This window comes from Aquarana catesbeiana, linkage group LG02 (assembly GCF_042186555.1).
Source record: "Aquarana catesbeiana isolate 2022-GZ linkage group LG02, ASM4218655v1, whole genome shotgun sequence".
Classification (NCBI taxonomy): Eukaryota; Metazoa; Chordata; class Amphibia; order Anura; family Ranidae; genus Aquarana; species Aquarana catesbeiana.
The window spans coordinates 358,985,136-359,107,031 of NC_133325.1; the positions used below are offsets into that span (position 1 = coordinate 358,985,136).

Sequence of the window (121,896 nt, forward strand, 5' to 3'; positions counted from 1 at the left end):
ACTTGTGATCTGCCTGACTTTGTGATCTGAATCAGATCTGAATCAGATCATTTTTATTAACATTTTTCATATACATGTAGCGCTGGTAGATTTGCAATCTACCGCATGTTAGGTAAATTTAGTAAATTGTGTGTTAGGAAGGTTAAAAGTTCGCCTCTGTTCCAGCTTGGCTGACGTTGTGGGTGTTTCCGTGCTGACCGGTGGGTGTCGCAGTTACCACTGGTCATGGTTGGAAAGGCAACGGGTTGAAGCGTATGGATGCTCCTCTGTCCTGGAGGCACGCTCGGTGGAGGTGGTCCTCCGAGTTGCATTCTGGGCGAGGGTATTTATGGGACAGACGCCATATTTTGGGGTTCGTTTTACAGCCACCTGCTGGCCCTCCTGGCCGACAGGTATGCGTTAAGGAGCTACCTCGTGGTCCTCCGTTCGGGAGGCCCAGGATACAGCGGCGCAGGGGTGGGTCCAGAGGCTTGTCTGGAGCCTACCACCGCGGGCGAGGAATGGTCCTGAGCTGTCGGTCCCGCGTGACGAAGCTGGACAACCGAGGAGATCCCAGGGGAGGACCCGTCTTGGAGAGATCACACCACATGCTGGTCTATAGAGGGGCCTGGTGACTTGGTTGGAGGACGTATCCAAAAGTAACTATACAGCATAGTGTTGCCGGCTCGGCTTAAAGGTTCAAGCACTGTGACTGACTTTCACTACAGCAAATCTATACATCCTGTGGCAGAGGATCGTATGGATTTTATTCCCAAACAAGTCTGTGGCAGAGACTTTGATTCGTGCTGGGTACTGGCTGCTAGACCGGTGAGAGAGGCCTATCCAGACGAGCAAGGAGTGTGTCCCACAAGGGGAGCGCATTTCAAATAGTATTTGAATTATACCAAGACCTTTTGCCAAGAGAACCCTTTCAGAGAATATTTGAGTTTCTTCTGCGAGTTTCCTTTCTACCTCTTTCCTGCTACTTCCTAAGTTGTTTGTTTAATAAAGCATTGAAAACGTACTCCAGTGTGGGTGCGTGTGTCGTCCAGAAGTAAACTCAATGGAACCCTAGACCCGGTGCCGGTGAAACAGAGAGAAGCAGAGTGAAGGTAACAGACCCGCTTAAACCAGCAGCTCCACCGTGAGTTAGTGCTACATGTGGGGGCATCGTCCGGGATTTGTTGACCGTCAGTTACTGCAACCTAGTGGAGTGTTTTACCGGGAGTTTACAGAGAGAGCTGGACTTTGAAAGAAAATCTTTTCAGGAAGAGGAAAGGTTACAATGCAGGACTTTGCTTCTAAGTGCGTAGACACTGGGCGCCAGAGAAAGGCCCAGGAGTTACGTGACTGGAAGAACAAGTGGGAGGAGTTACCCTACTTGCTACCGCGTGGGACGCGTGTATGTGTTTGGCGCCAGAGGGAAAGAGAGGCCTTGTGATCATGCTGAGTGTGGCCATGTCTTTTTCGGCGTTGCAATCGGTTGTGGGACCCAGAGTGTTCTCTGCAAGCACCGTGATGAATACTGTGCAATCTGGGACTTTGCTCACGGATACTGGAGTTCGATTGAAGCCGTAGGGGAGGTTCGTCCTGTATACCTCGGGAGATGTTGAGGGATTGGGCATGACCTGCAATCGATGCGAAGGATTGGCCCTGCATCTTCATCCATTTGGCTGATGTCCACAGTGTGGAGAATACCTGTTTGTGGTGGAGCAACCCACCATGTCGCCCCGTGCCTATCGGATGGATTGGGTGACAGGTATCGCTACAGTGGAAGCTGCTATCGCTACAGAGAGGGAGCGACGGGCTGCCACTTTGCCTGTTGCTACTGACAATGTTCCAGAAAAAGACATTGTTGCTGTTGTCTCGCCCGGAGACATTACTTTGGTTCCTGAGTCCACTACGCCTGCTCCTGTGGTGTCTACTCAGAAGAAGGTGGGCTATGTAAAGGCTTCCCGCGGCCGTGGCCGAGGCCTACCCCAGAGGATGCCTGAGCCGGAGCTACCAGAGTCTACGTCCGGAACGGGTAAGCCACTGTTGGGGACTGTAAATAAATATTTGACAGCTGAAGAATTGAGAGACTCAGAAATAGAATCCATGTCGGATCTTTCCGCTGATGATGACTTATTTGAAACCATGTCGCAAGAGCTATTGTGGTCACAAGGCGAAGATGTTGCCTCCACAATGACTTTTCCTGAATGGACTGCCATGAGTTCTGGGAAGACGTCACCCTGTGTGGAAACACAGAGTACTGTTGCTGGGACTTTGCCAGAGGCTACTAATTCACTACGGACACCGGCTGGGTCTATGGTGAGAAAGTCGCTAAATTCTTGTGTACCGCCTGGTATGGGGAGAGACAGATCTTTGCCAAAACTTGCTCGCTTGCAACGGATGTTAAACAAGCGTGTTGCCACAGAGTATGGATTGGAGTTTCCCTATGTGCCCCAGGATGTTATGCGGGAGATTGAAGCTAATCGGGAACTTTGGTACAGTGAAGCTGTTTGGGACTACTTGTCTGTGCCTAAGCCATTCAGAAAGACTGGATGATCCGTCCGGATGGATGAACGTTTCAGCGGATGCTTTGTACATTGGAACTTCGGTCGGCACATCTATGCCGATAAAGTGGTAATTTGCAGACCAGGAAAGGACAATGTTGTGTACTTTATTACCACTGTGGATAAAGAAGGGAAATCGTTAACCTTGCCAGATCCTCGGTTTTACTGATAATTATGGAAAATAGAACTTTGAAGTTACCTAGTTAGATAGTGGCAAGGTAAAGAGGTCTTCGTGGTCAAGATCTATGGATCCTGTTCTGTGTTTAAATCCAAGGACTTCTTGTTTGCTAGCCAGATTTCTTTTATAGAAAAAAAAAAAAGTTCTTATGCAGGGATGGACTCCTAAAGTATATATTTTTTTTTCTAATGTAGATTGTGGGAAGAGAGTTTCATTTTTTAATGAGACTTTGCTCCTACTGTTGTATGGGATGTATATGTGTGTGTTTAACTATGTTTCCTTTTCAGGGATCATCAGATCATATGTAGAGCTGGGAGGCTTTTCAGCTAGTTAGTTAGTGAGGTTGTGTACCATTATACTGTGGTTTTGTTTACAGCTGTGAACATAATGTTTTATAGATATAAGTCTCATAGTGTCTTTAAACTGTCCTTTCTCTCTCTCTTTGTCTATCTAAAGTTATAAGAAACTCAAATGCTTACTCTCAGGCTTGAGAGTTACTGTTACTGTGTCGGGACAGACGTTGGGGACAACGTCTATTGTAGTGGGGGGAGTATGTAGCGCTGGTAGATTTGCAATCTACCACATGCTAGGTAAATGTAGTAAATTGTGTGTTAGGAAGGTTAAAAGTTTGCCTCTGTTCCAGCTTGGCTGACGTTGTGGGTGTTTCCGTGCTGACCGGTGGGTGTCGCTGTTACCACTGGTCAGGATTGGAAAGGCAACGTGTTGAAGGGTATGGATGCTCCTCTGTCCCGGAGGCACGCTCGATGGAGGTGGTCCTCTGAGTTGCATTCTGGGCGAGGGTATTTATGGGACAGACTCCATATTTTAGGGTTCATTTTACAGCCACCTGCTGGCCCTCCTGGCCAACAGGTATGCGTTAAGGAGCTACCTCGTGGTCCTCCATTCGGGAGGCCCACGATACAGAGGCGCAGGGGTGGGTCCAGAGGCTTGTCTGGAGCCTGCCACCACGGCCGAGGAATGGTCCTGAGCTGTCGGTCCCGCGTGACGAAGCTGGACAACCGAGGAGATCCCAGGGGAGGACCACGCCGCATGCTGGTCTATAGAGGGGCCTGGTGACTTGGTTGGAGGACGTATCCAAAAGTAACTGTACAGCATAGTGTTGCCGGCTCGGCTTAAAGGTTCAAGCACTGTGACTGACTTTCACTACAGCAAATCTATACATCCTGTGGCAGAGGATCGTACGGATTTTATTCCCAAACAAGTCTGTGGCAGAGACTTTGATGCGTGCTGCGTACTGGCTGCTAGACCAGTGAGAGAGGCCTATCCAGACGAGCAAGGAGTGTGTCCCACAAGGGGAGCGCATTTCAAATAGTATTTGAATTATACCAAGACCTTTTTGCCAAGAGAACCCTTTCAGAGAATATTTGAGTTTCTTCTGCGAGTTTCCTTTCTACCTCTTTCCTGCTACTTCCTAAGTTGTTTGTTTAATAAAGCATTGAAAACGTACTCCAGTGTTGGTGTGTGTGTTATCCAGAAGTAAACTCAACGGAACCCTAGACCCGGTGCCGGTGAAACAAAGGGAAGCAGAGTGAAGGTAACAGACCCGCTTAAACCAGCAGCTCCACCGTGAGTTAGTGCTACATACACAAAATAAGAGATCGAGGGACCATATACCTGCGTAAAATTATACAAGTGTAGCACCCTGAAGTTTAGGCAGGGTTGCTATCAAATTTAGTTGCCAGACGATAGTTGCCTTGGCCAATTGTTAGGGGATCAATTGATTCCTCTCCAAATCTGGACTTGTTGAACCCTTTCTCTTCTGTCACTGTGTGGCACTATGCTAGTGAGATTAGACAAGAGAGGTGATCGGGGTTCTGTGCCAGCTGGACGGCTGTCTGGGTGGACGTGTGTTATGCTGCCCCGGGCTGCTAGGCCAGAAGACTGAGGCCTATCTCGGGGACACCTGGCTGCTAGGCTGCCTGAGGCCTATCCAGGAGCAGGAGAAGCAGCGTAGGTTGGGACTACTGGCTGGTAGTCCAACCAGAAGTAACGGTTCATCCACCTTTTACCGTAGACCACTGTGAGTAAGCTGAAGCCAGTACCTGAGCAGTCTTCTCACCAACTGGGGACGGTGAAGAAGTGGGAAAACTTCAGCAAGTGTAAAGCCAGGGACCCAGCGGGACAGCAGAGATGACGCTTGGGGAGCATCAGTTGGTGCCAAGCCAGGGACCTAGCGTGTCAGCAGGGGTGACGCTTGAAGAGTATCTGTAAGTGCCAAGCCAGGGACCCAGCAGGGAAGCGGGGGGTGACGCTTGAGGAAGATACTGAGTGCTACAAGTGAAAGAGCGCAGGGGATCCGATGGCTATTGGATCCAAAGTCTAGTGAAAAATTGGGAGTTAATTGAGTGAAGATCCACAGTGAGTAATTGTGGAGTAAGCGGAGAACTGTTTGTGTTGCCATTAATTGAATACAACTAATGTTAGTAACTACTACAAGATTGTTGCCATAGGAGACAGTGGTCCTACCTATACAGAAGTAGTGTCTGGCTGGAGGCCTTCACCTGTATAGCTGTCTACCTATAGAAGTCTTGGAGTCTGCCAATTATCATTGCATCTAGGGTGTCCTGTTCCTAACCCTCTCTCCCCCAGTTCTGTTCAAGAGACAATAAATCTCTTTGCATTCAAAAAGTGTCTGGCACCCACCATTTCATCTTGCATTACACCCATCATGCCTTGTAACCCACTCTACACAGAAAGATGTCAGCTGTCCCTAACTCTGGAGGTCACCATTAGGACTCACAAGTCAAACAATATGATCATAAGAATACATTATGCCATAAAGATATAGTCGGTATACAGGGTTAGAAAAAATACGTGTCTCTAGCAATGAAAACAATGAAAATGATATGCCTGTGGACCTCAGTCCCTATTTCTCTACTCTTATTCCCTGAAACAAACAAAAGAGGGGAGCAAAAAAGAAGAAAAGGAGACCAGAACATATAAACCTTGTAAAGAAGGTGAACTATCCTTTTTGTTAGTGTATTTTATGTGGGGCCCAAGACAATTCCTTTTCTTCCAATGTGGCCCAGAAAGGTCAAAAGGTTGGACACCCCTGGTTTAATGCATAAAAAGTTGGCATTCTCCTCAAGTACCATTGCTTGCTTCTGAAAAAAAATCTTCAATACTGTGGGAGCCACAACCCCTGGGGTGCTTCAATGTGCAAACCTTTGCCTGGCAAAACTTGAGAGCTGGCCTGCTCCCACCTGCAATTTCCTATTAGACGTTGAATGTGTAGCCTTGAGTCAAATAGAAAATAGCAGGAAAAGCTGAGCTATCAATGTACTTTTACTAAGAAAGTTAAAGAAGAATTTCAGGTATGGATATTCTGAAAAAAAATGAAATATCAAAGCATTTCGGAGTTTGTGGCTGCTAAGGTATTTTTTGTTCTGAATTTAGTTTTTGCACCTAAAGTGTTCAACCTCTAAACCAGGGATCCTCAAACTACGGCCCTCCAGCTGTTACGGAACTACACATCCCATGAGGCATTGCAAAACACTGACATTCACAGATATGACTAGGCCTGATGGGAATTGTAGTTCCTGAGCAACTGGAGGGCCATAGTTTGAAGACCCCTGCTATAGCGCTCGCAAACACAATAAGTGAAAATTTGTTGACCAAAAAAAGTCCAAAATACAATAGGTGAAAATAAAGTCTAAATAAAGTGACTAAAGGTGCTCCAATCCAAAGTGAAGGAAATATAAGGTGCTTCAGAGAAATTCAGATGTGCAACACCCCCGCATGTATCCCCACTCACCAGATCAGAATGACCCCCAGCTTTTCAGTCAGGTGGGTCATTTAAAGCTTGGTAAAGAATCCTGGGATTTCGGATAAGGTGATATGCCTTCAGGTCCGGAAATCCTTTAAAGAGTTTCTCAGCCCTGTGGGAGGGCGAAAAGTTGACGCTATTTCCGGTATCACTGGCGTCACTTCCGGTCCTGTGGAACGCACGCCAGGAACAGCGTTTATTTTTATATATCGTTAGCTTGAAGCTGAGCTCCAGGCACAAAAGCATTTATTTAAATGTATTCATCAATAGCCATAAAGAATACAAATCCATTTTGTATGTGCCAAATGCCTTTGCAAATGTGAATATTACTTTGTAAAAGTAGCAATGAAATCATCACTGTATTGTCTATAGCAGTGATTCTCAAACTGTGTGCCATGTGAAATTTGCAGGTGTGCCCTGGGAGTTTTGAAAAATATTTAAAATTACTAGCGTTTTTAAACCTTGAACATATTGAAAAATTAAATGGTAAATCAATGTCGCAAAAGTTAAAAAAGTAACATATATAAAAATGCCATCTCTGTCAGTCTGTCATTCATTGGTTCCTTTCGTAACGTGAGACTTGTGCGAGATCTCGGGAGAACTCAATTTCTCTATATTATAGTAATAGAGACCGTTCCATTCCAACTTTGATGCTTATAAATAAAGTTTGTTCATTGTTTAGCGGTGGATCATGTCTGGAACTTTGAACAAGGAACTGCTAAATGAAAAGCAAGAAAGCAAGCAAAAGTACAAAGAAGATTATCATCGCTTCAATCTGATTTGCTCTCGAAAGCAGGCACATCCTTCACATAAAATTTTAAAATAAAAATATATGTAAAAATAAATAAGTTTTTCACCACAAAAATAGTTAAATCTTTTCAGGTGTGCCGTGAAATTTTTTAGATCTTTTTGGTGCGTCGCAAGACAAAAATTAAAGGTCTTTAGCCTGTGCAAAGAGCAGAGCTGTGGGAGGGGCCCAACAGGCTCCACACACCACAGTCTGCACGCAGGAAACTACAGGAGGGGGTGTAGACAAGACCAGTCAACGTGCACAAGGAAAGAGAGAGGCAGTGACCATTCTTTAAAGGGGAGTTCCACCCAGAAATGGAACTTCCGCTTATCCGGTTCCTCCCCCCCCTCCGGTGTCACATTTGGCACCTTTCATGGGGGAGAAGATACCTGTCTAATACAGGTATTTTCTCCTACTTGCGGCGAAAGCTTTTTGCAGTATCCATGACGATCTACACCATGTCCAGCCCCTCCTCCATCCCCCCGCTGTCTGCTGGGAGACACACAGCTCCCAGAAGACAGCAGGGTCCAGTCATGACGCGCAGCGCGACTCGCGAATGCGCAGTAGAGAAACAGGCTGTGAAGCCGCAAGGCTTAACTTCCTGATCCCCTTACTTAAGATGCCGGCGCCTCCACCCGGAGCCGAGGGATCGGTTGGCTTTGGGTGAGGACATTGCGGGCACCCTGGACAGGTAAGTGTCCTAATATTAAAAGTTAGCAGCTGCAGTATTTGTAGCGGCTGACTTTTAATTTTTTTTTTTTTGCAGGCAGAACTCTGCTTTAATATAGGAAGCTCTTGCACAGAGGAGAAGTTTCAGGGCCCGTTTACACAAAATGCAGTGGGATTGTCACTAATGGACGAGCCCGGAATGCAGAAGGAGACCTCTCTTGCGTCCCTGACTCGCGACCCCTGGTAGTGGAGACAGGTGGCACGAGTGCCTGGCAGGATCAACAGCCTATAGGAAAATCAGGAAGTTTCCAGAATAGCTGTTGCTGGATCAGAAGAATTGGCAAAAGACAGGAACAAGCTGGAACCGGGAATCACACACAGGAACAGGTAAGTAGCACTTGAGTATAGGTGCACAATAAGGTCAGGCAAGCCGAGTCAAACACAGATGGTAGGTACAGGAACCAATGCAGGAGACAGGGACAGAGTCACAGGACAGGCCGGGTCGGTAACAGGCAGGCACGGATGGATCAGAGGATGAGGCAGATGCAGAGTCGTAGACAAGCCGGAAGTCAGAGGCAGGCGGAAGGCAGAGGAGGTCACAGGTCAAGCCGGGTATACACGAGATCAGATCAGGTCAACAGATAAGACTCAGGAACGCTGTAGATCATGCAGCAATGACTGAGGGGAGTAGCTGTGTTTAAATAATCCGCCTAGAGCCGGTAACCACACGCGCTCCCCTGCGCATGTGCGTTTGCGCGCACGCGCCCAGGTGGGGGAGCGTGCGCGCAAGCGCCCAGGCGCCCGCAAACGTGCACAGACAGGAGAGGAACCACTGTTCCCAGCCAGCCTTTCCTGACAGGGATGTTGCAACTGCACTCCCAACTACATAGACCAGGGGTCCTCAAACTATGACCCACCATGGTCGTTTACCTGGTCCGCCTGTTAGGGCCAGCCCTACCATGCGCCCTGCTCCCCCAAGCTTCCACTCCGCAAGCTTCCTCCGCTGTAATCTGTGAACAGCGGAGAGCAGGAGGTAGCTTAGCTCAGGACAGCGGGCAGGAGGACGGGCTGCCCAAATTAGCGTTTGAAGTTAAACCACAGGTGATTTGTTACTAGGACACAGGGAGGTCCTAAGCAACCAATCACCAGCTTGCTTATATGGAAAATCACTTTGCTGGCTCCCGCTCTCTGTACAGAACTGTTGGCTCTGAGGTAGGACACTGCTATGGAAGGGAAAGGGGGGGGGGCAGAGGTCACTGCTATAGGCAAAAGGGGGGGGAGAGGACACCACTGTGTGTGTGTGTGATGTGAAGGGGGCAGAGGACACTGTTATGGGCAGGGCCACCCCCATAGCAGTGTCCTCTACCACCCTTCACATTACCCTCCACTCCCCGATCCCTGTGTTCTGAGCCTAACGCACTCCCAATCCCTGCGTTCTGAGCCTAACGCACTCCTAAACCCTGTGTTCTGAGCCGAACGCACTCCCGATCCTTGCATTCTGCACCTACCGCACTCCTGATCCCTGCTTTCTGAGCCTAACGCACTCCTGAGCCCTACGTTTTGAGCCTAATGCACTCCTGATCCCTGCTTTCTGAGGCTAATGCACTCCTGATCCCTGTGTTCTGAGGCTAACGCACTCCTGATCCCTGCATTCTGAGGCTAATGCACTCCTAAACCCTGCATTCTGAGGCTAACGCACTCCTGATCCCTATGTTTTGAGGCTAACGCACTCCTGATCCCCGCGTTCTGAGGCTAACGCACTCCTGAACCCTGCACCCTGAGCGCAACGCACTCCTGAACCTTACATTCTACATAATAAGATATGTGCAGTGTGCATAGGAAATAATTCATATTTTTTTCAAACTATAGTCTGGCCCCCCAACAGAGTCTGAGGGATGGTGAACTGGCCCCGTTTAAAAAGTTTGAGGACCGCTGACATAGACAGTCCAAAATCCAGGTTATACTATAGGCATCGTTCACACTTTTGTAATGCAGCCAAAAAAAGTACGACAAGCTGCATTTTTCTGCACTGCAAATGCACAGAAATGCATAAAAATACATTCTTCAAAGTGATAGGTATTTAGGTCCTGTCATCCCTGACACTGTGGGGAGGCACAGTGGTGTAGTGGATAGCACTCTCGCCTAGCAGTAAGAAGGGTCGCTGGTTCAAATCCCAACCATGACACTACATGCTTGGAGTTTGCATGGTCTCCCTGTGCCTGCGTGGGTTTCCTCCGGGTACTCCGGTTTCCTCCCACACTCCAAAGATATGCTGGTAGGTTAATTGGATCTTGTCTAAATTGTCCCTAGTATGTATGAATGTGAGTTAGGGACCGTAGATTGTAAGCTCCTTGAGAGTAGGGACTGATGTGAATGTACAATGTATATGTAAAGTACTGCGTAAATTGACGGCACTATATAAGTAACCTGAAATAAATAAATAAATCCCTGACAACGTTGGTGTCATCTTCAGAGGAGCCCGCTCCATTCAAGGGCAGATTGCATCAAATGTGATTGACCCACCCAAACGTACCCCCTTTTTCCAGCAGTGCAAAGGATATCATCCATGCCGTAGATGCAACGTCTGCTCACACAATATCTGTGGCAGGCGCAATGCATCTATTCCATGGAACATTTCACAACCTGTGCTACCAAGTTTGTAGTCTATTTGCTGACTTGTCCTTGCAACAAGCAGTATATAGGACATACCACTAGAACATTTTCTATCCGTGTCAACGAATACCTGACCAACATTAAAAACGGGAAAACCAATTATTGTGTTCCTCGTCATTACTTGGAACACCACGATCGCGATCCCACAGGTACACAGTTTGTTGTTATCGACAAGTTTGTTCCACGCTGGAGAGGCGAATCCCGCCTCCGCAGGGTATCTCGCCTCAAAACCTATTGGATTTATCAGCTCAAGACCTACTCGCCGTTCAGCTTGAACGTCGAGTGGGATATAAATTCATTCATCAATAAGGCCTAACCTGTCTTATAAGGTTTTTTGACATTTTTGCTTTTTGTTTATTTTATTCATTTATTAGTCGATATATTTTCCTTGCTGGCTAAATATACACTTATTTATGTGTGGGCATTGAATTATTAGTTTGATATGAGTTTTCTCCCTTCTCACTATCAATTATTTCTAGTTTGGTGCCACACACTTTTGGTTTTTACATTCTGTTCCTAATGCTGGTTTCAGCGTTGTGAGCTTTATGTGAAAACTTCCCTCTTTACATGGCGTTAGTCATGCTATCTGCTTCACTTTGTTCTCCCCGACCAGTGTTTTTGATGGGGAGATGTTTTCATTTTAATTTCCAGCCCCAGATCCTACACAACAATAGAAATATGTGTATTCTAGAAAGTTTAACAATCAGCAGATAAAGATACTCCAAACACCTGGTGTTAACGCTTCAATCATCCCGGCACCATGATTGTTAGGGTGTCAGGATGATTGAAGCGCATTATTTCTATTATTATAATTGTAATATAAAATTAAATCATTCAACTCACCATAATGCAGAATCAGTGGGATCCCTGAGCGTGTCACCTGCCACGTCGCTTGCCACCAACAGAGTCCATCCTTGCATCAGGTGCCACCAGCAGAGTCTGTCCTTGCATCAGGTGCCCCAGCAGAGTCTGTCCTTGCATCAGGGGTCCCCAGCAGAGTCTGTCCTTGCATCATGTGTCCCCAGCAGCGTCTGTCCTCGTATCAGGTGCCCCCGGCAGAGTCCCTCCTTGCATCAGGTGCCACCAGCAGAGTCTGTCCTTGCATAAGGTGCCCCCAGCAGAGTCTGTCCTCGCATCAGGTGCCCCCAGCAGAGTCATATAGACCTCCTCAGTGCAGACCCCCCTCCATCAGTGCAGACCCCCTCAGTGCAGACCCCCTCCATCAGTGCAGACCCCCCTCCATCAGTGCAGACCCCCTCAGTGCAGACCCCCCTCCATCAGTGCAGACTCCCTCAGCGCAGACCCCCTCAGTGCAGATCCCCTTCCATCAGTGCAGACCCCTCATTGCAGACCCCCCCTCTATTAGTGCAGACCCCCCTCAGTGCAGCCCCCCCTCTATTAGTGCAGACCCCCCTCAGTGCAGCCCCCCCTCTATTAGTGCAGCCCCCCCTCTATTAGTGCAGCCCCCCTCAGTGCAGCCCCCCCTCTATTAGTGCAGACCCCCCTCAGTGCAGCCCCCCTCTATTAGTGCAGACCCTTTTCAGTGCAGCCCCCCCTCTATTAGTGCAGACCCCCCTCAGTGCAGCCCCCCCTCTATTAGTGGAGACCCCTCCTCTATTAGTGCAGACCCTCTCCCCTCTATTAGTGCAGGCCCCCCTCAGTGCAGACCACCCCCTCCATCAGTGCCAGTGCCACTGCAGACCCTCCCCTCCCATAACGCCCCCCACCACACATCCAGGAGCGGCCGGTGTTCTGCCGAGAAAGTTCCCCTCGGCAAGTAAGGACCCCCCTGTACTGCAGGTGCATCGCTTGCGCCGTACGAGCCGGCGGAAATAGCCGAGCTGAATAGCTGGGGAACTTTCTCCTTTCTCGGCAAGACACCTGCGCCATGTGTTCAGTGGAGAGGGGAGGGGCCGATCCGTGCAGCTAAAGAAGCCGATTCATTGGCTGCACGGATCGAGCCCCCTTCCTCTCTCCACTGAAGACTAGGGGGAAGCTCTAGCGGAGGCGCCGGCGGCCATTTTGCTAGAGCCAGCTGCTCCAAAAATTAAAAAAACAACATTCGCGATTTTCCTGATGGAGATCACGATTCGGGACAGCCTCCAATCGGGACGAGGGTCCCAAAATCAGGACTGTTGGCAACTATGCATTGGTTATCACCGCTAGATGTCAGTGGTTCCTCTCTATCATTGTTTACATTGTTTCCCACCTGACCTTCTGACGCTGTATACGTCGGGACGTGGGCGGGATTGAATGCCTAAGTTCTTTTCGGCAATGGGTCTTCTGTTCCCGCCTTAGTGCATGTCCGGTGTCGACCAATTCCGGAAGTGACGCTACTTCCTACTTAGGACTGTTGCTCTGAACCTCAATGGGAGGTTGCTGACCTATCTCTGATCCATATGGGCATTCGAAACTTGATTGGTTGCTTATAGACACAGGCTTGTGTTGTTGCCAGCGCCGATCTGGATTCGTCAGTGCCGAACACGTGACTCTAAGTCTGTTTCGTGGGCTTTATATATATATATATATATGTGCAATATGGGGGAGCTGTTAGATGCCCCAGTAGAAGTTTTCATCCATTTTCTTCTGGAATTGCCTACATTAGAATGTTGAATTCCGAGTTTGTTATTTGATTGGTCCTCACAAGGTGGGTTTGTTTTCTGTTCATCATGTGACCAGCCTTCCTTCTATCAGAAAATCTTTACTGTCAATTACTGATTGAGCTTCTGATTGGTTCTATGGATTTTTAGCTGTTTATTTATATATATATATATATATATATATATATATATATATATATATATGTATATGTATATATGTATATATATATATATATATATATATATATATATATATATATGTATATATATATATATATATATATATATATGTATATATATATATATATATATATATATATATATATGTATATATATATATATATATATATATATATATATATGTGTGCAATATGGGGGAGCTGTTAGATGCCCCAGTAGAAGTCCTATTGGGACGAAACGCGTAGGACTTGGTTTCTCCGCTCCCCATATTGCTTTTTTACCATTTGTGATCACATTTTTTGTCTGTATGCCTGGTTTTTATGGAAAATAAACACCATCTTTTTTGACCTACACCATTAGAAGCTCTCTCCTTTTGTCTTTACATAATCTCTGCCTTTGGGCTTGTCTGACCTTTCCGTCCAGTTTTTCAATGCTTGCTGGCTCCTATTATCATCACGATTCCACCGAGAGAGCACCGGACCGTTGGAGGCTTTGTTGACCATTCTGGAGTCACCGAATGATCCTTTGGACCTTCCTGACTCTTCCTGCCTTGGTGTGCTTCCATGCTTTTTTGACCTAGTGTCGCTGATATCCAGGTCCACTGGCTCTGGTACTCTGGTAAGAGTACCCATCTTTACTTTACCATTGACGTCATTTTTTCCTGATATACACTCAACCGTCCCTGGCCTCTGCATATGAATGACCCTTTGTTCGTAGCACATCTGCTGTTTGCCTTCTGAGACTAATATATTTGGGTCTCTGATGTAGCCCTTTTATATTTTTTATTTTTGTTGGGACTTATTTATGTTTATAATTCAATATTTTTTGCTATCTATTCACCCATATAAGTTTTTTTAGCACTGTTTATTTACACATGGTATTTGGCATTGTTTATTCATATACATGGTCACCCATGGGTTTATACAGTTCACTATTTTTGTTTTATTTTTAGCGCTACATTTTCTACTTTCATGAAAATACAGTGCACTGCACATAAAAGCTCATAGATGAAAAAGTCTGCAAGTTAAAAAAACAAAAAAACAGCAAATGCGCAATAAAAAAAAATGCACGTCACTGCTCAAGCAAAAACGCACATTAAACGTGTCGTTTCTGGTGGTAATCGGCACTCGCACTGAATTACTGCACAGATGTGGAAAAAAAACAGAAAGCACACCCTGAGTCATGGAAGAATATAGGACTCTTGGATTTAAACAAATAGCACGTGGTCCCTGCAAGAAGCAGTGGAACCTCGGATTGCGAGTAACGCGGTTAACGAGTGTTTCGCAATACGAGCATGCAATATGATTTTTAAAAATCGTAACTGGTAATCGTTTGCGAGTGTTGTATCGCAAAACGAGCACGATTCAGGCCAAAGCGATGTGCAGTACCGCTTTTGGCCTGAGGTGGGGGGTGCCGAAACCGAGTAGAGCTGAAAGTCGCCGATCGGCCGTTCGGAAATGCACGGAAAGCCCCGAGGACACTTCGGCTGACCTCCGCAAATCAAGGGTAGGGAGTCTTTCTGAGGTTTGCCAAGGTCAGCCGAAGTGTCCTCGGGCTTTTCGGCCATTTCCGAGGCTCTCCGGCGCCCCCCCCGCCTCTGGCCGCATGCGGTATTGCATCCCATTGAAGTCAATGCGGAACAAATTATTTTCGTTTCCATTGACTTCAATGGGAAAACTCGCTTTGATATGTGAGTACTTTGGATTACGAGCATACTCCTGGAATGGATTATGCTCGTAATCCGAGGTTTCACTGTATTGCTTTCAAACATCATTTTAGGAAGGTGTTGGGCTGCACTTGCACAGATAGTGATATCACTGAACAGATGCAAAGGAGTCTGGCAGCTACAAAGTGGAGCTCCACCGATGACTGGAAGCATGTGTGTTCCACTCCACTTTTTTTTTTTTTTTTACTGAACTTTATCGTGAATCCCTCTTGTGACAGTGGAGCTCCAGCTATAGAGATTCACAATAAAGTTCAGTAAAAAAAAAAAAAAGTGAAGTGGTGTGGAGGCCACATACTTCCTGTCATCGGTGAAGCTCCACTCTGCAGCCAGACCCCTCTCAACAGATGCAGAGCAGTGTACACTTCCAGCCACGTTAGTGTAGTCAACGCATGCGCGATGACCCCGGAAGAACCCGCACGCACGTGTGCTACAGGACGGCATGGCTGCGCTCTCAGACATGGATGGAGCGGTCTCTACTCCGAAGGAAGACAGGCTGGCCGCCGTTCGTGGGGTCCTACAGCAGAACAGACAGTTCCTGGACTTCTTCTGGGACATCGCCAAGCCCGAACAAGAAGTGAGGCTGAAGGCTACAGAGGACCTCATTGAGTTTTTGAAAGCCAGCGAGAAGGTGAGCCCAGCGGAGGGCAGACATTTCTAGTGGTAGCTGCATGGTGGGGCTGAGAGCTGTAGGCACCACTTCCTATGTAAACACGTGTTTTGGTTCCATTCTCTGCATTTTCCTAGTTAGTGACTGAGCAGTCCATAGCCAGACTCTTTGACATCCAGGGAGGTCTTCAGTCATCCTGGAAATGGTTGGGACTCATCAATCAGAGGCACACATGTCATGTTCAGTTCAATTATATCTACTTAGATTTGATGTTTTTCTAGTTAAAGTGGAACTCTGGCCCTTTTTTACATACCCGGTCCAATCCACTAGAAAAATTGACAGCTGGACTTGATTGGAATCTCCATAGGCAGGCAGATGTAAATGGGGTGTGTGTCTGTTTATATCAGCTTCCTTCTTTTAAGGTCCGGAAAAAGAAAAATAGATCCAACCTAAAATGCGATGGATCAGAGGTATTCTGATGTAAACAGAAGCCCAAAGATCTAACATGGGTCCAGAAAGTTTGTTTTTTTAAAAACGACGCTAAACACTGACACAGATGTAAAAAAAAAAAAAAACACGTAAAAAGGAATGGAAACCCACAGAGGGGGAAGATTGGGACGTTCCGATACAGGCACCATTAACATGAGTATACAATGTTCATCTAAAAGTACAACATTTTAGATGAACCTTGTATAGGGACTGATACCAATCTACATTGGGGTTTAGGAGCATACTATTCTAAATGGCACAAAAAAAGTTATTTCCTAAAAAAAGAAGTGACGCATTCTTTTCTGCTCTGATTCTGCAGAGGATGTATTCGCAAATCTTCTGCTGATCGGACTGCAAAATCCAAAAATTAAAGTGATACTAAAGTCTCGTGTTTCTATAACAAACATGTTATACTTACCTGCTCTGTGCAATGGTTTTGCACAGAGAAGCGCAGATCTTCCTCTTCTTGAGTCTCCCGCTGCAGCTCCTGGCCCCTCCCTTTTGCAGAGTGCCCCCACAGCAAGCAGCTTGCTATGGAGGCAGCCGAGCCACTGCTTCGTGTGTGTCCATTCAGACACGGAGCCTCAGCTCGGCCCAATCCTCTCTCTTCTCATGTGCTCACTGACTTTGTTTGACAGCAGCGGGAGACAATGGCAGCCACTGCTGTTTCTCAGCCAATCAGGAGGTAGAGTCCCAGACAGCCGAGTCTCTTGTGCAACATTGCTGGATCGAGATGGGGCTCAGGTAGGTATTAGGGGGGCTGTTGCACACTGAAGGTTTTTTTTTATCTTCGTGCATAGAATGCATTAAGATTAAAAAAAAAAAAAAACCTTCTGCCTTTAGAACCTTTAGTGATTGTAAAGGGTACAACATTTTATATTTATTTGCTCTGTGCACAAAGCAGCCCCGATCCCTCTATTCTTGGGTCCCCCCTGGCTCCTCCTCTTCTTTGTGTGACACCATGGGAAGCTGTTTCTTATGGTGGCACACCTGCAGGCTTGTTCCCGAGCTGCACTGCCTGTGTCCAAAAAAAAGACTGTGTTGCTCAGCCCTCTCCCCTTCAACTTTGTCACAGAATTTGACAGCAACGGGAGCCAATGGCTCTCACGGCTTTCGGCCTGTCTTGCGAGGAGAGAGAAAGCGGAGAAAGCAGCTGGATCAGGGCCAGCAAAGTATAGGAGGGGGGAGCTGCGTACAGAAGTTTTTATTTTTTTTTTTTTCTTTACCTTTAATGCAGAGATTACATTAGAGTAAAAACCTTCTGCCTTTAGAACCACTTTAATATATGAAGTATGTCTGTAGGGCTAAATGTTAAGTCTACCTTTCTGACCATGTTTCATGTAGTATCATGAGTGTAACAATAAACATGATCAAAGTCTGCAGCCCACATCCCATTAACCCCTTATAGAATCTTAGGTTCTTTTTCCCACAGGCACCAGCAGTGCATTTATTTATTTTGCAAAGAGTGGGATTGGCATTTAAGGCTAGCCATACACCGCTAGATTTTCACCTATTCAGTCTATGGGCTGAGTGAAGGAAAATCTATAAATTACCCCATACACACCAACAGCTTGGATGGAGAAATCTTCAATGCCAACTGTTGTATTTCAGCAGCTGCATCACCCATGGGTCTCTCATCTTCTCCCCACTCTCACAGGCTTTGCTGAGAGCAGCAGCAGCCATTGGCTGCTGCTGGAGCCCTGCTGCTGTCAGTCAAATCCTGTATCAAGGAGGTCTGTGTCTATAGACATAGGCTGGGGATCAAGCCCCTAGTTGTTGTATGGATGGGTGGTGCAGCGCTAATCCTGTATGTAAACCTCTAGTGGCTTAAAATTGGGTCATATTAAAGTACACTATAGTGTGTATAAATAATCTGGAGAAAACAGTGACGTGTTCTTACAAGTGATGTATCTCACTAAACAAAAAATAAAAAAATAAAAATGTGGGTGTAAACAAAATATCAGCCTTAGGTCATCATTTCAATAACTAGTTCACCATAAGTGACCATAACAGTGACTGGTTCAGCATAAGTGAAAAAAAAACAAAAAAAAAAAACCTTTTGCAATAAAGTGCAACGTGAATTATACTAATTAATTAGCAATCCAAAATAAGCAAAGTGCATTGTGCAAAACACTGTGCAACATAAATAACTACATCACATATTGGCTTATAGTGTTAGACAACAGACATTTCATATAAAGTGCAAATGTGCAAAAAAACTCCAAACTATATAATTATAAAATGTTAGTGCATGTCCCAAAAAATTCTGATGCATAAAAAAGAAAAAATCACACTAAAAAACGTCCTTATTCTTGATGAAATCTGTGATAGTAAAATGCTGACATGCGTATGTGGCAGTTAAAGTGCCTGGTGACTCAAAATCTCATGCAGCTTCGTGTGCAAACACTACAGTGGGTAGTGGCCCCTTACCTCAAAGTAATGGGGCAACAGCTTATGACCAAACAGGTTCTTTATCTCTTCCACCTAGGGGCTCCTGCGCATTCCTCACCGTCCAGAGGTAAGGTTCCCTCAGATGTGATGCAAGATGGTATTTATAAATAAAGTAGAGTAGAAAAGAACCCAATAGTGTAATTCTGTTTTCATAGGTACTGGTTTATTAGGCTAAGAAAACAGGTACTCACATTGGCAATTAAATGATACAATGTTTGTATCCGACGAGCGGCGAGCTCGTAGCCTTCTCTCAGTGTATCCAGCCTATCCCGTCCCTACGCGTGACGTCACACCACACGTGACTTCTTCAGGGGAACGTGTGGTGTGACGTCACGCGTAGGGACGGGATAGGCTGGATACACTGAGAGAAGGCTACGAGCTCGTCGGATACAAACATTGTATCATTTAATTGCCAATGTGAGTACCTGTTTTCTTTGCCTAATAAACCAGTACCTATGAAAACAGAATTACACTATTGGGTTCTTTTCTACTCTACTTTATTTATAAATACCATCTTGCATCACATCTGAGGGAACCTTACCCCTGGACGGTGAGGAATGCGCAGGAGCCCCTAGGTGGAAGAGATAAAGAACCTGTTTGGTCATAAGCTGTTGCCCCATTACTTTGAGGTAAGGGGCCACTACTCACTGTAGTGTTTGCACACGAAGCTGCATGAGATTTTGCGTCACCAGGCACTTTAACTGCCACATACGCATGTCAGCATTTTACTATCACAGATTTCATCAAGAATAAGGACGTTTTTTAGTGTGATTTTTTTTTTTTCTTTTTTATGCATCAGAATTTTTTGGGACATTCACTAACATTTTATAATTATATAGTTTGGAGTTTTTTTGCACATTTGCACTTTATATGAAATGTCTGTTGTCTAACACTATAAGCCAATATGTGATGTAGTTATTTATGTTGCACAGTGTTTTGCACAATGCACTTTGCTTATTTTGGATTGCTAATTAGTATAATTCACGTTGCACTTTATTGCAAAATGTTTTTTTTTTTGTTTTTTTTTTCACTTATGCTGAACCAGTCACTGTTATGGTCACTTATGGTGAACTAGTTATTGAAATGATGACCTAAGGCTGATATTTTGTTTACACCCACATTTTAATTTTTTAATTTTTTGTTTAGTGAGATACATCACTTGTAAGAACACGTCACTGTTTTCTCCAGATTATTTATACACACTATAGTGTACTTTAATATGACCCAATTTTAAGCCACTAGAGGTTTACATACAGGATTAGCGCTGCACCACCCATCCATACAATATCTATTTAGGTCAGGTGTTTATCCTAATAGGTGCATGCAGCTGTTCCACCTTTAGCCATCTCCATATTCGATAGCGCAGGAATATCTCTATTAAATAAGCCCCTAGTTGTGCCACAATAGGAAGCAGCTCCCTGTGGTGGCACACCAAGAAAAGGAGGAGCAGGCGCGCCTAGAAGAGAGAAGGGGGATTAGGGTCTCCTGTACAATATTGTTGCGCAGATCAGGCAAGTGTAACATGTTTGGGTTAAAAAAAAAAAAAAGACTTTACAAACGCTTTAAATTTTAACGGAGTGTCATGTTTTACGTTAAAAATATCCCAGTTTAATAGGTTCTATTGTTTGTGGCTTATGAACACCAAAGCATTTGCTCTTGTCCCTAGAAACTGTTTTAAAATAATGCTGGTTAAAAGAGAAGTAAAGTATTTTTTTAAATTGTTTTTTGCGAATCATACTTGCCTCGGTGGATGTAGCATCGGTCGTTTTTTTTTTTTTGTTTTTTTTTTAAATGCGCAAACTTTGAGGCTCTCAGGTGTGAATGCAGCCTTAAGGTAATTGCAGTTCAACCCCAATCGTCAGTGAGCTGCAATGCACCTGCACTACACACATCTGTTTTGTGCATTACATTTCCCTATGCTGAAAGAAAATTGTAAAGGGCCTATTTTTTTTTCAAGTTAAGGTGGGATGACAGCCCATTCAAAATAAATTGTCACCCTGGGATACGTGCCTTTCAAACACAAACACATGCATTGTAGCAACACTGTTTGGTGTGAGTGGACTGAACAAACTTTGTTATTCCACTGCAAGACAAGTGGCCTTGAGTTTCTACAACAATCTGCAATATGAGTTCTGCTGACTGTAACACAGAACTGAGCAGTTTGGCATAGACACTTTTTGTGCTGAAAAAAACTTTTAACTGGTTCAATTTTTGTACAGCATGTTTGTTATACTTGTGTGTTGCATTTGCTAAATCTCTCTGTAGATCATATATTTTTCTTGTACAGCAGAAAATGCTTTATGAATGACAATGTTAATTTATTTGAAATTGCTAATATTTTACACATTACACAGGAAGATGAGCTGAAATACACCTTCAAGAGACTTGTGGATGGATTGGCAGCTACCCGTGAGTCAGCACGGCCAGGATTCAGCTTGGCATTAGCTCAGGTTTGTATTTCAAAGCTGAATATGGTTTACATTTATTGTGATTGTCCTGAGTGCCCTATATTTAAATCCTATTTTTTTTTTTTTTTTTAAAGAAGTGCTCAGTTGACACACAAAAAGTGCAGTTGAATGATTTTCAAGCATGTCCACAGACAAAAATGATTACCAATAGAGTCTTGGTTCAGTGTTTTGAACAGCCTGCATGTGGCCCCTGTCTGTATGCAGCCTGGCTACTACTGACTAAACTGCCACAAAGATGATTATGAGCATTGATGAAAAAATGTACTCCTGAATACAAGGTGAATGTTTAAAGGTTAACTCCAACTTTTAGACCATGTTAACCCATATTTTTGGTGTAGCATGTAACATGGTGCAGATGGGACCCCCACTCAACTGAACCTTGCAGAAGTGTGTGAGACAAAATGCATGGTAACAAAGTACAATGCTTTCTGGTGTGGCACAATGTAAAAAAAAATAATACAAATCGTGCACCACTTTGGTGCGATTTAGACGTAGTAGGCAACTCATTGAAATTAGTGGTCCGCCCTATTGCAACACAGGGTAATGTGCATAAAAACACACAGCAACACGTGTCCTGGAGCATCGTACAGATGCAATCCCAGCCTAAAAATGTTGTTTTCTCATAATTATAACCCATCAGGTAGACCAGACACTACTGTCAGCCGACCATAAAGCAATATACCCTCTTCTCAGTTTATAGTGGTGCAGGGTGTCAGACAGGGCAGTAGCAGCACATTAATTCGAACACTTTTATAAACCGCTATGTCCATTTCATGATTCCTACCACTTAAGTAAACCCTTAATAATCTGTTCATAAGCTATTTCATGGCCTAGTCAGAAAAGGACTTGGCAGGTAACTTTAGCAAAACAAATGCAGAAAGCAACATACAAGAGAACTGCTGTAACAAGAGCATGTTTTGGTTTAGGTGGACTTGGCTTGTGATCAAAGGCATTCAGCCTGACACACAGGTCACTTTCCCATCCACATCTTGAGGGGCTAGTGTTGGCATGGTGATACCATAGCTGGGCTTGGGTACACACAAGCTGTATGGACACCACCTTTCATGGATACTGTTTAGGAATATTTAAGGTACTGCTTTGTATTTCAGTCATTGTACTGGCGTATGGTCTACTCATACCAGTGCACACACTTATCCTTTGATCAGATTTGGACATTGTTTCTGAAGTTAGCCACATTGAACTGCAGATGGACCCACAGATTTGTAAACCTTTAAAACTACTGTCTCTTTTGAAGTCCTGTTTAGCTTCTGGTTCTCTGCACTCCCTACTTTACTTCTAGTAGTGCTCAAGTACCCACACATAGTTTTCTGCCTTTCTAAACAGCGCTTTGTGGATCTGTTCACTGGTTTAGTCTGTAGCTTTCAACTGCAGTACAATGGGGGATTTATTAAAACTGGAGCAGACAGAATCTGGAGCAGCTGTGGATGGCAACCAATCAGCTTTCATTTTCAGCTTGTTCAGTTAAAGTGGTTGTAAAGGATAATGTTTTTTTTTTTTTTCCTTAATGCATTCTCATAGGATGCAGTAAAGTGAAAAAAACACAAGGGTTTACAACCCCTTTAAGTACCAGTGTGATGCAAAGTCTGTATAATTTTATTTACATCTGTATAGAGGTCAACCGATATATCGGCCGATATTTGGCTTTTTTTACTTAATCGGCAGCGGCCGATTGTGCTGATAAAAAAAGCCGATTATAACTTCAGTGGGACTTGCAAATGACTTCTGTAATAGAAGTCAATTGCAAGTTGTCTGAAGGTTTCTTCTCCTCCTCTGGGCAGCCTGCCAAGTCTGATAAGAAGATACATTTGTATCTCTTCGGGTTCTTTTATCAATAGACTGAACTCTGTGTGTAGAAGTTCTCAGTTTAACCATTTAAAGACTAAATCTTTTTTGACATTTGTTGCTTACAAGTAAAAATTCTGTATTTTCTGCTAGAAAATCACTTGGAACCCCCAAACATTATATATATTTTTTTTTAGCAGAGACCCTAGGGAATAAAATAGCGGTTGTTGCAATATTTTATGTCACGCGGTATTTGCGCAGCGGTCTTTCAAACGCAATTTTTTAAAATAAAATACACTAATTAAAAAAAAAAAAAAATAATAAGCAGTAAAGTTAGCCCATTTTTTTTTTCGTCCAAAAGTTTTGGTTACCTGTTTTTGTGTATTTAATATTTAAGATATATAGTTATTATTTTTTTTTTTAATCTAAATTATACATACAAGTGAACTGATTGGAGGTTTGTTTTGTTCAATAAATGTTTAAATGTAAAAAATTTTCTGCATCACTTATTACTTAAGGTTGCTTTCACACTGGCGCGGGCAGGCGTTGACGGTAAAACGCTGTTAGTTTTAGCGGCGCTTTACCGTCATTTAAGCGGGGCTATTCGGCTTCTAGCAGGGCGCTTATAACCCAGCTAGCGGCCGAGGAAGGGGTTAAATGCGCCCCTGAAGTGCTGCTGCCGAAACGCTTTGCAGCCGCTTCGGCAGCGGTGCGCATTCATTTCAATGGGCAGGAGTGGTGGAGGAGCGGTATACACCGCTCCAAAGACATCCTGCCAGCGCATCGCCTCAGTGTGAAAGCACTCGGGATATCACACTGAGACTGTAGGGAAGCCGTTTTACAGGCACTTTACAGGCGCTATTTTTAGCCCAAAAGCGCCTAAAAAAACGCCCCAGTGTGAAAGGGGTCTAACTGTTAGATTTTATGAGATGAAGGGGGAAAAAAAAAAGTAAAAAAAAAAAAAAAAATCGGCCTAATATATCGGCCCAAAAAAATCGGCATCACATATCGGCCACCACGATTTCTAAATATCGGCATCGGCCAGAGAAAAACCCATATCGGTCGACCTCTACATCTGTAGTTTTGATATATATTGTATCTGGATACTTTGTTTATATTTTAACTATGTATTAATAAAATGTATATGTTTTATCTGATGTCTAATCTGTTCAGGGTGCCGAGATAGTCCATTTCTTTTCCCTTGTCCCTTTCCTTGCTTTGGGGAATAGTCTCCTTGCGCTCAATTATCCTTTATTGTTTTTCGAAACCGTTAAATCAATAGAGATTTAATTTCACTTGAACTTGATAGTTTTGTCTTTTCTCATCACTTCCCAAAGCTCTCTATATATACTGTAGATATTGGAACCCACTCCTATTATTCATATTGAAAACATGGGGCAAACCTGTATATATTACAATAACGGAGAAAGCATTTAATTCAAATTTTCACCAGGTATGCTTGGAGTGATATTAAAATTGGTTGCTGTAATTGACTGCCATGTTCCTGTATAACCAGTCTGTTTTATAGCACTGTTTAATGGAAATCACAGCTGTGGATACAGCAAGCATAGTTAAAAAAATCAACATACAATATCCCAAGAAATTTAGTTTTGTTTAGTTCAAAAAGATTTCTAAAATAGTGGCATGGCTGAGAATAAAGATACAGAACTTATCCTTGTGTTTTAAAGTTTGTGAATTGAGGCTATAATGTTCTGTACGGGTGCTTGTATAGTGTTTTGTGTGGCCCGTTTTTGTATGTGGTATCCTTGGTTGAAGTAGCAAACAGCAGGCAAATATATATATATATATATATATATATATATATATATATATATATATATATATATATATATACATTTTTTTTTTTCCCCCGTCCCTGGACTTTATGCAGAAATAATTCATAACTCGAAATCCTTGTGTTTGTAATTATTTATTTTTATTTTTACAAAGGTTGTGCAGTGTTTTGAAGAAATCCCATTGACAACAGTATTTGAATACATTGATGAGAAATATAACCTTCAGAGAGTAAAAAAGGTGAGCGTCCACATCCTTTTTCCTTTGCAATTTATTAATAACTTCTCTGAACTTTTTTTATTTGAAAGGTGAAGCTTGACCCCTGTTAAGTTTTTAATGCCTAGCCTTATTGGGAAGCTATTCCCTTTATTTTTTGAGTGGAAAAAGTTTATGGGATTTGGGATTTCCTTCCAGTGGGCCAGAATATTTTTTATGGTAGAGGGGAAAAGGTCTGGTCATCGAGACAGGAAATGAGGAGAGATCTCCCTTGCAGGAGCATAGGCAGAGAATAAAATAAGTTTCAACCTGCCCTCATTCTATTGAAAATAAAACAATTTTATAATATGGTGTTCCACTTTAGAGTAGTACACTATAAAACACTGTTTTTTGTTCTTGCTGTAGGATCGCAATTGTGAAATTTCCTTTAGTAGCAGAATGTATTGAATTAGGATTATTGCATTTGACCCGAGCCCTGACTAATAATTTTCAATTTTCAGAAATTGATCAGAAATGCAGCCTTTGGGAATTTTTTTGGCGTTCTCGCGTTGTTCCAGTCTGGTCGCCTCACCAAGGTAATATTCTTTGACAAAACATACAAGGGAGAAAAGAAGATTATTTTATTATTGGCCACCTCCTGCAAATGCCTGCTATAAATTGACCGAGTACTATGGATAAAACTGAATATTGTTTGTATACAAGCGTAAATCATGGCAACTTTTGTGTGTGTGCAATCATGTTTACTTGTTTGTTTTGGGAAGTAATGTAAAATCCATTTTGCACATAATTGTGTTTAACTGAGACTCAAAATGTGATCGGGCTAGAGAAGTGACGACCTTTAGTAATATTAATACCCGTTACTGTAGCATATTGAGAGTAAAGTGTGCTTGACCGAGACCATAGATTGTGAAAGTGTCATGTAAAGTTCTAGTTATCCATTGAGTTGGATCTTAAAGTGTTACTAAACCCACAACAGTAAAATCAGTCTGTATATGCAGTAAAGCATGCTTGCTGTGGAACCGAAGGGGTTAATCTGCATTGTGTATAAAGGTTGTGTGATCCTGGTCTCTGATCCTCCTCTTCTTCCACTGACACCAATCCATCTCTTGATAAAACAAAGGCTAGGGGACAAAGCAGAAAACCGGTCACTAGGGTAATTTATGGCAAGGTTTGGAAAACCTAATGGTAACAATTCCAACTGCAGATTGCCTCCAGTAGTGTCTCTTACAAAGATAAGGGCCTTAGCCTCCAGCACTCTCAAGGTCCATTTTTCTTCCTTATCAGTATATGACCTAAATGAGAACCTAGCCAATAACCCGCTGATTAATTGGCTCTTCAGTGCTTAGACTCAGTCCTCCGAAAGTCCTTGCAATATCTTGGGAATTGCAGATAGTACTGCAAAGACATACAAATTCCTCCTTACAGCTAATTAACAATGTTCCTATTGAAAACCACACAGACAAAATAGTGTTTCTAGTCACTATTACATCTGTTCGTATCTGTTCGCTACATGACCTTAAGCAAGAAGCTTGGTAAGAAGGAGACAACTGTTGGAGTGATTATTCGCAAATGGAAGAAATACAAAATAACCATCAATTGCCCTCGGTCTAGAGCTCCATGCAAGATTTCGCCTCATGGGGTAAGGATGATCATGAGAAAAGTGAGGGATCAGACTAGAAATACACGGGAGAAGCTTGTGAATGATCTCTAGGCAGTTGGGACTACTGTCACCAAACAAACCATTGGTAACACAATACGCTGCCATGGATTGAAATCCTGCAGCGCCTGCAAGGGCCCCTTTCTCAAGAAGGCACATGTACAGGCCCATCTAAAGTTTGCCAATGGACATCTAAATGATTCAGAGAAGGATTGGGAGAAAGTGCTGTGGTCCGATGAGACCAAAATTGAGCTCTTTGGCATTAACTTGACTCCCTGTGTTTGGAGGAAAAAAAATGCTGACTATGACCCTAGGAACACCATCTGTACAGTTGAGCACAGTGGTGGAAACATTATGCTTTGGGGCTGTTTCCCTGCTAAAGGCTTAGGCCGACTTTGAAGGGGCCAATGGATGGGGCCATATATTGTAAAATCTTGGTTGAGAACCGTCTTCCCTCAGCTAGAGCACTGAAGATGGGTGGTGGATGGGTCTTCCAGCATGACAGTAACCCAAAACATATCGCCAAGGCAACAAAGGAGTGGCTCAAGAAGAACCACATTAAGGTAATGGAGTGGCCTAGCCAGTCTCCAGACCTTAATCCTATAGAAAATTTATGGAGGGAGCTGAAACTTTGAGTTGCCAAGCGACAGCCAAGAAACCTTAAGGATTTACAGAAGATCTGTAAAGAAGACTGGACCAAAATCCTTCCTCAGATGTGTGCTAATCTGGTAACAAACTACAAGAAACTTTGTGCATCTGTGCTTGCCGACAAGGGATTCTCTACCAAGTACCAAGTTATGCTTTGCTTGGAAATCAAATACTCCTTTTGCTCCCTGAATTGCAACTCCATTTATAACCTCGGTATCATTGGATTTTTTTTTTTTTTGATATTCTGTCTCTATCATTTTAAAATACACCTATGATAAAAATTATGGACCCTTCATTTCTTTGCAAGTGGACAAACTTACAAAATCTGCAGGGGACCAAATAATATTTTTTTCATACTGTATGAGAGAAATTGAAGCATCCATTCTGAGATTAATCTAACAATTAGCATAACCTATATAGCAGCAGGGAAACCTTGTCCCCTATGAATCAACAGCTCATTTCAGAGTTTTTGTCCATGTCTTGGGCTGAAAGAGCCAGTCTCCCAGCAGATCTTTATGGCCACTACATGGACCAGCATTATTACGTTTATGAAGCACTATCTGGTTAACTTCCTATCCAGCCAAGATCAAGACTTTGAGAGGAAAGTGCTTGTCGCCATGTTCCCACTCTAGTTTTTTTTTTTTATTTATGATTAAAGTGCATGTTACCCCAACATTTCAGATTTCTGATGTGTCTGTGTTACCATGCACTAAAAGGTATCCTGTTTTCTTTGTGTGAAACACCTGGTGATCCTGCCAGTCTCTCTCTGCTTTCCTATTTTAAACTGACCATGCCAGGGCATCAAAGCACATGCAGTTTTGTCAGTCTTCTTATTTACATTCCACTTGGGAGTACAACCTGCCTGAACTTCAGTGATCAGATTTCTTCTGTGTGGAGTGGAGAGCAGTGAATGTCAGTCATCGCTCTCTCTTCTGCAACTCTGAGCTATATAAGGGGTGTGCGTAGCTGGCTCTGGGTCTCAGCTGTGCGCTGAGAGGTGGAACCAGAAGTCAGTTGGGCAACTGGGTGGATCCAGACAATATTGTCAAGATCCTTAAAGAGCCTGGAGTGGCTCTGCTCCGTCGGCTGATAGCGGGCAATAGCCTGATATAAGTTGACTCTGGGTGTCATGAGTGCGAACGTAAGTGTATTACTGTGACCCCCAAGAGAAGTACAGGCAAAAAGGCTTTGGTCACACTTCTCCTTTTAAGGTTTGTCATCTTGCCGTTAACAGGAGCTAATGGCTTCAAGGAGCCTTTTAAACTTTTATAACTGTTTTGGGTACAGCCATCTTTTTAATGAACTTTCTTCGAAGATTCCTGGAAAAGGTGTTATTGCGTAAAAAGTATGTAGTACAAATTGAATTTCCTTTTTAATGTATGCATCACCAAAAGCATATTTTAGATGAATCTGTTTGCAGTATTTTCTTTCCTCTCCTTATACAGGACACAAAAGTACTACTTCAGTGCGTGCAGTTGCTGCAGAGCCTGGCACAATACAGAGACGACTTGAAGGATTTGCCCAGGAAAACATTGGTTGATATTTTGTCTGAGGTGGGGAACTAACATAAAAAATGTTACCTGTATTAAATGTAGTTACTACCATGAACAAAAAAGTATTTTGACTCCCTTGATTTTGTACAAACTAATAGTAACATTTGAGATTATAGCGTGTACTATACCATTTAAGTTTCTGTTGAACGTTGTACAAGTGCTTTTATTTACATGTGCCAAAATTGCAAACCTGGTCACAAGATGACCTTGCATTCCTCTACAGTGCCTTGAAAAAGTATTCATACCTCCTTGAAATTTTCCACATTTTGTTATGTTACAGCCAAAAACGTAAATGGATTTTATGTGATAGACCAACACAAAGCGGCACCTAATTGTAAAGTGGAAGGAAAATGATGTTCACGGATGCTCTCCATCCAGTCTGACAGAGCTTGAACTAATTTGCAAAAATGTCTCTCTAGATATGTAAAGCTGGTAGAGACATACCCAAAAAGAATTGCAGTGAAAGGGTGGTTCTACAAAGTATTGACTGGGGGGGGGGGGGGGGGGGGGAATACAAATGCTCTCCACACTTTTCAGTTAACTTCCAATTTTTTTTTTTTTTTTACAAATAAAATATCTGAAAAGTGTGGCGAGCAACTGTATTCGCCCCCCCCCCCCCAAATCAATACTTTGTAGAACCACTTTTCACTGCAATGTTTCTTTGAATCGCACTTCTGAACGGTGATTGCAAACACTGATTGGAAGGTCTGTTTTTACTGCTGCTGTTGGAGTAAGCTGCTGTATTTAAGGCTCCTTCAAACGAGGGGTGCCGACTGGCTGTTTTCTGCATCGCATCAACAACAATCACGAAAGGGCACTGTTTTCTGTGTGCCCTGTTCACATTGCCCCAGAGCCCCTGGGTGCTGAGCAGTGCAAAAAAATGAATACTGTGCATCTTTCTGCAGTGGGCCAGAGCTCACCTGAAGGCTATGTGTACTGTCCGTTTCTGCACACTGCAGCCAAGTTGCGGTGCATAGGAATGAATTCAAGTAATTTTAAAATTTCAATATTGTTGGAAGAAAACAAAATTTACACTGTATAAAAGTGTATCGCTGCTTCACAGACCTTTCACTGACAGCTGTCCACACAGTAAAACCCTGCATTTTAGTTGGTTTTTTTTTTTTTTTTTTTGCCTGATTTAAAAGCAGCAGGGAAGGGGCAAAGCATGTTGCATATGCTTGGATATTTCTGTGAATTTTTGTAGTATGCCTAATACATACAGCTTGTATGCCGTAACTACAGTATCTGAACTACCATGTGCAAATTTACTTTGTATATTAATATACCTGATAACTCCCTATGAAATCCTTTTTTCGTTTTGTTTAGATTCCTGAATCTACTTTTCAAGAAGTGCTATTTGAGGTGCTGCGCTCTGACCTGACATCAGCATTTAGCACTCCAGAACAATTGCACTTGCTGCTAGTGGGAATGCAGAAGTTTCCAGGAGTGCTTAAGCCCAAGAATTTAAAGAAGCTTCTTGGGTCTTCCATGATTACTGCACAGGAAAACCTTCCAAAGTAAGATGACCCGAGCTGTCTGGGATCCTTTGCTTAGAGACATATGGAGGTTGCTATTGCTAACCTCTCTTTGAAAATGCTGGTTGTCATTGACCTGAGACTTGTATGCAGATGAGTAGCTCTGACTTCATCCTGACTTAATCTGTACATTCCAGGTCAGTGAATCAGAAAGAATTAAAGCGAGACACAGCAATGCAACTAGCATTTTCAAAAGTTTATTAGTTGACTTAATTTTAAAATGTAAAGTTGTATTTTGGCACACTTTGGGCCCCATGCACACAAGACGCTTTGGAAACTCAATGCTTTTCCCCTGGCAGCAGCCTTTTGGCAGAAAAAACCTCCTGACACTTGTAAAAGGGTGTAACGCGTTAAGGTGCATTTTACAGGCGTTCATTTCATTGGCCGCAAAAATCATTTTTCTTATCGTACATCGTGGGACACAGAGCCATAGTACTTACTATGTTACAATAGGCCACCCTTAGGTGCTGGACACTGGCACGCCCTAAATTAAAAAGTGCCCTCCCTATATAACCCTTCCCACTGGTGGGAGTACCTCAGTTTTTTCACCAGTGTCTAAGGTGTTGGTCACGAGTGAAGATGTGCTGAGCTCCACTGGAGCAATCCTTGCTGGGGCTAGCCATGCTCACCGGATCCATTCAAAGTGTCTCTTTTGGTCAAATTGAATGGTACCCGGGCCTCGTATCCGAAGAAACGAGGTTTTGCCTGCGAATGCTTCTCTTTTAGAGAGCTGGACCCTGGGATCCAGTACTTTTTGGTAGTGAGGCCATGAAGTTTTACTGGCAGGGTGCTGTTGCAGGCCCAGGATTGTGGGTTTCCTCTAGGATCCCCTGCTCCTGAAGGTTTATCGGAACCCACCTTGAAGGGTGAAGATTGGGTCCGTTGGTTTACCACAGAAAACCCTGCGGCGGGAAAAGGTAAGTGGAGTTTTCTAAGAAATGTTCAAAATTTTCTTATGAATGTCTCCTTTAAATTTGCAAGTGTTGTCATGCCTATGTGCTCACCACTGGGAGCTGTATTGAGCACTTACGTGACTCAAGCTTCTCAGAAAGCCACAATGTGATCCAGGAAGCAGAAGCTCTTCCTCCTCCGTTCGGCAGCGAAGTCCTCCAGTAAGCCTGAAGGGGGGGGTCCTCTCCCCACCAGACGCCCCTTGTGCAGCCTGTTTTCTCCTTTTCTCCCCCTTCTTCTCAGGGGAAAAAGCGACATTAAAAAAAAAAAACGGCACGAAAGGACACCGCTCAGCGGCTTCCAGATCCCCCCTCGCCATGTCTGCCTCTGCCTGGGATCCTCCATAGGGTCAGCAGCGCGGGAAAGTGCTTTTTCAAAAAAAACAAAAAACGAGAGGGGCCATAGACGGCGGGGGGCAGGGCTTAGTGCTGCGTGGGTGTCCTCAATGTCCAGCGCGGGAAAGGAGGCTTTTAAAAAGGCACTATTGTGTCTGTTCATGCTGCTGGAGGGACACAGGAGCAGGAGGTGTTTTTTAAAAGGTTTGGTGACACAGGCATTCCCCTTGACACATTTACAGCATCAGGCTGAGCATTAATAGCAGTAAGTAAGCTGAACTATTCATGCAATTGATGCATTCCTTCTGGTAGTACCTCTGCTTTGTGCATTGGGCTATGAGCGGAAGGGGGGTAAAAAAAACACCTCAAAAGGGGGCTATAGTAAGACTACTACAGTCACACAGCCTAGAAACATCTCAAAAAAGATGTCATCGTCCCCTGAGAGTGATATGGCTGCTCAGAGTGAGGCATCAGGAGGAGCAAATGTTGCAGCTGCTCTTGACACTGCAGCCCCTATGTATATTACCCAGGATGTTTTTTCTTCAACCATTTTTAGCTTGGAGCAAAAAATTGATGCTTTGTTTGCATTCCAGACTGGGGCTAAGCGTAGCAGGTCCCCGTAAATTTCTCATGACCCTCATTCTGAGGAGTAAGGAGCCAGAGAAGATTATTTGCCTTCTAAAGTCCAGGAAGAGGCTAATGTCTCTGCTTCTGAGTAACCTAATACAGAAATATCAGGTCCCCAGGAAAGATTGTTGGTACAATCTCTCACTGGGTTGGTCCGCTCTACTTTTTCACTGCCAGCAGCGCAGTCAGTTGATGAGCCCACGTCTGGTTTGGGTTCACTAAAGCCTCCCCAATCTGATCATTCGTTTCCTATCCATGCGTGGTTAAGGAAGCTTATGTATTCTGAATGGGAGCACCCAGATAAACAATTTTTCCCTCCCAAAAAAGTTTTCTATACTTTATCCTATGGAGGAATGCTTTTATAAAAAAAAATGGGGAATTCCAGCAATTGATGCGGCTATATCCTCTGTAAATAAAAACCTGACTTGTCCAGTTGACAATGCTCAGATGTTAAAGGATCCAACAGATAAGAAGTTGGAATTCCTTTTTTAAGAACTATATTTCTCTCGCAGGTTCAGTCGTTCAACCTGCGCTGGCAGCGATCGGAGTATCTCAGTCCTTAATGGACCAGTTTACAGATGTACTCAAAGTTATTCCTGATCAGCAGGCCCAGGATTTGGCCTGTATATCAGAAGCATTGTGTTTCACAGTAAACGCTATGAGAGATTCTATTCTCCAGGCCTCACGGCTTATGCTAGGGCTGGTACAGGTGCGTAGAATCCTATGGTTGAAAAATTGGAGACGATCTGGATAAGTATATCCAAAGAATTTCTAATGGGAAAAGTTCCCTTTTTACCGGTCAAGAAAAAGTTTAAACATTTTACTTTTAAACGTACTTCTTCAGTGCCAGGGGCAGCTGCCTCTAGGCAGTCTCGACGGCCTCCACCGTCGGATTCTAGAGGTAAACCTCTCGGTCAGTCCTAGGGCCAAAAGAGGACCTGGGGGAGGAAGCCCACAATACAAAATACTAAAGCCTCCTTATGAAGGGACGCCCCCGCTCGCTTGGGTGGGGGGAAGGCTTCTGCAGTTTTCAAGAGTCTGGCAGGAACATTGTCAAGACAAATGGGTGGCCTCCTCAATTTCTCTAGGTTACAAACTAGAGTTCCGAGAGTTTCCATATCCTTGTTTTCTTGGATCAAACGTTCCCAAATATCCAATGAAAAAGAAGTCTCTCTTTTTAGCTCTGAATCATCTCTTATCTCAAGGGGTGATATCAGAGGTTCCTTTGGAAGAGCGAGATTTGGGTTTTTATTCAAACCTGTTCATAGTTCCAAAACCAAATGGGGATGTCAGACCCATTTTAGATCTCAAACATCTAAACCGGTTTTTCAACATCCGTTCCTTTCGCATGGAGTCAATCCGATCAGTAGTCTCCTTCCTACGGGGGGGAGAACTTCTGGCGTCAATCAACATCAAGGATGCTTATCTCCATGTGCCGATTTTTCCCTGCTCATCAGAAATTTCTGCGCTTCGAGGTAGAAAATCGTCACTTTCAGTTTGTAGCTCTACCTTTCGGACCGGCTACTGCACCTCGAGTGTTTACAAAGATCCCGGCTCCTCTTTTAGCCAGGTTAAGGGCCAAAGGTATAACTATACTAGCCTACTTAGACGATCTACTCTTGATAGATCAATCGGTAGCCCGCTTAAACCAAACTTTGGTAACCACAGTCAGCTACCTGGAAGACCTAGGTTGGATTCTCAATCTAGAAAAGGCCTCCTTAAAACCATCAAGGAGATTGCAGTACTTGGGGCTGATCATAGATACAGCTCAAAAGAGGGTGTTTCTGCCCCAGGAAAGGATCAGTTCCAAAAAGAAACTGATCTAGGTGGTCAAAACAAAGAAGAATCCTTCTATTCGTCTTTGCATGAAATTGTTGGGAAAGATGGCTTCTTTCGAGGCCGTTCCTTATGCGCACTTTCATTCGAGACTGCTACAAAGCAGTATCCTATCTACTTGGAACAAGAAGGTCCATGCTCTGGACTTTCCAATGCATTCATCCCCCAGTGTGCGTCAGAGCCTTAATTGGTGGTTGATATCCAAGAATCTTTAAAAAGAGAAATCCTTTCTGCCAGTCACCTGGAAGGTGGTAACAACAGATGCCAGCCTTTTAGGCTGGGGAGCAGTCCTGGAAGAAGCATCTGTCCAGGGGAAATGGTCCATCTCAGAGAGGATCTTGCCCATCAATATTCTAGAAATTCAGGCAGTACGCCTGGCCCTAGAGGCCTGGACGCTCAGACTACGGAATTATCCTGTCAGGATTCAATCCGACAATGCCACAGCAGTGGCCTACATCAATCACCAAGGGGGAACGAGAAGTCGTGCGGCCCAGAGAGAGGTGAATCCTATTCTTTCTTGGGCAGAAAGCAATATTCCTTGCCTATCAGCAATTTTCATTCCAGGGATAGAGAATTGGCAGGCGGACTACCTGAGTCGCCAACAATTGTTCCCGGGAGAATGGTCCCCTCATCCCGACATTTTTCTGTCAACATGCCAAAAATGGGGGGGTTCTGGACGTGGATCTGTTCGCGTCCAGGTTCGACAACTTTGTGCCAAGGTCAAGGGATCCGATGGCATGCGGAACCAGATGCCTTGGTCTTTCCTTGGGATCAGTTCTCACTGATCTATGCGTTCCCTCCTGTTCTGCTTCTGCGGCGGATTAGGCAAGAAGGGAAGGAGGTGATTCTTTTGGCCCAGGAGATCTTGGTTTGCCGAAATCATAAAAATGGCAGTAGGGGCCCATGGACCCTACCACTGTGGCCAGATCTTCTCTCGCAAGGTACGGTATTCCATCCTACCTTACAGCCGCTAAATTTAATGGTGCGGCTATTGAGACCCACGTTCTAAAGGACCGTGGGCTGTCAGCGTCAGTAATTTCTACTATGGTTAATGCTAGGAAGCCGGCCTCCAGAATCATATTATAGAGTCTAGAAGGCATATGTCTCCTGGTGTGAATCCAGGGGTTGGCACCCCAGAAAATATGTCATAGTTAGGATCCTTGAATTCTTACAAATGGGATTAAAGATGAAGCTGTCCTTGAGTACTATCAAAGACCAGGTGTTGGCCTTATCAGTGTTTTTTCAACGACCACTTGCTTCACATTCTCTGGTTCGTAACTTTATTCAGGGGGTAACATGGATTAATCCCCCCAGTTAGATCCCCCTTGAACCCTTGGGACTTAAATCTAGTCCTATGGGCTTTACAAATGCAGCCTTTTGAACCTATTCAAGATATTCCCTTGGTCCTCTTGACAAGGAAATTAGTTTTTTTTTGGTTGCCATATTTTTTGCTAGAAGAGTATCAGAGTTGGCTGCTCTTTCTCGTATAGAGCCATATTTGATTCTGCATAAAGATAAGGTTGTATTACGACCTCATCCTAAATTCCTACCGAAAGTAGTATCAGGTTTTCATTTTAAACCAAGATGTTGTTCTGCCTTCTTTTTTTCCAGAGCCTCATTCTGTGAAGGAAAAATCACTACATTCTCTTGATGTGGTGAGAGCGGTCAAGGTCTATTTGAAAGTGACCGCTCAGATTCGTAAAACAGAGGTTTTGTTTGTGTTGCCAGATGGTCCTAAAAAAGGACAGGCAACGTCAAAATCTACTATTTCTAAATGAATTTTTGTCAAGTGATTGTTCAAACTTATGGTTTAAAGAGGAAAATTCCTCCTTTTTCATATTAAAGCACACTCCACCAGGGCTATTGGTGCTTCTTGGGCAGTGCCAAGCCTCCAGTACCTTGGACAGTACCAATCCTCCTCGGCTCAGATCTGCAAGGCTGCAACTTGGTCTTCAGTCCACATATTTTACCAAATTCTATCAAGTAGATCGAGAGGTCATGAGGATAGTGCCTTTGGGCGCAGTGTACTGCAGGCTGCAGTATGAGTTCTCTGGTCTCTTGATGCCCTACTTTTTTGTGTCTCCCTCCCTTCAGTTGGCATTGCTAGGTGACATCCCACATAGTAAGTACTATGGCTCTGTGCCCCGTGATGTACGATAAGAAAATAGGATTTTTAAAATGGCTTACCTGTAAAAATCCTTTTTTTTTTTTTTTTTTTTTTTTTAGGTACATCATGGGACACAGAGGTCCCTCCCTTCTTGGGTGTATTGCTTTGCTACAAAACTGAGGTACTCCCACCAGTGGGAGGGGTTATATAGGGAGGGCACTTTTTAATGGCCTATTAAACCCACATAGTAAGTACTATGGCTCTGTGTCCTGTGATGTACCTCAAAGAAAAGGCTTTTACAGGTAAGTTGCTTTAAAAAAGTCACATGCATAAAAATTATTGCGACGCTGAAAAGTTCAAAATGAGATTGAAGAGTGGGAGGAATCCAATCACCAAATATATTGTGCAGATGTAGAAAGAGTCACTCGTCACCACGTGGTAATGTAGTCCGCTTACCAGAAGGTGTTAAGGATTAGGCATAGATGATAAATTCTCAATAGCATCCAGCAAATCCAGCCCACTGGAACCCCTCATCAGACCACAACATCCGTGGGATTTCCTTCACATATAAACATCTCCCAATGGTCACTTCAGAATTAGGCATTCAGGCATGTAGTCATCATATATCCAATCAGTGTACGGCTGCAACCGTTTGTTCCTATCATTGATGCATGCTGTTTTAAGCTTCAATTGTAAGTTACTACAATAAAAGTTTTTTTATCTATCATTACGGGCTTCACTATGGGTCCTTCATTTTCTTTTCTCGGATATATGATGACTACATGCCTGAATGCCTAATTCTGAAGTGACCATTGGGAGATGTTTGCTGGATGCTATTGAGAATTTATCATCTATGCCTAATCCTTAACACCTTCTGGTAAGCAGACTACATTACCACGTGGTGACGAGTGACTCTTTCTACATCTGCACAATATATTTAGTGATTGGATTCCTCCCACTCTTCAATTTCATTTTGAACTTTTCAGCGCCGCAATAATTTTTATGCATGTGACTTTTTGTTTGTTATCTACGAACTTTGCTGGCCGCTTGCTTTTTTCAGTTCAGCGCGAATTTTTACTTGTTTTAAGCTGCTTTAAAAACCCTATTATTCTGGCCATTGAAATGAATTAATGCTCAACAGCTGAATGTGCCTAGTGTTAGCATTAACAAGTACAGTCCTGGCCAAAATATTGGCACCCTGCATTTCTGTCCGATAATGCACCACTTTGCCCAGAAAATGGTTGAAATTACAAATATTTAGGCATTCTCATGTTTATTTCTTTTGTTTGTATTGATATGACAAAAAAGTGGAGAAACAAAAAGCCAAATCTGACACATTCGCAAAACTCCAAAAATGGACTGGACAAAATTGGCACCCTCAATTTAATATTTGGTAGGACACCCCTTGGAAAAAATAACTGAAATCAATTGCTTCCTCTAACCATCAATTTAGTTTTTTACACCTCTCAAGTGGAATTTTGGACCACTCTTCTTTCGCCAATGCCTCCAGGTTTCTCAGATTGGAAGGGTTCCTTTTTCCCAACTACTGTTTCGAGATTTGTCCACAGGTGCTCTATGGGATTTAGATCTGAACTCATTGCTGTCCAGTTCAGTACTCTCCAGTGCTTTATTAAACCATTTCTGGGTCTTTTTTGACTTGTGCTTTGGGTCATTATCCTGCTGTATGACCCATGACTTCTGATGGAGACCCATCTTTCTGATACTGGGACCTACATTGCACCCCAGAATTCTTTTGGTAGTCTTCAGATTTAATCATGCCAGGCACACGGTCAAGACATCCAGTGCCTGAAGTAGCAAAGCAACCCCAAAACATCAGTTAACCTTCACTATGTGTGACTGTAGGGACTGTATTCTGTTCTTTAAGGGCCTCATTTCTTTTTCTGAAAACAGAATGATGGGCTTTACCAAAAAGCTGTACTTTTGTTTCCTCTGTCCACAGCACATTCTCACAAAAGGAATTTTGCTTCTTCAGTTAACTTTTGGCAAACTCCAATCTGGCTTTTTTATGTTTCTGTGTAAGCAGTGGCATCCTCCAGGGTCTCCTACCATAGCGTCCCTTTTCATTCAGATGGCGACGTATAGTGTGAGCTGACGGTTGTACCCTGAAGCTGATCGTGGTTCTTAATTCACCAATCGAACAATCCCTTTGTTGCAATCTTTGAACAATTTTTCTCTTTCATCCACGCCCAGGAAGATTAGATACAGTGCCATGGGCTGTAAACTTCTTGACAATGTTGCGAACAGTGGACACAGGAACATTAAGATGGACTTTTAACCTTTTAAGATTGTCCATGCTTTTCCACATTTTTTTTGTTTTCAAATCCTCAGACAATTCTTTGCTGCTCTTTCTCTTCTTCTTGCTCCTTGTACCACATACAGACACACAACAGAAAGGTTGAGTCAATTTTTCACAATTTTAACTGGTTGCCGGTGTGATTTCTGTATTGTCGGCACCTGTTAATAGATACAGGTAAGTTTTTAATTACAAATTACAGGAGCATCACAGACTTGGAATGCAGTTTTTTTTTTCTTACAATTTTGAGACGATGCCAATAATTTTGGAATGTGTCAGATTTGGCTTGACTGTATCAAGCGTTTTTCTGCCAAAACGTTGCTGCTCTTGGACGCACTGACAGCTTTTTTTTTTTTTTTCTTTTTTTCCTGCACCTGGCGCTTGACCCCGCTAAGTTTGTTTGCATGGACACATAGGCTAACAAGCAGGGGAAAAAACATGTCTGATGCCCCTAGAAGCATTTGCAAAAGTGTCCAGTGTGCATGAGGCCTCTGGCCCCCCATAAATCTATCTAGAAGATAGAGATCTATTAAAATATATAAAAACCTGTGCTGTACCCTCACTGTTTTCAAGTTCTTTTATACACCGGTGTTTCCAAGCGGGATTATTGCTTTTACCACCTCTGTATCAACATTTTAGTTTTTTTCTTCATGTTCAGTAGAGAAAGTGTGACAATACCTAGTTGGTTGCAAAAATGTAGAAATATGCACAAAAACCTCATACAACAGAATACTTTTATGTGCTGTTCACTATTCTTATCTTCTTGTCTCCAGTAAAGCTTGAAAAGTGACATTCTAGTTGAGACATTGAGTCAATGTAAGAATTGGGTTTTATTTGTAATACAGATGGAAAATGCTTATTCTTTTAAATTTTTGTCAAGGTTGTTGGATCTGTTAAAAATGGCTGCCAAGTCTGTGAAAAAGGAGAGGTGTCTTCCAGCAGTAGCTCTGGACCTGGTGAAAATCTCTCTAAAGGAGGAGGCTTTTGAATTGTTTTGGAAAGAGGTTGTGGAGAATGGTCTGATGCAGGAACAGTTTGGACCATGCATGTAAGTGTTTGTGTTTCTTACGCCTGATTAACTTATTGACATTTTTTGACAAATGGACATCTTGCATTTTCTTACCTTGCAAGACCAAATATACAACTCCTAATCAACTTTAAATATAGTAATGTTTCTTGATGGTAACCGCACTTAATTTTAACCACTTACGGTCCGCCCACCGTCATTTTAGGTCGCTACTTTGAAGAGGAATATCGTTATGGCAGCAGCTTCAGTGGGCGATCTGCTTTCAGATAAAAATGGTCTCTGCGGCGGATTCCCCGCAAGATCTCTTTTATCCGCGGCAGGAGACGAGCCCCCCGCCACGCTCCGGTGCCCTCCGCCGCTTACCGTAAGCCGTTGAGTTCTTCTCCCTATGTGGTATGGAGTCGAGTGAGGGGAAGATGGCCCCCGCCCGTCTCCATATCATTGCAGGGCGGAAGCGACGTCAAAACATCACTTCCACCCATAACTCTTAAAGGGACTTTTTTTTTAATTATTATTTCAGATGACATTTTTTTTTTATTATTGCATTTTAGTGTAAATATAAGATCTGAGGTCTTTTTGACCCCAGATCTCATATATTTAAGAGGTCCTGTCATGCTTTTTTCTATTACAAGGGATGTTTACATTCCTTGTAATAGGAATAAAAGAATAAAAGTGACACTTTTATTTTTACACTGTTCATTAAAAAAAAAAAAAAAAAAGTTAAATAAGCCAATTTTTATTATTTTTTTTTTATTAAACGCGCACCGAGCTCGCGTGCAAAAGCGAACGCATACGTGAGTAGTGCCCGCATATAAAAATGGTGTTCAGACCACACATGAGGTATCGCCGCGAGTGAGAGCAATAATTCTAGCCCTAGACCTCCTCTGTAACTCAAAACATGCAACCTGTAGAATTTTTTTAAACCTTGCCTATGGAGATTTTTAAGGGTAAAAGTTTGTCGCCATTCCACGAGCGGGTGCAATTTTGAAGCGTGACATGTTGGGTATCAATTTACTTGGTGTAAAATCATCTTTCACAATATAAAAAAAAAATTGGGCTAACTTTACTGTTGTCTTATTTTTTTAATTAAAAAAAAGTGTGTATTTTTTTTAAAAAGAGTGCGCTTGTAAGACTGTTGTGCAAATACGGTGTGACAAAGTATTGAAACGACCGCCATTTTATTCTCTAGGGTGTTAGAACCCCCAAACATTTTATATATATTATATAATTTTTTTTTTTTCTAAGTAATTTTCTAGCAAAAAAACGTTTTAAAGTGATTTTGTAAAGGCTTGTGTCTGTTATTAAAAAAATAAAAATGTCATACCTCCACTGTGCAGCTTGTTTTGCACAGAGTGGCCCCGATCCTCGTCTTCTGGGGTCTCCCTGCGGCCCTCGCGGCTCCTCCCCTGCATCAGATAACCCACTGGGAGAAGCGCTGTCCCAGGGGGTTACCTTGCGGGCGCACTCCTGAGTCCAGCATTTGCGTCCATAGACACGAATGCCGGATTCGTCTCGGCCCCGCCCTGATTTGATTGACAGCAGCGGGAGCCAATTACTGCAGTGCGATCAATCTAGCCAATCAAGAGCCGGGACCCCGTGCAGAGAGGGACAGCGCATCTCCGCCGAGGCATACAGGGCTCAGGTAAGCAAAACGGGGGGAGGGGGAAGGGGGCTGGGGGGCCGGTCACTGACAGAAGTTTTTTCACCTTAATGCATAGGATGCATTAAGGTGAAAAAACACAAGGGTTTACAACCCCTTTAACTTGTAAACACCAAATCTCAGAAAGAGGCTCAGTCCTTAAGTGGTTAAACACACTGCTTGTTTTGGTTTGTCAAAGTTGTTTCATTTTTAAAACTTTTTTTTTTTTTTTCTTTTTCAGTTACTTGTGTTATAGGCTCCTGGGTGCTTCTTTACCTCTATTAGATAAAAGCCAATTGCAGCTTGTTCTTAGAAGTGAAGTCATGGTACATTATGGAAATCACTGTGTCTCAACTCAGGTAAGGGCCTTTTGACAACTCTGGCTGACTTGAATTTTCTCGTATTGTTTTAATTTTGTAGCATCATTATTACCCTTGTCTGAAGGATAGAAGACCGTCCATGGTAAATATTTTAGATATTGAATTCTTTTACAAATGAACATAGGTCAAAGCTTTTAGGAAGTAGGACACTTGGTAAAACCATAGTCAAACACCACTTTACTCCCTAATCGAATACTATATTGCCTGCCTTAGTTGACTCTGCATTTTTGCGCCCTCTGTACTAGTGGCACAGACCCTAGTCTGCAATTGATGTTAGTTAAGTAAACAGTGGTGGTCCTATGCTACCCGTCCATGTAGCCAATTTATCAAAATTTCATTCAGTAGGCTATAATTACTGGGCCTTGTTTGGGACAAGGGGGCTTTTGAGGAACATGTCAGATGTTGCACAGCCCAAAGGGCTGATGAAGTTTGGTAAGCATATTCATCTCTGCAGTGCACCCCCCCCAAACCTCATTTCTCAAGTAGGCCAACAGGCCAAAATACCAAGCCATTGACATTGATTGATTAAAGCACTTGTGCAGGGTGAAGGACATCTTGAAAATGGGACCTGTTGGGGACACTTGAAGACTGAGGTTGGGAACCACTTGTGTTAAGTCTTGTATGGTCACTTTATTGCTTGCTAGGCCTGTACTTTACTAGTTGGTCTTTTTTGGCTTGGCATATCTTTTGAAACAGGCTCTTAGTCAGATGACTATAGGCAATTAGCATACAGCTAAATTGCCTAATAAAAACACCTATGGGTTCATTCAGTAAAGCGAAAAATGTGCATAGTGCCTGGAAACATTGTTTTAGAAAACAAAAATACTCAATGATTTTTTTTTTTTTTCTTACAAATGAATATTCAAAATGCATTAGTCATTTGTTTTTGAAGGGTCAGCATTGTAGCATGGTTTCTTTTTTATATGTGAATATGTGGCTGCCAACTTGTGGTATATTTACAGGCCTGCTAATAGTTCTACAGATATTATGGTAGTTGTTATAATTGCAGTCAAGTTGACATGTTTAATGTTTGTACTATATATATTTGTTTTATATAGCCTATAGACCGGTTTAAGTTTGCCCCTGAGATGAACACCTATGTAGATGCCTTTTTGGAAAACTGTGAAGATGCAGAAAAGCAACTTAAAGTTCTTATTGGATTCTCATCGCTTACAAACCAAGGATACCCAGTGGTTCCCAGCACATGGAAAGTGGTTAGGCATTTAAAGCCATCTGCTTTGCAAAAATACATAAATTGGTTGAAGAACATGTTCCTTAGTCCAGATCTTGATTCCTGCCAAGATTTTAGTACCAGGCGTCAGAAGGAGAAACAGGAGCAAAAGATGACGTGAGTTAAGGATTGATGTGTATGTTTGTGCACATTGTGAAGCAGAACCAACTGGTCACAATGTTATATTTTTATATCGATGTATGGGAAACACCATGACCATCCATTTGTCATGTTTTCGTATATTTTTTTAAAGAACTGACAATGTGGTATTACGCCTGAGAAAATGGATTATTCCTCGGCTTACAAGTATCATTGACAATACCCAAGTAAAGCGAGATGAGGATCAAGTTATGGATATTGCGCGGTAAGATGTTGGTTTGTTGCCACTACAAGTGACAAATCCTTCTTCTTCCTCTTTTTTTTTTTTTTTTTTTTCGTTCTTTGTAATAATTTCCTGATAGCTAAACTGCAAGTTTAAATGTTTCACTGTACTAGAATCCTGCTAACAAAATTCCTTGTGCATTAAATTTGTAGGTTTATTTTATTCCACGCATTTTTTGAAGCAAAGAAATCTGCGTCTGACATTCCGGAAACAGAGATACACCCATCAGTACCCCTGAATGACCAAATACGTGCACACATTGCTGAAGCATTTTTCAGGTTGATATTGAAATTTATTTTGGCTTTGCAGAGTAAAGCTATTTGTATTCACTTGGATTGCAACTTTTTCCGACATGTTCACTGGGGGACACGGCAGACCTTTGGAGGTTAAGGTCATGCACCTCAAAGTTTGGTCACAAAAGTGGTAGTTATTGCTTTTTCCAATGGGCTATATTCCTCTGCACAAACAGTGAGGGATCAGCTTTCATCTTGTTGTCCTAGGAGGTTGGAGACCTTTATATTCTCTTTTTAGTCCAGTAATCTCAACCCCCCCCCCCCCACCACCTTTTTTTTTTTTTTGGACTGTGTTTGATCATCCCCAAAAGTTTGCTGTATCCCTCCAGTTTATTCTTCAGGGTGGGGGGATTATTATTTTTTTTTTTACTCACTGCTAACTACTTTTCTCTGGTGGGGACACAGATTCCACCCATTTGTTGTCATTTTCTGCAATTGCAGATTTATTTTTTCTTCTCTTGTTTTACCACTTTTAGTTCTTTCTGTCTTTGCAGTAGATTATAACCCTTAAGGGGAGGAGCACTGCCTTTCCTTTAGCTTCCTTTTAAATTTGGTGTTTAACCTTAGAAGGTAGAGCGTGTTCCAAAAATGTCTACTGGAAAAAAATATTTTATAGCACAATAAAGAAAAAAACGAATCCCTTTGACAAACCGATATTAAAGCTTCAGATTTATTTACATTAAAATAATAAACATGTCACACTTACCTGCTCTGTGCAAAGCTTTTGCACAGAGCAGCCCCAATCCTCTTTTTGGGTACCCCGCTGAGTGCCCCCAGAGTAAGCAGCTTGCAGTGGGGGCACCCAGGCAGGCTCGCTCCTCTGCGTGTCCATTCACACACACAGCCGCGGCTTGGCATGCCCCTCTCTCCTCATTGTTTCACTGGCTGTGATTTACAGCAGCGGGAGTCATTGGCTCAGCCAATGAGGAGGGAGCATCCCCGGAGATCCGAGTTTCTCCTGCCATACGCTGGAGGAAGATTGGGCTCAGGTAAGTATTAGGGGGGCTGTGACTGCCCACTTGAAGGTCCTATTCACTCATAGACATCCATTAAAATGCATGAAAATGCTAAAAAAAGATTGACATTGCCTTCCATTGACAAACATTTTTATGTGTGTTTTTGCAGGTTGTTTACTCAACCATCACATCTTTTTCCTGTTTGTGGGTTGAGAGAATGAGACAGTGAGGGAAGAAACAGGTGGAGAGAAATGAACACATTTTTGTTTTTGGAGTGGCATTGGCAAACTGGATGTCTAGCATAACAGCCACAATAATTGTGACAGCGCTAGCTATATTAAGAAAGTGGATGAAGAGGTTGGGGCAAGCCAAATGGCACTATCTGGTTCATCCATTGCTTATGCTTATAACAGGATTTACACTTTTTTTTTTTTTTTTTTTTATTATCTATTTTTATACACCCTGCCATTGAGACACCTCATTAGTCAGCTTTACACTGCACACTCTCTACTTCCCCCTCTAGGTTGTCTGCCATATGGGTTCTTGAAAGGGGCAAAATAATGAAAGGCTTATTTTTCTCAATAGACTTATGTTACGTTGATGTACGTCGCACTGGACATTACTGCACTGCACATGAGCCAGCATTGTGTGAACAGGACACTCAGAAAACAATTGTGGTGACCTGTATTCTTCCAGTGCAGTACAATGTAGGTCACAGCAGTATGTGTGAGCAGGGCCTAAATAAAATGCCTCACATGCAGCATTTGTCTGTAAATGCAGAGATTTTCACTTTGTTGATTAAAATGTAATATTTCAAAAAGGTTTGGTATTGTAGCAAGTTTCCATTTTTTTATTATTTTTTTTATATAGGGGGGAGGAAAGTAAGGGGACACCCAGTATGGTTAATAATTTTACTTTGTTCCTATTAAGGCTGTAGTAATAGAATGTGTGCTCTATGATTGTACTTCTCATCCTTTATAATAATAAATAAAAGGCAAACACAATTAAAATAGTTTTTCGCCATTGATTAATGGGTTGACAGACTTTTAAGTTGTATTCAAAGAAGGTAGAAAAATTAATGCATTTGTGAATGATTGAATTTCAGCTTGCTGCTTAATCTGAACAACATGCCTGCCCTTGGAGAAAGTTCTGCAGATAACACTATAAAGGAGAGACATGTGGTTGGAGTTACCGCAGATGGGAGCCTTTGGATTAATTGCATGGTGCGCTATGCTAATTTGCTGCTGTCACGTGAGAAAGTTGTTAAAGCGGTTAAACCATTCAGCAAAGAGGAGAGGGAAGCTTGGGATCGGTAAGCTCTGTAACTGGTTGATTCTGTTATTAAAGTATTGGTACTATTGAAGGGAAAAATGGAAAAACAGGCTAGCTTATGTAATTGTTTATTTTTACAATTAAGGCTTGCTTTCATCCAAATTTATAACAGTTTGGTATGTCTGCTTATTTATTTACTCTTGTTTTTTTGTATTCAGAGTTTGGTTTTGCAAATGGCTTAGAAATACATGCTAAACTGATCTAAACTCTACATGACATGATCGTTGTAAGATATAAATGTAGACTGCAAATTTTATGGAAGAAAAAATTCCAACTAGATATAGAACAGACTGTTTGTTTGTTTTTATTTTACCAACTTTTCCTCAGTACAATAAGCAGAATGTTATCCAGGCATTAAAGTAGAACTATAGGCAAAACTTATTTTTTTTCTTCTTTTTAGATAGAGCAAGGAAGGGTTATAATAACCCCTGTCACAATTTTTTTTTTTTTTATGCCATCTGTGTCCCATTGCATAGATTTCACTTCCTGTCCCATAAACAAACAGTAAGTGAGCGAAAATCCCTGCAAATTAACCACTTTCCGCCCACGCTATAGCCGAATGACGGCTACAGTGCAGGCTTCTAGTGCCGGGAGGGCGTCAATAGACCACCTCCCGTGATCGCGCTGCTTGCACGCCAAGCTCTGTGATCAGCCGAGTCCTTTGGACTCGGCTGATCACAGAACAAGGGTAAAGGACCAATCACAGCGGCCCATTTACCACGTGACAGCTGATCACGGAAGTAACCAGAAGCCGGTTATCTGCTTTTTCCCAAGTTGTCTTCCAGGACAGCCCTTGAGAGATGGAGTCCCTCCCATCGCCACAGGAAACACATTGCTACAGTTCAAAAGGCGGTCCCTCAGGTCCCTGGTCAGTCATTTGTGTTTCCTCTGTCGGAGGAACATGTTGCTGAGGAACCAGGAGAGGGACTTCATCTCTCAGGGGCTGCCTTAAGGGAGTGGAGACACGGGGACTGGGTCCTATCCGTCGGCTCCAGTGAAGTCTTACCGTTTTTTCTTTGGGCTCGGGTACCGTCCAGCACAACAGGAGCAGACCCGTTACCCCCCCCCCCCCTTCCAGTCCCGAGGTGTGCCAGTGGCAGGGTGACGCAAGTTCCCCCCAGGAGCTGTGCAGGTGGATTCGTCCATCTCAGCTCCTTGCTGCGATCGCAGTGGGGGCTGGTGACGCCGTTTGCGCCATTTCCGGCGGAACCACATCATTGCTGTGTGCCGAGACTTCCGGTTCCGGGTCTCCTGGGCGCAAGGATGAGGGGAAAAGCCCAGGCTGGGCCTACTAATCCCGACCAGTGTCCAGAATACCAGATTAGTGGCGGGATCCGGAGCAGGAAGGGGGGACCATGGAGGCGAATCCCCAGGACACTCTGGCAGATGCAGGCACTAGCCAAACCCAGGTAGGCTGCTGGGCAAGCCCTGTACTGTGATTTTTACATGTTGGTAGTTGTAGGGCTGGGACTAGGGTGGTGGATACCTCACTGTCCCGGAAATGTGCAGTAGTGGTGGTTGCAGCACAGGTGTTTAAAGAGGGTAAAGGTTTGATGCTAAGATCATCTATTTTTATTTATAGCCAAGGGAAGACAAGTCAGGCCGCAAAAAGTGCCCTAACTGTGGGAACAAGTTATCCTGAGTTATCCTAACGAAGCCTTATGCAGGCAGTGTATTGCAGGCTTACTAAAATCAGAGGCAGACTCTCCTTTGGCTAAATTCCTTAGCTCCTTTAAAGATGAGATGGCGTCAACCTTTAAATCTCTCAGGGAGTGAATCGCAGATGTAAACACGTCTGCTTCCACCTGTAGTGCAGCTGCGATTCCCCCTTCACTAGGCCCTACAACATCCAGCTCCTGGGAGCCCCGTAGAGTCAGGGAGCATAGCCCCTCGTTAGTTAGGCTTGAATCTTCTGACTCAGACCGGGATGAGGATCAGGCTGTAGCTAACAAAGCCACAAAATACAAGCTGTCCCTTGAGGAAGTGGACGAGCTGTTGATCGCTATTTATGATACGTTGGGAATTGATGAGGAAGAAGTTCAGTTGTCCAGACATAAGATGTATGATGCCCTCGGGGAAAAACAAGGTGAAAGTATTCCCTATACATATGTAAGACCCTATACATAGCATACTTTCTGACCTTGTCCGTAAGGAGTGGGCCGAGCCGGATAAGAAAGCTTTCTTTCCAAATTCTCTAAAAAGAAGATTCCTCTTTGACGACAACCCAGAGGCGGTCTGGAATAAAAATCCAAAACTAGATGCCCCACTGTCCAAAGTGTCGAAACAGTCTGACCTTGCCTTCAAGGATATGGGACATTTAAAGGACTCAATGGACAGGAAAACAGAAGTAGTCTTAAAGAGGGCACGGCAGGCCTGAAGCCAGCTCTAGCCACTTCTTGTGTAGCTAGAAATCTTGAGTTCTGGTTGTCACAACTACAAGAACACCTAGAGGCAGGCACTCCTAGAGGGGAGCTCTTAAAAACTTTACCTTTGCTTTTCAAGGCGACAAGTTTCATTTCTGATGCTTCATCTGATTCCGTTTAAAGTTGAGGCTAAGACTGTGGCACTTTCAGTTACAGCCAGAAGGTTAGTCTGGTTGAAAACTTGGGGGGGGAGACACGGTGTCCAAGACACGCCTGTGCAGTGTCCCCTTTACTGGAGACTTAGTCTTTGGCCCTGAATTAGATACCATCTTAGAATTGCGGATAAAAAGAAAACTTTCCCCACTAAAAAGAAACTTTTAAAAGGAAGTTTTGTCGTCCTTCAAAAGTACCCTCAAAAACAGAGAAGGAGCACTGGACAGGGCAAAAAAGGGAAAGGAAAAGGGGGTATACTTTTTAACCGCCCAAATCCAGAACCCTAAACCCCAGTGACATCAGGGTCCCTGTGGGAATACAGAATATTCTGTATTTGGGCTACAAGATCCTGTCCATAGATCAAAGGATAGTCTTGCCGGAAGAAAAGACATTTAATCTGAAGCAGAGGATGTCTTTTCTTCAAACCAGCTCCAAATGTACAGTGAGGGAGGTGATGTCAGCGTCAGGACTTATGACAGCAGCAATTCCGGCCGTACAATGGGCCAGGTTCCACCAAAGAGCCCTTCGGAGGTTTTTGTTAGAACGGTTAAAGGACAAAGATCTGGAAGAATACGTATCGATCCCCACCAAAGTAAAACGTTCCCTCTGGTGGTGGAAGGACACGGAAATTTTAAACAAAGGGGTACTCTGGGGCTTGCTTATCACATCCACACTGACCACGGATGCAAGCAGTTAGGGAGCCCATCTTAACTCATGCTGGGCCCAGGGCAGGTGGACGCCAGAGGAGAAACAATTATCTTCCAATTGGAAGGAACTAACAGCTATCCTCAGAGCCCTACTAGCGTTTCAGGACACAATCTACAAGTCCGCTCAGACAATATGACGGCAGTAGCCTATATAAACGAGCAGGGAGGCACCAGAAGTCCTCGGCTAATGTTGGTAGCCAAGCACATATTTCAGTGGGCAGAATCCAATCTAGAATCCATCTCTGCAATACACCTGAAGGGGGAGCAGAACAGCACTGCAGACTTCTTGAGTCGACAACTAGTTTTGAATCAAGAGTGGTCTCTGCACCCGGAAGTTTTCATCCACATAGCAACTCACTGGGGAAAAACAGAAGTGGACCTATTTGCAAACAAAGAGAATGCAAAAGTTCCCAGTTTCTGCTCGCTATGCTCAGGAGATCAACCCTTGGCGGTAGACTCCTTACAGAACCCCTGGACCTTCAACTTGGCCTGTGCGTTTCCACCGCCACCTCATCCCGAGAGTTCTAGCAAACTTTCTAGCAGAAGAAACGTGTTTAATCCTAGTGGCACCATTTTGGCCCAAGAGGCCTTGGTTCACAACTTTGCTAAAGTTGACAGACCAGCCTCCTCTTAGGCTTCCCTGCAGACAAAATCTCCTGTCAAAATCTCCTGCCACAGGGACCTCTCTTACGTCCGCAAGTAGCCATGGTAAAGCTTTCAGCGTGGTTACTGAGGAAGAAATTCTGAGGAGCAAAGGCCTAACAGATGTTCAGACCTTACTACAGAGCTGGAAACCGAAGCACCCAAGCTGTTTATAGAAAAGTTTGGAGGAAGTTTAACATCTAGTTGGATGGCCGGGGTGAGGTAAACAAGGATACAACAAATATCCTACAGTTTCTCCAAGAAGGGATTAACTCTTAGTACTATTAAAGTTCAGATGGCTAGCTGCCTTAAGTTTGTACCTAGAGAAATGATTACAGGTAGATCCCCTTATTACTAGGTTCTGTAAGGCAATCGCCAGACACAAACCGGTCAGAGTTAACATAACTCCAACCTATCGATCGTCCTCAGGACCTTTTTGGGGACACTGTTTGAACCTCTCGGAGGCCTCTCTAAGACTGATTACATTTAAGGCAGTGCTCCTCGTGGCAATCACTTCAGCCTGTAGGGTCAGTGAGATTCAAGCTCTTTCCATTGGAGAGCCCTTCCTTCAGATTTTTGAAGAAAGTCATCCTAAAGACAGACCCTGGGTTCTTGCCAAAGGTGGCATCTAAATTTCATAAGTCACAAGATATTGTCCTCCCTTCATTCTGTCAGAACGCCTCAAACGAAAAAGAGAAGCAATTTCATTTACTAGATTTGAGGCGGTATATCAGAGTACCTAGAGGCAACCAAACCATTTAGAATTGCAGATTCACTTTTTGTCTTTTTTTTTTTCTGGACAACGTAAGGGATAAAAAGCTTCTAAGGTAACTATAGCTAGGTGGATCAGGCTAGCTATTGCAGAAGGTTATAGAACAATAAATAGAGATCCTCCTGGGGGTGTTAAAGCCCACTCCACCAAGGGCACTCTCGGCATCCTGGCCAGAAAGAGCTGGTGCCACCCCAGAGCAAATATGTAAATCGGCCACATGGTCAAGCTTCTCCACCTTTACAAGGCATTATCGACTAGACTTAATGTCCAGTCAGGATCAGGCTTTTGAGAGGAAAGTCCTCCAAGCCCTGGTGTCCAACCCCCCCCCCCCCCCATCTGGTGAGTACTTGGGGATCCTCTCAAGGGCTGTCCTGGAAGACGACTGGGAAAAACTGGAATTGGACTTACCGGTAACTCCTTTTCCAGTAGTCTCCCAGGACAGCACGATCCCACCCTTGAATTATGTTGGTGAATTAATGTTATTACCTGTTATGTTTTTCAGTTCCATCCTTCGGTTCTTGGTAAATGACTGACCAGGGACCCGAGGGACCGCCTTTTGAACTGTGGTAATGTGTTTTCTGTGGCAGTGGGAGGGACTCCATCTCTCAAGGGCTGTCCTGGAAGACTACTGGAAAAGGAGTTACCGGTAAGTCTAACTATGTTTTTTTTTTTTTTCTCCTCAGTCAAAGCTGCTGCTTCACCCTTTATCACTAAGGTTGAACTGCCCACAGCCCTCACTCAAACCTATTTACAGTTCAAAAACCAAACGGGGACACAAGGCCCATTTCGGACCTAATATCCCTGAACCAGTATCTGCTGATCCAGTCCTTTCAGATTGAGTCTGTCTGCTCAGTAGTAGCCTCACTGCAGATGGGAGACTTTCTAGCCTCCATCAATATAAAAGACGCGTACTTACATGTACCCATCCTTCAGCCTCATCAGAGGTTCCTGCGATTTGCAGTAGAGGAACGTAATTTTCAGTTTGTGGCTTTACCCTTTGGGCTTGCTACACATCCCCAGGTGTTCACAAAGGTCCTAGCACCAGTATTGGGTCTTTTAAGGGCCCAAGAGATCCTGGTGCTTGTTTATCTTGATGACCTTGTGCTCAGAGATCACTCACTACAGGCTCTAGAACAGAGCATAACATGCACAGTGCAGTATTTGGAAAACTTTAGGCTGGATCATAAATACCAAAAAGTCAACCTTGAGACCAGCTCAAAGTCTAAAAAATTTAGGTCTGATCCTAGATACGGTCCAAGCAAGAGTATTCTTGCCACCCACAAGCATCTGTGCCCTGAAGGATCAGGTGTGTCAGATAAGGGGCACCAGACAACCCTCCATTCGGCTCTGTATGACTCTTCTAGAAAGGATGGTATCCTCCTTTTGAGGCGGTGCCCTATGCCCAGTTCCATTCCAGGCCTCTACAACAAGACATCTTGTTGGCTTATAACAGGAGAGGACAAGCCCTGGATTATCCAATCTCCTCGGCCATGCTTAAGCCTAAACTAGTGGTTGCAGGATCAGAACCTGCAAAAGGGAAGATCCTTCCGGTAACTTGGAGAGTACTGACTACAGATGCCTGTCTCTCAGGCTGGGGAGCGATCGTAGAGGGGCTCATGGCTCAAGGGAAATGGTCAAGGACACAACAGATCCTGCCCATCAATGTCCTGGAATTACAGGCAGTACGTCTGGCCCCTACGGTCATGGACGGTGGAGCTTCAGGACTGCCCTATCAGGGTTCAGTCCGACAATGCCACTGCAGTGGCCTATATAAACCACCAAGGAGGTACCAGGACTCTTTCAGCTTTGAAGGAGGTGAACCACATACTAGCCTGGGCAGAGGGACATGATTATATCGATAGTCCATATCCCGGGAGTAGAGAACTGGAAGGCAGATTATCTCAGCCGCCAGCAGATCTGCCCGGGGAATGGTCCCTACACCCAGGGGTGTTCCAGGAAATTTTCCAATTGGGAGGGCCAGAGGTCGACCTACTGGCATCCAGGTTCAACAAGCTACAGAAGTTTGTGTCCCGAACAAGAGATCCTCTGGCAATCAGAGCAGATGCTCTGGTGGTTCCATGGAGCCAGTACTCCCTGGTTTATGCTTAACCTCCGATCCCTCTCCTTCCACATTTGTTGCGCAGGATTCAGAGAGAGGGAGTTCCAGTCATTCTGGTGGCACCAGCCTGGCCCAGAAGGCCCTGGTTCCTGGAGATTGTTAGACTGACAATAGATGGGCCATGGACCCTTCCACGGCGCCTCGATCTACTGTCTCAAGGTCCTATATTCCGTCCCAATTTACAGTCTTTAAATTTGACGGCATGGCTATTGAAGCCAGGGTGTTGCAGGACTGTGGCATCTCGGACCAGTGGTGTCTACCCTAGTGAATGCTAGAAAAGCTGTCACTAGGAAGATCTATCATAAGGTCTGGAAGACTTGTATTGCTTGGTGTGAAGCCAAAAAATGTCATCCTCGGAAATATATGTTTGGGAGACTTCTCTTTTCTGCAGTCAGCTGTGGAAATCAAATTGTACTCAAAGCCAATCAGAAGTCAAATTTTGGCCCTATCAGTATTTTTCCAAAGGCCTTTAGCCTTAGCCTCCCATTCACTGGTCCGAACCTTTATGCATGGGGCAACTCGCTTGCTCCCCCACCCCCCCCCCCATTTGGACACCTATGACTTGAACTTGGTGCTGTCTGTGTTACAGAAACAACCATTTGAACCTATCGAGGAAATTCCATTAGACTTGCTGTCACGCAAGCTAGCCTTCCTGATGGCTATCACCTCGGCCAGAAGGGTGTCGAAGTTGGCGGCCCTTTCGTGCAGGGAACCGTACTTGATCCTCGACCATGACAGGTTCGTGTTACGAACTGTTCCATCCTTTCTGCCAAAAGTGATGTCGACCTTTCATTTAAATCGGGACATTATTTTGCCTTCTTTTTTCTCTCAGCATCGTTCGGTGGAAGAGAGACGACTGCATTCTTTGGACGTTGTCCTGGCAGTCAAGGTTTATTTGTCTAGATCTGCGGAGATCCGAGGATCAGACTCCTTTTTTGTTTTACCAAAAGGACACAAGAAGGGGCAGGCAGCTTCCATTGCCAATTGGGTCCCTCAATTGGTCATTCAGGCCTATGATCGGAAATGTAAAGCTCCGCCCTTTAGGGTGAAAGCTCATTCTACCAGGGGTGTAGGAACCTCCTGGGCTTTTCACCATCAGGTATCTGTGGCTCAGATTCGTAAGGCTGCTACCTGATCTTCAGTGCATCGCATAATTTTATCAAGTAGTGTAGTAGTAGTGCCGCAGTGTACTCCGGGCTGCTGTATAAGATCTGATGGCTATTGTTTGGCAGGGTAACTCCCTCCCCTCAAGGCTATTGCTCTGGGACATCCCAGCAGGTAATGAATATTAGCCTAAAGCCTCGTACACACAGTACGATTGTTGGCCAACCGAGCGTCTGATTTTGTCAAAAGGGCGTGTGCCAGTATGCAAGATCCTAATGGTACACAATTGTCGTGCCACAAATGCGAACGTAGTGACGTACTACGAGGAATTTCGGATCTTGACGCCACCCTTTGGGCACCTTCTGCTAATTTCATGTTTGGTGAGCATTGATTCTGAGCATGCGTGTTTGTACTTTCGACTTTTGTGTGACCAATTTGTGTACTGACCATACGAAAATCTGACGTCAAGCCATTGTCCGCTGAAAATTTACCAGCCTGTCATCGAACAGTTGTTGGCCGAAAGTTGGACAACAATTGTCAAAAGGAGCGTACTAATGGTAAGATTTTAGGACAACAGTCTGTCAACAATCACCTGCCAACAATCGTACCGTGTGTACGAGGCTTAATTCTGTGTCCCATAAGGTATGAAAAAGAAAATAGGATTTTTTTCATCATACTTGCCTGTAAAATCTTTTTCTTTGAGTACATCATGGGACACAGTTTGGCTAACTCTGTGTCCTATGATGTACTCAAAAGGATTTTACAGGTAAGCATGATGAAAAAATACTATTTTTGGCTTTCATTCTGAAAGAAAATATTGGGAATCATGCACTGTTAATATTTGAAGATTGCTCATGGAAATTTTGGAGGCTACCCGTGTTTAGATGAGAGTACCTACATGTTTTGGTAACAACGCAGACCTTTAATTTATTATTTGTAAGAAAAACGTTCTTGTATTGTAAAACACCATATTGAACTGTTAGGTGACCAGATTCTACATTTAAATTTTAGTATTTTACATTTTTTAGTTGATCCATCTTGTCCGATTTGTTTCTCTATGCAGAATGCTGCAATATGTAGAAGACCTGCAAAAGAAGCAAGCAACCAAGAAATCAAATAGCATGGAGCTGTCAGCCTATCAACAGTTATTGCTGCTAGTAGGAATTCATCTTTTTAAGGTAAAATGTATTCTGTTAGAACATGCCATCTGAGAGATACTTTGCTGGCAAAATAAATTGTATTTACTGTTTTCCTCACTACTAGCTTCACCATGTCTTAGAGGGTGGTGAGATATAAACTCTCATTAGGCGGAAGGGGTCTTTTGTTCTACCTCTGTTAGAAAAGAAAAGTGTAGTAAACCTATCACAATCCAAAAACATACTGGTAGTTTAGACCTAAATGATGCTACAGTGTGTTGTATATGTGTGTGTGTGTGTTTGTATGAGTAGAATGGGCACATTTAGTTCTCTTCCCGATGAGAGACTTCCTCAGATAAGTAGGCCGCCATTGCTGAAGCCCTAAAAAAGTGCAAGTTTGACTGGTTGTCATGCTGATCATTTTCAATACATTATCTGGTCCTTGAACTAATACTAGTGTACTGACTTAGTCCATTGCTCAAGAGGAGATCTGCAGTTTGTGGCCCCAGGTGATAGAGATTAAACAAATCATCCTAGTTGTACCTGTTTATCTGCAGTCTTTTCTTCTCTACATCCGTTTAAAGTCCAGAATGTCTAAAGTTTGAGTGAACTGTCAGAAAAAAAACGGGTAGGCAAGCTAAAATTACTTTGCAGAGCTCAGTGATGAAACCTGATTGGAGAGAAGGGATAACCCCCCCCCCGCACACAGGAACAGAAGGCTGTCAATAAGCTGGAAGTCCCTCTGCTGTTGCCTTCTTTTCTCTTTGGTGTCAGGAAAACTTGTCATTGTTAGTGATTCATAGAGGAAAGCAGCAGCAGACAGAAATTACACTTATGGGTTGATTTACTAAAATTGCGGAATGCTTAATTTTGGCATAGTTGCCAATTGGCTTTTAAAGCGGTAGTAAACCACATCCATAAAAAGGCACTGGCCATCGCATACTAGCACATTATGACCGTCTTTGCTAAAACAAAGCCCTCCAGCAGCGCACTGTCACCACTGAAGGTACTTTCATCTTCACTATAAACAGAAAAGTCCGTGCTACTACCCTGGCTGCATGTAAAGTAAATATCTCCTAAACGGTGCATGTTTAGGAGATATTTATTGTACCTATAGGTAAGCCTTAATATAGACTTACCTGTAGGTAAACATTATACATGGGAGTATACACCCACTTTAACTTCACCTTGTTTAATTAAGCCTTGACAAAAAAAGCTGCATGCCGATTCGTTTCTGTTCAGAGCAGCACCAGATTTTGCGCTCTGTTTTAGTAAATCAACCCCACCATTTTTCTATAATAGAAGTTGAGGATTTTTTTTTTTTTTAAGACTTAGGATGCAGCATTGGTGCCAGTCTAGGGTTGTGGGCGGATCCCTACCATATTACTTTTTTGAAAGCTGCAGTGGCAGATCAGGATGGCATAGAAGTGGAGAGAAGTAAGCACTCATTCCTGTTGGTGTCTGTTACCAGATAAATAATTTCTGGAAGAAGTATGTGTTTGCTTTAATATTTCCCCACTATATAAATACAGGGACTATGAAGCATAATAGGATAAGAGAAGCTTGGTTAAAACCATTTTATACTAGTGTTGCCCATTTAGATTTTGTTATTAACTGCCTCTGTTGAAAACTTTTGTGGCACCCGTTTTACTCTTGTATACCATTAGGTGCTATAATATTCTCTTTTAATGACCATATTTATTTTATAGACCCCAGAGGAGAGTATGGAGCTGTTAAATGATATCCACAACTGTCTGGAAAAAGCGATGAAGAAAAAAAAGAAGAAAAAGAAGGAAACCGAGGGTTTGTTCTGTGGTTTTTTTTTTTTTTAATGTGTTAGAATTCCAGATTTTTAAATATTATTTTCTTGATAATGCTATTAAAGTGGTTAAGCCACTCTCACTACTTTATTATCCGCTCTTAATGCTGTGTGTGTGTGTGTTTGATTTATAAATTTAAAAAAAATACAGATTATACCTCATTTGAGAGCGCCGATCGATGCTCACGTGACCTGCCACCTCTCTCCTCTCCCCGTCTGACAGTCAGAGTGGGGGCGGGGCAAAGATTCCCCCGCTGACATCAGTCGGGAGGAGAGGAGAGCCGACTGGTTGTGTGAGCACCGATCGGCTCTCTAAAATGAGGTATAATCTGCATTTATTTTTTTTTTTTTATACATTGCCCACACAGGGGGAAACAGCATTAAGAGACAGAGGGAATAGTATGAGAATGTACATTTTATTTCAGGGGTGGACACTATCATGAGCTAACAGGTAGGGAAGGGAGGGCAGATAGGAGACAGAGGATGACAGAGGCACGTAAACTGACCACGGTGTCGGGGCTCAGCAGCCATGATGAACTGTGGTCAGTTTACAGAGGGGAGGATAAAAACTGGCAGGATCAGCCAGTTTTTTTTAAGTGATAAAGTTGGCCAAATTACACAGCACAAAGCACTGTGCTTTATAACATGCTTTAAAGGGACAGGATCTTTGTTACTCCAAAAAAGGAAAAAAAATGCTTTTAATATTATTTTGCATTTCCTTTAACAATTGCAGCGCTTGGTTCTGCTAAACAGAAAGTAGGTTTAATTGCATTATTAGTCTTGAAGCAGAACAGCAGGCAAAATGTTAAATAAATTATATGTGAAGTGTACCTGCCAAAGAATTTTTAATTCTGTTCAACTTGTCTTATAATTCTCATATCCGTGGCCATGCTGCATATCTGGACAGCAAGGTGTCCGTTTTTAGAGACAGCCCACAGGCTTGGTGATTTTGTAGCTCTGGAGCTAAAAGTTGGGGGTTTTTAGCTTCAAGATTCAAACATAGCTGTTAGACTGTCCAAGTAGTAGTGGCTTCTTCACCTGTCCTACAGCTACTTGAAAGGTGCTTTCTGTAGTCCCAAGAGTGACCAAAAGTTAAGATAGTGTTTGCAGACCACTTTATTGAAATGTGATTACGTGTTCTCTAAAGAGTTACCCCATTGATTTGATGGTTTACAGTAGAGCTGATGATTAATCATCCAGACAGAATCGTTATCGTGATTTTTTTTTTCGTTGCGATCTTGACAAAGGGTTTCCTGATCTTCCTGATCTTTGGTATGCAGAGAATTTTCTCTCTGCTCTCAGCCTTCAAAAGTCAAAGTCTGGGCAGTCTGCCAAGTTTTAAAACATTCTATCAGTGGAATGTTAAGTCTAAACATTGTATCAATTTGTCTTTTACATAAAAGGAATAGACTTCTGTATGTAAATTGGGAACGTTTAACCACTTAAACACCTTTTTCTGACAGTTGTTCACATTAAAATCATTTTTTTTGCTAGACATTACTTAGAACACTCAAACTATATATATATATATATATATATATATATATATATATATATATATATATATATATATATATATTTTTAGTAGAGACCCTAGAGAATAAAATGGTGGTTGTTGCAATATTTTATGTCACACTATTTGCGCAGCGGTCTTTCAAATGGAAAAAATTACTTTACTGAATTTAAAAAAAACTAACCAGTAAAGTTAGCCCAAAGTTTTTTGTATAATGTGAAACATTTTACGCCGCGAGAATTGTGAGAAAATCGTGATCTTCTAAGCAAAAAAATCGTGATTCTCATTTTGGCCAGAATTGTGCAGCTCTAGTTTACAGATAGGGAGTCTTTCTGGATTTCAAATGTTATGCCTCTATCACCCCCATTATGGATCAAGTTCTTTCCTGTTGCTGTCACTTTTTCCAATCAAATGTTAACACATAAGACCTAATATAGCACAATATAAGTAATATTTGAAAAGCTTTCTAATTGTGGGCAGACTATACTTGTGTAACCATGCCATGAAATGCCAAAATAGTGTTTTGTGATTTGGTGTGGTTTCTACAATTTTTTAACTGTAGGTTCATAAACGTGCTTTAATTATCTGTGTTCACGTAAATAATTTCTTTATCGTACATCACGGGACACAGAGCACCATAATAATGACTATCTGGGTTATACGCTACCTTTAGGTGATTGGACACTGGCAACCAATAGAAAGTTCCCCCATATAACCCCTCCCATACAGGAAGTACCTCCGTTTTTTCGCCAGTGTCTTGAAGGTGAATGGTCATGGCTGTTTGAAGCTCTTCAAAACTAATGATGTCCAAGTAAAGGGCATTATGATCGGATCCATTTGGATGGCATGAAGGCTAAAATGGATGGTACCCGAGCCTCATGGGAAGGAGGGATGATTCCTTGAGGTTTTGCCTGTATTGCAGCCTCATGGTGCTAGACCCTGCGTGATGGAAACCTGTGCAGTGTTTATTCTGACCAAGGTGCTTTCCTGCAGGGTGCTATACAGGTCCAGGGGAGTGGACCCCAGATTGAGGGGGACCCAGTCTCTGAAGGTCTTTTATGACAGCTCGTCGTAATGGGTGAAAATTGGACTCCCGTTATGTTCAGAGTCCTACAGCAGGAATGGTAAGTCTGCATTTGTTTGCGGTTCCTCTTTTTTTAAAGAAAAAAAGAGAGAGAGAAATCTGACTATTCTCCTGGTGGCCACTGGGAGCAGTGTGCCGTTTAATCATGCTATGTACTCTTACTCATGTGAACTGCGGTTTATCCTCCAGCCGCTAGAGGGTGCAGGCTCGCTCAGTAAGGCCTATTTTTATATAGGCAAGAAGTGGAAGGGCAACCATGCCTTGTGGCAACAGGTTCAGTTGGCCTCTGGAGACATAGCAGCCTAAAGATACTAACAAAGTGTGAGTACTTACTATGGGAGAACTATATGAAGACAAGTCATGATTTTATGCTGCACATTTACTGCTTATCTGGGGGGACTGCACAACTGAAAGTTAAAACACCCCTGGATGGTTAGCAATTCACTTTAAAGCGTTGACTGCTCTATAAGCAGGTGCAGCATAGTATACATATTTGCAATCTTGTTACTTAAATGCATGTTTAAATATACATGTTTGGGAAAATGTGGGCATATCTCCAGCATAAGTGCTGGGCTAGATCCTGCAGGTCTAGTTGGGCCCAACTTCAGTTAAGCAGGTGCTTGCAGCACCTGCTGAAACAGCACGTTGCTAAAAACGCACGGTTGCTAAAAATGCACGGTTGCACAGGAATGCATGATTGCACAAAGATTCATGTTTTTGTCATGTTTTCCATAAATATACATGGTTATACATGTTTGCATAGAGATACATGACCATGGTTGCACAGAATGCATGTTTGCTTAAGCATGCATGAGTGAATAAAGAGGGAAGCAAGGAAAGTGGGACTTTTTGTGAAGCACATGGTAGGAAGAAAGTAGTAGAGCTGAACAAGGGAATTTTGTATTGGTAAAAAATTACTGGTGAACATACATATAATGTAAATATCAGATAAATAGTAAATAGCACACACAATAGCAATAATACTCGTAATGATAACACAATAGTCTCAAAATATGACCACTGATGTCAATAATAGAAGGTAAATACATGGTAGTAAAATGGATAAATGGATAACAAGAAATGTCATGGGTGAGACCATAATAAAATTCCATAGTTCCACAAGGTTGGATAAAATGTAATTATGAGGTAATGCCTGCAGGACCTGAGGCCTCATTAAACCTCTGGCTGTAGAGACTGCATAGTAGCTTGAAGATCTCAGTATAGATAAATGGAAAAACTGCATCAAGTAGCTCTATGCATTTCGTGGCTGATACACCACTCATCAGGAGCATGCACGTGATAGTCTAAAGTGGAAATGATATAAAAAATGATCAGTCACAATTGAAGATGTAAACAGGGGTACAATAGAGCCCCAAGTAGCACTGAAGTGCGTACTTACTAGTTGAGGTAAGTTGGTTAATGGTGTAGCGGCGGGGTGCCAAAACATCAAAATACACCTCCAACCGGGGGCCGTGGTAGACAGCCCAACGGGGGCGACCAAGCAGGTGGCAATCAGGGCGGGCATGGGACCACGAGGCAACTTTGGGGGGAGTGAAGGAGTGGGGGGACTGCCAGAGTGAAAACAGAAACCCAGGATCAGTGAGTAAGTGAAAAAAGAAACTAAATACCAGTGAGACAATTGCTATAGTGCTGATGAGGAACCACAAAGAGGAGGAGAGATTCCAAGTGTGTAGAGTCAAGTGGGTTGAGAGCCTCGAGTGCCAGGACCGCCCGGAGAGACGCCCCTATATGTGCCGCCGCCGGGCCGCCCACCACCATCACGCCGTATGGCAGAATTAGGGGTAGGGGCGTCGATGGTCGGAAATACAACTCCGGCCAGCCGGTAACTACGTCCTCCGTTGCCAACGAGTGTGGAAACCCAGCATCAGGCACTTGACGGCAGGGAGTACGCCGTACGTGCAGCGTGGGGTGCGTGATGTCGACACGCAGTATGGCGCCTCCGCCACCCCAAGCGTCATAGGGGCGGGGGATGGGCGGAGGCCCGTAGTGCGCATCACGGCTGTCTACCACGGCCCCCGGTTGGAGGTGTATTTTGATGTTTTGGCACCCCGCCGCTACACCATTAACCAACGTACCTCAACTAGTAAGTACGCACTTCAGTGCTACTTGGGGCTCTATTGTACCCCTGTTTACAGCTTCAATTGTGACTGATTATTTTTTTATATCATTTCCACTTTAGACTATCACGTGCATGCTCCCTGATGAGTGGCGTATCAGCCACGAAATGCGTAGAGCTACTTGATGCCGTGTTTCCATTTATCTATACTGAGATCTTCAAGCTACCATGCAATCTCTACCTCCACAGGTTTAATGAGCCTCAGGTCTTGCAGGCATTACCTCGTAATTACATTTTATCCAACCTTGTCCTTGTTGAACTATGGAATTTTATTATGGTCTCACCCATGACATTTCTTGTTATCCATTTTACTACCATGTATTTACCTTCTATTATTGACATCAGTGGTCATATTTTAAGACTATTGTGTTATCATTACGGGTATTATTGCTATTCTGTGTACTGTTTACTATTTATCTGATATTTACATTATATGTATGTTTACCAGTAATTTTGTACCAATAAAATTCCCTTGTTCAGCTCTACTACTTTCTCGCTACCATGTGCTTAACAAAAAGTCCCACTTTCCTTGCTCCCCTCTTCTCGATATAATAGGGATGGAAATACATGACCTTACCAGGTCTAGGCTTCCTAAAAGTCCCTAAATTTCTCCTCTCTGTTCAACATGGGTGAAAAAAGATGCATGTTTATTCGTGTTTGCAGAAATGTACAAGAATTTACATGTTTGCATGGAGATACATGTTCATGGTTGCATAGAATGCTTAATCGCATAGAGATGCATGGTTATTAATGATTGCATAAAGATGCAGGTTTGGACATGTTTATATAAATGGACATTGATTTTACATAGTCAGATAAAGATGCATTGTCGCATAGAAATGCTTGATCGCATAAAGATGTTTGATTGCATAAAGATGCATTATTATACATGGTTGCTTGAATATACATGGGGAGTTGTTTGTGGAGGGCGAATCCGCTTTGCACTGCGGGTGCACTTGGAGATGCAGTCACTCTGAATCTAGGAGGTAGATCTGAAATAAGGGGAAGCTCTGCTGATTTTGTCATCCAATCATGTGCAGGCTAAGATGTTGTTTTTTATTTTCCTTGCATATCGCCCTCGTATCTCCGGCGACTTTACTTCAGAGTGCACTTGCGGTACACTTGTGGTGCAGGGTGGGTTGGCCTTGGTGAATAACCCCAATGGTTGCATAAGAATACTTGATCACATAAAGCTGCTTAATCGTATAAAGCTGCTTGACAGCATAAGGATGCTTGATCGTATAAAAATGCTTGTTCGCACAAAGATGCTGGATCGCATAAAAATGCTGTATCGCATATAGATGCTGGATCATATAAAAATACATGTTTGCATAAAGATGCATGTTTCTATACATGTCTACATAGATGTTGCATAAACAAGTTTGATAAATGCATGCTTGCTTATTGCAAGAATGCCTGTTTCCATGGGCACGAGTTGCATGAATGCGTGTATATAACGCACACTTTCATATTTTACCCAAATGCATATTCGCATGAACACATGCTTCCATAGAAGCATATCTCTTAAACACATGCTGGCATGTTTGCATTTGCACTGCATACACATGTTTATTACATTAAGCTGTATACATATGTGCTTGTTTTCTCCGGGACTATTTACCTGTGTACTTATTTACATAGGACTACATGCGTATGGGCATATTGCCGGGGTGCTTGTTTGCCTGCGGGTACATCCGTATGAGCGTATTGACCCTGTGCTGCATACATGAATGGCAAGAGCACTTGTATACCTGCATTTTTGCACGCCTAGGTGCTTGCGTACCTAAGGGCTTGTATAGAGGTAAACCAACATTGATTTAGGCCTGCATCCTTGGAGGACTGTTTATTAGGACACCTGTTATACCAGTTAAATGATTCCAAAAAAAGAGGCATCCAGGGGAAGCAGGAGCACCACTCTCAGGTTCAGTGATCTGGCAGGTATCCACATCCCCTGATGGACAGTGGTTTCGGGTGCTTCTGAACCACCGTGGTGTTTGCCATTGCAGGTTGTCCTGGCGCATTCATTTTTGTCAGACTGCGGCCACATCACCACCTTGTTCATGCTTGATCTCGGTTGATTGAAGCCTAAACAGGATCAAGCCTGGTTAGTATACAGATGGGAGACTGCCCGAGGATACCAGATGCTGTAAGCTATTCCCCACCAGGGTGAGGGAAGCATCCTGGGGCTGCTGGGTTTTTTGAGAGTATCTCAGGCCAGTAAGATTTAGGGCAGTCTCTGAGGTGGTTTCCATCTTTTGCCAGCAGAAACCTGATGGGTTAAGGGCACCTCTTGGGTGGGGGTCTGTCGCAGTGTCGTCAGTCTTTGTCTTACATTTGCTCTTGGAGCAGAAGTTATGGGCTCATTGGGAGACAATTAAATGGTGGCAGTTCCAAAGTCAAGTAGGAACATGAGGTCTATCTTAAGATCTCAACTCACTGAAAATCCTTCTGTTTTCAGATAGGTTAGACGGTTCAGTAAAGACCTAGAGGTAGGTTTCATGTGGCGATTTGTTTCCAGGTTCATCAAGGATTTCTGTAATTGCAGTGACAAGGTGTTTTTTTTTGTGAATCTTCCCGTTTGGGTTGGCCACAGCTCAGGAGGATTCTAGCCCTGGTGCTGGGAAACACCTCAATGCTCTTTACCTCAATCTTTGCTCAAAAAGCAGTCAATTCTAGGGGTACCTTCGATTAATTTCTACAGAAGGAAGCTGTGTTTGGGTCAAAGCACGTTCTCTACATACAGCCCTACTCCAGGTCTTGGTAGAGGTTCAATCCCTGTCGGGAACTTGAGGATCCAGGCATTGCTTTGCCGGAAGGCTCTGTTTCCGGGGTGTTGTAGAACAAAGATCGGTGCTTGATATTCTTCCTTTTCTGGAATCTGGAAGATAACCACTGATGGATGCCAGTCTCTCCAAGTTGGCTTAACGCTGGCTACAGTTCAGTATATAATCACCAGCGCTCATGCGACTTAGGGAGGTGTACAACATTCTGTCTGGGACAGTATTCCAGGTATAGGATGGTGGCAAGGGGAACTCTGCAGAAGTTCTACAACACTGCCAATGGTGGTACAATACCTTAAGGTCTGGTTCTCCCTTATTTGACGTTATTTTCCCTGTTTAGGATTCTTCCACATCTGTTGTGAAGAATCCATAAGGTGGTAACACTGATATTGGTGTTGGCCGAATTAGCCCAGGAGGGCTTAGTACACAGACATAGCAGGTCTTGCGAGGGTTACTCCTTTGGACACTCCCAGTCCAGCGGGATTTGATGGTCTTGAGTCCTGTATCTCAGCAATGTTGAGCCCCTGGAAGCCAGCTTCGGGGAACTTTAATTACAGGACTTGAAAAATATTTTTTTTTTGCCTGGCGTGAAGCCAGGAAGTGGCACCCACAAAACAATGTGGGTGGGAGGTTTTTCTTTCTCCAGTCGGTAGAAGGAAGGAGTTTGGCCTTAAGTACCGTTAGGGTCAGGATTCGTCCCTATCCATTTTTTTTCCAGGGGTCGTTGTTTCTCACTTCTTTTTTTCATGCCTCATACAGTATGTAACTTGGACAGTCCCATCTGTTAGGCCATTCTTGTATCCTTGGGACTTGAATTGGTCTTGACTGTCCTTGCAGAGGCCACTTTTTGAACCAATCAGGGGATTCTGTTGGTTCTTTTACCTCCAGAAGGTGGCTTCTTTGGTTTCTATCACTTCACAAAGTGGAGTGTCAGTATTGGCGGCTCTTTCATGCATGGAGCCATTCTTGGTCTAACATCACAAGGTGATGTTGCGTCCTCATCCATTTTTCTTGCTTAAAGTGGTTTCTAGTTTTTCACTTGAACCAGGACAGTGTCTTGCCTTTTATATTTCTCCTAAATCCGCAATCGGCAGGAGAAAGATCACTACCTACTCTAGAGGTAGTTCAGACTCTCAGGGTCTACTTGAGTTGTCGTCACAAGTGGGGAATCCTAGTTGTGCTGCCAGAAGAGCCCAGGAAGGGCAGACGGCATCCAGGTCAAATATTTAGCAGTGGATCTGCCAGTTTATCAATGATGCTTATGGTTTAAATTGTGCAAAAACTAATTTTTTCCTGGGGAGAGATTCTCTACCAGGTGTGGGAGTATCTTGGGCCATCCATCATCGGATGTCGGTGGCCCAGGGGTACAAGACCACTATTTGGGCTTTGGTTTATACATCTACAGGGTTTTTACCAGGTCGATGTCACTCGTGCAGAAAATGCTGCCTTTTGGTTTTACAAATAACAGAGTAGGTCCTTATTTTGGTGGCAGTTTCTATAATGGTGTCTCCCTCCCCTCAGGGGCATTGCTTTAGGACACTCCAGATAGTCATTATTGTAGTGCTCTGTATCCCGTGATGTACGATAAAGAAAAATGGATTTTTAGTACAGCTTACCTGTAAAATCCTTTTCTTGGAGTACATCACGGAACACAGAGGTCCCTTCCCTCTTTTCTGAGATCTTCATTGCTTGCTACAAAAACTGAGGTACTTCCTGTATGGGAGGGGTTATATGGGGGGAACTTTCTATTGGTTGCCAGTGTCCAATCACCTAAAGGTAGCGTATAACCTAGATAGTCATTATTATGGTGCTCTGTGTCCCGTGATGTACTCCCAAGAAAAGGATTTTACAGGTAAGCAGGTAAGATTAATCCATTTTTTCTTTTTTTTTTTATTGTATGGCTGTGTATTGTACAAGATTGTAACCATACTGTTATATTTGTATAGTTCACAAGTACCATGGGATTATTTAATGACCATTATTCCTACTGTGTCGCAGACAAAAAATATTTATTTGGTGAGGCACATTCTTGATGGACTCCAAAATGATACAATTGTGTGACAATTCATTTGTTGGCTATTATATCGTCACATTATTTACAATAATCCCGTGGTAGATAAGTATAGCTATTGACATAGACCTTTTTTTAGAGAAAAGCAATGTCTGTTGTTCAAACATTTTAGCATTTTATATTCATAGATTCACAAGAACCAGAGTGGGTAGAAGTGATGGTGGAAATTCTTCTGTCACTCTTTTCTCAACCCAGCAAGCTTTTCCGCATGGTGGCAAGAAACGTGTTCAAGATGATTTGCCCATTCGTTACCAAGAATGCTTTACAGCTGATTCTAAATGTATGTTTATGAAAGCATTAAAGTTAATGAAGCATTTTATTATGAAGAATTGTAATCGTGTGAATCCTAATGAGCTGGAGGATATTTTTCTTGCAGGTTTTTGACCCTGAAGAGGAGCAGAATGAGGAAAGTGCTGTTGTTGTTACAGATGAAAAGGGTCAGAAAATGCAGGCTTCTGGTGACGAGGTGACTTCAAATCTTACTGAAATGTCTAATTCTATTAAACTGTTACTGGTATCGCAAATACTGATAATATCTGTCGCCTTTCTGTTTATACCTATACTAGGTGCAGATTAATGGTGAAAGTATGTTTTTTAGGATCACATTGTTGTTTTTACTGAAGAGACTTGTAGCTACTGTAGGAAGCTCTGAATTTCACTATAATTTCCTTATTGTTAAATACCTGTTGAGATAAGATGGCAGCCACTTAGGGAGTGCATTATTTTCAATGGGGCAGCTGACCCATAGACTTGTGAGAAGATGTGGTGTTGGCCAGCCATTTTGTAGCAGTGAAAACTGGGAAGCCTACATGTGCGATGAGCAAAGGTGCCTAATCCTGTACATATGCAATTTTTAAATTACTTACAGAAATGCATTTTAAAAATGCTAATATTTATTTTATGTATACTGAAGACTATTTATTTAGTCACAATTCAACAAAATTGTGAATGTTTGAAACATTTACATTGTATGCAACTCCTAAATGATGGTACATACTTATATGCTTGTGTACTGAATAAAGTCTTAACCATAATGCCGTGCTTGAGTGGGATGGGCATAAAAAAGATGTATCATATGTTTTTGTTTTTACTTTTCTGGTCCATATGGGATAAAGTACATGTAGTACTTTGTTCAGTGTTGCAAGGTGCTTCCTAAATCTAGCTATAAGGTCTGACCTGCCCTCCCTTCCCTCTTGCCATGATCAATCCAACAACAGCTAGAAAGAAGATGGACACTGTGTAGCGGCAGCTTATTTCAGCTCTAATAACTTTCATCAGACAAGCAACTGCAAGAAGTTTGTAGAGGGAGGGGGGCATATCGGTCTCTGCAATTCTCATTCTGTTGCTTGTTTTAGGAAAGTGCTTAGAGTCAGGACAAGCTGCCATTGTGTGTTGTCAGTCTCCTTCCTAGCTGTTGTTGAATTGGCCAAAGCAGGAGGGGTGTAGATTAGACTCCTCATAGCTATGATTGGGAAGCGCCTAGCAACATAGGAGACAGAATTGTAAAAAATGGCAATAGCTCTACTCAGTTGAGAGGAAGAAACTGAACTTGTAGTTGCTTCCCACAGATGGTTGTTCCCAGATGTGATTCCTTTTGACTGTTTGCTGTTTTTCTCATATTTGCTAGTGAATTAGTCTTTAACACAGCCTGTTTTTAAAAGATACATTGTGTTACAGAAGGCAGTCACCCAAAGCTATTTAAAGCTGGACAACTGGTAAACCAAAGCCTGTCAACACGGCCCCTTGACCTGCCAAAACGCCATGCGGGAGCTGCTTGCTGACATCTTGACCTTTTGGCAGTACTTTTAGTTAAAGTGGAATTCCAGGCTCTAGATAACACAGCCTAAAACTGCTCCCATCCCCTTTCTGACACCTATTCTAACTACCCTGTAGATGGGAGATGCTTATACTTAATCTTAATGCGCTCCGGTGTCTAGTCATGTGATTGGCTTCAGGGGAGAGGAGACCTCACCAACAACAGGCTTGCTATGGGACATCAGTTGTCCGATGTCCCTACTCTCCCCTGAAATTGCTGCTGTTGAGTCGATCATGTGACCAGACCAGAGTGCCTTGAGAATAGGTATGTAGAAGCTTCTTACTTTTACAGGGTAGTCAGTATAGGTGTTGTAAGGGGGGCAGGAGCCGGTAAAGCTTTCAATTTCTTTAGTATATCTGAAGAAATCCCATATATCAACAGCAGACTGTTGGGGGAACATGTTGGGGATCTACTAGTAGGTAACTTATTCCAAGTCTATAATTGAGGTATAGGGGGAATTGTCATATAGAGATGTATGTAAACTATCAAATATCCAAGATGAATTGGCTGGAAATGTTGCTTTATGCAATCAAGTAGGAATTTCTTTTATTACCTAGTCAGGAAGCAGGCAATACGCAGTTTTTGTACTTGAGATTTTACTCATATCTTGCTCTTCTCTGCCTTTTTTGTAAATGTGGGCTATTTTCAGTAAGAATTGAAAATTAAGTAAAAGTCTTTACATTAAAATATGATAACCGATTGCGTAATGTCCATTGTTGGCCATAAGGATGAAGAGAGCACTTCTGATGAGGACAGTGCCATGGAGGATGATCAAGAAGACGACAAAGAAAGTGAAGATGAAGAGGAGTTACCTGAAGAAGATGTGAATGAGGTTTTTCGAAAACAACTAATGGATGCTCTGCATGCAGGCAAAGCTATGGTAAGCTAACAGTGGGTGGTAAGGTTAAAATAATGAACACAGTTAATGACAAATAATAAGTTCTTATTTTTGATATAGGATGGTGACGACAGTGATGACGAGCTGGACGATGAGACCATGATGGCTCTTGATGAAAATCTCTCTGCTTTGTTTGCTGAGCAGAAGAAACGCATTCAGGCAAAGAAGGACCAGAAAGCCAAAATCCGTCATGAGAAAATTTTAAGGAGGGATTTCAAGACCAAGGTGCTAAAGGAGTTCCTCTGCTGGAACCAATTTATTTTTATCATGTTACAAACAAAACTATTTCTGACTGAGGTGGAAAATAAGTTGCAAGTTATAAAAGTGGACACTCTCTCCTTTCATTCGGCAAAATCTTGGGGATGTCAAAACATCTTTGGGTTTTCAAACAGCTTAAGGTGATGGTATTTGTAGAGGTGCAGTCACAGCAACACAATTGCACACTGTCCATAATACTTGGGGTAGACCCTCCAAAAGATTTTCTTGAAAAATTAACACTTAATGAAAATTTTAAAAAAATCCGACGGTACAATCATCATTAACTTCATTTGAAAGCACACACAGATACTACTTTTGCAATGTAGCAGAAAGCTGTGAAAATGTAGTTTCAATTGTTTCCATCAGATGGCAGTAAAGCTTGTGCCAGTGTAAGCAACCAGTATATTTAGAATGTAAATGCTACCCTAACATTATAGCATTTTAGTTCACTGTGGCAGGCTTGCTAAGATGGTTGTATAATCACATCACAATGCTTCCTTATTTTTTTTTTTTTTTTTAATCGTTGTTGAATTAACAGTTTTATTAAATGTATTGCACAACAGCACTGTTGCATGTTTATCTGTGCTGAGTACAAATTCTGCTAGCCTATACTTCCTCCTAAACGCCAACACTCTAGTTTGGTATGAATTAAAGCACATTGTCAGCAATTGTTGTTCTGTGTGCATGCATTGAGCCTGTGTTGAGCACACACCTGTTTTGTATGGGCCCTAAAGAAGAATACTTACTCTTTTTTTTAAATATTAGTAGCTGGAAAAATATCTACCCCTGCAGCAGAGGGACTCAAAATTTTCAATGTAACACAAATTTGCCAATGTCACCCCACTCATTGTCCATTGAGTACATTCTCCAGCTCCAAAGCAGAAGGCCGGATCTCGAGCTAAAAGAATAGTCTGCAGGGAAGCTGTGTATTGCACCTGCAATGTGCTGATTGCAGTTGCTTTGCAGGCTTTATTGCAAAAGATTGATTAATTCACACTTTTTCTCTTTGCAATGTGGGTGTGTTTATCGGCATCTTACAAAAAGTGGAATATGTCTTTAAGATAAAAACATAATGATGTGCAAGCATGAGTTTTGTAAATGTTACATTTTATGCCTCTTGTTTGTTGATAATATAGCATTTTTGTAATTATATGCAGGTACTGGACCTGATTGAAGTGTTTGTGAAGAAGCAGTCTAGCAGTCCACTTGTGTTTAATATTATAGAGCCTTTGCTTTCTGTAATACAGCAGAGTATGAGCTCAGACTCTAACCAACAGGAACAGGACTTTCTTCGAAAAACAGCAGACATATTCATGTAAGTATAAAGGCAGGTTTTATACTTCTAAAAAGTACATGTGTGTTTTAAAGATACAAATGGTTTCCTTTTTAAGCAGCTGGATGCATTAATGTCCTCTTCTATGGAATAATAGGGCCCCTCGTCTCAGTTTAGCCACCCTAAGACAATCCCTGGGTCACTGGGGACTGGCACGCCCCACTTTTTCAATATTTTTTTGGCATGACAACTCACCCATGCAGATAAAACAAAGCTAATGCATCAGGGGTGATGGAGGCGACAATTCTAGGTTCATTGTGCTTTTTTGCGATTAGGACGTACTTGCTCTGTTCAGTTTCATTTAGCCTCTTTTAACTTAGGAAAATTTGTATAGAATCTCCTGAGAAGTACGTCCTTAGCTAATATTCATTCCACTGTGTATAAGGAAATTCAGCAGCCTAAATTACAGGGCCTGGTTAAAGACAGGGAAAAATGGGCCTTGGGCCTCCCCACCGTGGAGAATGATGATTGGGGATGATCTCTGGGGCAATCCGTTCCATCCTTTGATTTCGGCTAGAGACAAACTTTTATACAGTTTAAAATTGTTCCTTGTTATTACCCTACTCCACCCAGCGGAAATTCTTGGCTATATCCAGTCCATAACAAATACAAGCCGGTGGTCCAGTGGCTTCTTCATTCAAAAACTTTTACTTGAGCGTAACAGCAATAGTAAAATCCCATAGATGCTAACGCATTTTGGCCAAAGCCTTTTTCATAGCAGGCTGAGGAAGGCTTCGAACGAAATGCGTTAGTATTTATAAATGTTGTAATTGCTGCTATGCTCAAATAAAAGTCCGCTAAAGAAGAAGCTGTTGGGGTGCCATCTTGTATTTGTTATGGGCTCACAGTGAATATACTCCGCCTGTGTGCTAACACTCTGCTCACATACTTGCATCATACAGCGATAGAGCTTGGGTGAGTTTCTCTGCTATATCCAGTCTATGGAGTGTTGGAGGTGCTATGCTCTGTGGAGACTTCCTCCATATTTTCTGGACTTGTCCAGCTATTCATGACTATTGGTTACTGTTTGTTGGGCCTTGGCTGGTGGGTGGAGAGTGACCAGAACCTTACTTGGTATTTTACTTTTTTTTAGGCCAGGAAAGCGGTTGTCCACTGGAAATCCCCTACATCACCCACTCTAGATCAATGAAAATTGCTAGTGAATAATCTACCCTTGTATATAGCCACGTACAACAGCAGAGAATACTCTTCCAAATTTGATAGTGTATTCAGCATGGCTTGTAAACCCCAATAATGTGATTATGACTTGAAAATTCCTTTTTTATCTTGATTGGAAGGTAGGGCATTGCGCTACATAATAGAGCTCTTCATTATGCACCTGCTTTTTCGAATTACATTGAATTGCACTGGGTCTCCCTCCGAAGGATTCCTGTGGGAGTTGTTAATTGCTCTATGTGATTACAACATGCTGCCTAGTTTTATATATCTCTCTATTTTCTGGGCGCAATGTATTTCATTGTTTGAGTAGGGCCCCTTTCACACAATCGCCTGCTCGGGTCCGCTTGTCTGTTTTTCAGGTGGATCCGAGCGAGCCACGCATTGACTTCTATGTGTCCGCTGACACCCTCCTGCCATCCGACCTGACAAGATCCACTCAAAACAGACGGATGGTAATACGTTCGCCATCCATCCAGTGGATAGGATTGGATGAAAATGGGCAGGCTGTCGATTTTCATCCGATCTCCCCATAGAGAACAGCGGGGATCTGACAGGTCCGTTCCTGCACAGTGAGCAGAGACTGACCTGTCATCTGCCTGCTCAGCGGGGATCAACAGAGCGATCTCCTGCTGAGCTAGCGGAGTCTGTCCAGCGGATCCGCCCCATGTGAAAGGAGCCTAAGTAGATGGGAGCGTTTACAGCCGCAGTCATTTCCCACTAGAAACAGCATCAGTATGGATTTTGGATTGTCTGCCCTGTATTTATGTAGGAGTCTCTTAGGCTCTCTGGCTTCCATTTTATAATCCAAAAAAACATAATGTTAAGTTATTATGATTTTACATAGTTTGACCCTGTTGTTTGATATGCAGCATAAAAAATAAAATTAAGAAAAAACAGCTGAGACTGTAGAAACTACATATGTAGTTATGTAAGCTTTTATCTGCCATAGGATTGACATTCTGTTCTGCCAGTCTTGTGATACATTTAGCAAAGCTAGGTCTACATTGCACTTACCCTGTTTCCCCGAAAATAAGACCTAGCGTGATTCTCAGTGATGGTTGCAATATAAGCCCTACCCCCCAAATAAGCCCTACCCGGTTTCCCTGAAAATGAGCCCTACCCTTAAAATAAGACCTACAAGGACTTTAACTAGGGCTTATTTGGGGGGTAGGGCTTATATTGCAGCCATCACCGACAATCACGCTAGGTCTTATTTTCGGGGAAACAGGGTAGCAGAGCTTCTATACTTTAATTTTCAGCGGTCTGCGTCTTTTCTTTGCTGTTCCTTTACCACTGTATCTATCTTGGCTACATAGTTACATAGTAGGTGAGGTTGAAAAAAAGACACAAGTCCATCAAGTCCAACCTATGTGTGTGATTATATATCAGTATTATATTGTATATCCCTGTATGTTGCGGTCGTTCAGGTGCTTATCTAATAATTTTTTGAAACTATCGATGCCCCCCTGCTGAGACCACCGCCTGTGGAAGGGAATTCCACATTATTGCCACTCTTACAGTAAAGAACCGTCTATGTAGTTTAAGGTTAAACCTCTTTTCTTCTAATTTTAATGAGTGGCCATGTGTCTTGTTAAACTCCCTTATGCGAAAAAGTCCCTATTGTGGGGTCACCAGTACGGTATTTATAAATTGAAATCATATCCCCTCTCAAGCGTCTCTTCTCCAGAGAGAATAAGTTCAGTGCTCGTAACCTTTCTTCATAACTAATATCCTACAGACCCTTTATTAGCTTTGTTACCCTTCTTTGTACTTGCTCCATTTCCTGTACATCCTACCTGAGGTCTGGTGCCCAGAACTAGACAGCATACTCCAGGTGCGGCTGGACCAGAGTCTTGTTGAGCAGGAGAATTTTTGTTTTATCTCTGGAGTTGATCCCCTTTTTAATGCATGCCAATATTCTGTTTGCTTTGTTAGCAGCAGCTTGGCATTGCATGCCATTGCTGAGCCTATCATCTACTAGGTCCCCCAGGTTCTTTTCCATCCTAGATTTCCCCAGAGGTTCTCCCCCCAGTGTATAGATTGCATTCATATTTTTGCCACCTAAATGCATTATTTTACATTTTTCTACATTAACTGCCTCAGGCCCGGAAGATTTTACCCCTTCATGATCAGAGCACTTTTTGCGATTCGGGACTGCGTCGCTTTAACTGACAATTGCGCGGACGTTGAACCCAAACAAAATTGCCTTCCTCTTTTTCCCACAAATAGAGCTTTCTTTTGGTGGTATTTGATCACCTCTGCATTTTTTAATTTTTGCGCTAAAAACAAAAAAAAGAACGACAATTTTGAAAAAACGCATTATTTTTTTACTTTTTGCTATAATAAATATCCCCCAAAAATATATAAAAAAATTTTTTTTCCTCAGTTTAGGCTGGTATGTATTCTTCTACATATGTTTGGTAAAAAAAATCGCAATAAGCATATATTGATTGGTTTGCGCAACAGTTATAGCGTCTACAAAATAGGGGATAGTTTTATGGCATTTTTATTTTTTTAATTAGTAATGACTGCGATTTGCGTTTTTTTTTTTTTTTTATCGGGACTGCGACATTATGGCAGACACATCGGACATATTTGACGCTATTTTGGGACCATTGTCATTTATACAGCGATCAGTGCTATAAAAATGCATTGATTACTGTGTAAATGACACTGCAGTGAAGGGGGTTAACCACTAGGGGGGTGATGAAGGGGTTTAAGTGTGTCCTAGGGATTGATTCTCACTGTGGGGGGGTGGACTTCAAGTCCACCCTGGGGGACCCCACTACCCACCTCTGACCATTCAGAGTACTCCCCATTTATCACCACCTTCTGAACTCACCCATGTTCAGTTCAGTTTTCAATCCATGTACTCACCCTATGGTCCATGCCGACAAATCTTATTTTGTACAGTAAACATTTATGGGGAATTGTATCAAATGCTTTTGCAAAATCCAGATACACCATGTCTACGGGCCTTCCTTTATCTAGATGGCAACTCACCTCCTCATAGAAGGTAATAGGTTGGTTTGGCAAAAACGATTCTTCATGAAACTATGCTGATTACTGCTAATAATACTGTTTTCACTACTAAAATCTTGTATATAGTCCCTTATCATCCCCTCCAAGAGCTTGCATATTATTGATGTTAGGCTAACTGGTCTGTAATTCCCAGGGATGTATTTTGGGCTCTTTTTAAATATTGGTGATACATTGGCTTTTCTCCAATCAGCTGGTACCATTCCAGTCAGTGGACTGTCAGCCTTAACTAGGGATGCACTGATACCATTTTTTTTACAATGAGCACAAGTACCGATACTTTATTATATATGTGTAAAAATATTCACTAATAAAGCAAACAAAAAAAAAATTTTTAATTGTTTATCATTTATAAAATAGACGTGAACAAAAGAAAAAAAGCAGGAAAATAATTAAATGGAGGAGAATAGGGAGTTAATTAAGGCTGATTAGAGTAAATTAAGGGTTATTAAAGGGGTTAAACAGAGGAACATTTGTTCATCCCTTTGATCTGCAGATGAAGAAACAGTAGTGTACAAAAAAAATTTTTTATTTTAGTGTTTCAGGTCTGAGCAATGTTGTTAATAAACATTGACGGCTGCTTTTTTTTTTTTTTTGTTTTTTGTTTTTTTTTTGTTGACAGCTCCAATTACCGGACTTCTTTTAACACTGGGGAGACCCACTGACAGCTCAAGGAACCGAGCCTGAAAGTATCGGTTTCCGGTATCTGTGCATTTGCAGGAGTACCGATACTTGTGCAAATACTCGGTATCGGCACAACCCTAGTCTTAACCCTTGTAGGTGGGTTGAATCTACTTCCCTGGATTTTGCAGGGCTGTCATTGGTTTTCTTACTTTTACCATTTAGTGAGTCACTGACTGGCTTATGCACATGTGCCGATAAAAAAAAAAAAAAAAATTATATATATTTATTTAAAGTACCCGATTGTATTTTGAAGGAGTTTCTGATGCTGTTAGTGCTGTTCAAGTTGTTGTTTGGTCCAGTGATTATATCTGCATAGCTTTTATGTTATTGCCTTCTGTCTACTTTAGAGAATGATAATGTCATCTTGTGTTTACCACCTTTTTAAAGGAATGATTTATGCAAAAGCAAGCATTACTGCAAAGATGTGTCGGAGCTAAAAGATGATCTTCATGATATGATGGAGAGACTAGTGAAGAGAGCTTCCAAACAAAGTGACTCCTCTGTGGCTCTGTACTGTTTCAGGTGAGTAAAATATGCTTGGGTATGGTCTTCAGTGATCTCTCAGGCAGGCAATGATATTTTTTATTTATTTTTTTGCAATCTGCTGGGCAGAGCTAGTATATTTGCACAAATTCTAGTACTGTTAATTTAAATGGAATTCAAAAGCAAAATGATAACCTTTTCCATTGTTGGTGCAAAGTACCCCCTCAGTCTTGCAACACATTATTTAAATGTGTTCAGGAGTGTTACAGATCCTGCCTCTAACATAAGCATTGACCTGTTAAAATTTTTACTTTATTTTCCGGCTGAGGGTTGCAGGTTAGTATGTTTTTAAAATGTACTGGTGTTAAAGGAAATCTGATATAGTTGTAATATTTACCGTATATACTAAAGTATAAGCCGCCCCCAATATAAGCCGAGGCACCTAATTTACCACAAAAAACTGGGAAAACTTATTGACTCGAGTATAAGCCGAGGGTGAGAAATGCAGCAGCTACTGTAAGTGAAAAAGAGGGTCAACAATGCCCATCTGCAGCTGTATACCTCCCTGTGTCCATTGCAGCCTTCCTGTGCCGATCTGCAACCTCTGTGTCCATCCATTGCAGCCTTCCTGTGCCGATCTGCATACCTGATCAGCGTGTCATGCAGTCAGACGGCGGCCATTCCAGTGTATGAAAGCCGCGCCGCCTCCTTGTCCTCGCCTGTGATAGGCGGAACAGTTTCCCAGCAGTCAGTGTTCAGCCTATCACGGACATCCTCTCATCCTTGTCCCTGGGATGAGGATGAGAGGACGTCCGTGATAGGCTGAACACTGACTCACTGCTGGGAAACTGAGTGTTCCCCTATCACAGACGAGGACGAGGAATGGCCGCCGTCTGACTGCATGACACGCTGATCAGGTAGGCAGACGGCACTGACTCGAGTATAAGCCGAGGGGGGCACTTTCAGCACAAAAAAATGTGCTGAAAAACTCGGCTTATTCTCGAGTATATACTATATCTTTTTTTTTTTTTTTCTATGTTCAGGGATTAAAAAAAAAAAAAAAAATCCTATTTACAGAACTGTAAAGTGTATGTAATGAATTTCTTGCATTTGGTCTGTTAAAATAATAGTGTTGAAAGCATTTTATTATACCTGTTTGACAAGAGCAAAAAATAAAAAAATAGGTGTTCATCCAACCTGAATTCTTGCAAACTGATAACTTCAGCTTACAAGATTTCAGGTCCATCTCAGGAGCTGCCACTGTAATCGTGTTACTTTGCGCACAATGACAGATTTCAGATTTGAGCACAGATACAACACCAAAGAATAGCAGTACTTCCTTATCTCCTTTAAAGCGAAACTTCATCTTGGGGCTTATTCACACTAGCAACTGTATGTGAATTGCAAAAGAGAGCTGTGGGGTTCCTGTGCGATTCACATGCAGCTCTGTGTAGTATGACTTTAGCCCTATTCATTTTGAATGGGCTGAAATTACCCTGCACCAAAAGTAGTGCATGCACTACTTTTTGAAAATGCACGGCAACTGCATCCCGCGGCACTTTTTTACCATGTGATCTGGTGTGTGGGAAAACGCACTGCATTTGTGACCTGCATTTGGGGTGTCGTTAACTTTGCATTAACCCCTGCAGCAGATCGCAAGGGCAGTGCAACTGGAATGTGGTGTGGGAAGCCGCACAGGAACCTGGTTTTCCTGCACTGCATTCTAGTGTGAATGGGCTTTTGAACAAGAAGTTTCGCTCAGCCTCCTGCCCTTGCCAACATTTATGACATTTTTTTTTTTTTTTTCTGATTTGTTCACTCAAGTTCCTCTTACACAATAACTTTGTTTTTTTTTTTTTTTTTTCTACTTTTTCTTTTTACTTTCATGTGGATTTTGTCCACTGTCATAAAATGTCAGTTACTCTCCCCTCACAGTACAGTGTGAGTGAAAAGCGGTATTCAAAACGAGGCTTGGTGGGTTTGTAACCAGGGAGTAATGAGGACATGTATAGCTGGACACTGGATGCAACTTAATTTTGTTACGGCAGCGGGGCTTGTATGTGCACTGTACTTAGAGGAGAGTGACTTTAATATTTTGTGGCAGTGGACAAAATACAGATGAAAGGTAAATAGTTAAATAGAAGCATATGTAATTGTTGCTTGTAAGAACACTTTCAAAAGGGCTTGGTTTGCATGAATTTAAATAAGGGAGCGTTGCTATTTTCTGGTATTGTATAAATGTTTTTTAGTACTTGTCAAATGAGATATAATAAGCATTTTAGCATTGTTCCCTGCTATCTCTGGACTACAAAACTAGGGGTGCACCGAATGGAACTTTTGGTACCGAAAATGAAGGATGCACTAGGCCGAAAAATGACAGTTTTTAAAAAATATTTATATTTTTATATATAATTTTATTCAACTTTTTAATTAATATCATCAGATTAAATATGAATTTATTGTTAGCCATTATTGCCACCTTTAGTGCAAGAAAGGTCAAGAAAACTGCAGTCTGCAGTCTCTAACCATCTCTTGTATCATGTCTGCAAACTCTTACTTAAACTTACACACTGCTAATAGTATTAGCAAAATTTCCATTCAGTGCACCTCTAGCAGACATGATGCAAGAGATCAACGCAGCCTCACCAGTGCCCAGCAGCCTCACTCATATGCAGCCTCGCCAGTGCCCAGCAGCCTCGCCAGTGCCCAGCAAGCATGCAGCCTCGCCAGTGCCCAGCAGCCTCGCCAGTGCCCAGCAAGCATGCAGCCTCGCCAGTGCCCAGCAGCCTCGCCAGTGCCCAGCAAGCATGCAGCCTCGCCAGTGCCCAGCAAGCATGCCAGTGCCCGTCGTATGCAACCTCGCCAGTTCCCAGCAAGCATGCCAGTGCCCGTCGGATGCAGCCTCACCAGTGCCCAGCAAGCATGCCAGTGCCCGTCAGATGCAGCCTCGCCAGTGCCCAGCAAGCATGCCAGTGCCCGTCGGATGCAGCCTCGCCAGTGCCCGTCGTATGCAGCCTGCCTGTGCCCTCATCAGCAGGGATCTCCCTGTGTGTCATGGAGCTGGATTTGAATTGACCGGGCCGCAGTAACAATGTCCCACCTCCTGTAATCGCATCTCGCTGATTCAATGTTCCACCATTGGATCAGTGTGCCGTCTATCACATTGGAACATTGTTACTGCGGCCAGGCAATTCAGCTCCGTGAAACACGGAGATCGCAGGGAGGAGGAGGGAGTGGAGGACTGGCCAGGATGACACTCCCGGAATGTACGGGACCCAGGGCGGACCACGCCCCCTTTCGGTATTGGCTGTTTTTTTTTTTTTCATTCGGCCGAATGAAAAAACACTGTTTTCAGCCAATAATTTTCGGCGGCCGAAATTTCGGTGCACCTCTATACAAAACACTTCTGTCTTTTATGGAGAAGAGAGGGAGGTGTTCTATTTCTCAAACCCTTCCTATCCTAGGATAATAATGCTGCTCAGTATGGTTGGCACCTTAGGATAAGAAGTGTGTTAATGGCAGGATCACCAGATTAAAGAGGTTGTAACTTTTTTTTAAAAAAAATCCTGTTCCTTTTTAACCACTGCAGCCCTGGAAGGATTTGCCCCCTTCCTGACCAGGCCATTTTTTGCGATTCGGCACTGCGCCGATTTAACTGACAATTGCACGGTTGTGCGATGCTGTACCCAAACACAATTGATGTCCTTTTTTTTTTTTTTCCACAAATAGATCTTTCTTTTGGTGGTATTTGATAACCTCTGCGTTTTTTATTTTTTGCGCTATAAACAAAAAAAGAGTGTACATTTTGAAAAAAGCACAATATTTTGTAGTTTTTCCTATAATAAATATCCTGTTTTTTTAAAAAACAAAAAACATTTTTTCCCCGCAAACCTCGGGATTGCGGCGGTCAGATCGGACACTTTTGACACTATTTTGGGACCATTGACATTTATACAGCGATCAGAGCCAAAAATAGCCATTGATTACTGTATAAATGACATTGGCAGGGATGGGGTTAACTGTGTTCCCTGGGTGTGTTCTAACTGTAGGGGGATGGGACTGACTAGGGGAGGAGAGGAATCGTGTTAATACTTAGTATGAACACAAGATCTGTCTCCTCTCCCCTGAGAGAACCGAGATTTGTGTGTTTACACACACAGATCCCGGTTCTCGCTCTGTCACGAGCGATCACGTTTGCCCGGCGATCATTGGGCACGCTTATCGGCTCAAGGGGACTCGCCCCAGGAGCCCGCACCTGCTGTCACTTCTTAAAAGAGCAACGTACAGCTACGGCCATTTGCAGAGCCAACCCGCTGCAGTATAACTTCGGCGGCTGGTTGGCTAGTGGTTAAAGCATCTTAAACAGCATAGTGCTTGTGTGGTGTCACCTGTTCCATTCTATGTTGTAATATGGTTGATCCTGCCTGTTCTATGTCACCCTTAGTATGCTGACCACAGTAATCATGGCTGTGGATCCATGATACTGTGATCAGTTTGCGTGCCTCCATCATCCCGCTGCTCTCTCTCTCCCTGTCGCTTCCTAGTATTGAGCTGATAAAAAACCTGCCCCTCCCCTCCTGCCACTATTCCATGCAGCAGTAGAGTTAGTAATCCCCAATTACTGCCAGCCCCCCTGTAATAAGATATACTACTGTGTGTGTGTGTGTGTGTGTGTGTGTGTGTGTGTGTGTGTGTGTGTGTGTGTATGTTTTTGGAAAATTTGGCAGCGAAATACCTTTTTTTTTTTTTTTCTTTGCCGATGTGCGGTTATGTGATCGCTCTGGCTGACGTCAAAGGGAAATCTCAGCCCCTTCCACTGTAGTCCTTAGATTGGGGAAAGAGCAGCAGGTGGTCACATGACCGCACATCAGTGATTGTGAAAAAAGGTATTTACCTGTTGAATTTTCAAAAAATACACACTGTGTAGTATATATTATTATTATTATTACAGAGGGGCTGGCAGGAATTGGGATCACTCATTTTACAACCACTTTAAAATAAAGGAAAAAGGTGTGCAAAAAAGATTACTAATGCAGCCATGTAAGGACTTGTAAGCTGAGAGAGACTGTGAGCTTCTTTGACAGCTCTGCATTGTGCTGGGAATGTGCAGTGAGTGCACTCTCAGTACAGAAACCACAGATGCTATGTATTGCAGGTGGGCGTTACGACCGACCCTTCTTGTAACCACACATATATGACTTTGGTGATCATCAAGAGGTCAAAACTTGTAAATTTGAGATTAAAACAGACCCAAATTACAGCTTCCTTTGAATTAAACGCTTGCCAACTAATTCTGAAAACCAATGTGCTAGATCCTTTTTGGTGCTCTTTTGTGTTGATATCTGTGTAGTCTGCTGTAGTCCATTTTATTGTTTGTACTTTTTGACCTTTCAGTGCATCACTTTACCTGTTTAAAGTATTGAAATGGACTGACCAGACAGTGGAGAATGATGAGAAGAGTAAAAGGAAAGGCCCATCTTCAAAAGTATGTAAAGAGTAAATGTGAGAATTGAAGTATTCATTTTGATAGTATATCCTTTAGCTTAAAGTGATAGATAAAACCATTTTTTAACTTAATGCATGCCTTGCATTAAGGTGAGAGAGTTTTTATATTGCTCTGTCCTCCCCCTTGACTTTGTGAGGGGAAAAAGAGATCCAGCACTGTGCACGACTGCACCTCTTCTCCTCACACAGTGACTCAAACAGCAGCAGGAGCCATTGGCTGCTGTCAAACAAAAGCGTGAGGCGGAAGTGGGGAGGGCAGGGCTTAAGCCCTGTTGTGTGTCTATAGAGTGCGGCTTCATAGACACACACCGCTTGGGAGTGCACAGTCACTGTGTGCTCCCATAGCAAGCCGTTTTCTATGGGGTCACACGAAGAAGAGGAGGAGCCAATATCGCTGTCTGATGACCTGGGAAGAGGAGGATCTGGGGTGCTCTGTAGTATAGCAAAGAGCAGATCTATAGCCTTATCTCAGTAAGAGTGAAGATTGGTGTCCACAGTCACCAGGTAGGTAAGAGTTGGTACCAGGAGGATTGAAGGTTTTTGTTCTGTGCAATGCCAGCTGGTGTTAAACATTCAATGGGCACAACTGGGCTTTCTACACAGCAATTATAGCTACTTTAACCACTTGTCGACCGCCACAGATATACTGCCAAAGGGTGGCTGTTCTATGCAGTGTGTGTGTGTTTATATATAGATAGATATATATCTATATATATATATATATATGTATGTGTGTGTGTGTGTGTGTGTGTGTGTGTGTGTATATATGTGATATATATATATATAGGCTGGTGAGGCGCTGGCTAGTATCAGAGCCCAGATACACACACAGGTTACATTCGACGTGAATGTTAGAGCGAGAACAATAATTCTAGCACTAGATCTCCTCCATCTCTAAACATGAAACTTGTAAAAAAAATAAAGCGTCGCCTATGGTGATTTTTAAGTACTGAAGTTTGGAGCCATTCCACAAGTGTGCGCCATTTTAAAGCATGACATGTTGGGTATCTATTTACTCGGCGTAACACATTTCATAGTATACAAAAAAATTGGGCTAACTTTTAATGTTTTTGTTTGTTTGTCGTCTTTTTTTTTTTTTTTTCATGAAGCAGTTTCTTTCCAAAAAAAACTTTAAAAAATTGCTGTGCACATGCCGTGTAACATAAAAAGTTGCAGTGACCACCATTTTATAACCTAGGGTGTCTGTTAAAACAATATATATAATGTTTTTGGGGTTCTGAGTAATTTTCTAGCAAAAAAATTATTTTTACATGTAGGAGAGAAGTGTCCGAATTGACCTGGGTGGCAAGGGGTTAATTACCATAAGTAATATACAAATTTATATATATATAGTTTATAAGGTAAATTACTATATTAAAAACTACTCAAGCAGGTGGCTTAATGGACAAATTACTGAAGTTTGAAGTTATAATTTCAAAGCAGAAATTTCACAGTAAATAGATAATTATCTTAAAACACAGGGCTTAAAAATTCAAGTCCCGAGATACTAGCCAGTCCTCAAGGGTTACTTGCCACCAGTTGCCCTGCCCAACCCCGCCCTGCCCCTAATTATGCCTCTAAACACGCCCTCATAAATTATCTCATGAAATTACACTTAAATGTTTTATGCAGAATTAAGGTATAAAAATAAATAACTTTTTCCGAGTCCACCAATACAGTCTGCGTCCACCTTGCAGCCTGCGCCTGCCAGTGCAGCCTGTGTCCCCAATGCAGCCTACCTGTGCAGGGGAAGAGAGGAGAACCGCCGCCCGGATGGTCAGAGTGCCGGGAACATAATGACGTTCATTTCAATAGCTGTGTGTTCCTCACCAAGCGCCGTCAAATACAGCCCCTCCCCCTTATCCGGGGAACTTTAGTAGACAGATCACCCATCCCAGGATTAGACAGGTGATCTGTTTATCAAAGTGCCCCTGACAAAGGGGAGGGGCTGTATGTGGCGGCGGGGAACGCACAGCTATTGAAAGCTGTTATGCTCCCGGCGCTCTGATCATCCGGGTGGCGGCTCACCTCTCTTCCCCTCCGATCACTGGGAGAACGGCTCCCATGCAACCCGCCTGCCGGCGGTGCTCGCCCCCCCCTGCTCCCAGGCAGCCATAGCTCTCCAGCCCTCAAAATCCACTTGCAAAATGCGAGCAGGTGAGTGGAATTTTTGAGGGCTGTTATAACATATAGCATAATATGATTTAGCTTGTACCTTTTCAGCAGCAGCAGATTCTCATTCTCCCTCTTAACGGTGTGAGAAAAACATGGGATTATGGGTAAATCTTATACCCATAAACCCATGTTTTTTCCTTCCAGTTAAGAGGGCTGGGCTTGAAGGGAGCATGTAGACACATGCTCCCTAATATGACACTGCAGTGAGAGGCGTGGCACATGCTCCCTAATATGACACTGCAGTGAGAGGCATGCCTCTACTGCAGCATTTTTATTGGACAGCTTGGTCCAATGGTACTTTACCATTGGTCCAAACTCCAGGCTGTCCATTGAGCACAGTGCCTCTGACAAGAAGTGAGGAGAGGCACTGTGAGTTCATCCTCTGTGTGCTGCAAACAGATTGTGCCAGTATTTAAACTGGCTGCTCTGTATGTAGCTTCTGACAGGCTGCGCCAGGAGCCCTGTATCTCCGGAACCATAAATGATAGGATTTTTATGTTCATGGCAGGTGAGGCCCTGACTGCACATCCTAGATGGGCAGAGAATCGCAATAGAATATCTATGTAAACAAGGCATAGATACATTCTGATGGGGGAAGTGATGGATTTTGTGTCCCTGCAAAGCAGGGAATTAAATCCATTACTTCTCTTAGTAAAAGCAGCACATGTTTTACACAAACGGTTAACCCTTTGATCGCCCTAGACGTAGAACCCCTTCCCAGTCAGTATCATTACAGTGACTGCATATTTTTTAGCACTGATCACTGTATTAGTGTCACTGTCCAATTTTCTGCCACAATATCACAGTCCAATCTATAAGTCGCTGATCGCCGCCATTGCTAGTGTAAATAATAACTCTGAACTCCAAAATATATCCCATAGTTTGTAGATGCTATAACTATTGTGCAAACTAATCCATATACGCTGCTTGGGATTTTTTTTTTAAACAAAAATATGTAGCAGAATAAATACTGCTACATACTGGCCTAAATTTATGAAGAACCTTTATTTATTTATGTTTTTGATTGGATGTTTTATATCAAAGTAAAAAATTTTTTTTTTTTCTCTTCAAAATTATTGTTCTTTTTTTGTTTGTAGCACAAAAAATCTAAAAAAAAGCAGTGACGATCAAATATCACCAAAACAAAGCTCTGTTTTTTGGCAAAAAAATATTTGGGTTCAGTGTTGCACGACTGCGCGATTGCCAGTTAAAGTAATGCAATGCAAAAAATGGCCTGGTCATGAAGGGGGGTAAATCTTTTGGAGGTCAAGTGGTTAAATCATTTTTTACATTCTGTTGCCCTATTTTTTTTCTTTTCTGTAGCGACAGGTTCACCTTAATTCTTGTGCTGTTTTCGTAGGTGGTTTGTATGGGCTGTTTGGATCTTCAGCGAGTCACGGAACTCTACCAAGAATCATTGAAAGGATTTATGACCAAGAGAAACAGTCCTCTAACTGCAGCAATGTTTTTGGATCTTTTCAATCGGTTTCCTGTAAGTAATACCATTGATTGTCGGATAACAGAGCAGCATAAAAAGTATTTCAGAACATTTAGAAACTGGGTACCCAGGTTAAATATATATTGCAAAATAATATTCATTCTTTGATGCTAACCTGATTAAGTCTTCACGTACCAGCTGCATTTATTATCTGGTGGTTTATGCATCCACGAGAAACAGACAGTTCAATGTTGAGTGTATGTCTGCGTGTTAAAACACTGATTGATAATCAGGTGTTCTAGCTCAGCAAAAAAGCCAGTCAGGGAATTTTTAGTTTTCTGGGCAATCTCTACATAAATTTACATTTGGATTTGGTCACCCTCATTATTTATTATTAAAGCGGTTGTATACCTTTTTTTTTTTAACTTTTACCTACAGGTAAGCATAAGGCTTACCTGTAGGTTAAAAAAAAAAATCTCCTAAACCTATACGGTTTAGGAGATATTCCCCTCGCAATGAGCTGCTGACTGCAGCGGTGCATGCGCACAGGGGATTCTCGGCTGACAGCCCGGCAAACTCCAGAGCGCGGGAGTGACGACATCGTGGCTCCGGCCACTCACAGCGCCGGAGCCGCGATACCCGGAAGACACGCTGAGGGGGAAACGTCAGCTCCCTCGGCGTGGACAGGATGAGATGCCTCGTTCTAAGGTAAGTATCTCATAATGAGCTAGTATGTGGTGCATACTAGCTCATTATGCCTTTTCCCTTGCAGGTGTAGGGAAAAAAAACCCAGCGGGTATACAACCGCTTTAAAGGATTAGAACACAATTATTTAATAGTTTTATTTGTGTGCAGTAAAAGGAGTCAAACCTGCAAATACATTAAATTAGGCAGACATTACGCTGTCCACTACTAGTTGTCTTTATTGACCTACTGACCACCTGTCCTCTTATAGTATTCTGTCCTGTCCTCTTATAGTATTCTGTCCTGTCCTCTTATAGTATTCTGTCCTGTCCTCTCATTGTGTAGCTTGTAGATCCTGTTGGTAGGCAATTGTTGGGTCTAGTAATAGTCTCCTCTTCCAAAGAGAAGTTGATAATGATGCCTTATAAAGGAAAGCTGTGCTGACTCCACCACCCTGCCAATGCCTTGTCCAATCTACCCAAGCCTAGTGTCAAGAATCGCCATGTCCTATTTACAAAATGAATCTGTAGCTTTATATATAAACAAGATATTTACATTTTAAGCAGTGAACAATGGCTATAGCAAACCTTAAACTTGCCTTATTTGCTGGTATGTTTTTATAAATTATCTTTTTGCTCTCTTGAAGTAGATTTCATGATATTTAAATAATTTGATACACTCAGACATCTGTGTTTTTTTTCCTTTTATTTAAAGTTTATATGCAAGCCTCTGTTGGGTATCGTAATGAAGTCAGTTAAGGATGGAGCTCGGCAACATCAACAGGTGAGAGAGTATTATTTTTTTCTTTTTTGTAATTTTTCCTTTTTAAGTGATTACAGTTTTCTAAAATCATTAGTAAGACTGAAAATGTAGTATAACAAATGTGTATGTATGTGTATATATATATATATATATATATATATATATATATATATATATATATATATATATAATATAAAATTTGCCTTGCCTTTGCTGGAGAAATGGTCCTCGTCCTTATTCTTGGTACAAATGGCTACTGATCCCATTAATTTTCCCTTATTGTGTTGTCAGTTGCAGAGTAATGCATATCATATACTATAAGATCTATAGTATATGATGTAGCACAGAATAAGGTGATGTATCTCAACATCAATTTGTGTATGCTGATGGATGCTTTATTTGATATCAGGGTAGCTGCAGTTCATTCCTGATCAGTGTCAGTCTTGGCAAAAATTTAACTGCAGTAGTGATTTTTTTCTTCCCTCTTGGGCAATAAAGCGTACATATTTGCCGATAAGCTGCTGGAGGCCCTATGCCTTTTTGTTTTATAGCTTTCTACAGCTGTCCTTCAATCCTCAGAATGTGGAGTGCTATTAGTTAATAACTGTTAATAATCAGGCTGATGAAATTCTAAGACGCAATCTGAGTACATCTCCCATGTTCACACTGTAGAGAAAGTGACCTGCCATGTCCCAAAAAGCCACTGCCAAACCACAAATGTGTTCTTCATAACCCGGTGTTACACTTAGAGTAGATTCCTAGATTGTAAGCTTTAATGAGCAGGGCCCTGATTCTTCTTGTACCAAATTGTAATGTAACTGTAATGTCTGCCTTCATTAACTGTTGACACTTTATAAATCCTGTATAATAATATAGCATGACAAGCTGAAAATGTTATAGCTATATTACGGCGTGAGTTGAAACTGAATTGTAGTGTAAACTTAATGTTCATGGCGACTAACAGCTAAATTATTTTTCCTATTCCACCGAGTGTAAATGTAATGTGTACATCAAAACATTTAACAAAGTAATTCCAGGCAACAATTAGGCTTCATCCTCACGAGGCGGATCCGCTGCCTCGGAGTCCGCCTCTGTCCGCCAGCTCAGCGGGAGCTCCCTCCGTTGATCTCCGCCGAGCCGGCAAATGACCGGTCCCTCTCTGCTCACTGAACGGGGAGGGGCTTGTCGAGCGCCACTGGTTACTAAGGAGAGATCGGACGAAAACGGACAACATGTCCGTTTTCATCAGATCTCATCCGATCCACCAGGGACGCATGCGAACGTAGGGGCATCCGTCTGATTTTAGTGGATCGGACCAGGTCGGATGTCAGCGGACATGTCACAGACTAGCATGGAGTGCCCGTTCAGGTCCGCCGACAAAACTGACAGGCGGACCTGAACGGTCCGACAGTGTGCAAAGGGCCTTAAAATCATTGCTTACCAGTGATATGCAGAAAATATTTTCTACCAAAGTCAGAAAGCTGTCAGGAGGAGCCAGTGATGTCGCCCACAGTTCTCTGTGTACTGGATGGGGAGTGAGGAGAATCTAGCTGTATGCAACTGACCTTACTTATATGTGATCTAACTGCGGGATGTGTGAGTGAAATTACCCAAACCCTCAATTTGTCTTTAGTTATACTATCTGCGCAATGATTTTGTCCTTTTTCTTTTGAGAATTGCGGCATATTATTGAGGCTTGAAACAGTCCAGAGCGTGTGAATGGTAGCAGAGACTCTGATGTGACCATCTGGGTATCGTACTTTGGATTTTAATTAATCAAGAGAGGTGTCTGGTTTCTGTCTTACTACGACACATATTCATTAACTTTGGGAGTAGTTGGAACCACTTTAATGGTGGTGGATGTTTTTATCGGACACTTATTTTATGTGTTTTATTGTTTCATTTTATATATCTATATCAATCATTAGTTTGTTGGAGCACTGTGCAATATTAGAAGGTTGATATTAGCGCATTATTAACACTAATATATAAAATTCTTTTTGTGATATCAGTATAGAAGACAATAATTGCAGTAATTTTCACTTATCTTTTAATATTTTTCACTTGTTTTCCAGTTGTACCACAATTTTTTTTTTTTTTTATATTCACATAAGCGCTTTAGTAATATTACAACAAAGTCAGAAAGGCTACTCACTTGGGCCTTGGTGTCAACAAGGGACAGCTGCAGCATCACACTGATACTGCAGCATAGAGGAAAGTATGAAGGGTTAACCCCCATACATATTCTTTTAGAGTGAAGCAATAAAATGCATATATGGAATACAGCCCGATACTTTTTTTTTTTTTTTCTTCATTGTTGTAGCACTTCACTTGTAAGTTTAATAAAGTTGCCTAAGATATGCTAAACAAATGAGCAGTGTTGTGTAAATACAAATTTAAACAATGTTGAAATAGATTTTGACAGGTCTAGGTATGTCCTTTTAAACTTAAAGCTAATATCACCGCTCTACACCTACACATTATTTCGCTGGTGAATTAAAAATATAATAGCTGTAATGACTTACTCCTCCCTACTGAACGCTTTCTAGCTAAATCAAGAGTGCTCACATTGTTTGATCTAATAATGCCTCATGTTTGGTCTTCTGGACACCCAGTCATTTAAGCCTCACACCCTTCTCTTATAAGAGGTTATCAGAATGGCTGTTTTGGAGGGGACACAATACAATCATGCACAGACTGACAGAAAAAAATAGTTTTCACATAGCTTCGGGGATTATGTTTGCCAAATTTCTGACAATTTGTACCTTTAATCTTTTACACCGATTACCTGGCAGCATTAGGTACGTTTTTATCAGCTCATTTTTTTTTTCTCACTTTTTTGCAAAACTGACAAGTGGCTTACAATAGTAGGATACAATTTAAAAAAAAAAAAAAAAAAAGAGCATCAAAAGGAATACCCATAATTTGGTGTCCCTTAAAAACATGTAGTTTTTTCTCTTCATTCAGTTTCTTTGCCATTTGATATATCTGTATATGACTTGCTGATTTTTAAAGTTTAGATTTTGTTGCATACTGTGTGTTTTACTGCAAATTTGGCAGTGAGCATTTAAATTTTTTTTTACATTCCAGCAAACCATCGATCAGGGGCAGGTGACGGATAGATCGCATCACTTCCTTGCCAACCCTAGAACCTGGACAGGAGCAGGGGCGGCATTTACAGGAACTAATCCCCTGTATTTTCCTGCTGCAACAGCTTAACCACTTGCCTAATGGGCACTTTTACCCCTTTCTTGCCCAGGCCAATTTTCAGCGCTGTCGGACTTTGAATGACAATTGCGTGGTCATGCAACTCTATACCCAAACAAAATTTTAAAATTTAATTACCACTGGGTTTTTGCTAACTAAGCGAATAAAGACTGTTATAAAATGTAGGAAACATTATTTTTCTCCTGCGCTCATGAGCGCTGATAGGCGGCATTGATGAGGCAGCATTGATGGGCACTGATAGGTGGCACTGGTGGGCACACATTGGCGGCACTGCTTGGACTACATTTGATGATCGGTACCCTGATTATTAGTGTAGATGTCCCTTTTTAGAGAACTCGGTTATCGGCTTTCTTCTCTCCTTTCCTCATGCTGTAAGCATGAGGAAAGAAATGACCAATAATTGGACATTTCTGGGATTGGACACAGTTTATTACGTGGTAAAGAGTTTCTGATTTGGCTCTTTACCTCAATCTGTAATCGGCAGTGTCCACCGGACACTGTTTGCAGAGTGCACTGCCGGTGCCCCGCAGTGGGGAATGATCGTAGGAGGCCATCATATGACAGCCTCCCAGAACTAGCCGCCTGTGCTGTAGCTGTCATTCGGCTATAGCATGGTCGGCAAGTGGTTAATCCATCCTTTCTCCCTCCCCCTCTCCCCCATTCAGCTGCTGCAGGAGGATAATACAGGGGATTGGTTCTTCTAAATAAGAAAAAAACACCCGTGCCTATTTTTAACAATATTGAATAGTGAATGCAGCTGTTGTCTATTATTGCAAATAGAAGATTTTAACCAATGTAAGATAGTTCCTAGGCAGCGCTTGCTATAACGTATATAAAAATCAAAACTTGTACCTTAATAAATCACATACCAAACTGTAAATACCAATATAGGGGTAAATATAAGTACATATAATACACAATAGTGCAAAATTCTTAAGGTGAAAATAGTGCAAAAAGTCTTTTATATATTGTGTAATCTGGAGTGCTTGAGTGCCTGGTTTCCAGGGTGTCCCCTGTTGTGAATTTTCCACCTCATGCCAAATTTTTGTACATCACACATCAGATGTTGATGACTCCCTTACTGTACAGCTAGGGAAGTCATAAAGGCTTGTAGGTCTTTAGGGAGACGTGTTGCTGATGATTTCCTGGTATTTGTCCTTACTCCTCCTCTGTATAGTCCCAGTGTTGCTTAAAAGGGTTTAATGGGCAGGTATAATAAAGGTGAAAAGAAGCTTCTGAATACATCACTGTTTGACTAAATGCTTTAGCAGCTGTTCCTGTGCGTCACTTCCGGTTCTACGAGTGGAACACACATCAGGATCCAGGTGGTGTCCATCTTTTGAATGTAATAGTGGGTGTTTTTTTTTTTTGTTTTTTTTTTTTTTTTTTACAGTCTTTCACATCGATTGCAATAAGTGGTGTTTTTTTTTTTAATCTTATTTTAATATATCCAAAAGGATTTTACACTGAGAGGCTCCCTCTCCGTTTTTATTTTCACCTTTTATTTTACTGCCTGCCCATTAAACCCTTTGGAGCAACAAAGGTCTCATGTTGTTCAGGTAGATCTCACCTTTAAAAGGTTGCCTGCCCCTGTGATGTAAATTTTCTAATATTTTGTAGAGTTCAGTGGTTTCGTTTGAAAAGCTAGCAGGAGGGCAAAGATCTGGTTTAAGATGTACCTGAACTATATCTGAAGCTTGTTTTCCTGGCTTGTGGGATTGTAAAGATTTAGTTGACATAAGTTCTTTCATTTTACCTATGTTCAATATGGTCGCTGTCCAGCTGGGGTATAATTTCACAGCCACAATGTTCTAAGCCATTAGGTACAGAGTACACACACTAATGAACCTAGTCTGGTATATTGCTTCTAGTGGTCAGTAAGCCACAAGAGCCTTTATTAACTCTGTATGAGTAGGAATCGGCACAAATGGAATTCAAGTACTGAGCTGTGTATCAGATCCCTTGTTTTCTCAGTTTTAATATGGCACAAGAATTAAACACAATTGTATTTTTTTTTTTTTTTTTCCTGTTCGAATGAATGGTTTTATTTCACTGGTTGTATGGTTGTTTCGATTGGGGATAATTAATATTGAGAAACATTTATTCATTTTTTTTCAGGCACAAGCATGCACTCTTCTTATGAAATCTCTGCTGAACCTTGCTCAAACACAGTCCTTGTCTCAGAGTGAGTGGCAGGATCTGATTAAAGAAAGTTTGACACAGGTTACAGAGGTAAGTCAGTCCAGGCTAACTGGGCAATTTGCATTTTATAACAACATGTAGAAGGACGAGTTTTTCTTCTTATATCTAGCTGATAGGCCTGCATTATAGAGTACAGAAATATACATTTGGCATTATTTAATTTAATTATTGAGTCAAAATTCTTGTTTACTGCATCTGAATCTGTGGCTTGCTATTTACCACATTTAGTATACATTGTTTTTGTGCACAGCAATAGTAAAACCGTGTTGGCATGAAATGCGGACAATCTGCAGAGGGTGCGTTATAATGACATGACAGATGGACTGGCATTGCGTTTTGGTCTCAGAAAAGTCTTTCATCTCAACACTGACATTTCCACGCTTTCAATGTATGGATAATATAATAAATGTCTTTAACCACTTCAGTACAGCGCTGTTGCATTTTGAATTACATTTGCGCGGCCATGCAACACTGTACCCAAACAAAATGTTTAGCATTTTTTCCCCCCCACAAATAGGGCTTTCATTTGGTGGTATTTGATCACCTCCTAGGGTTTTTTTATTTTTTGCAAATAAAAAGACCGAAAATGTAGAAAACATTTTTTCTTACAAAACTTTGTAAATAAGTTTTATTTATTTTTTTCTCCACTGATGGGCACTGAGGCGGCACTTATACGCAGCACTGGGCACTTATGGGCATCCATAGGCGGCACTGGTCAGGAGGCACTGGCAGGCCTAACTGATGGGCACTCACGACTGTTAGGAGGCACTGGCAGGCATAACTGATGGGCACCGAGTACCATCCCTATTGAGCATTGATTGGCATCCCTGCTGGTCCTGGTTGGGTATCCTAATCATTTAGCGCTGCAGATTAAGGGCAGTTAAGCTATGGTTTGACTGCCCAACTAAAATAAACCATGCAGCCAGAGGGAGCTGTACACACGTTGCAGCAGCAATGCTTTGCTCTGTGGCCGCAGCATGCCAAGTTTGATAGACAGCACCACCTGTTAAACTCAACTATTAAATTCAATGGGACCACACCAACTGCAAGATACTTGGCTAGTGGTTGTGCTGCAATTTTTCAATACAAAATCTTTGTTCGACATAAAAAAAGAAAAAGCCACAGAGGCGGCACAGTGATGTCTTGTGCTGTTTGGGGACATTCCCTTTTGTGTCAATATCGGTGTTTACGTGCCCACTAAAAGCACTGCAGTCTGCTTAGCTGACAGGTTTCTGCCTGGAATGCAGAGAGGATTTCCTGAGCTGGATCACAACACATTCTTAGCTGTGAGGTGGTGACATACTACAAGCAAGATAAACATTGTAAATGAGTAGTCGGGTAAAATTTGTAGAATGTCACTGATTTTTCGTAGTCCAGTGCAGGCGACATTACAGTATTCAATGTCTTTTTTATTTTCATGCTGCAAGTTGATCAAATTATATATGATATTAGTAGAATAATTTTGGGTAAACCTTAATTTCTGTTTTTGTCAGATGTTAAAAGCTACAGAAGAGATTAAAGTGAAAGTTGACCAAGAAAGATTAATAAAATGCTTTGAACTCCTTAACTACTTACTCAGAGTCATAAATCAACAGGTATGTATAAAAGACTAATAAATGACTTGACTCTCCTATATGAAATAGTTTTGGCAATACCTTTCTGACTGCAACAATCAAAGACTTCAAATATAGAGAATTGCAGCGCTAATAGGCATTTAGATGGTCCATAGGACCATTTGATGTAATTCTGCTGGTAATCACAACCAGTGAGCAAAATCAGTGAACACAACATGTGGAAAAAGTGATACCATATATAGAGTACATATAGTGAAATAAGCATGAGTATTGGTCTTCGTTATATTAACTCAGTCCATATAGTGGTGACACCAAAAATAAATAAAATTAAATTAAAAGTGAAAATTGTGAAGGAGTTGATAGAGGATCCGCCACCGCTTCTAGTAAAGGCTTCCCAGAGAGATTGGACACAGATGGGCATATACCCACTGGGTCAATCTAGCTTGTAAAGTGGGGATCCTTGGTAACAGCCACCGCAGAGGACACAATACCTGGTGACCCAGGTGCTTTCAGTGGTGTGTTTAAGGATAGGTCCAATCAGGCATCAATGGTATATGTGAAGGATATATGAGAGCACATAGCGTGATACTGTATAAAACTCACAATATATTTATTGGGGGTAAAAACACTCACATTTCTGACGCTATAAAAAGTGCTTGTAAATAAAATGTCGGCAGTGCCAGTGGTATCAGTAGTCCATCCCGACGCATTTCGTCCTCTTAAGACGTCATCTGGGGTACTGTACCACTGTATATACTGCCTTATATATACACTAAGAAGGACCCCCATGTTAAGACGTGGCTCCAGTGAGATACGCTGTTCAATAACAGCAACTTCCGGGTATGACAAAATGGCTCTGGCAGCGTGCGTTGCAAGCCTCGCTTTGAGTCAAGAGCGCAAAGACTTCAGTTTGTTTCTTTAAAGAAACTGTAAGTTACCTTAAACAAAACCTCATGTTTCATTTCCTAAAGGACACACAATTTAGATTTTGTTGGAGGTGAAGACTGGCTTCTAGCTTCTCCCCCTTGACCAGTGTCCTCAATAGCAAGCCACTTGCTTTGGGGGCACTGGTGTGTGCTCACTCCTGCGCCCAGCTCTGTGTCCATAAGCCCTCCTCTCTTCATTGGCTCACTGGCTGTGATTGACAGCAGTGGGAGCCAATAGAGAGGGAGTCCCACATCGCTGGCTCAAGAGGGAGCTCAGATGAGTATTTGGGGGCTGTGGGGGGGGGTGCAGAAGGATTTTACCTTCATGCAAAGAATGCATGAAGGTAAACCTTTAGACTTTACAGCCACTTTAATTGTACACCACAGGACACAGGCAACATACTCATACACCTTGGGTAACAGATATGTACCTTCAGCTGAATTGGACACTGGCATGCTTTTGAGGACTTGCTCCCCCATAACCCTACCCAAGTCCTCTCTGATAATTATATTTTCTGCTGTTGCCCTTCTTTAGATCCACTTTAAGGGGTTAAAGGCAGATTGTTTTTTTTTTTTTTTTTAACCTTATTCCATTCTATGCATTAAAGTAAAAAATCTGGGTGCAGCTCCCCCTTATACTTACCTGAACCCCATCTTCATCCAGTGATGTCCATGAGAGCAGAGGCTCTCCCAGGTCTCTCCCTCCTCATTTTTCTTGTCAATTGCAGCAAGTGAACCAATGAGGAGAAAACGGGGGTTGGGGCCAAGCCACGCTGTGTGTATATGGACAATGTCCATTCTCAGGAGCGAGCCTGCTCGAGTGCCCCCATAGCAAGAGACTTGCTATTGGGGGCACTTGGCAGGGAGGAGGTACCAGGACTGCCGGCAGGGGGTCCAAAAAGAAGAGGATTGGGGATGCAGGTAAGTATAATATCTTTGTCTTTAAAAAAAAACCAAAAAAAAAAACCATCCCTTTAGAATCACTTTAATGCTGGCAGCAATTTAGGTGGGCTTTAATGACCCAGCAGAAGTATGGCATCCATATCTTTTGATCCTTGTGATTGGTTCTCACAGCAGTCACATGATTGGGAGAAGGTTAAAACTGCTATTTTTTTTTTTTGCCAATTGTATTTCATGTAAGAGCTTTTCCTTTCCATACTATAGGCTCAACAGGAAGTGTAAAGAGATCTTTCCATTGTGAGATAAATTCCCACTTAGGTTACTACACTTTCCTGCATTCTTTTTGATCACTCCACATGTTCTTGCCGTTGAGGCTGACCTTATGGGGGGTTAGGAAGCAAGCATTAGTCAGGACAAGTTCCTTCATAAATAGCTGGACACTGCAAAGGCATGAGTTGAGACCTGCTGTCTTGATCGTCTAGTGATGAAATTAAGAGGGGCATGTATGAGTGTAGAAAGACCTTGGGGATCCAGGCAGTAGGTCATCCCAGTATAAAGTTATTCCACTACAGGAAGCTCCAGTGCAATCCTACAAATGATGCCTTTACAAGCCTGCAAGGGGACAGATACAAAACCATTTATCCACCACATGAAGAGACAGGAGCAGTGACAAGTCTTTACAGCAGGAATCTTTTGCACAGATGCAAATTGCAGGGAAACTTTAACCACTTCAGCCCCGGAAGGATTTACCCCCTTCCTGACCAGAGCATTTTTTGCGATTCGCTTTAACTGACAATTAACTGGTCGTGCGATGTTGTGACCAAACAAAATTGACGTCTTTTTTCCCACAAATAGAGCTTTCTTTTAGTGCTATTTGATCGCCTCTGCTGTTTTTATTTTTTGTGCTATAAACAAAAGAATAGCAACAATTTTGAAAAAAAAAAAAAAGCATTATTTTTTACTTTTTGCTATAATAAATATCCCCAAGAATATATATAATAAAAAAATTTCCTCAGTTTAGGTCGATATGTATACTTCTACATATTTTTGGTAAAACAAAAATTGCAATAAGCGTATATTGATTGGTTTGCGCAAAAGTTATAGCGTCTACAAAATAGGGGATAGATTTATAGTATGTGTATGTATATATGTGTATGTATATATATGTGTGTGTGTATATATATATATATATATATATATATATATATATATATATATATATATATATATATATAATTTTTTTTTTTTAAACTAGTAATGGCGGCAATCTGCGATTTTTTTTTTTTTTTTTTCTCCCATGACTGCGATATTATGGCGGACACATTGGACAATTTTGGGACCATTGGCATTAATACAGCGATCAGTGCGATTAAAAATGCATTGATTACTGTAAAAATGTCACTGGCAGTGAAGGAGTTAACTGTTCCCTGGGAGGTGATTTTAACTGAAGGGGAAGGGGACTGACTAGAGGAAGTGATGGATCATGGTTCCTAGCTAATAGGAACACACAGTTTGTCATTCCTCTTCAGAACAGAACAGGGAAGTGTGTGTTTACATATACTCGTCCCTGTTTTGTGTCTCCTGCTCACGATCGCGATGACCACCGGCCACGAGCATCGGCGGGCACGTGCCTGCTATCGCGAGCCAACGTATAGCTACGTGGTTTCGTGCAGGGGAGCCAACCTGACGCAGTATTAATATGGTGGCTGGTCGGGAAGCAGTTAAACTAGAATTTCTGTACACTGCTGAGAACAAAGAAGATCAAAATTAATGGAAGGCTACACATATCCTCTGTATCTACGTGAAAATCTGTTCAGCCTTAACTTTTCAAATTACAAACCTCAAATTAAGGAATAACTAGTCTTTGGTAATTACCAGGTGAAATGATTAGACAGAAATCATTATTTTGACAAAAAACACTTGAATATGTATGATGGCATACAAAGTTGTAAAATGTCAATCTTATTTTTGGTACTAACTTCTCTCTGCTACATGTGCCTTCTGTTGTATTATCATCCATTAAATTAATTAATTAGTAAATAAGCACATTTTATATACATTTTTAAATTGGTGTAAACACACACACAAAAGATGAGATGTGCCATGCAATTTTGGGAAGATGCGAGTCGAGACTGGATCCTGTTCCTGTCTGCAGCTCTACGGGTTTTGAGATGTTACTAAACATTCTGTGTGCAGACATCCTACCTGTACTGTATGTTTGACACAAGATTTCTGTAGCCGATTCTGTATTTGTGAAGTACAAAATGGGGTACATAATTGTTAAAGCTTCCCATCCCGACTTCACTAAGGTATATTTGCAAATACTGCTGTTTTCTTTTGCAGAAACTTGAAATTAGTTTGGCAAATCTCCTTCCTGTCCTCCAAGATCTGAGCCAAAAAGATGGATTTGGGAAACCAGTAAGAGTGGAAGACATGTACTGGAACGTGATGAAGTTACTTGGCTTTATGTATGTATAGTTTGTGTTGTGCATCATTTTACTTTCAACTGTACTAAAGCATACAGCGGTGCTGTAGCAAAACTACTCCCTTGTTAGACAGGGCCTGTGCACACCATATCTTTTGAGCTGCACTTTGTGCACTCCATCGAAAAATTTATAGAAAACAATTGTTTTCTATATGCCTTGTTCACATCATGCATGTGTGGTGCAGTAAAAACAAACAAACCATTAAGGAAAAGAGCTTCTTCCTTCTCTAACCTTATATTAACGCATGCGGAAATTGCTTTACTGTGTAAAGAGATACCCACTGCTGTAAGTAGACGTATACACTGTAGCTTTGTGATGTTAAACTTATTTAAATTTAAATAATGTGCAGCGCTTAAGTGTTCAAATGTTCAAATTGCATTGAAACAAATTGTCTTTCAGCCCAATGGGGATATACCGAATGCCGCCGATACTGAATGCCCCTGGTTCAGCCTGAGGGGGGCTTCCTATATATCGTAGAAGAGAGGAGAGCCGCCGCCTGTTTGATTACAGCGCCGGGAACATCACAGCTTTCATTTCAATAGCTGTGTGTTCCCCGCTGCGCGCCGTCACATACAGCCCCTCCCCCTTGTCCGGGCACTTTGATAGACAGATCACCCGTCCCAATGGAAGGGTGATCTGTCTATCAAAGTGCCCGGACAAGGGGGAGGGGCTGTATGTGAAGGCGCGCAGCGGGGAACACACAGCTATTGAAATGAAAGCTGTGATGTTCCCGGCGCTGTAATCAAACAAGCGGCGGCAGCTCTCCTCTCCCTTCACTGGCTGCACTACTGGGGACGCTGGCTGCCTGCATCTGACGGGCACTGGTGAGGCTGCATTGATCTCTTGTATCATGTCTGCAGTCTCTGACCATCTCCTGTACCATGTCCCCAGTCTCTGACCATCTCCTGTACCATGTCCCCAGTCGCTGACCATCTCCTGTACCATGTCCCCAGTCGCTGACCATCTCCTGTACCATGTCCCCAGTCGCTGACCATCTCCTGTACCATGTCCCCAGTCGCTGACCATCTCCTGTACCATGTCCCCAGTCGCTGACCATCTCCTGTACCATGTCCCCAGTCGCTGACCATCTCCTGTACCATGTCCCCAGTCGCTGACCATCTCCTGTACCATGTCCCCAGTCGCTGACCATCTCCTGTACCATGTCCCCAGTCGCTGACCATCTCCTGTACCATGTCCCCAGTCGCTGACCATCTCCTGTACCATGTCCCCAGTCGCTGACCATCTCCTGTACCATGTCCCCAGTCGCTGACCATCTCCTGTACCATGTCCCCAGTCGCTGACCATCTCCTGTACCATGTCCCCAGTCGCTGACCATCTCCTGTACCATGTCCCCAGTCGCTGACCATCTCCTGTACCATGTCCCCAGTCGCTGACCATCTCCTGTATAAAAACAGTCACTTTCGGTATCGTTTTCGGGATCAAGGAGGATTTATTTTCGGTATCGGTTTCGGCCCCAAAAAACCCATTCGGTGCATCCCATATATATACATACATACATACATACATACATACATACATACATACACACACAGTATACTAGAGCTGCACGATTCTGGCTAAAATGAGACTCATAATTTTTTTGGTTAGAATAAAGATTACGATTCTCGCGGTGTAACATCTTTTAAATTATACAAAAAAAATGGGCTAACTTTACTGTTTGTTTTTTTTTTATTTATTAGTTTATGTTTTCCCCCCAAAAAAATTGAATATGAAAGAATGGTGCACAAATACAGTGCGACATATTGCAACAACCACCATTTTATTCTCTAGGGTCTCCGATATATAATGTTTGGGGCTTCTAAGTAATTTTCTAGCAACAAATACTGATTTTAACTTATAAGCAACAAGTGTCAAAAAAGTTAAGTCTTTAAAGAGGGACATTCTGCTCACATCATTTGTAATAAAAACAGTCTGAAGCTTCCTGCAAACCACTTTGCATATTTTATATATACTGTGAATCTGTACTTGCCAAATATGCTGCAGAAATCTCCCGCCACTGAGTCTGGTTGCAATCATTTTAACTGGGCAGCTGAAGCTGCTGCCTGTTCACTTCCTGGATTTACAGACACACACCTCTAGCACTGCAGCTCTCATTGGCCCTCTTATAACTTTTATTTTCTTGTTGTAGGCGGCCTAAAAAGGAAAAGCTAAAAGTAATACCTGTGGATGTTTCTGAAGGAAGTACCTTGCCCAAAAAAAAGAAGGGTGTCTTACCAGAGAGCAAGAAACGCAAGAACCGGAAGAAGGGCAAAGCTGGAGAGGAGCACAATCCGAACGCTCCAGCTAACAAAGAGGCGAACTCGGAAGGACAGCAACCAGGCACTAAATCTAAGAAAAAGAAGAGGAAGAGAAACAAGGCAGGACAACAAGAAGGTGGAGCAAATGAGAACTTGGGAGCACCAGGAAACAAGAAACAAAAACTTAATGAAGATACCAAGGGCAAAAAAGTGGACACAGCAAAACTTGAAAAGGCAAAGAAGAAAAAGAAACAAAAGAAGTCTAATAACAGCTAGTGACACTTACCTATATTTCTACTACACAGACTGATTTTTTTTCAGATCTTGTACAGAATTTGTAGTGTATGTTTTTTTTTTTAACTCTGATTACAGTTCATTTTAGCTATTCCGGTTTTCATTAAAAAGCCAGCTATGATGAACACTGATATCAAAATGTTCAGTTTTCTGTTTATGTATACTTTATAAATTTTAGAACAGGCTGTCATGGCTGTATAAAACACAAGGGGGAGTAGTTATGCTATGGTTCCTTCTATATGTTACAGTTTACAGTAGTAACATCATTGTTCTATAAAGGTTTCTATATGCAATGTCAAAATGTACTTACAAATTTCAGGTATCATATTTTCAGTATCCTTGTAATCTGAGCTGAAAGGCAAACTAGTATGTTGCCCTTTTGTAATGCTATGAGTGGGAAGTTTTTTTGTGGTAATACTGTAAGTATTGTTTTAAGTAAACTGAAGAATGAGAATGGCATATTGACCTCCTTCATTTTAAATATCCTTGGATTTGTTTAAGCATAGTGGTAGAGCTTAGTTCACTATAGCTTGGTCTGTAAAAAAAGATCAGGTGTTTGTAGATATTGTATAGGATATTGTTATTTTTTGATGTTGCATACACACTGGAATTCATCTTGCATTTGAAAAAAGTGTCCTAACTGAAGCTGTATTCTTGATAATGTTTAATGCTAGCAATCCTAATCATTTATATAGAGCACGTCTTTGACGTAGAAATTTCCATAAAACGATGAGCCAAGAGCGGAGGAGAAATCCTGTTTATCTGCTTGTCCGTGCCAGTGAATTGAGTATTCGATCTGTGTGTATAACAGTCAGTCCGACAAAAGCTGACCATGCATGCTGGAAAGCAAGCAGCCGACCGGCTCTTGATCAGTGCTCTCAACCAATGGCTGGCGGAGTGTTCTGGCAGGGGTGTTCCCCTGTCGGAAAACAGCTCAGCAGTGGAGATTGCTGTACTAACATCAGATTGTTAGTACAGCAGCTCCGACCGGAGCTGTGAGTTCAACCACTGGGTTGAATAAAAATTAAAAAAAAACTCATGGTGTGTACTAGGCATAAGAGATCCTCAAATGGTTTATTATAATTCTGTATGCAGAGGCCCATTTCTATGCACATCTTCTTTCTCTAGCCCTCAAGACATTGAGAAATAGCTGAAAAAGTACATTTGCAAATATTCTTGATTTGCCAGGTTAATGGTAAAGGAGCTTAGGTGTTCTGAAGTGCTCTTATTCTTTGAAGTGTCTCTAAGGATATCTAGATGTTCACTTCCCCTGACTTGATGTTCATGCACACAATCTTAGCATGTGGCTTAAAACAATGAAAAGCTTTAATATTTTCAAGTTTGTTTTTGTGAAGCAGTGTGGAATGATTTGGAATGCATTTGAATTTTTAACTGAGATTTATGGAGGGAACAGTGTTTGCTTGCATTTATTCTTGCATTTGCTCTGCATCACATTTTGGTTTCAGTAAGTTTTAAGAAAGAAGTGCACAAAATTCGAACATAGCTATAGTTCCCATGAAGGGGGTGAAAGGGTCAAAATAGTGACCAGATTTGTACAATAACAAGTGGATTATTTAAAGCCGAAGTTTAGTATGATCTTTTTGGAAACCGCACCAAAACAAGTGAGTTGTGTGTTACTTGCAGGCTTCTGCTCCTGCTGTGTCTCCTTTACTGCTGCTGGTTACTTCCCTTTGCAGGGAATGCCCCTCAGTGTATCCATGAAACCCTGCTCATTCTGTGAGCCTCCTTTTTGTCAGTCTACTTTATATTTATCTTTTTTTTTTTTTTTTCTTTTTTTCTTCCTAATCTTCAAATGACACTTCTATCAAGATATGACTTTATTGCCTCAAGGCTCATTAAGTTTTCAGATTGATTACTCTTAAAGTTAGGGATGCACCGAATGGGTTTTTATGTGGCCGAAACCGATACCGAAAATAAATCTTCCTTGATCCCGAAAACCGATACCGAAACAGCACCGAAACTGAAATAGGCTTTTTTTTTTTTTTTTTTTTATCTATTACCCCAAAAAGTTATTGGATATACAAAATTGTGTTACATTCGTATTTGTTATATTATTTATATTCAACTTAATCATTAATTTTATGAAGAAAAGAATACTACAATCCAGTAATGTCCAAACGTACTTTAATAAAAAGTAACCCACATAAAATTGGACAGTGGACACAGAAGATAAAAATAAAATAAAATAAGACTGCAGTCAGTGCACATTGCACTACCATACCAAATAAAACAGGCATAAAATAAATATTAATATATAATAATAATATTTAATATTAATATAATAAAAAAATGCCAAAGACTGACTTTTTTATATTTTATTAATTTCCAACTTACATCAGAACTAGTAATTCAGTTCTCTCTCCCTAAGGTTTCAGCGGCTGGATGTGCGATAAGTGTATTTATGTAGCTGCGGGTTACATACATAGTCATACAGTAGACCGCACTGTGTTCCGGCCCCGGGTATGGGCGGAGACATCCTGGAACACAGACCATCTACAGCAGCGGTGCTCAGCCAATCACAGCAAGCAATGTAGACTAGTCTGTGTTTATGGAAGTCACCGCCCATACCCGGAACACAATGCGGTACTGTAGTATGTAGACAGCCACGGATACAGAATATACAGTTTTGCACATGCAGCGGGCTGACAGCTTAGGGAGAGACAATGATATAGTTTGGCCCAACAAGAGAACAAACTATACATGTAAGTAGTACTTTAAAGAACAACTCTCTCAACTAACCATAACAGAAATATGGCAGAAGGCCGTTATTCTGTTTCACAGTTTCTGTAAATATAACTTAGTACAGTGCTATCTGCTATGCTATAACATTTTTATTTTATTATTTTCTTTCGACTTAAATGAGAACTAGTAGTTTTTTTTCCCCCAAGTTCTCTCCCTAAGGTGTCAGCGGCTGGATGTGCGATATAAGTGTATGTATGTAGCTGCGGGTTAGATACATACTAGTCATACAGTGGACCACACTGTGTTCCGGCCCCGGGTATGGGCGGAGACATCCTGGAACACAGACTAGTCTACAGCAGCGGTGCTCAGCCAATCACAGCAAGCAATGTAGACTAGTCTGTGTTTATGGAAGTCACCGCCCATACCTGGAACACAGTGCGGTATAGTACTGTAGCATGTAGACAGCCACAGATACAGAACATACAGTTTTGCATTTGCACATGCAGCGGGCTGACAGCTTAGGGAGAGACATAGTTTAAATTTAGCCCAACAGCAACAAACTATGGTGCAGTAGTTGAAAAGCTGGAGTTCTCTCGTAGCCTCCCTGGCAGTATTCCCGAGTGTGGCTCGGGGTTAAAATTCAGTACCATTAGCGGTAACCCCGAGCCACACTCGGGATCGCATTGCAGGATCCTGGGGCGGCTTTACTTACCTTGTCCCCGGGATCCTGCGATGTCACCCGCAGTGTCCGAGGGCTCCGTCCTCCTCCGAAGCCTCTCCGTGCCAGGCTCCGTTCCCTGCGAGCGGCGTGACGCACGGGGGCGGAGCCTGGCGGCAAATTCAAAAAATAGTAAAAATCATAACACATACAGTACTGTAATCTTACCCGGGCCATTTTCGGCCGATATGTTTCAGTGGCCGAAATTTCGGTGCATCCCTACTTAAAGTACATCTTGGGAAACATACCATCATTAACAGGGTCAGTTTGTACCGTTTGCTCTGGGCACTGGATCCTGCATTTGGCGAGTGGTGCAACAAATGAGTTGACCTCAGGGTGCTTTGCATGTTACATAGTTGGTAAGGTTGAAAAAAGACACAAGTTCAACGTGTGTGTGTGTGTGTGTGCGCTTTTATGTCAATATTACATTGTATATCCCTGTATGTTGTGGTCGTTTAGGTGATAGTTTTTTGAAATTATCTATGCTCCCTGCTGAAACCACTGCTTGTGGAATAGAATTCCACATTCTTACCGCAAAAACCCTCCTACGCAGTTTCGAGTTAAATCACTTTTCCTCTAATTTTAGTGAATGTCCGCGAGTCTTTTTAAATGTCCTTTCACAGAAAAGTTTTATCCCTATTGTGGGGTCGGTATTTGTACATTGAAATCATATCCCCTCTCAAGCGTCTCTCCTCCAGAGAGGATAAGTTCAATGCTTTTAACCTTTTCTCTTAACTAAGATCCTCTAGTCCCATTATTAGCTTTGTTGCCCTTCTCTGTACTCTCTCAATTTCCTGTACATCCTTCCTGAGGACTGGAGCCCAGAACTGGGTGGCATACTCCAGGTGTGGCCAGGCCAGAGTCTTGTAGAGAGGAAGAATTTGAATTTTATCTCTGGCGTTAATTCCCTTTTTAATGCATGCCAATATTCTATTGGCTTTGCTTGCAGCAGCTTGGCATTGCATGGGGTTGCTGAGCTTGTCATCTACTAGGACCCACAGGTCCTTTTTCATCCTAGGGTCTCCCCCCTGTGAGTAGATTGTATTCATGTTTTTGCCACCTAAATGCATTATTTTAATTTTTTCTCTATTAAACCTCATTTGCCATGTAGTTGCTCACCCCATTAATTTGTTCAGATCTTCTTGCAAGGTTTCCACATCCTGCGGAGAAGCTGTTACCCTGCTTAGCTTAGTATCTGCAAGTACTGGGATTGAGCTGTTTATCCCATCCTCCAGATCATTTATGAATAAGTTAAACAGGATTGGTCCTAGGACAGAACCCTGGGGGACCCCACTTTCCACATTGGACCAGTCCGAGTACTCCCCATTTATCACTACCCTCTGAACTCTCTCTTTTAGCCAGTTTTCAATCCAGGTACTCACCCTTTGGTCCATGCCAACAGACCTTAGCTTGTACAGTAAATGTTTGCTGGGAACTGTATCAAATGCCTTTTCAAAATCCAGATACGCTACGTCTACGGGCCTTCATTCATCTAGATGGCAGCTCACCTCCTCATAGAAGGTTAATAGATTGGTTGGGCAAGAAAGATTTTTCATGAATCCATGCTGATTACTGATAATGATAATTTTCATTACTAAAATCTTGTATATAGTCCCTTATCCCCTCCAAGAGCTTGCATACTATTGATGTTAGGCTAACTGGTCTGTAGTTCCCAGGGACTGGGACTAGGGTCCATTCCTATGGCACAAAACCCAGAGGACTCCTTTCAGGGGTAAGAACCCTGGACGGGATCAGCGATGTATAAAAAGTAAGATGTGGTTTCCCTTTAAATACTGATCTCTTGGCTCTAAATGTTTTGTTGGATCATTAGTATACTCTACATAAATCATAAAAGACACACTGCATTGCCAAGCACACATTCTTTCAAGGCACAAGGTGATGAGGTCATATACAGTTTTTGTGTTTTTCCCCTATTTTATCCAGCCTTCTAGGTAACTTTTACCTATTTAAATTGTGTGGTCTTTTTTTCTTCACCTCACTATCTCTGACTAACATTCACCTATGGCAGAGGAGTTTAAAAACATACGGACAGTTCCTGCTGTGGATCCAGCTATTTTCGCACTAAACAATCAATCCTCTGTTTTTACTGAAGGTGTTCCCTTCTTTTCAGATTCAGTAGATAGGTGTTAAGAGACATACATTGAGGTTGCTACGGAAGGAAGGAGGTTCCAACCCAACTGTCCATGTTAACTCCTTTGCTGACATGCCCTAATTTTGGTGACAATGTTTCTTCTGTGGGCTGCAAACATTCTACCTTACTGGAACAGAAAAAAGCGGAATGCGGGCTTAGCACATAATTATCCACTCATATAGAGTGGTCACTCCTAGATCGTTCACCATGTAGGGTGCTGCTGACGTAACCAAGGAAAGGCATGTATCACAAAAAGGTACCCGGCAGAAGACACCGAGAAAGGGTTTACATATGACAGCAGAAATCTGATCATACTAGAGTTAAGTTAAGATAACTCTAGTATGATCAGATTTCTGATGTCATATGTAACCCTTTCTCGGAGTCTTCTGCCTGGTCCCTTTTTGTGATATATAATGCCTTACAAGAACAGCCTCACTCTCACTCTTTTGCAGCTTCAAAGTCACAATGAGTGTGAGACAGATTTTCTGATGCTTTTGCAAACACATCTAAAGGGGTTATACCCCATCTTTTTCCACATCAGGATATTTATTGGCTTGTGGAATATCCCATGTTCTCTTCTCTGATGATCTATTAAAGGACCCCCGTTTACAGCCCTAATATTCAGATTCCAAGGTTTCTTGGAAACCTGATTCTAAGCTGAGTCTAGCTCTGTGACCCTATACTTGCACCTATCCTTTTATCGGAAAATCTTTAGCCCTTTACTAAAATTTTACCAGGAGGGGTGTTTTAAGTCATTGCTACTCCTTTTTGGAGACCTAGAGTTGTTCAAAAAGCGGCTTTTTCAGACTTCTTCATTCTACACAGTATGGTTAAGCGATGTCTGGGGGCTACTCTTAACCTCCTTTTTTTTCAATCTTCCTTCAGCTCAATATTTAATTTTTGGCTGAGTTAAAGTTTATGAAAATGCGCTTATGACATTGCCTCCTTGCCCCTGTCTGGAAAAATACTAGATCATGATGACAAATTTTTTGCCTGAATTGTCCTGTATTCGGGATCCCTAGCAGCTGCCTTCCCAAGGAAGGTGAGCTCTGTTGCTTGGACCCTGCTGTTTACATTTGCATGGCTCAGGATCCTCAGGCTTTACGGCTGAGTTTGTAATACACTTTTATGCCCTGTATAAGGCTGCACACTACCATATTGCTTACTGAGCTGAGAAGTCGTTTGCCCTTGCCTCCTCAAAACTTTTTTTCTCTTTCGTTCATTGACGGAGACAGCACTTCCAGTCTAGGGTCACAGGGACACATATGACCAGACACCTGACGTCTGGTTCACAGTGTCACCATGGCCGACAGCCACTCCATCTAGACGGGAGGTGGATCTGTCTATGAAGTGTGACCCGCAGTCCCTGCAGGAGGGGTAAATATGTGCTCCACTGGTCCGGGCTCGGTGGAGCAGCTGGGTACTCCCTGGGGTGAACGGTTCTGGAGAAATTTCATCTTCTCCCCCCTCCCTCCACCCCCCCTTGGTTGTGCTGCAGATTGCTGGCGCTAAGTGATGTTTTGTTTGGCATCTACCTGGCCTGGTGGGGTCCCCTCCGGGTGGTCTCCGTGTGTTCTAGGTACAGGGGATGGCTGGCGTTTACCTCCACGTGTGTAGCTGCCATTGATTGGGGGACGGGCACCACGGTCATTTTCTCGTAGCCGCAGTGGCCATTTTCCCATAGTCTCTGGGCTTTCCAGGCACTCTTGCTCTATCTGAGGAAGCGCGGCCGGCGGCCATTTTCTTGTAGCCGCGTGAGTGTTTCTGCTGGGCCTCTAGTGCTAGACTCTGCAATTGAAGCCAGGCAAGAGCGCAGATTTCCTCGTGGCTTGTCCCATCTGCTGGAGGACGGACGGCATAGCACTGCTCCTCAGTCAGGGTGGTGAGCCTTCTGGGGGCTCCCCAGTCTGTTGCAGCAAGGAGGGTGGTCTCTCTCTCCCTCTCTCTCTCCTTAGGGGGCGTTTGGTCCCTGATAGTGTCAGGTCGAGCGTGGGACGGCATGGCGTCTGAAGTGAGTGCCTCCCCCCAGACACCCCCGTGATGGCAGCTGGCCCCTCTGGGTCTGCGGTGGCCCTGGACGGTTTGTCAGCAGTGCTGGACTCATTCATCTCCCGGGTTGAAGTGGCATGTGGGCGTAAGGCAGGTAAAAAACGCCCCCTTCCCAGTCAATCTTCTAGGGAGGACTCTGATCCGGACTCGGGCCCTGCCGTAGCAGGCGACCCCTGCCTGGATGGCTCGGATGATGCGGCCCCTGATCTTTTGGACAGTGAGGAGGAAACCTCCGCGTCCATTGCGGCGCATGAGAGAGCGCTGGTGGGTGCACTCATTACGGCATGCGCGATACTTTTGAAAATTGAGAATACGGCAGGGGCGTCTGCAGAAGTGTCTGTCCCCTTTGGGTCTCACAAGCCGGTCCGCACCGCTAAGGTGTTTTCTTACCTGTCTTATTTTGATGAGCTTATTTGCAAGGTTTGGGAACGCCCACAGCGCTCCTTTTCAGTTCCGAGGCGGTTTTCGGTGCGTTACTCTTTTGAGGAGAGTTTGTTGAAGAAATTTTTAAATATAAAGAAGCTCAAGCGCTGACGTGGTTAAAACTACTACTGCGGAAACCAAATGGTTAATATGAGATGACCAAATAATATAGCTGCAACTAAAATTAAGTAATAAAATCAATAAAATAGTATCGTGGTTAATTGGGTTGATAGCCTCTTATTACCATTATAGTTATCCTGGACGGCCGCACACCATAGAAGACATCTTTATTGATATGAAGAAATAAAATCCAAATGCAGTCACCTCATGTACAGGGAGGAACAGGAAAGATAGCTAACATGTTTCACGCCCCATCATGGCGCTTATTCTGTGAGTTCCATTAGGGCGGGTGTCTTGATACGGATTTGAGAGATTGGAGCGGCAATCTTTTGCTTACCATTATAGTTATAAATTATAAAAACTATCCTTCTAAAAACACCTCCAAATGCTCTTAATAATCTGAAAAATTCTTATAAAATTTAAAGTATATAAATCAAACTTATCCCTCCATTATAAACGTGATATGCAACCTAATATATATGCACGTGCTCTAAAACATATCTACTTGCTTGTAGAAAAATAAATGTATATATAAGTGTATATCGTGCCACATAAAATTTACCAATAACAATGTGCAAAATAAAAATACTTTTCCTAAAAAATCCTTAATAAGTGCTCAAAATCCATCAGGTGTTTGTAACAAAAACAATCCGTGCTGGTTATAGTGTAGCAAAATTGAAATTAAATAGTGTCAAGAAAAAGAGTTTTTACTTTCACTTTTTTCTTTCACTTCTTTAGTTATACTCCGCTCCTCCACTCAAATCCCCGACATGCAAAGAAAAAATTTATATATCCATTGCGCAGTGATTAAACAACAATTGGGTGCTATGTATCAGATTCAAGACGTTTTCACTCACATACTCTTCTAGGTAATATCGCGTTTGTATTGATCAGCTGCAAAGAGCTCAGCGGTGAGGCACTTCATCCACCACCGCTTGCTCACACACTGCAGATGCTGGGGACGTCACAGGCTCCTCCTACGCGTTACGTCACTGCCACGTGACTTTTTCAAGGTTGCCCGTATTCTCTGCCTCCTGAATACTTATAGCGTGTGTGTGCTAGTTGTCATGGCAATCATCATCTCAATAGCGCAATCTCTCTTGCCTGCTAGTGATCATTCACATTTGATTCTATATTATGATTCTATACTACCTACATTTAAAAATCTTTAATACAACAATAATAAAAATATATATATAACATAAAAACTATAGAATCATATGCACTATTGAGATGATGATTGCCATGACAACTAGCACACACACGCTATAAATCTTCAGCAGGCGGAGAATACGGGCAACGTCTTGAATCTGATACATAGCACCCAATTGTTGTTTAATCTCTGCGCAATGGATATATACATTTTTTTCTTTGCATGTCCGGGATTTGAGTGGAGGAGCGGAGTATAACTAAAGAAGAAGTGAAAGAAAAAAGTGAAAGTAAAAACTCTTTTTCTTGACACTATTTAATTTCAATTTTGCTACACTATAACCAGCATGGATTGTTTTTGTTACAAACACCTGATGGATTTTGAGCACTTTATATTAAGGATTTTTTAGGAAAAGTATTTTTATTTTGCACATTGCTATTGGTAAATTTTATGTGGCACGATATACACTTATATATACATTTATTTTTCTACAAGCAAGTAGATATGTTTTAGAGCACGTGCATATATATTAGGTTTTATTACTCATGCATTTTTATGAGCAAATCACGTTTATAATGGAGGGATACGTTTGATTTATATACTTTACATTTTATGAGAATTTTTCAGATTATTAAGAGCATTTGGAGGTGTTTTTAGAAGGATAGTTTTTATAAGCTATCACTAACTATAATGGTAATAAGAGGATAATATCAGCGCAATTAACCACCATACTATTTTGTTGAAGAATTGTGCATCCCCTCCGTTCTTTGATCCTCCAGTGTCCAGGTTACATAAGGCGATCATGATTCCAGTGGAGGGTTCCCATTCTTTCAAGGATCCTACTGACAGAAAGGCCGAGGCGGTCACTCAGTCTATGTTTACGATGGCGGGGTCGGCTCTTCTTCCGGTGCTAGCTACGGCTCTGGTGTCGCAGACACTTACTGAATGGGTTAAGCTATTACACTGCAAGTTGGGTAATGAGCAAGCGTCCCTAGTCTGTGGAACTGGCAGACCAGTTAGTGCAAGGACTTAAGTATGTCTGTGATGCGGCCATAGATATGGCCCCGTTACTTTCCAAGGTCTCTTGTGTCGGCTGCTTTGGCTCAATTGCTGGTCGGCGGACCAGACATCTAAGAAGGCTTTGGCGGATTTGCCTTTCCAGGGTGAGAGGCTATTTGGAGCCTCTCTGGATGACATTATTAAGGACATCACTGGGGGGAAAAGTACTTTTCTCCCACAGTCCAGAAAAGGCAAGGACCCCCATCGTAGGCAGGGCCCCTCTTTTTCCACTCACAAGCGTCTTTTTCGTCCGCCCGGTTCTGCGGGCAAGTGTTCCCAGCCCAACAAGGCTCCCGTGGCTGGGCAAAAGTGTCCTTGGCATCGCAAGCCTAACAAGCCCACGGATAAGTCCTCTTCCGCATGAAGGTTTACCCCCGCCCCACTCACGGGTGGGGGGTCGTCTTCGGTGGTTTGCAGACCGATGGACTTCTCTTCTTTCCGAACTAATTTTGTCCGGTTACCAGATAGTTTTTTTTTTCTTGTCCACCAGACAGGTTTTTTCCCTCCAATCTTCATCTTCTCCCGTCTCATCGGCAGTCCTTGTTTGGGGCGGTACAGGACTTGCTACTACTTGGCCAATCCCCAGATGACATCCTATCGTGATGAAACGCGTAGGAAGGAGCCTGCGACGGTGACGTAATCACATTTTCTTGGATGGGCTAACACTCCGACTTAGGGCTTGGCCAATCCCCAGACGACCTATTGTGACGAAATGCGTAGGGAGGAGCCTGCGACGGTGACGTCATCACGTTTTCTTGGATGGGCTGCAACACGAACTTAGGAAGTGGAAGTTACAGACGGAGACGCCGGGACTATTATACATGATTTATCCCACCGCTCCTTACTGCAATATTGTAAGTGTGTTTTTATACTCAGTAAATCATTCCTTTTTGTACATGCTACACTATATGGATTCTTGTCATTTTATATCCCTGAGAATCATCCGCTGGTAGTTGCTGCTCTGTGTTTTGGGTTGTGGGGAGACCGATTTCCCTGTGCTGGGCGAGACTGCAGTCATCGCCATCTGGTAAACGCATTTCATTTTCTATCTTGAGTGTGAAGAGACACGGAAGATAACCCTTCGTTTCCTGGCACTTTCACGAATGATTGCTTTCCCTTGGTCACTTTTTTGGACTGTCACTTTGTGGGATTATCCTATCCCTTGTTTTTTCTATTATAAGTGTACTTTATTCACGAGTTGATTATTTATCTGCTTCATGGTTTATATGTTTTAAGGCTTATGTATATATCAATTATCACATATTGGTTTTTCTATGAGACTTTGCATAGTCTTTTTTACTCACCTCTTTAACATTGTTAATTTTTAATTACTTATAATTTTATGTTTGTGATTTACTGTTTAAATGTACATAAATTATCACATATTGATATTTATAAGACTATGCCTTAGTCTTTCTTAGTCACTTTCTTTTCACAACAGTCAAAAAAATTTTTTAGCGCTGCATCTTTTTTGTTTTATTTGTTACTTTGAGGTTTGATACTAGACTTCTAGGTGCTGGCAGCTTTGTTCTTATACACCTTTTTACACTCACATATATTATTTGTCCTTTAAGCGCAGCTTTATTCTCGATTTTCCATACTACGGGGGGTGATGGTTCCTGTACCAGCTTCGGAAAGGTTTCGGGGTTTCTACTTCAATCTGTTCGTAATTCCTGAAGAAGGAAGGGGTTTGTCCGATCCTGGATCTCAAGGCCCTCAATTGTTTTGTGAGGGTACGGAGGTTCAGGATTGAGTCTGTTCGTTCCGTGGTGGCTGCACTTCATCAGGGAGATTGCCTGGACATCAAGGACGCGTGCTTGCATGTCCCCATCTGCGTCAGGCACCAGTGATTCCTGCGATTTATGGTCGGACGCACACTATCAATTTGTGGCACTTCCCTTTGGCCTGGCATCGGCGCCACAGGTCTTCACCAAGGTGCTGGCACCGGTTCTGGCGTTGCTGCGACAGCGGGGGGGATAGCCATCATGGGCTCCCTGGACGATCTCCTGAGAGCGGCGTCAGCCTCAGAACTGAGAGACGACGTGGCGATCACCATGCAGACCTTACAAGAGTTCGGCTGGGTGTTGAAGTCTGTGTTGCTCCCAACCCAACGCCTCAAGTACTTGGGGTTGATTCTGGACTCTGCAAGGGCGAAGGTTTCTCTTCCGCCGATCAAACTCCAGACCCTTCACTCCACGGTGCGGTAGCTGCTGTCCCACAAGTAATCATTGCTGCGCTTTTGCATGCGAGTTCTGGGCCTCATGGTATCCACCTTCGAGGCGGTTCTGCATGCTCAGTTTCACACTTGGGTCTTGCAGAGGGAGATCTTATCCAAACAGGACAAATCTCCAGCATCTCTAGATTGTCAGATCCGTGTGGGCCATCTAACCAGGGCTTTGCTGCTTTGGTGGCTACGGTCCCCGGCTCTACGGTCCGGGAAGTCGTTTCTCCCTTTCCATTGGACGGTGATCATGACAGATGCCAGCCTGACCGTCTGGCGGCAAGTTTTGGGCCTTAGTTCAGCCCAGGACCGCTGGACGCCGGAGGAGTCCGTCTATCAAACAACGTTCTGGAGTTGCGTGCGATCAGGTTATGCCTCTCCACTTGGTCGCAGCTGCTGTGTGGTCGTCCGGTCGGGATCCAGTCTGACAATGCCACAGCAGTGGCTTACCTCAATCACCAGGGGGGGACGAGGAGTTCAGCAGCAGCGCTGGAGGTCTCTCACATGTGCAGTGGGCAGAGCTTCACGTGCTGGCTCTTTCAGCCGTTTACAATCCGGGTGTAGAAAACTGGCAAGTGGTCTACCTCAGCCGTCAGTTGCTGGATCAGGGGGAGTGGTCGCTGCATCTGGAAGCGTTTCGTCTCATTTGCCTGCAGTGGATCTTCTGGCCTCTTGTCTCAATCGGAAGGTGCTGAGATTTGTGGCCAGAACAAGGGATCCCTTGGCGGACGTGTCAGACGCGCTAGTGGCTCCATGGGGGCATTATCAACTCATTTATACCTTCCCTCCTTTCAAGCTCCTTCCTTGTCTGCTGCGAAGGGTAGGGGCTCAAGGAAATTCCAGTAATTCTAATTGCTCCGGACTGGCCTTGGCGTCCTTGGTACGTTGACGTAGTACGGATGGTGGCGGACGGCTCCTGGCGGCTGCCGGTGCGGGAGGACCTTCTGTCCCAGGGTCCGATATTCCACCCTGCTTTATCGTCTGTCTTTAACGGCATGGCTATTGAAAGCCAGGTACTGAGAGACCGGGGGTTGCCAGCTTCTGTAAATCCTGCTATGTTGAGGGCATGTAAGTCCACTTTTCGGAAGATTTATCATCGCACCTGGAAGGCTTACATCTTTGTGTGAGGCTGTGGGGTGGCATCCACGTTCCTATTCGGTATCTAAGATCCTTGTGTTTCTGCAGCGTGGTGTTGATCAGAAGCTTGCTTTGAGCACTATCAAGGAGCAAATATCGGCTCTGGCTATCCTTTTTTTTTTTCAGCGGCCATTGGCTGCTCACTCGTTGGTGCGCATGTTTATTCAGGGGGTTCGTCATGTGGCTGCCCCGGTATGTCCACCACTGCCTCCGTGGGATCTGAGCCTGATGCTCTCAGTACTCCAGAAGCCACCGTTCGAGAACATTAGGGAGATCCCCTTACTCCTGTTCCCTCAGAAGGTTGTCTTTCTAGTGGCTATTACGTCCGCTCGGCGGGTTTCTGAGCTGGAGGCCTTGTCATGCAGGTCTCCCTATTTGGTTCTCACAAGGATAAGGCGTCCGCATCCCTCGTTTCTTCCTAAGGCGGTATCTGCCTTTCATCCAAATGAGAACATTGTGCTTCCTTCCTTGTGTCTTCAACCGTCTCACCCCAAGGAGATCGCCTTGCACTCTTTGGATGTGGTTTGGGCTCTCCCTGTGCCGGCTCCTTTTCGGAGGTCGGATTCGCTGTTTGTCACTTTGGATGGTCCGAGGAAGGGCCTGGCGGCTTCTTCGGCCACTATTTCTCGTTGGAGCAGACAGATTGTTGTCCAGACTTATGCCATCAGGGTATACAAAAGATACGCTGCGCTAAGGTGAAAATGTCAATCTGGAGGCCGCCCACTCAGCCTCTTCGCAGCCGCCCATTCAGTTGACGGCATGGCTGGGGGCGGGGGCGGAGACTAGAGTTCAGCTGACTGGTGAGGAATGTGAAGTGGGAGGGGCTGAAGGAGACCCTATCTCCTGATTTCGGCATAGGGGTTACTGCTGCGAGACACCACAAAGCCAGAGACACAGTGAGCAACACTACCTGTGATTATAGTTGCCATTAAAAGTCCCCACTACAGTTCTCAGATCAGCAGACGACCTTGATCAAGCGCACCTAAGTTGGCTGATCAGAACTTTCCCAGCACTGCCACTGATCCCACCCCCCATCAGCACTGCCACTCATCCCAACTCCCCGCCAGCACTGCCACTCATCCCATTCCCCCCACCCCCCCACCAAGGAGTAAGAGAAGGAATAAAAATAGAGAATACATGGAAGGGAGCGGAAAAGAGGGGGAGGAACAAAGAAAAAGGGAGAGAAAGAATAAGAGAAAGAACAAGAAAGACGGCTAGAGAGAGGGATGGGGGGAAAAAAAACAAGAAATTAGGATAGAGAGAGATAAAAGGGAAAGAAAGGAGGCAAAGGAAAAGAGTGGTACATCCACAATGTACCATAAGGGGTTTTAATACTGTAAAAGTGAAAGGGACTCAGGGAGTGCTAAATATCCTTGGGTTAGGGGCGCAAATTACTTGTCTTGCCTTCGGTGCTGACAATCCACGCTATGAAAATTATTTTACTGTTAGGGGTCCCCACAACTTGGAAAATTTTATCAAGGGGTCACGTCACTAAGGGGGTTGAGAACCACTGGCATAAGCGGCTTATCCAGCCACAGGAAGGCACAAAGGATATATGCATAAAAAAAAAAATACATTTTTTTTTTTAAAGTGATTATAAGGTGCAATGTGTAAATAATATTCTAGATGTATACCATTAGAATAAGAGTAGCGATGATTAAACTACTAACTGTATATATAATGAATGAAAAATGATTTATATAATCTGAAATTTACCGTGTAAAAAATATATAAATAATATCACAGTGATAAGTGCAAAAAATACAACAAAGTGCCAAGTGCCACACAATGAGTGTGAATATCAAATCCAAGATGTGATACGTGGTTATTAAAGTCCAATTTATGAAAGAAATGCAACATAAAGTCCATAAAAAATCCAACGTGCGTGCATTAATCTTAGTGCTTAGTGCTCAGAATTCCATGCTCAAGTGCCATCCAGTGACCCCCCGGGACAGCCGCTCACCTCAGAGCGTGCAACTCAGCTGTGAGACTGAATCTAAACACGCTTATGAGCCATCCCACGGCTCAGTGATGGAATCCAGATACACAGTTTTCAGCAGCAGCTCCACAGTTAGGAATAAAGGAAAAAAAAAACTGGATATTGTGATATCGTTTATAAATGTTTATTGGAATAAAAGCTCCTCAATCTGATAAGTCTCCAAAGTTTGCCTGTCAGGAGGGATAAGCTGTGCATCACATCTCAGTGAAGTGAAAGGCTCCGTGCTCTGTCCTGGCCACTCCCCTACGCCTGTTCAACACAGGGTCACCTGTCTTCATCAGGGGGATTCTAATGGTATACATCTAGTATATTATTTACACATTGCACCTTATAATCACTTTAAAAAAAAAAAAAAAAATAAATTTTATACATATATCCTTTGTGCCTTGCTGTGGCTGGATAAGCCGCTTATGCGGTATTTTCAGTATACCTCATATGCATTAATGATCTCCAGATTGACATTTTCACCTTAGCGCAGCGTATCTTTTGTATACATTGTATTGCACGGCATATGAAACGTGTTATGCGCGGGCAGCTAGGTGATTTCCACATTTGAGGCAATATACCATTGTGGCTTGCAAAATCCCCTTTTATTTATGCCATGAGGGGGTGGGTGCCCCCCCCCCCCCCCCCCATCACGGCGCATTCTACCAGAGCGGTTAGTGCTTCCTGGACCTTCCGGCATCAAATGTCCGTTTCTCAAGTGTGTAAGGCGGCTACCTGGTTGTCAGTACACACTTTCACCAAGTTTTACAAGGTGGATGTTGGGGCATGTTCGGATGCGTGTTTTGGTCGCAAAGTTTTGCAGGCGGCCGTCTGAGGTTTTGGCTTCCCTTAAGGGCGTTTATTTTTTGGTAATTTTTTTTTTCCTGTGTTCCCACCCCTCGTTGTGGCACTGCTTTGGGACGTCCTTAAGGTCAAGCCTGGACGTGCTGTGTCCGTCAATGAACGAAAGAGAAAACGGGATTTTTTTCTACTCACCATAAAATCCCTTTCTGTAAATTCATTGACGGACACAGCACCTGCACCTTCTGTTTGCACTGCTTTATAACAAACGAACTTGTGTCATAGCACATGCCCAGCTCTCCTGTAAAGGACCTCTCAAGCTCTATCAGGTTGGATGAGGAGGGTCGGTACACAGCCATTTTCGGAACGCTCCAGAGATTTTCAATCGGGTTCAAGTCTGCGCTCTGGCTGGGCCACTCAAGGACATTCATAGAGTTGTCCTGTAGCTACTCCTTTGTTATCTTGGCTGTGTGCTTAGGGTCGTTGTCCTGTTGGAAGATGGACCTTCGCCCCAGTCTGAAGTCCATAGCACTCTGGAGCAGGTTTTCATCAAGGATATCTCTACATTGCTGCATTCATCTTTCCCTCGATCTTGACTAGTCTCCCAGTTCTGCTACTGAAAAACATCCTAAGAGCATGATGCTGCCACCACCATGCTTCACTATAGAGATGGTATTGGCCAGGTGATGAGCCAGACATGACGCTTGCCATTCAGGCCAAGGAGTTCAATCTGTGTTTCATCAGACAAGCGAATTTTGTTTCTCATGGTCTGAGAGTCCTTCAAGTTCCTTTTGGCATACTCCAAGTGGTCTGCCATGTGTCTTTTATCGAGTGGCTTCCTTCTGGCCACTCTACAATTTGGCCTGATTGGTGGAGTGCTGCAGAGATGGTTGTTCTTCTGGAAGGTTCTACTCTCCACAGAAAATTGCTGGAGCTGACCATCAGGTTCTTGGTCACCTCTCTAAGACCCTTCTCCCCTGATCGCCCAGTTTGGCTGGGCTGCCCGCTCTAGGAAGACCTGATGGTTCCAAACTTCTTCCATTTACGGATGATGGCGGCCACCGTGCTCATTGAAACCTTCAATGCTGCAGACATTTTTCTGTGCCTCGATACAATCCTGTCTCAGAGGTCTACACACAATTCCTTAGGCTTCATGGCTTGGTTTGTGCTCTGACATGCACTGTTAACTGTGGGACCCAATATACTTATAGACAGGTGTGTGCCTTTCCAAATCATGTCCAAGCAACTGAATTTACCACAGGTGGACTCCAATCAAGTTGTAGAAACATCTCAAGGATGATCAGTGGAAACCCGATGCACCTGAGCTCAATTTTGAGTCATGGCAAAGGCTGTAAATACTTATGTACATGTGATTTTTTTTTTTTTTTTTCGTTTTTTATTTTTAATAAATTTGCAAATATTTCAAACAAACTTCTTTCACATTGTCGTTATGGGGTATTTTGTAGAATTTTGAGGAAAATAATGAATTTAATCCATTTTTGAATAAGGCTGTAACATAACAAATGTGGAAAAAGAGAAGTGCTGTGAATACTTTATGGATGCACTGTAACTTCTCCCTGATATGCCCGTGTTTCTCTAATTCACTGAAACTCACCAGAGAAACATCTGTGTAATACACTTTTTGGTGAAGAGCATACATATCTCTCTCCCCACAATTTACAAACCTATTGGAGGAGTTGACTGTTGCCTAGTAAGGTAACTCATCCCTGGAATGGTTCCCATCATGCAACCTTCTTGGTTTGCATTCACCAAACTCTTAAGTCCCTGTTCACACTGGTGTAGCTTTGACATTGTGCAATTTTAAAGCTGCATATCTGTGCGATTTTGCACTGCTGATTTCATTGCGACTTCATACAACTGAAGTCTATGTAAGTCGCAATGAAATTGGCAAATAGTAGTGCAGGAACCTTTTTAAAGTCACTGCGACATGAGTCATGACAATTTGAACTGTTCCATTGCCGACAATGGAGTGTGACTTGTCATGCGATTTTGAACTTTCAAATCACATGGGAAACCACACCGGTGTGAACGGGGGCTTAGCCTTAGGTTCCCTGAGGTTTTTTTTTTTTTATCTGGCTTTGTATTTATTTCTGACACCCTGGCTTTGCACTTCTGTGCTTTCCCTATTGCAAGCTTGCTCATTCTTGTCGCCTATGGTGATCTTCTATAACCCTTTAGGATATTTTTTAAATGTTCTCTTGAACCTGCTTTATGATCCTGGGGGTCACCTTGGGATATTATTTCTCTAGAACCATGGGGCCTTCTCCGTAGCAGCCATGCTGCTGCCTGGACACCCCTCACTTCTTTGAAGCCCTCTCTTTTTTTTCTTTTTTTTTTTTTCTTTACTATGCTACAGGAGAATCAAATTGTGCCTGGAAGCTGTTGCCTGGACAACAATTTTTCCTCATAAAACTGTCCTACCACTGGCAGCCTTTTATACTTCATTTGTGGTTTCTTGATCCTTGACAGAAAACGTAACTGTGCCTTGTGTCTTTACATTTAGGACTATTCCTCCTCATGTAAACATTATTTCATTCAAACACCTGGCTGTGCCTTGTGTTTACATTTCAGCCAGTGCTCCCCTTTTTTTTTAAATGTCCTGAGGGTCTTCCCTCTGCACAGTACTATTATATATATATATATATATATATATATATATATATATATATATATTTTTTTTTTATATATATATTATTTTGCCATTTATCCTCCATCTGCAATGGAATTTGTTGGTAAATTAGTTTTCTCAGAATTTGCAGAACCTCATGCAAATCAAAACCTAGCAGGTTTGCTCATCAATAATGAGAAACAGATAAACCCTAAATGAGGTACTTTTAATTGGCTAACAGTTGTCATTTTTTTTCTCTCTCCCATGCTGTTTTTTTTTTTTTTTTTTTTTTTTTATAAATTCTTTATTTAAGAAAGGTAAACATGCAAAAATACAGAGACCACACTGCTTCATATCACAATAAAGCAGACATTCCCCCAAGTCCCACAAGTAAATCCCCCTGAAAAGAGGGGGTCCCAACTATCAGAGGAGAATCATATCATGTATTATAACATGCTGTTTTAATCCTTTGCTGCACATAAGCACTGAACATTTGCAGCTACTTCCTGTCTACGTGCATGCACTCCAGCGATTGTTGCATATTATTTCTCAGGGCAAGTTTCCTAATGCTGACAAAAGGACCATGATTTTTGCAATGATCTCAAACAGCTAAAATAGGAGATATTGGTTAAAATGTTTTTCATGACATTTTCTGTAGATAAATGTTATTAGCACAAACAGATTTGGCACACTGGGCAGTAAGTCACAAAAATTGTCCCATAGCTAGCCTTATGATATAAAAAGTAAATGATTACTGCGCTTATATCTACAACTGTAATGATATATAGCTAAATAGAGAGCAGCTAGCACAGTATTGGTGAAAAACACTAAAAACAATAGAGATATGGTGCAGCGCTTATAAAAATTAGAGTCCATAAGAAATTGATCAAAAGAGGGTGTTCAATGCACTTCACATCAAGAGGTGGTTAACAGAAGGTGAAAGAGGGAGGAAACCATCACGACACCCGATAACACTGCTGCTTACCCTCCTTAGTGGACCCTCATCACAAAGGTCACACAAGCATTTGATATAACAAACACCCTTTAATCTCCATACATCTCAGTCAGGGCAAACCAACAGGAACACGGGTATAACTACCCAACCTCAACTTTCCTTCTCCCGATACTCCAGCAATGATCACCATCAAATTTTTTGAAATTGGGAAAAGAGAGTGACAAGTTAAAAGCTAACACAAACAAGGGGGTGGAATAATCTATGGTTATCATGGCTGGAGTATCAAGAGAAGGAAAGTTGAAGGAAAGCTGAGATCAGGGTAGTTATACCTGTGTTCCTGTTTGCTGTCCCTGGCTGAGATGTATGGAGATTAAAGAGCGTTCGTTATATCAAACGCTTGTGTGACCTTTGTGATAGGGTCCACTAAGAACAGTAAGTGGAAGTGTTATCGGGTGCCAGTGATGGTTTCCTCCCTCTTTCACCTTCTGTTAACTACCTCTTGATGTGAAGTGCATTGAACACCGTCTTTTGATCGCCATTTTTATATTGGTGTATGTCTATTGTGAAGTTTTTAATAAATAAGGTTTGCTATGCTGCACGGTGGCATTCTGTTAAATAGGATTTTTGACTTACCAGTAAAATCCATTTCTTGTTGTACAGTATGGGACACAGACTCTTGAGTCATTACGACTGGGTTATAATCAGCTACCTTCAGATGATTAGGCACTGGCAAGAAAGCTACAGAGATATCCCCTTATATAAACCCTTCACTCTTATCTAGCCTCAGTTTTGTAGCAAACAATAGGTAGATCATAAGAACAGAGGGGATGAACCTAAGTCCTGTACTGTCCTCCAAGAAACACATTTTACTGGTTAATCAAACATTTTTTCTATTTGTGCAGTATAGAACACAGACTAATCATTACAAATGTGGCATCCACCAGCAATCAAACTGAGGGGTGGGCAACACAGCAAAGCCATCAGACCTACATAACGGATGGGCCAAGAAAGGCTTGACAGACTCAAGAGAGGAACTTTTATAGCACCTTACACCTGAAATTGGCATAGGCTTAATCGTCCACCTAGTAGAACTTAACAGACGTGAAAATAAAATAAAGTAGCAGCCTTGTAGATCTGAGAACAGATGCCTGATGCTGAAAAGCCCAAGAAGCAATAACAGATCTGGTAAAATGTGTCTTAACAGGGAAGGTTAGGAATTTCCTTCAAACTATAGGCTCTAAGAAAAACTTGTCTGATCCACCTAGCAATAGTGGAGTCAAAACCCCTGTGGGAACCCTAAGGAAGCACAAATAGGGAATCTAATTGCCTAAAAGGGAGTAACTGTAAACCCTCACAGTATGCACCACATAAAGGCAGTGAAGAGAAATTTCCTTTGGATGCATTAAAGCTAGACATGATAAAGTAAAGATTATTTGTTAAGTTGG

The 121,896-nt window shown here is 42.6% G+C and overlaps 1 protein-coding gene across 1 annotated transcript; it reads left to right on the plus strand.

Annotated features, from left to right (window-relative positions):
- The first annotated feature begins 15,517 nt into the window (after window positions 1-15,517).
- MYBBP1A (MYB binding protein 1a) lies at window positions 15,518-100,809 on the plus strand. The gene is made up of 27 exons (XM_073615043.1): window positions 15,518-15,765; window positions 21,039-21,134; window positions 24,906-24,989; window positions 25,466-25,540; window positions 28,716-28,823; window positions 30,150-30,340; window positions 39,409-39,576; window positions 41,436-41,553; window positions 42,633-42,922; window positions 43,059-43,169; window positions 43,340-43,465; window positions 45,542-45,748; window positions 54,752-54,866; window positions 56,534-56,627; window positions 66,357-66,508; window positions 66,605-66,694; window positions 68,772-68,924; window positions 69,003-69,167; window positions 70,358-70,515; window positions 75,823-75,957; window positions 81,313-81,403; window positions 84,959-85,090; window positions 86,435-86,503; window positions 91,829-91,942; window positions 93,406-93,507; window positions 97,656-97,780; window positions 99,948-100,809. Exons 1-27 carry the CDS (start codon window positions 15,577-15,579, stop codon window positions 100,330-100,332), a joined length of 3,843 nt encoding a protein of 1,280 aa, XP_073471144.1. The 5' UTR covers window positions 15,518-15,576; the 3' UTR covers window positions 100,333-100,809.
- The last annotated feature ends 21,087 nt before the right edge of the window (window positions 100,810-121,896 follow it).

Bases quoted from the DNA above. Each gene is read 5' to 3' on its own strand.
- MYBBP1A (XM_073615043.1), top strand. From the start codon at position 15,577: ATGGCTGCGCTCTCAGACATGGATGGAGCGGTCTCTACTCCGAAGGAA. The intron at 54,867-56,533 runs GTAAAATGTATT...TTTATTTTATAG, and splicing joins TAGGAATTCATCTTTTTAAG to ACCCCAGAGGAGAGTATGGA. The intron at 66,509-66,604 runs GTATGTTTATGA...TTTTTCTTGCAG, and splicing joins CTTTACAGCTGATTCTAAAT to GTTTTTGACCCTGAAGAGGA.